Below are 120,246 nucleotides of genomic sequence, written 5' to 3' on the forward strand. Positions count from 1 at the left end.
TTTACATATTTATTGAACAAAATGTGTTCTAATTTTACACTCTGGAACATTAACCTACTCTAACACACCTGTTGTAACCATTTCTTCTCTCTAGAGCAGAATATATCCATATTGTCCTAACAACAGTATAAAACAGCTGCATTTATGACACTAACATTTTCTCAGATTTCCCCTTTAAAACAAATGTAAATTTACTACTGATACAACCTCTTTAAATCTGACATTGAAATTTCTTTCCCTTTTAACGCCATGCCAGCTTCTATTGCTATTCATAGCAAGAGCCAATTTTAGCTATTCAAAAAATAAAACTAAAGATATTTAAGATTCATTTCCTTGTAAAAAAAAAAAAAAAAAAACCTCAAGACTAAATTTGGACGTACTTGGTTAAACATTCTTTTCAAAACTATCAACAGAATAAAACAAGTTCCTCAAAGTGGTTGAAATATTACAGTGTAACAAAATATGTTTAATGGACAATGGATTCAGACAAGATGAACACTTTGGTGAATTTTCTCCTGATAATAAAAGTTTGTGTGTGAATCTTGCGTGCCCTATCCGGCATTGTGTTTAAATGACTTGAACTCAGTGATTATTAAAGGGAATCAAGATATATTTCACATAATTTAGTTTAAGCTCTGATTCCATTCCGATTGCCATTTATTTTTGGTGTATGCATTTAATGTTGGTCTCCTATCAGAGAAAGACAGAGCATTTGACTGGTTCTGTAGATTAAATTATAAAAGGTCTGCTTGCTCATTATCAGAGATTCTTAAATGGCCAGGTACCAATGAGAAAATAATATTACAATTCTTTGATTCAGGAGATGACAATTTGATTAAAATCTCCACTGTTGTTGGGTGATCAGTTTATATAGATTCCATAACTGCATTTTTTTTAATCGTCATAACTTGCACCAGCCTTTCATACATGCATGCAAGAACAGCGATGGTATGATTTCCAACATTTTCAAATTAGTTTTACCAATATAAAACTATTCACATATTAGGAGACTCATCAGATTTGATTTCATTGATAAAGCACTGGTTTTCAGAACTATTTACACCACATACAGATATTTCACAGAAAACAATTAATGGAACAATCCATTAATGAAGATAAGGCTTGCTTTGGATAAGAATAAAGAACTATGACTCGTGGTTTAAAAAAACAACAACAATAATATAAGGCCCATTCCACACTATTGTGGTCCATAGAAAAACTTGCATTAGAAAAATTATAAGGAATGTTATAATACAAAAAATAATGGCTTTAAAGTTACTTTAAAAAAAAATCACTAGCTTTGTTTTACAAATGTATTCCATGAACACAACAGGTGTTCTAGGACAGCATGCATGAATCCAGCATTTGATTTATGATCAGAAATGGGAAACTGATTGTAGCTTGAACAGTTGCAGGAAGGACAAATATTTGCATAGATTTTAGAATAAGTTCTTTTTGGTGTTACTTAATGTCAATCCTCCTCATCTATAAAAGGAATGTCAAGGTCTGAAAATCGCCTCTTGCCCTGATTACTTGCAGGAAAGGAGGTGGTGAGGGATTCTGAAACGTCTTGGCTCTGGATGACACACATAGACTGGACTCCATCTCGGCGTGAGGCAGAACGGTTTTGGCTGAGGTCCTCAGCAGGCTTTTTGCGCCCTGGTTTGGGATCATGTGTTGGATCAGGAGGTTTAGCAGAATTCTCTGGCTTGGAGCTCTTCAAAGCAGAGTTAGCTGAAAAAGATACATTCGGTTAGCCACTAGGAAGTAAATATATGCAAATATCACGTAATAACCAAATACAAACATTTTTATATTTAATAAAAAAAAAACAGCAGAGCAAACCCATGGTTAGAGAAACAGCAGGTTAAATAACAAGCAGCAAAATAACCAGCTCCCCACAAGAGTGGCAAATCCAAGCCAGCTTGGACGCAGAGCATGCGGGGCATCCAAGCATAATGCATTTAAAATGTTCTATACCTCAGTACTGACCTTCCGAGTCCAAACCCAAAAAATGATCTTCTAGTAGACTCTCAGAGCTGACCAATGATTCGGAGTCCATGTTCTCAGCATCAGAGCTATCCTGCTCAAACTCAGGCAGTCTGAAGGCCAAATTGTTCCTAAACCACAAGCAGAATGAGTTTTGAACTGTACAACTAGAGGTACTGATCATTTTTAACATCAGCATAAACTTTTTCTGTGCCCCGGAGAAAAGTTACTTAAGTGTGAACGCATTAAAATCAAAATGGAAATGTGAAATGATACAACTTCACTGCGAATGAAGCACATTTAAACTCTGCTAGAAGACAATGGAACAATTTTGACAGCAATGAAAAAAAAGAAAAAAAAAGTTACACATGCATTTCTCAACTCACTTTTCTTTCTTAATGGACCTGATCTTCTCCAGCAGGTTCTTCTCGATTTCAAGCTCAGCTCCGTCCACTGAGGAGGCATCCAAATCGAATTTTGGCCGCTCATATATCTAATGGAAAGTGAGATCATGAAATCATGTAAAATGAGAGCCACGAAAAGCACTCTGTTGTACCAAAGGGGCTAAATATTAGGCTAGAAACGGCACATACATTTAAGCGATAAGGTACGAGAGGCTTGGCTTCATTATAAACATACAGTTAGGCACAATGTGTGATGGCAGCAATGACAATATTCAGAGTGGTTTATTGGTTTTATAAAATTGTTACTACATACAAAAAGTAATTACACAATATTTCATGAAAACATTATTTTATTAATTAGATTTTTAAGTATTTTTCCTCTATAAATACATTTCCTGACATCTACACTAAGGTTAAAGGTTAATATTAGGGATGCAGCATGTTGATACTGTATACAGTATGTAGGTGAACAGATGTGATGTGTTATATAATGTATATTTCAGAATAATTAGAATACCTATAAGGAACCATAACTTGTTCCTATGTCATGATGCTTTTATTCGATAAAGTAAAGATAGAATTATTGTGAAATCTTGATACTATTTAAAATCCCTTTTTTCTACTTGAATATATTTTAACATGAAATGTATTCCTGTGATGGAAAAGCTGAATTTTCAGCATCATTACTTCTTCATTAGTCTTCAATGACACATGATACTTCAGAAATCATTCTAATATGCTGATTTGCTGCTCAAGAAACATTTCTTATTATTGTCAATGCAGACAACAGAAGAGCTGCTGGATAAATGCTTTTTTCAAGATTCTTTGATGAATAGAAAGTTAAAAAAGAACAGCATTTATTTGTAAAAGAAAATGTAACTTTTGACTAATTTAATGTGTCATTGCTAATAAAAGTTCTAATTTTATTAAATCTTTTAAATTGTAGTATTTTGCAACCTAGTATGTGAAGCTTCTCTTACCGTGTTCTGTCTCCTGAGCTTGAGCTGTTTAATGACCATAGCTTCTGCATTTTCCAACTGCTGAATTCCTTCCATTTTCTGATTATAGCACCTTATTTGCTCATTAATCAGAATCTCCACACAACTGCACACAAGGTTCATATATGATGCAAAGTAGTCAAAAGTTGTTTGGCTTGAATAATGGCATTAACGATTTAGCTGCATAGATAATCACATTATTTTAGTTTTTTTAGTATACCTTTTCCTATCTGGACAATCACTATCAAGTCAAACCAGACAAACAAGCTTGTCATAAACAAGGAAGGAAAATAAATCAGAATGATTCTCACAGAGTGGTCTTGTTGATATCCTTCATACTCAGGAGAGGGTCAGAAGAATCTGGGCAGCGTAGAATGCAGGGTGCAAACACGATCGCCAGAGCATTAGCTGACATTCGATTGTGAGCTTCCTCTTTTACTACTCTGAATATAAAACGAAATTTAAAGAGGTGAAGCAATGCACAGGATGTCTAATATTCACTCCAGTCATATGCAATGGTTCCTTACTTCACAAGATGAAAAATAAGCCTTTCGAGAGTAGAAAAGTTTGAGGGAGGTAGTTCATCTAACTTTCGGTAGATGGCACGCAACCGCTCAGATAACTCTGGCAAATCTGGAGGGGTGAAAAAACATGCATTTCTTTCTAACACATGTGGCATAAAGGTTTAGCCTTTACACCAAAAGTTGCATGTGGTCAAAAACCTACCCGCAGCATACAGGAAGTCATTGTAGAGACTGTATGTCATAAGTGGGTCGGGTAGTTCCCGTAACCACTGTTTCACCAGGCCGGTGATGGTGTGGATGGGGTAATTGTCAAGAGAGACAGTGTGCGGATCTGAGGGAAAAAACAAAAACCTTCAATGCAAAAAGTCAAGCAGTTATTGTAAATAAAAGTAGATTTGTCAAAAGTAAAATACATGACTTTATTTTACATTCTAATAATGAGGTGTTAAATCAAAATCACACCATTACCTTTCTCTAGTATGTGGTGAAGCTCTTTGGCTCGGCAGGCTGAGCCAGACTTGCGGTAGATGCCCTCTGTGTACAGTCCATTCATTTCAACATGTACCAGCATCTTCTCCATGACAAAGGGCACAGAGTCAGCCCTGCGGGTCAAGGCACAGATAGGTACACCAAAGTGGAGGGTATGCTCACCTTCTTTCTGGAATGGAAGCGTACAAATAAACTGTAATTATGTGATTCAACACATCTATCATTACAGATTAAACCGTCACTATCTACACTTGTGTTAGTGAGGTTGTGTAGATGGTGGCAGAATTTTCCCCGTGAATATAAAGTATGTGACACAGTAACACTGCTCACCTTCTTGGCACACCTCCCTGTGCAATTGATTGTCATCTTGCTCAGACACTTCTTGTGACACACCATTTTACAAGCTGAAACAGAAAGCGCAGCATAAGTACCTCTGACTCCTTGTTAATTTGCGTTGGTCAGGGAAAAGGATGGTGGATACTTACTGCTGCACATGAAGGCTTTTTCCATTCCCCATATGTATGAGCTGCACTGGTCACATGATTGCATAATGGTCACTTGGTATGTGCTAAAAAAGTGACCAAGTGGGCTGTCAGGCTTACAGAGAGAGTAAAAAAAAATATTGTTGTTTTGGAAGAGGTGCAATAAATATTCTCAAATCATACATTATAAATATAAAAGTGTCCATGTCATAAAAATAACTTACATATGCATCTCTTTTAGATTTTCTTCTATTCCTTTCCTTAAGCTGAAAATTAGACAGAGGGGCACGCAAGTTAAATTCAAGGATAATTGATAACTAGGTCCAGTGGGAATCTGCCACATTTTCTAACACTCATGTTTAACCATTGAAGACTGGAGTAATAGCCAGAATAAATAAAATAGTTTAACTGTAATTATATGTACAATTTGTAATCTTTTTTTTTTTTTTTTAAACATTAGAAACTTAGTAGAATTATGTGAAATTGGTTTTAATAGGGGGCAAGCTTTCAAATGCAATTGGGTATATTTTGTAAACAGTGGAAATTGGAGTTCTGTGGAAATTCTCAGTGTTCTTTGTAATTCTGCAGCCGAGATTCCTTGATGGTCTGGTGCCTTACATTTAAAAATATATATTTGAGCACAGTTACAGCTTCTGTGGAAATCTTTACAGCCTCTTAAGTTACCTTACAAGGCTCTGCCTCCAGTCGTTTGAGCTCCCCCCTGATAAATCCATCCAGAACTGATTGGAAAAGATTTACCACCAGCGGCACCTCAGATGCTTTCTTCAGCCCTGCGAGATTGGATACCCTTGCTTGGAAACCTGACATCAGGACCTTATAGCCGATATTGGGATTCTATAGGGAAAAGGAAACTTTCAGTTTTTTCACTTTCAACTTTCAGTGCTTAATATCTACTGCATCTGTGAAACTATGATGAGGGTAAGGTAAGAGATGAACACAGATAAACTTACTGAGATGGAGTACATGCTTTTGATTGTGTCCCTGAACTGTGTGGTGGCTGAGAAGAAGATTTTTTCCGCCTCTGAGAGTTCATTTGTACGGGTGCTTAGATCGTTCATCTGGATTCAACATCACACCAACATGACTATGTTGTTAAATGACTATCAACCAAAGGCAACAACTGGAAGCACTTCTAACAAATCCAAGAATATATATATATAAAATGTGCATATATATATATATATATATCTTTTTTTTTTTTGTTAGTTTTTTTTTTTTTCCCCAAAAGAAAAGGCCTTTACAAAAGCGGATGAATATAAACATCCACACAAACCTGGTTTCCCAAGAACTCATCCAGGTGGCGAAGTTCATTAGTATCCGTGATTTCTCTGTCCAGCGAAGCATTCCACTGTTCCTGAACACGAGTAGCTCGGCTAATTTTAATGGTGGGGTTGCGACGGGGTCCAGGATAAGTGGCTGAATTCTTGGCACGTGGAGAATACGGTTGAGAGCCACTGGCTTTTGAAACCGAGGTAAATGAAAGAAAAACAGGCGAGTCATTGCAACTGAAACATTTACTCAAAATTGGTCTACTATGTACACATTTTTTTCAACATTTCTTGTTTTTATTTTATATATTTATTAAAATATTTTAAACAATTGATACATTTATTTTCTTATTAAAATATTTATAGAAATAATAGATACATCAATAAATTAATAAAAGAAAGTATCAAGTAGGTATGGGTGAATAATAATAATAATATCAACCTAGCTCCTCTTTTTCTGCCAAAGTCTTTGCCATAGTAGTATTCCCATCGTGGGGTGTCAGACGCTTCTTAAAATATTTTAGGAATCCCCGCCTACAAGATATTAACAGAACATTTTCATTAAATCCACATGAAAGCACTTATATGCATGGTAAAATATTAAAAACTGATGAAAACCAGAATCACAAATGATATTCCAGGTAAAAGCTAGAACAGTATGGTTCAGCAAGATAACATGCTGATGGGAAAAGACTAAAATCACCTTTCTGGTGTGCTAGACGTTGCAATTACTTCCTCACTTGATCTCCTTGTGATACTTAAGCACCCATCGGGTTCAACAGGCGACTGGATCTGAAAGAACAAAACAAGTTAGAGATTGAAAATGATTATTATGAGACTGCAGGACAAAAATGAGGTAGTTCATTCAACCAAATCCTGAAGCTTCTGACAATCACTCTAAATCATAACTACACAAACTAATGATGCGTTTTTATAGCATATGCCATTTTGTTACCCATAGTCCCACCATGCATTCATATCAGCAAACCAACCACAGATAGCTCAGAAAAAAGGAAGACCACATTCAAGCGGATGCAAAACAAGTTTAGCTGACAACCATTTAGCGAAGAATGTTTTGTAATCATAATGTTCACTGATTCACAGATTGATTGGGGTTATTTCCTCCCATTTGTGCCATCACCAGCATTAAACCACCCACACTGCACTCCAAAATCCATGTTGACCTTTTTTGCTACGGGTTATAGGATTTAAAAAATCAGATTGCTGAACAACATTTTTTTTGTTAAACCTGCACAAAACCTGACAATTACTGTTAAATTAGTTAGCAAAGCTCTTCAGAGCCACAGTATCCACCATTGTGAGATCGTTCTCTGTGGTAAAAAAAAGTAAATAAATAACTAAAACCTCACAAAAACAGATACTGGGACTGTTAAAGCTTAGAGCCAATTTCGAGGAAGTGAATGTTAAAAAAAAGTTAATAGAAAATAAAATGTGATGATTATTACATTCTATCATATAATATATAAAACCCAATTAGACTTAATCTCTTATATAAATGATATAAATTGTTAAAGCCAGACAAACATCAAAAGCATTGGCCAGTTTTAGGTATATAGTCAATGATATAAAACATATCTGCAACCTAACAACCACAACATTAATCTTCTTGCATCTGTTTACTACATTCACTCATTAGCACAAATAGCAATGGCCTCAGTGTTTGTGTACAACGTCAAATGATACAAAAAAGGTCAGAAACCAGCTTCCAGTCAGAAACATCCAAGTACAGGATCAGTCTGGTTTCTAAAGACAAAGTCTCTGAAAAGCTTAACATACACCGTATCTAATGTTGATTCTTATGTTATGTTAGCTGTTGCATGCAAAAGCAAGGCCCACAGCAGCTCTTATGGTCTTTGTAACTGGGTCAGTCTTTTACCACAGTCTCCAGTACCATGCGGATACCAGACTGGTTGGGAGTGGAGGGGCTTATGGGAGGAAGGGTATTACTCCAGTACTCCATGTCCATTGGATCCGAAGGATCTGAGTTCAGCCCTCTGCGGAGAGGTGCAACCCGGCGCTTGTGTCTGAGACGCTTACGGCTTTCAATCATAACCTATGATACGTGAACCGGTTTAGGTGGGGGGAAAAAAAGCAGAAACCTGTACCTGCTGATCCAGTCATCCAGAAACACTGTAAAATCATCTACAAAGTTCAATGGATTAAAAAGTTTGGGATCTGTAAGATTTGTTTAATGTCTATTATGGTCACAAAGGCTGCATTTATTTGATCAAAAATACAGTACAAAATATTAATATTGTGAAATCTTATAACAATATGTCCTTGCTAAATAAAAGTATTCATTTCTTCATTAAATAAAATTCTTACTGACTCCAAACTTTTGAAACTTTTATCTGTTATCTGTTTCGGGGGGAAAAGATATGAAAGTAAAAAAAAAAAATTTGCATCAACATTAGCGTAACATTTGACATTTAATAGAAAGTTTTTAAACAGTACCTCATTTTTGGATGAAGAGGCTGAGCTGTCTGACTCTGAAGAACTCATCCTGGACACATTATCCAGGGACTGAGAAATGCCACATTTCCTAACATATAAGAAATGGTTACAAATAAATAAGGGATTATGTACTACCGCAAAATAAACTCTAGCAGGGTAAAATGTGTGATAATGACAAACTGACTGAAAATCATTACATGGCTGTTTAAAAATAGATAAACAGATATTAAATACTGATGATGTTTTCATGTACAACAGTCAAATATACAATTTAGTGGTCATTATACAAAAATATTTGACCACAGACTGACCAATCGAGTATGATAGAGAGTTGTTTAATAAAGAAAAACAACATAAAATGAGTCTTTACTTAAAAAATATGACCAAAACATAACTCTTACCGTAAACCCAATGTCCTCTCGTTTTGAAGTCGTAGTATCTCAGCACTGATGTTCTCCATATGTGCTGCTTCACTGCACCTCTCCTTCCATTTCTCGGGCTTGTCCTTCAACCTGGATGTCCTGTTGCGGCGTTGTAGGTATACAGCTTTTTGAGTCTCATCATAACCACTTTGGCTCATGTTCATTGGAAGCGACACAGGCCGAGGGAGGCCTGAAGGAGATGGTTGTCTTTCTTTATTGCCGATCTTGGTTTTATCATCTCGAGCAGGTTGCTCCTCTTTGATACTGAGCTGCTTTGTGATTCTAGTAGTAGGTTCTATTGTAACCTTAGGCTTGGTGTCAGAGTTTAACTGCAGGCTCGGTTCCTCCACCTTCTTTCGTTCAGGGGTGCGAGATTCGTCAGGCAGTGGAGGCTGTGGCTTTGGCTGACTTGGCTTTTTTCCCTCAGTCTTGTTCAAATCGCCCAGTTCTATTCGAGATCTGAAAAAACAATCAAAATGACTAATATTGTTTTACCTGAAAGTAAAAAAACACCCAAAGGTAACTTACGTCTGTGCTTTCAGTTTTTCTCTCTGCTTCAAATACTCTGCTCTCTGCTTGGACATTCGCCATGCAGTCTGGATCACAAAGGCTGCCCTGCCTCTGTATGTCTCACGCAAAAAACGCCATGATCGCTGAGGGATGAATGAGGGAAAATATGCTTAGGTACATCATAATTTTTTGCAGGGTTTTCCAAGTTCACAAGGCCTTTGAGGGTCAAGTTGGTTCACAATAACAATAAATTAAGCAACAATGTAAAATAGCATAAGATAAAATGAGAATATGTTGTTGGAACATCAGTGTAGGATGAGTTTGAAATATTTTTGGTTTGTTTACAACGAAGAGAAAGATTGTACATTTTAAATGTGTACACTACTGTTAAAAAGTCTGGGCTCGGGGTAAGATGTTTTAAAAAAAGTAACTTATGCTCAACAAGGCTGCATTTATTTGATATAAACAGTAATATTGTGAAATATGATTACAATTTATAATAACTAATTTTTATTTTAATATATTTTAAAATGTAAATCTAATCTGGTGATGGCTAAACTGATTACTCCATGAATCAGCAGCATTTACTCCAGTCTTCAATGTCACATTGTCCTTCAGACGTCAATAGAAAATATGCAGATTTTGTGCTCAAGAAACATGTCTGTGTTATTATTATTATCATCATCAATGTTGAAAACGGCTTAATAGTTTTGTGGAAACTGTGACACATTTTTCTTTCATGATTCTCTGATAAATAGAAAGTTCAAAAGAACAGTCTTTACTTTTGTAAGATTTTTGATCCATTTAATGTGTCCTTCCGGAATAAAGTATTAATTTCTCTCTCCAATTTTTTTTTAAAGGTTAGAACATTACTTGAAACTTGTGAAAGGAACCAAGTAAATATATATATATATATATGTCACAGGGTTTCAGCTGAGAAAAAGGCATACGTCAAATTATAATAATTATATTAGAATTGAGATGCACGTTGATCTGGTTAATTGTTTTCAAACAAGGTTATATACGATTGTGTAAAGTCCCTAGCCAACCAAACGAAATGGTACCTGTATGGTTATAATTCCATTCCTCTCACGCAGATATTGTTTCCTCATCAAACAGGCACGGAACCATCTCTGCAGGATGATGATGCGCCGCATCACTTCTTTATGAAGGGCTTCCTGAAGTATTTGTCTCTCTGATTCTTTCAAGAACACCTGTGCACATAGATGAGTGGTCAATTGTGGAAAGTTGGATTTGTGGGTATTTCTTCAGTGAAGAGTAAAACTGAAATAAACCTTGGTTCGGCCAATCTGAAAACTGGAGCTGGGTAATCCCATTTTCATCAGCAGGTTGGAGATATCCTCCTGAGGTGTTGATATTTCCTTTGGCAGCAGCACTCTGAACTGATCTGTAAACTCCTGCGAGGACAAAGTAAGATTAAACCATTAGACATGTCTCTATAAAGCAAATAATGAAAGCCATTTGCATTAATTGTCCACCAAATGTACTTTTTTCATATGAACTCATATTAATAGCGGTGCTATCAATCAAATTAAACATCAAATTAAGTATGATGCATTTATTAAGTAGTCAAATTAATCTCTAAAAATATTAACATCTGCTGATAAGTCTTCAAATGAGGATGACATTAAGAGCCTTGTTTTTGCAGACCAGTAAAGCATCAAATAAGACATTTAAATATCAATCAATAAATCAATATCAATGTCTATTACTGGCATACAGTCCACAGCAGTCCATTTTGTAATAACGTCTGTTAATCTTACCTGTATTCCTGCATGTTTGTTTGTTTAAAATTAAATTCATAATTAGGAAATTTACTTAGGGATCAGGGGCATGATTTAATGGGTTATTTACCTCATTATTTACCTGTGGATGTCTGCATTAAATTGACAGTCCTAATTAATAAATATTAATAAAAAAAATCATGTTACATTACCTTGAAGGTGAATTTGGCTCCATAGCCAGACCTCCTAATCCGAACCGTTTGTAGCATGCCTGTGTACCTCAGCTGCTGAAGGACTAGAGCATCATCAAAGTGCATTTCCCTCTGTAAACACATTTACCAACACATATTAAAGAACAATGATCCATCACCCAATACACAATAGATTAATTATGAAACTTACAATAGCTCTCCACCATACCTTATCACCATTTGATCGGATACAGCGGACAAAGAACGGTTCTGCTTTCCTCAGGGTTTCTAACAGCTTGTTTAGAGATGCCTGGATAGTATAAGACATGAAATCATGTGACTCATTGATTTGTCCATCAGCATCCATTAAACCCCTGCAAATCATATCAAAACCTCCCCACAGCTTTGGGGGTCTGAGCCTTTTATCTAATTTACAACTACCACAAAAGAGGCTTTCACACAGAGATGGAAAAAACAATCCTGAGCCCTATGACGAAGGAGCATATGCTTTCCACACGAAGATAATAATAACACTGAACCTGGAACTGAGCGCTGATGCTCGGAGGTTTCTTCTTGGTGTGCAGATGGAGCAGGGACCTGGTCACCCGGTTGTGCTGCGTGAGGCCCATGATGAACTTCAGAGAGTGTGAATCTATGAGATTCTGTATAGAAAACAAAAGAATAACACTTTCTGCAATCACTTTCTCTCGCCCATGTACAACTCACCACCTTGATGATAGGGTTATCTAGGTAGTTGCCAAGAAGTTGCTATACAGCTGCTTAGTGTTTGCTAGCATGCTGCCGTGTGGTTCACTCATTGCTGGTTACTCATTAGACCAAGTAAAAAAATGCCCATGCCCAAGTTTCTGATATTCTTGTCCCTAAACACGTTTTGGGTGTTTTTGTAATGTATACTACCAGGGTCATTCCATGTCAATGGGAAAAAGTTCCCCGCCTCAAATGATTTATTTTGTTAATATTTTTAATATTAAATGTCACGGATGTATATTTACTAAGTAATCGACTACTTCGTAGAGGGGGGTCAAAATGACATTAAAAAGCATAAAAAATTTATTTTTTCTCAGAGAATGGTAGGTCGATTAGTTAAATCTGTTTACTTCTGTAAATCCAATCCAATGAATTTGCCAATCCACTGCGGCTTCACTAGAAATATATCTTGTTTCCTTCTATCAAAACAATTGCATACAACATACCTCTCGGAGTGCCAAAAATCCACTTAAATGGTCAAATTGAGGCACATTAACTTGCTCTCAAAAGTGTATTTATAAGAATCTATATTTGAATCAGTTTCAGGGATATTTGGAAGAAGGGATTTTGTTCATTTTAACAGCTTCTGAAACTACCAGTTCAAATACGCAGTATCGTAACTGCGTTACCACATTGACATCCGAATATCTCCATGGTTTGAACCATACAGGGCCTTAAAATGAAGATTCCAAAAGAAATTATATTAAGATGTTTTTTGAGTTACAGACATATTTTTTGGCACTTAGAGAGGTACTGTATGTTGTATGCAATTATTTTGATTAAAAGGGAAACTGGATTACATTTGAAAATGTGTACAATTTACCAATTTACTCATGGAGCCGCATTAAGATCTCTATATCTTTGGAATTGAACCACATAGGGCCTTTAAAATCTCCTTCCAAAAGAAAAGACATTTAATATTTTGGCTCTCTTTATTTATGTATTGCTTTCATTAGAAAAAAAAAAATTAAAATCAAATTTTTTAGCTGGGGATATACCTGAAGTAAATTTGCTTTTCGTGATTCAACAAAACTCGTGATCAAATGTTTTCGATGTTTTACACATTATAAAAATGTAATTTAATTATGTGAAGACAAAGCTGAAGTTTCAGCATCATTACTCCAGTCTTCAGTGTCACATGATCCTCCAGTAATCATTCTAATATACTGATTTGGTACTCAGGAAACATGTATTATTACATCATCACTTCTTATTACGTTGACAACATTATCAATTATTAAAAAATGTTTTCTGTTTTTGTGGAAGTTACATTTATTTGACATAGACAGCTTTGTAACAATGTAAAAGTCTTTACAGACACTTTTGATCAAATTTAAAGCATCACTGCTACATTCAAATATTATACTCTGTAAAATAGCCTTATCAAAAACCACAACAACAAGAAATTATGCAATAATGTACCTTAGGAATGAGTTGCTTGTGTCTGTTTGGCCTGTTCTTCCTTGAAAGTATTAACATATCATTAAGATTTAATCACAATGAAGATTTGGAAGAAAAAAAGAGAGCAGAATATCCCATTTGATTTATTCCCAATTAAAAAGCACATAATAAGCAGAAACAGAGAGCGTAGTGCCGCCAGAGACAGATGGTCACAGAACACATGGCCCACTCACTGACTGAAGAGACGAGACTTCCTCACAGAAATTGTGGACAGACGCAGCTTGTGAGGAACTTCACCACCAAACTGCTTTAGGGAATGGTGAACTTTGGCATGCAATTCCCTGATTCACCCCAACCCCAAATCAGAAAAAGTTTAGAAAGGAGATCAATAGTAAAAACATAAGAAAATAAAAACAACAGGTAGTAAACAGCTGAAATTAGTCAGTTCAAATCACCCATTTCACAGATAATGCATACAGTAACCTCGGTTAGATTCTTAATCCAAAGAAAGGAAATCATCATCAAAAAGAGAAGAACCCAAACTCAGTAAGATCCCCGAGTGATGGCGAACTTACTTCTTATTTTCAAACGTTGCAAAAATGTCCTCAAATGCTTCGAGTGGACCCTCTTCAGAACGATCAAAGGAAAAGTCGATCAAAGACTTCTGGCTGTAGAGATCAAATTTCAATTATAAGCAGATGAACTGCCATTTGTATGGATTAAACTTAAAACAAACACTTTCATTTGGCATAAATCCATTGTTCCATCAAAAAGTCATGCGTCTACAGGAACTGATCCAGTCCATTTACCTCTTTAGACTCTCTACCACAGAGCTGGGTCTCCTCATTTCCCCAAGAGAAAGTCTGGAGTAGCGCCTGATCTGATCTGATAGGGAAAACAAATCAATGATAATCCACTTCTGTAAACTGTAAGTAAAAAGGTGTTAGTAGATCGTTACTTGGATGTTTTTCCGACCAGCTGCGTCCTGCCTCGTTAAATACAGCCAGTGTGCGTATCGTGGCCCTGAGAATGCCCCATCTGAACACAGCCACTGGATTTGTCCCGATCAGCTGGCGCAGGTAACTGCACTCACTACTACGAAGCAACGCAACAATATCTGGCCTCATGTGGTCTGTGTTCTTCTCTCTGAAGTCCTATAGGGCAGAAACATCACAAACGCTTCTCAGTATTGTTTTCCCACCATTGACACATCATTTGTAACACAACTACACTCCAAATGTTTGTGCAAAGGGAAAGTTTAGTTTCAGGGTCTGTTCCTTTACCTTTATCTGGTATTTGACCTTGCCAGCAAAATGTCGAATGACAAAAGCTGGTTCCCGCACTGGCGTCTGCACAAAGAACACGTTGTCCTGGTGCTGCTGCTTAAACTTCTCTAGTAGAGTGCTATCTGTGGCTTGAGGAAAACTAGAGAGGCCATAACACTGAATATTAACTACTGGACTACTAAAAACCACGGTGTATACAAAGTCACATACTGTACTCTAAATAGTTTGCCAGATCCAATTGAAGTAGTGGATCAGCAGATTGTATACTTTTCCCGGTGGATTTTCACAGTGTGCATATGCTTTTAACAATATTTCAATATATACATATGAATATTTCTGTATCTCAATCCATTAAGAGGAACCATTATTTTAAACAAAGCCATTGTTGAAAAGTAGATTGAAACAGTAGATTGTTTAGTATAAGAATTAAAACAGTAAAATCTACTGTCTTTCCACTAAAGGAAATTACTTTTTATACAATTACTACAGTAGTAGTAAAAAGCCATGCTTTATGGCAGAGCTTCTCAACTCGAGTCCTCAGGACACACCTCCCAGAATGCTTCAGATGTCTCCCTACTTAACATACTAAGAAACTGATGAGTTGAATCAGTTTTAATTAATATGAGACATCTAAAACATTATGATAGGTGGGTCCCCAGGACTGGAGTTGAGAAACACTGCTTTATGGGATTGAACTCACTTGCTCTCCTCGTCAAGCAGATAAAACAGCCCGGTGGGCTTCTTGCTGAAGAGACTGATGCAGCCAATGTTGTCAGTGTAGTCAACAGTGTGCCATGTGATTCCCTCTGCCATGTACTCCTCCTAAAACACAATGCACGCGTGAGCAGATGTACGCAAAGCTATAGACATTCCCGTCCACCACGATTAAAGGAGACATCAAGTACAACACAGATGTCATAACTCACTTGTTCAAGCGTAAATATGCGCTGATTGCAGTAATACTGTAGTTGCTCGTTAGCATAATTAATGCAGAACTGTTCAAAGCTGTTTGTCTTGAAATCCTCAAATCCAAATATGTCCAGGACACCAATGGATAAGCACTGCGAGGAACAGAATAAAATTAAAATACAATGATATCAGTAATAAAATACAATGTCAAAGGATTTAAGGCATCAAAGCAGATGCTTTCAGTTCGCCACTTTAGCTGCGTGAATCAAGTCAAGTATATCTAAAAACACAAACATAAAAAAAGGAAAGATTAGATACATTTAGATAAGATATTTAGACTTTAATTTTGAATATATTTTATAACAATAATATTAATATTGAATAATATACATTAAAAAGCAAAATATGTAAATTGCATTATATTAAAGAAAATATATTATATGGAATAATCCCAATATAAATGTAAAGATTATATTATTTTAAATTTAAATGTTGATCTTTGATATTGAAAATATATTTAATTAAATTGTATGTATGTATGTGTGTGTGTGTGTGTGTGTGTGTGTGTGTGTGTGTGTGTGTGTGTGTGTGTGTGTGTGTGTGTGTGTGTGTGTGTGTGTGTGTGTGTGTGTGTGTGTGTGTGTGTGTGTGTGTGTGTGTGTGTGTGTGTGTGTGTGTGTGTGTGAGAATGAATGAATGAATGAATGAATGAATGAATGAATGAATGAATGAATGAATGAATGAATGAATGTATGTATGTATGTATGTATGTATGTATGTATGTATGTATGCAAGTATGTATGCATGTATGTATGTATGTATGTATGTATGTATGTATGTATGTATGTATGTATGCATGTATGCATGTATGTATGTATGTATGTATGCAAGTATGTATGTATGTATGTATGTATGTATGTATGTATGTATGTATGTATGTATGTATGTATGTATGTATGTATATATATATATATATATGTGCTGGGCGATCGATCAATCGCGATTAATCGCATCCTAAATAAAAGTTTGTGTTGACATAATATATGTGTGTAGTGTGTATAATTATCATGTATATATAAATACACACACATGAATGTATATATTTAAGAATTTCTTTATTATATAAGAAAAATTATATTATATATATATATATATAATATATATATATAATATATATATATATATATATATATATATATATATATATATATATACACACATACATGTATACAGGCAAATATTTCTTAAATATATACATGCATGTGTGTGTATTAATATATACATAATAATAATACACAATACACACACATTTATTTTGTCAACACAAACTTTTATTTTGGATGCTATTAATCGCAATTGATCGATTGCCCAGCACTGATATATAAGTATATATATTTATGTATACAATTTGGTCAACAAATTACCAAGCAATGCTTAATTTTGTTCAGTCTGACTCTGTGGTGTAAAACGTTGTATTAGCAATTAAAGAACACCTAAGCAAAACATGGTCAGGTCAAAGTTTCTGAATAATTTTGGTCCAAAATGTTTAATCATTTTACTGGTAGTCCACTGTATGAAGAATTTTTGGGTATAATACGTCACAGTTTACTTTATTTTGCTATCCTCACTTACATAAATAAACTATAGTGTCCTGCACGCATTAGTAAAAATAAAAAAAAATGGTTTCTGAATAATTTAATATAATTATAAATTATAATGAATATAATTTTATAATGACTGTATATTTTAGATACAATTTTATAAATACAAATATATAAAATTATCTCAACAGGATTCATACCGGGACAGACTCCTCCAAATCTCTCTTGTTGAGTAGAGAATGGTTGATTCGCAGGACAATCCAGTCGAACAGGGCACTGTACAGAGACTTAGCCATAGAGTCTCTGGCAGTGATGGCCTAAAGATATGACAATGTTTGAACATGAGGTCAGCAGATTCTTAGAGTTCATAAATGAAAAAAAGACAAATGTAAAAATGGAGAGGATAGAGAAGCAAGGAACCTCTTCAAACAGCTAACATCACACATAAAGTATGATAGATATGCATTTAACACATGGCTAGTCAATGTATGAAAAAAAAGAAAGAAAAAAAAGGTATTCATTTGCACCACCCAACACATTATAGATGAAGTTACCTCATTGAGGCTGTAAGGCAGAATTAGCGTGTCATTGGCAGTCATTGCTTTCCTTGTAGTCAGTGCTTCCACAAGCAGCTCCACTTTAACCTGTAATTTAAGAGCGATGATATCAAATGATAACACTTTATTTCAACAGTCTACTTTAGACAATCTACTAACTATAAGTAACTTTGCAACTACAATACATGTCAACTAACTCTTATTAGAAATATCAGCTTAATATCAGCAAACACTTTATTTTGATGGTCCTCCAACAGAAATTCTACCAATTATAAGTAACTTTGCAAATACATGTCAACTTATTCTACTAACCTGAACCCTAACACCTAACCCAAACCTAACAGTCTACTAACAGTCAACTACAGTCGAAGTCTACTAATACTCTAATGAGAGTTAGTTGACATAGTTGTAATTACTTATAGTTAGTAGAGTGTCTAAAATGGATCTAAATAAAGTGTAATCAAACACATTACAGCAATAAAGACACATTTGATTTAAATGATGATGCATTTATTCGCCATGCTGAGGTGGTGACCAGTTAACCAATAGATGTCACTGCACAGCATTTCCAAAGAATTGGGGGGTGAGGTTTACTGCTGAGCATTAAACGATTTTAAGTATTTCTACTTCTAAGTAGGAGGAACAGAAGCCTCCTATAATGAGTTTATGTTGAACATTAAAGTCGCCAGTGGTACCTTGAGAAGGTCAGAGACAGCTGAAAGGACATGATTTGGCCCAACTTTAAGACCCTCGCCAACATCTTTTTGCTCATATGTCACATTTCCCAGGTACAGAATGGCAGAGAGAACAGAGAATATCCTGAAAAAGACCATCAACCGTTGAACCGTTTTGGATAATAAATCCTAAATATATATAAATATATATATATATATATATATATATATATATATATATATATATATATATATATATATATATATTTTTTTTTTTTTTTTTTTGATAAGTGCCTCAAATAATGCATTTCCAAGCTACGTGACATGTTTGTCAAGCTATATGATATGTTTCTAACATTGTATAAAAACTATTAGTTGTTGTTCCTTGGAAGACAGCTCATAATGATCTGAATGTGTGCATATTGTAAATCTTGATGGATTTCCCCCCTCCGAGACAAGCACAGACTTGTCCCAGAACAGAATTCTTAATTTGCTAGTCACGCATGTAGATTTGCATGTAGACTTTATCCCTCGAGGACAAACCTAATTAGACACCATTTACATGGAAGTATACTATTTCTGAGTAATTGTTGAAGTACAGTACAGCTCATTGTAAATGTCATGGTTTTAGCAGGGCTAAATAAACATGAAAGATATAAGGCATAATCCAAAAATAAACCGTGTGTTAATAAACATTATTCATGTTAGTAATTAAACAGAATTCATTATAATGTAATCGCTGTGAAGACTTATCAAAATAATTTAATACAGAATAGTTAAGAGTTTAAAAAAACAGCACTACCTTAGCCTTATTTTAAAAACTTACTTGAAAATATATTACACTTACTGCTTTTTGGTCGGAGGTAGAAAACCGACCATCTCCATGGCCTGATGAAGTCTCCTGAATTCATGTTTCATTTCTGCTTGATCCTCCAAAATCGGTATTTCCTGTGAGTTGTAAACATAGAAGAGTGAACAATTAATGGAAGAAAAAAAAACAAACATAAGACAATTGTTGACATACAGTTAAGCTTGAATAAACAGCTATACAAATTAAAATGAACAGAAGAGCCTGATTTCTCAGGACAAAGAATAGTCCTTTTCTCAGGACAAATAATCAAGATGAGGTTTCCATTTAATGTCATTGTTGCCCCAAAGACAATTGAGAGCGTCATGAACGCTAATTAAAACTGAAACAGCTTTATTAAGGAACACTGATTCTTTGTGATGGCTGTTCTGAGAATTACTTGTTCGAGGTAGTGGTAGTCTTTGGGCCGCAGGAGCTTGAACTCATCTCTCTCCTCTTCTGAAGACCCAATCAATAGATAGTAAAAAACATGGTAATTCCTGCAGGTTAGAAAACAAACGGGGATGGAATTCATGTTTTTCACAGATCTCAGACACTTTCAATTAAAACGTAAAATGGATATAGGTAATGGTTTTCCTTTTTCTTTTTCTTTTGTTACCTTTCAGTTTTTCCTCTGGAAACGAGACGGCATTTCTCTAGTAAATACTTCTCAACCACAGCCCTGAAACAGTAAACAGTATTAGGAGTTTCAGATCAATTCTGGAATGTAATCTTTGGTCTATCTGTCAATATTTTTAAAGGGGTGATGAATTGAGAAATAAACTTTCCCTTGAGCTTTTGATATATAAAAGGTCATGGTAATATAAGAATATCCTGTACGTTTCAGAGCTGAAAACTTCCTTGTTAGTCAAAGAAAAGCTTTTATAGACACCAGGCCCAGCAAATGACAGTTTTTTCAAGTGGGGATCTATGACGTCAAAGGGAGGCAAGCACCACCTCAGCAGAAGAATCTCAACGCCAACTTCATCACTGCCTGTTTAGCCCTGCTCACCGATTCGCACATGTAACATAGGCCTAGTGTTAAACCTTCGAGCTACAAAGCAATAAACATGCCGTTGAGGTGAGGATTACAAAATATTGTGCAGTGACTGGGTTCAACAGTAATGCAACATGTAAGTAACTGTGTTCATTCTAATGCCTGATCTGTAATGTAACGATTCATGTACAGTCAGATATTCTTTGTCTGTGTGTCAGTAAATCAGACCAGTGACTATACATCAACTTGCGTTGTTTCTCTAAGTAGGATGAAAATAATCTGTTATTTAACAGTGATTCAATTCTATAAAAGTAAGCGATCAAAGAAAGCTCCCTTTGCAATCGTTGGAGCAGCGCGTGCTGGAGCTGCCAATCAAACAGGAGAGTTTATCAGTGACTCCCGTTTTATTCAACGAATCTCTTAACTATATCACGTTTGCACTGTTTTTCGCTGCTTTCATGCGCTCAGCATGTGTGTGATCGGCTACAATGATCATCACTGCAACCTTTCATGCCACAATCTTTATATAATACCATAGATCTAAATGTAATGCAACACTTTTCACGATTAGTTAACCATGTGAGCTGTAATTGTAAAAATTAGCTAAAAGAGGGAGTAATACTAATACGTTAGCCAATCACAGCAGTGGCTGTTTACACTGAAGTCTCCCAGCGGACACGCCCCTTAAAACGGAGCGTTCAGAGCAGAAGGCTAAAATCAGGGTAGGAAAAAATGCCTTTTATTTATAAATTATGAAATTTTTGATGTAAAAAGCATAACATTATAAGCGCACCCCAGGAAACATCATAAACCAATAAAAAAACATGCAGTTCATGACCCCTTTAAGAGAGTAGAGAAAAGGAGGAATGAGATCAGAAAATGTCATATGGTGGATCTGAACCTGAATGAACAGTATGAACATCACAGCTCAACATTTATTTTACATCAATACATTTCCTCATTAGATAAACTGTATCATCATCATGTTCAGCTGTGGGTGTTCTGGCGTGTAAAGTAGGTGGACAGAAGTACACAGATGACTCACCCTCTCACAATGCCACTCTCCAGATAATTCACTTGAATGAACTTTCCAAAGCGACTCGAGTTGTTGTTGTATGCTGTTTTAGCATTGCCGAAGGCCTGAGGAGACCGAAGAAGAATGCATCAGATAGGCAACTTGTTTTTGAGGAAACAGAAAAATATTACAGACTAAAAAAATCTGGTGTTCATGACTGATTACAGAACTCTTTTACTGAGGCAAAAATGGTGGCCTAACTTAATCTACTCAACTTAATTATAGTCTTTAAATCTTGCCAAACACAGAGCCTTGATCCTGAAGCCACAGCCAACAACAGTTCCCCATTACTGACATTAGATTATAAATTATTGGTTGCTCAAACTACACAAAGAAGGTTGTCATAGACAGATTACAGGAATTTAATAGTTTTTATTAGTGGGCAGCACAGAACTATTTTTATAATCACCCACAGGAACCACAAACACATCTAACTCAGATCGAGGCCATAACCATGGGAACAATGCTTTTTTTCCCTTCTTTTCTATTTTTGCGTAGGGAGGGGGGTATTGGTGTTATTACTTTATTTAAAGGAGTTCAATTATTAAAGGATTTAAGGAAATAAAGAAAAAGAAATAAGAACGGTGAAAGTTCTAGTTCTATTGTAGTTATGAAGTAAACTATTTGCAAATCATATATTTTAAAAAATAAATACTCACACATTCACTCTTATTTTCGACTGTCTAATATGTAAAAATGCTAAACGTTTCTTGTCTCGTCAAATTCAGTTATGATTTACATAGGCCTAAATAATGTCATATTTTCAATTCAAAACTGTGAAATTTTAATGTCAAGTAGTTTGCATCACTTGATATTACTGTTGGTCTCTGAACGTTTTTATCGTAAAACTGTTGTCAAATATTAAATGTTAAGCTACTTACATCTTACAACGCATTACTTCACTATTATAACTAAAGTGTCACGTTGGAATTTGCACTAACAATTAGCCCCGCTTTCTTTGATTTGATTGGCCATCTCACTCATTCTGACAGAGAGCGCTGTTAGACCACTGAGGCAGACCGGCCTAAAAATGTTACATTTTATTTTTGTCTTCCTAGCAACAAACAGAGTGGTGTTTAACGGAGTACAGCAGAGCAGCATCAAGAATATCAAATATTGGGGGGACAATTAGGTAATTTCTAATTATTTGGGGGACTTGTCCCCCTCAATGTCTATGGTTGTTACGGCCCTGACTCCGAAGGCCTTGGCCTATAGTTGGAACTGTTTGTTGATGTAGTTAATGCAAATATGTGTCATTTTACCCATGCTGAAAAAATGTCTTCCTGTTCATTTCATACTTGTATTAGTGAAACACAAGAAAATGTTTTGAAGACTCTCTGAACCACTCTTTTCAATACAATGGACACATATTGTGGCCAGGGCTGCCAACCTCTGAAAACTGACAAAAAAACTAAACAAAACAAAACATAAAGCACTCAAAAGTCATATGATTAGTGTGTGTGTGAATAACAGTCCAAAACATGAACATCTTGGTTTCTTTCCTTTTTCCACAACTGTTGTAGACAAGGGGAGTTTTTGAGAAATCATATTTGAATTTTTTTTTTTTGTGCAGGTAAAGGTGGAATACATTACACACTGCAGCTTTTAAAACTAAACTTTGACATGTGTAACATGTACCAACATGTTTTCACACTGCTCTCAATTGATTCTCAATATGTGCATACTTTCAACACGATCTGTACCATTACCATCATTCAGGATTTAATCCTGTTGAAAACTTGTTTTTAAACAAATAGTTTCCGTGTCCCATTTCCATGTTCAAATTGTGTAGGAAGACAAATACTGAGGAAAGGTCATAAAACACCTGAATAGAGAGAATGGAAAAAGATGCTACATCTGTCAAATGATACGTTTTTTATCAGCTGGCCTGAGAGAGCCTGTTTCGACATGTTCTACTTCTGCTCTACTTCATTCTGGTATTCTGACAATGCCAACGCCCAGGGTTCTACACATGAACAGAAAAGTTGGTTTACCCCAAAATGAAAATTCTATCATTACTTACTCACCCTCAACCAGCAAACTCTATATTAGTACTCAATTTAAGCTTGTAGAAATTAAAGCGTAAATATCAAAATTATAAAAATACAAAAACCTACTCAACTTTTCTGATACTGGTGTTTTTGCTGTTTTCCAGCTGTATTTACACTGTTTTATCATTGTTTTTGTTGTATTTTTATTTAGTAACTTGCCTTTTTGTGACATCTGGAGTTCATTATACCTAAAAAAATACTCGAATACGATCCATCAAATGTTACTGTCATTGTGTATTGTCTACCAAGGTATCTGTGTTTTGGTGGGTACCATGTTACTTCTATTATATATGGTGTCTACACAATATCTATTGTATTATTTGCTAAGATGTTAACTAAAGCATACACGATAAACGCATGGTTTAATTCAGTTTTATATTGTTTGAGTAAAAAGTATTGCAAAAGTAAACATCAACTAAAAAGAAATTACTCAAACTTTTACTGATCATTTTCCTTGTTTATTTTACTTAACTTAGTTAAGTAGAGTTTACTTCCATGTGTGAAATTGACTAAATCTGCATGCAAAAATTTTTTTTTCTCAGTGTGGGTGAATAGACTTTCAATGGAGGGACAGAAATCTCTCAGATTTCAATACAAATATCTTCCTTAGTGTTTCGAAGTTGAACAAAAGTCTGGGTTTAGAACGACATGAGAGTGAGTAATTGATGACAGGAATTACATTTTTTGGGTGAACTATCCCTTTAAGAGCACCACAACTAGGCCTAGAGCAGAGACACTGCTGTAAACATTTAACATCTTCCCCCAGAGCTGTCTCTTATCCCTTTCACACTTGAGAAGTAAACAGACAAAGGTCACAAACGCACTCCTCAGATTCCATAACAGAGCATTGGTACCTCTCACAACTGCCAAATGAAACCTGACTACTGAAATGCAAAAAAAAAAACTCAGTCAAACGTCAAAGTTCAGTAAAAATGAGGGTAAAAATTCAGTGCAAGTGCAACACATTTTACTCTCAAGATCATGTGATGACCCAGTTTTTTTGTGACCCATTTTTGTTTCTCAAACATCTGTTTAGCACCTTTCCAACACTATATAGATTTTAAGAAGAAAATGTAATTGGAGTTTGTCCCTGCAAAAGTGTTGCACATGGTTTCTAGAACATTGCTAATTACTATGCAGTTAGTAAGGTTTGAGAATGTTGTGTTTTATGTGGTTAATACTTTACCCTTCCTTTAACTCTCTAGGATATTCTGGTTTTACTACATAAGGCTTGGGTTACTCTTTAAATGCAAGTCTATGGGATTTTCATCGACCAAGATCATCTGGCAAGCAAAAATCATATGTCTGATCACTTAGAAAGGTAAAAGCAAATCTCTCCTCAATAAGTCTCATGATTTGAGACATCATTCCTGTCTGTAGATCAAATTTGCAGCATTAAGTTTAAAGGTGTCCTATTATGCCCATTTACATTCTTGCTTTCATGCTTGATTGTTAAAAAAAAACAAATTTTTCACATATTTTCCATTATTACAGCACCTCTCTCCCCAACTGGCCAGAAGGCATCATTATTTTCCTGTTCAGATGAAGGGCCTTCAACAGAAATATGAAATGTGCTGTGATTGGTTAGCTGACCCAGTGTGTTGTGATTGGCACCGCTTAAGTGTGTTTGGGAAATGTCACCGACCTTACCATAACAGCGAGCTCTACTCAGATAATATTACATATTAAATAAATATTAAAGATGGCGTCAATTTCAAACCAATTCAAACCTGATTCAGACTTAAGAATGTTAACAAACAAGAGGATCAAGCAGAACGGGCTTCATGCATGGACTTTGCAAGCACGAATTTCACTGGACATTTTCTTACACATTTTAGATACAATGTTATACCCCATTTAATCATGATAATTGTTGGAAAACTATGGTAATACAAACAATAATTAATCACAAAACCATGGTTAATTTTCCTAAGGGGCGATGAAAAGCCTTACAAAAGCGAGAGCAAAACAGCGTAGCAACAACATAAAACTAATAAGACATAGAAATAAATAAGACATACAAGTTGGGATCCACAAACAGACAAAGTGAACTGTTCTCCGTAAAATGTGCAGCATACAGATAAACGTTGGGGTTATAACGTTCAGGAACAATGTTATAGTAGTGTGGGATTTATTTAACAGTGTTAAATACATTTTAACCACTCTAAGTTCTTCAGCCTTAGGAAGGTCAAACAAATGAGTTTTAGAAATGGGGTGAAAAAAAGATCTATTTGACATAGCGTCTTCTCTAATGCAGCTCAACCAGGCCGCGTATTCTGTGGGCGGAGGAGTAACATTGTGACTTCACAAGATCCGGTAACAGCGCGTTGTAGTCCAAACGAGTCGTTTGTTGTAGTTCTAGGAAAGTGGATCATGTTAAATAAAATATCTCCCTTTGGAGTGTGCTTTGAGCTTTGTAATCTTGCAGATCTTTTTAATGCTCAAACAGCAACATTACACATTAACTAAAGGTGAAAAAGCATAATAGGACCCCTTTAAGACATAATGCGAATACGTTCTAACGCTAAACGTAAAAAAGAACAAAGTAAACAATACAAATTACCCAAAATTTCCATAGCATATATGCCACCCACATTACCTGTCTAGCTCTATTTCAGACCTATCTCTTCTTATTTTCTTACAAACGGGCTGATAAAACAGGGCTACCATGTCAATTTCCTAGCATTTCGAGTTTTAGAACAAGTATGAGTGCCTAAATGGAACAATTGCACTGGTAATTGATTTCTAATGATGAACTCTCTACAGTGGGGTAAAGCTATACACTTCCATTATCTGTACAAGGGATAAGCTGTCTGAGTCAAAACATAAAACACAATTACCGAGGAGGTGGAGTCTCTAACAGTGATGCATAATAGTTCAACAGTAGGACATGCATAAATAACACCACCAGGCAAACAATGTGCATATTGTTAGAGGGGTACACCACGTGAAGGCAATACACAAAGGTCTCTATGAATACAGGCCAGGGACAGGTGTTTGTGATTCAATAAAACCAAAAGCAGAGACCATAGAACCCATCATGAAGCAACTCTTATTTAAAAGTACCAAAAAGTATCAAAGCACTACCACATGTCTTTTTTTACATTTATAATAAATGTAAATGTATTCAGTTGAGACCTTTTATATACAATAAAGTGACTTAAAGAGAGTTTACCTAAAAACGTTGTCATTATTTACTCACTCATGTTGTTCCAAACCTGTATGAGTCTCTTTCTTTCTTGGATTCTGTTGAACACGGATATATTTTGAAGATGTTGGTAACCAGACAGTTGAGTTGAGGGCACCCAATGACTTCCATAGAGCTCTGGAGGTTGACGTCACGCAGCCTAAACTCCGCCATTTTGGCAGGCAATCAGGGGAGCGCTAGAGCAGCTGTAGCATTGGGTAAATCATTTTATTGCATAAGTTGTTGAAATGCGGTGATTTTCAGTTTATTCTTCAAACTACTTCTGCCTCACGATAAAAATAAGTTCCCATTAAATACGATACTTAATGATGAATAACAGAAGTACTTTTATATATAAATAACATTCAGGGCTATTTGAAAAGAAATATCTGAAACAAAAAAATAAGAAATTACATTTATTAATTATGACTGATTTTATTTGACACACAACACGGACCGATGCACACAGCGGCGCACTGTTTTGGACGGGTTTGTGTTAACCACTAACATAGTAATTTATTCACGTTCACGTTTATTCACGCTATCCGTTCCTTTATCGATACACCCCGGGGGCATTATAGGGAGGGACCTATTATGATTAATCTATGTACAGGTCTATGTCTTTTGAATTAAAGTACACAGTGAACTTTGTTGCCTTGAAACTCATGCTGGCGTCATTCATTTCATATACGCTCCCGGCTGTTTCTGCCTGCCAAAATGGCGTCGTAAACAGAATGGATCACGTGACCTCCAGAGCTCTATAGTATTTTGGGTGCCGTCAACTGTCTGGTTACCAACATTCTTCAAAATATCTTTTTTGATGTTTGGAACAAATTGAAGGGTGAGCAAGTAATGACACAATTTTCATTTTGGGGTGAACTATCCCAATATCAGAATGTACATTACCTGAAAATGTAACTTGCTTTGCTAGCTCAATCAGTTGAGCATTAGGAACAATACCATGGTAATCTTTAATATTTTTGTCGAGTGTCATACATTTGATTCTTTGATGAATAGAACGAATAAAAAGTTCAAAAGAGCAGCTTTTATTTGAAATTAGGGCTGTCAAAAGATTAATCGCGATTAATCGCATCCAAAATAAAAGTTTGTGTTTATTATTATTTATATATAAATACACACACATTCCTGTATATATTTAAGAAATATTTGCATGTATATACATTTATATAATCTATAATATATATAAATAGAAATGTTTTATATATAAAAATAATATTTTTTTCTTAAATATATACATGCTTGTGTGTGTATTTATATATAAATAATAATTAACAGAGTACACACGCATATATTATGTAAACACAAACTTTTATTTTGGATGCGATTAATCGCGATTAATCTTTTGACAGCCCTATTTGAAATATATATTTTTTTGTCTATGTTTCTTTCCATAACAATGTTTTTATGTGCATTTTAAAGTGATTATCGCATCAGAAACGTGTGACGGAAAAGCCAAATTTCGGGGGGAGGGGGGACCCTTAATTCACAAAAAAAGTTTTTACGCTCCCTTGAGGTGGTTTTGTGACTTGTGCGAAAAAGAGTTAATGCGAATAATGGAAGATGGAAACGCATTTGTCGAATAAATTCTGACGTAGCGAACATTAAACCCATGTGACTAATTGGCTGTTTCCGCTGATAGCGTCAATAATGTTGCATAACATTTAAAATGTGGCTTCTGACATTCTGAAATGTCGTAGCCAAGGTTGTGAGTAAAATGTCTGGTCATTACAATCTCCCAGAAATCCTGCTGACATTGTCTTTTCCATATGTAATGGGCTTGATGTCTTCGTAATGCCCTTGCGGCTAGTGCCTTCATCAAAAATTCTGCATTTCTTCTTCAGTGCATTGCATTCAACTTGGCGATTACAAGCTGCACTGCTAGTAAATTTATAACTTGCCCAATCGTAACAAATTGCAGTCCTGTCTCCAATTTCTATCCTTGCCTTGTTTCATTTACTGTTGGTTACTATAGGTTATCAATACCTCTGTCGTCCACTCGAACAACTTGATGGAAATGCACCTAATTCACATTTGTTTTTTTGCAAACTTTGAAAAGATTTGTTTCACGTTTGGATGGAAACAAACCCAGCTATTGTAAATGTCTTCATTGCAACTTTTGATCAGTTTAATGCCTCCTTGCTGAATAAAAGTATTAATCTTACTGACACAAACATTTGAATGGTAGTGTTTTCTGGTAGTACCTAATCTGGGAACAACAGGACTTCAATGACTCATTTCAAGTGCATGTTTCATTTATAATTTATGAGATCCAAATATCATCTGATCTATTTGTTTAAATAATAATTTACATTAAATATTAACGGTCACAACTTCAACATATGACCATACATTTTAACAGTCTCAATCTGCTTCCTTGTTCTGCAACACACAAACATAACCTAATGTTTTTCTCATCCCTCTTCATAAGAAAGTCTATTTTAAACCAGCAAGACATAACGCAAGTCGCTTGTTCCTCTTAGCCATTTACTTTCTTTGTAAGCAATACTGCAGAACTGAGAGGGGCTGGGACTTGCTGATGAAAGAAAGCTTTTAAAAAAACAGAGAACTTGTTTGACTGGTTTAGGATCAGATTGAGAATCCCATTTGGTTAGTGCATGACAAACGGTGACTGACAGCTCAGTTTAAGGGGGGGGGGGGGGACTTCAGGCCACAGTAAAGGAAAAACCAAGAATTATGAGCCATTTCCTCAATAGAACTTCATTAGCACATTAGCGGCACTTCATACTAAATTCTGAACAGGAAATGTAGGAAGTGGACTGTTCATAGATATACATGTACATTGTATAAACAGTGGAAAAACTCAAACTCCTAAGAGCATTGTGAATTGACTTCATTGTTTATGTATTAACAATGGTAACACCTAAAAATATCAGAGTGTATTGAAACCCTTAAACTGTGACTCAGTGTGTTTCATGATATACAGTGTCTATTTAAAGTGCACAAGGAGACAGAGGTCTGTTCAGAGTCCCCTTTTCCCTGGGAGATGCAGAGGAAGTGATGTGAAAGTGCCCTTGCATGTGGTGTGGCCGAATAGTTTCTAGATCCTTATTTGACCATGCTTAAGGGAGGAAAGGGGAAACCCTTCTCACACAATTTGTTGCATTTGATTTAAGGACAGCATCAAACTTACACTGTTAACAGTCCTCAACATGAACAGCAAAAAGCATGCAAAATACAATGAGAGGGCAAGCCACTTCCTGCACAGAGGTCATCATTTCCGCCCGAAAGAGACTCTTTATCACAGTAAATCAAAAGATATAGAGATGAATCGAGCAACCCTATAATAAATAATGACACTAAAGTTACAGACAAGTTACAGAGTGTACAAGAGGGGAAAAAATTAGGTTTCGGTAATTGAAATGAAGCTCAAATAAAATATAAATATTAGATGAAAAGTGTAAAGTGATACAAATTTAAAGAAATTAAATGTCTTAAGAACTTCCTGAAATAAATAAGTTTAAATACTAAAATTACTAAAAAGCTTTAAAAAAAAGAAGAAAAAAAAAGAAGAAAAACCACATAACAAAATTACTAAAACTTTAGCTAAATATTAATAATACTATAAAAGTATATAAATAATACAAACATAAAAGTGACTTGGACACTGAAAATGTTATTTAATATTGTGTAGAAAATGCTAGCTGTGAAATGAGCATTTGCTAGACATAGAAGACCGTCTAGGACTAGGTCTTGGTCTTGACTTTGATTCAACTTTTATTTGGTCTCAGTATTGACTTGGACTCAACCTTCTAAGGTCTCGGCCTGAACTTGAAGCTGATCTCAACTTCCATGTCCGTAATCTCCACTACAGAAACACTATTAAACCCAATTCATCATTTGAAATGTGGGAAATTACAAAGTTTCTTGAAGTGAAAAAAAAAAGCTATTAGTTGAAGAAACAAGGCTACAGTTAGCCGTATCCATCCAATGGACAGAATCAGGGTTTCAACATGACCTCCCATACATTCTTTCCTATTACAACTAGATTGATACTAGACTTCAAAGTAGAAAATGAACAGTGATAAACCTCAAACCAACAGCAAAACTTACCTCAAGCACAGGTCCTGCCCCCAGGATAGTTCGTTCCACTCCACTAGTGTAGCCCTTCTGGCTGAGGGCAGTCAGGCAGTGGATAAGGAAGTTGGTGCTTTGGGTTTTACCAGAACCACTCTCTCCAGAGATGACGATGCACTGGTTAACCCGTTTGTTCAGCATTGTGTGGAAGGCAGCATCCGCAATGGAAAAGATGTGAGGCTCTAGCTTGCCCAGCGTGTGGTTCTCATACATCTTGACATATCTGGGATTGTAGATGGGGAGAAACTTGAAGGGGTTGACGGCGATAAGAATGTTGCTTGCAAATGTGTAGATCTTCTGCTTTTGGAAGCGATGTCGTAGGGTTCCCAAGATGCTCTCCTCTGTCAGCTCGGGGAGGTTACATAAATCATTGTATTCCTGAGGCTGCTGTGCAACAAAACCCCGAGTCACAAGTCCCTGAGCTACTTTTTCTCGCCGTACAGACTTCATAACATCATACTGGATGGATCCATCCTTGCATGCCTCTTGAAGGGCGAAAAAGTATCCATCACTTTGAGGATGCTTATCTTGGGCCTTTCTAGGCCAGAGCAGGACTCTTTGAACAGGCAGATCGCTTGCTTGAAGGACCCACTCTTCTCCGCCATACTCTTGGACCTCCACAAGGTGGTAAAGCTTGGATGTGTCCAAGCCAAGTGTGGTGAGAGCCATCTTGATGACAGTGGCAACTGTTGACTCTTTTGGGACCCTGAGGATGCAGCCTTGCCCAGGTTTGATGGACAACCTGGGGTAAATTTGCAGAGTGCAGAATGTTTCATCCTGGCAGCTTGTCCCCTCGCCGTTTGTGACATTCATTCTTTAAACGCACAGATATGCATCAGCATACCACACTGCACAGTACAGCATGATAAGGATCTGGAGAAGAAAGAGAAGAAAGAGAAGAAAGAATGTAAGTTTGCAGTCAGACCACCAGTGTGTACATGTACACACTTGTCTAATGTGGGAACTGTAGCAGTTTATAAATGAGCATAAACTGTGACACAAACAAACTAAATGTAAAGAGTTTTTTTCTTTACTGTTTTTCTCTGTCTATTTGGTTGATTCTTTCTTTCAATTGCATGTAATTGTGTGTGAACCATGTTAAAATGTAATGAAAAAGTAATATTTTCCAAAATGTTCAGAACATAGAAAGACAAACAAGTTTTTGTTGTAGAATAATATATATATATATATATATATATATATATATATATATATATATATATATATATATATATATATATATATATATATATATATATATATATATATATAGATAGATAGATAGATAGATAGATAGATAGATAGATAGATAGATAGAGATATAGATATATACATATACATACATACATACACACAAACACACACATAGGCATTTAAAGAAAAAATACAAATGTTCAAATTATAGCATAGCATAGCATAGACATGTATTTCAATAAGAGCGTAATAAAAATCTACAAACACGATACAAACATCAGGACGCGTTTTAACAACTTTCTACTCACAGTTGAGAAAACCAGTATAGTTGTCTTTCAATGGATTGGCAAATAAAAATGAAAGTAGCCTTTATCAAATTTACAACAATAAATCTACCTGTTTCAAAACACCCTCGTTGAGTTCCACAGCGGAGTCATTCCCAACATGGAAAAAATCCTGTCGTGCTTTCCAGACAAAACTTCCAGCGCTTCAACTACTAGTAAAAGCCGTCCACCTGCATAACCGGGACACGATAAACCGACATACAAGGCACAGGTAAAACAATTAAGAGTCTGTTAACACCATAAGTGACTGACACGGAGAAATCTTCAACGACAAATAAGGAAGAGTATCTCGACTCCAGAATGTTGACGACACTGGCGGCTTGTTACTTCCTGACATCGTAGTGTGTTTTAATTGCAGATGTGTGTGATGACACGCCGCCCTCGCCTGCATTCAAACTGCCATTGCAGTTGTCACACCTGAGGTAAACCTGCAAGTTTAACACAAACTACCTAATCAATATCCAGTACCCAAAAGCCATTGTATATATATATATATATATATATATATATATATATATATATATATATATATATATATATATATATATATATATATATATATATATATATATATATATATATATATATATATATATATATATATTCTCAGTGTGTGTGTGTGTGTGTGTGTGTGTGTGTGTGTGTGTGTGTGTGTGTGTGTGTGTGTGTGTGTGTGTGTGTGTGTGTGTGTGTGTGTGGTCCCCAAGAGGAAACAAGCTTATAAATCATACAGAATTAGTTTTTTTTTTCTTCTGAAAATGTAAAAATGCATTACGTTTTGTGTAATAGGTAGGTTTAGGGGTAGGTTAGTGAAAGGGGATAGAATATAGACAGTTTGGCAGTTTTTACAGTAGCTATACAAACCATTAGCCTACGTCGAGAGTTCCCACAGAGACTGTAAACCAGACGTGCGTGCGTGCGTGCGTGTGTGTGTGTGTGTGTGTGTGTGTTTTGCATGGTTGCTCAACATGATGTTAGCTACTTCACCATGCATGTTTGGTTCTCACCAGTAGATGGTAGCATACGACACAAATCGCTTCCCTTTAGCAAGCTATAAGGGTCCTTCATTATTGAGATGTTTCAAAATGAAAAGCTATAAAAGCTAGCCACAGTATAACAACTCATAATTTTTTTTTAACAAGCATTAATACCATCTATAATGCAACAGAGATGATTAATGTACCACATTTAGAAAAACATTTTTAAATATATAAAATTATTTTGTTAACCAAACAGTTGCCGGTCCCCATTGACTCCCATAGTAAAAAATGGGGACCAGAAACTATTTGGTTACCAACATTCTTCAAAATATATATTTTTTTGTGTTCATCACAAGAAATTAATGAATACTGGTCCCCAGTATGGAATACTGGAACAACTTGAGGGTGAGTAAATGATGAAAATTATGACAGAATTTTCATTTTTGGGTGAACTATCCCTTTATTAAAAACACACACACACACACACACACACACACACACACACACACACACACACACACACACACACACACACACACACACACACACACACACACACACACACACACACACACACACACACACACACACACACACACACACATATAGGCTACATATATATATATATATATATATATATAATTACCTCGGCCTGGTCATCAGTGCATTGGGGAGCAAAGCTCGAAGAGCTCAATATGCCATTAAGAAAAATTCCAAAACATTGAATTACCGATTCCAATCTGGTGTTAAATCTTTGATAATGTGATTAAGCCCATAGCGCTGGAAGTGAGGTTTGGGGTCCACTCAGTGATCAGAGCTAGATGGGACAGACATCCAACAGAAGCCCTACACACAGAATTCTGTAAAATGATTCTAAAACTACAAAGAAAAACACCCAATAATGTATGTAGGGCAGAATTAGGCCGATTCCCTTTGTTTATTAATATGCAAAAAATATCCCTCAAATTCTGGATGCACCTAAAAGCAAGTCCCACAGAATCGCTACATTTTAAAGCGTTACAAACCCAAGAACTGAACCCTGAAAAAAGTCCCCTCAGTCAGCTGGTTCTGAGACTGACTAACCCGACTAACTCTACAACCAGCACTGCTTCTCATACAAACATCAGAATAAACCAAATTATCAAACTATCTAAGAATACATATCTGGAACATTGGGATCAGGAAACTAAAACACAAAGTAAATTACAATTCTATCGAACTCTAAAGTCAAATTATGAATTGGAAGAATATCTACAGAGTGTCAGAGACACAAAGCAGAGACGGATCCTGACCAACAGGCTCAGTGAGCACAGTCTGGCCATCGAGACCGGCAGACACAGAAAGAGCTGGTTACCCAGAGAGCAAAGGGTGTATGTTCACTGTAGGACAGGAGAGATCGAGACAGAGACGCTGTGCTTCCTCCTTCACTGTCACAAATACATTTCCACAAGAGACCTACTTAAACAAATTCAATACATTAATAAAGAACTTTACAGCCATGACTGAAGTAAAACAAATAAAGATAATATTAGGAGAGGGACAGACAGCAGCACTGGCTGCGAGACACGTGTGGATGTGCCACAGCCTGAGAGACAGCAGGTTAATGTGTGTGTAATGTGTGTGTTGCGTCTGACCTCAGTGTTTTTCCCTTCTGTCCACCACAGTGACCCTCAGTACGTGTGAGTGAGTGTGTATATATAAATATATATGTGTTAAAACACTGTGGCATCAAATGTTCTAATTTGTTACACTGTTTATTTATGTTTAAGTGTATTACAACATTAAATCAAACAGGATTATCGAATCGAAAGAGATGTGCGAATGGGCATTTTATTTTTATCTTATTACTCAGGTACACTCTTCCTTTCTCATCATCTCTTTTCCTCTCTCTTCATATATTTTTACTCTCTCTCTCTCTCTCTCTCTCTTTCTGTGCGTGAACATGGTATCAGCTTGTGAGAAAGGGAGTGGTTAGAAGAGAGAGCAGGGGAATCACTGTTTCCGCTTTTTGCAGCAGTTCTCAGCGAGCGGACATGTGCTCCGAATCACACATCACTCTAACCACATTACAGCATAAACAAACATCTGGTTTCCATAGTAACATGCTCTGCATCCTAGCAACGGAAATAAATACCAAGAGGTAGATATTATTGCATGATAACTTCTAGTGAGCACTTTTTTTTACCAGAGCACATATTTCTGGTGGTTTTAAAGATTGTGATTTAGGTTATGGATGTGAATGATGGTTTGGATTGTGAGTTAAAATTACAATACACCATCCCACAATCTTATAACATAGGCCTACAGTTGTTTTGTAGAAACATATGCAGAAATGGATCTACACCATGTTGCTATTATCGCTTTTTGCTATTTGCTTTTTTTTTTTTTCTTGTGTTGAACATAAAGATATAGAAGAAGATAAGAAGAAGAAGAAGAATGTTGGCAACCAAAAAGTTTCTGGTCCTCATTGATTTCCATTGTGTTTTTTATTTTTATTTTTTGCACAATGGAAATCCGTTATGTTCAACACAAGAAAGAACTTAATGCAGTTTTAAAACAACTTGAAGGTGAGTAAATAATGGCAGAATATTTCCTTTTTGGGTGGACTATCTCTTTAAAGGGTTACTTAAGCAATTAGCATTAAGCTTTGTATCAGTAGAAACCCGGTACACTCTCAAAAATAAAGGTCTTAAATGGTTCTTTGGGTGTGTGTATGGTTCCATGAAGAACCTTTAATATCCAAAGAACCTTTCCATTGTACAAAAGGTTCTTTGTAGTGCAGAAAGGTTCTTTAGACTATAAAATGGTTAGAAAAAAATGGTTCTTTAAAGAACCTTTCACAAAACGGTTCTTCAGGGAACCAAAAATGGTTCTTCTATGGCATCACTGTGAAAACCCCTGTTTGGTTCTTCCTGGCACCTTTATTTTTAAGGGTGATATTCAAATGATCGTACTTTCCCCGCTCATGTCCCCCTGAGACGAGAGAATTATGCATTTTATTTCTGGAAAAAATCCTCAGATGATGCAAATATCGTCATTTTGCGTCATCTGAAGATTTTTTTGGCTAGAGACTACAGCCAGTAGTAGGAGCTAGTTCTGCATGTTTTCAACCCGCCCACAGGGGTGGGATCTCACTCACTGAATGTAAATGCGCACGGCCGCTCGGCTCGGGCATTCATAACGGAGCAATGCGGAGCAAAGTGAGTGTTTCAACTTTTCAATGAATTCCTATGAAAGTTAAACTGAAAACGCGCCAGACTGGACATGCGTTGTGAATCACTGCCACGCTTACCTCAGCTCTGCTCAGCTCTTCGCTCTCGTGATGAATGAAATCTGACTCCTGCTGCATTTGTGACGCGACTTTCGTTCGGGTCACTCACTTTATTGACGTTCAGTTTTTAATTGTTGTGTTTATTCTCTAACTGATCAAAATTATTTTATTACTATGAAAATCAAAACAACGGTGGGGGCGGTGTCATGGTGGGCAAGTGATAACCTGGTTAACGTGGCTTTTGGGAGTTGTTGGGCTGCGAAGCAAGTGCATTCTGGGAGTTGTTGTCTTTTATCCACATGAGACAAAAATACCTTTTCTGTCTTTTCGCAAGTCTAGAAGGCACAAAATTAAAAAATTGTTTCACATTCCTACTACATTTCTACTTTTTTATCATATGTTTTGTATTTTATTCTGTATGTTGTATTTTACCTTTTTTAATTTCTTGATTATTGATGTATACGTTTTTATTGAACATGTTTTTTTTATGTAAAGCACTTTGAACTGCATTATATGCCTGAAAAGTGCTATATGAATAAAGTGTAATATTATTATTATAAATGACCCAGTTTAAATACACATTCATCTTCCCAGCGCTGAAGTACCCCTTTAAGTGAGATTGTAACACTTACATAGCTTGTATGGGCCTAAAAAGAAAGAGAAGAAAGAGTGAGAGAGAGAGAGAAATATGCTAACATTTCTGTGAAAATCTCCTGCATCATCTTAAGATACGTGTAGTACTTGATGATGTACAATGACAATAGTTACACAACCAAGGGGCCGGAAATGGGCCATTTAGAGTTTATTCACTGGCTTTTACCAGTAGTCAGTTTACACTGTAGTTTCATTAGACATTTTATGGGAGGGACCTAACTCTCAGGTTCACCTTACACAGTACACTTTATTTCAATGTTAGAGTATTTTTAATGTTTTGTGGTGTGTGTGTGTTAGTCCTGTCTCACAAGATATATGGTGGCAGCACATCCTGAAAGGTATTTCCTGCATGATGACATTCATTACAGCAGAGGTCTTCAGCCCAGTTCCCGGAGACCCGCTATCCAGCAGAGTGTCGCTCCAACCCTATTCAAACAGACCTGAACCAGCTAATCATGGTCTTCAGGATTGTTTGAAAATCATAGGTTTTCAAAATCACATTGAATGACAGTGCGTCTCCAGGTCGGAGCAGGGTTGAAGACCTCACGTACACTGTAAAAAATGATTGTGATTTTAACGGTATTTTACTGTAAAAATGCTACGGTGAAAAACAGTTAATTGGTTAACAGAAAGTATCCGTACTATATACGGTGAATAACTGTAATAGATCTAATCTTACATTTCATTTAATTTTACAGTAAAATCCCGTTAAATTTAGTTTTTGGAAGTGAAAAAGAACAAGTCATTGTGTGATTTACAGTGAAAACCCGTAAATTGACATTCCCAGAATTCCCAGCGTGACACTTCGCATTTGATGTATTTTCATTGCAATAACAATGTTTCTTCTTTTTTTTTATTATTCAGTTATGTACATTAGGGTTTTATGTTACATCTGATGTTGTTAAATGAATGTTTATTGCATTTTTTAAATTTAAGTTTTACCATGATGGTGTTTAGTGTTTGTGTGAATGACACTGAGCACCTTCTATATATTAGTATTGTTCTCTTAAAAGCTGCTTGTGGTGAGCTTTGATTCATCACGTGATTCTCATCACCACTGTAATTGGTGGTTGTCCGTATATCAAAGGTACATAACAGATATTAGTATTTCAATAGGTTGGTAATTTAACATTATTTCAGTTAATGAAATATGTGGTTTTTTTTACCGTAAATTGTTTACAGTGTAAAAATAATCATTACAATATAAACCTTTAAATTATATGGTTTTGAACTGTAAAAGAAAACATTTTTAAACCGTAATTATTACATTATAAACCTTTAAATTATATGGTGCTGTCCCTAAAAACCTAAAACGTTACTGCCGTATTTTTTACGGTAAAGTTCTGGCAACCACAGCTGCCGTTTTTTTACCTTAAATTTTACGGGGATATTTTCACAGTGTAATAGTATTGGTATGCCTGACAAGATGACTGTTATGGTAAGTCATAAGCAGACAGGTCAGATTCCTTGTTATCCTCCACACTCTAAAAAAAAAAAAGGTTCTATATTGCACCAAAAATGGTTCTTGGCTCGTAATCATAGGGGAACCTTTTTTAGTGCTATATAGCACCAATTTTGGTGCTTCAGTGGTTCTTCAGCGGTTCTTCAGAGGTTCTTCAGCGGTTCTTCAGAGGTTCTTCACCGGTTCTTTGACTAAGGTGCTATATAGCACCTCTGAAGAACCGAAATTGGTGCTATATAGCACTAAAAAAGGTTCCCCTATGATTACGAGCCTTTTTTTTTTAGAGTGCAGGCTGCTGGGTTAGAATATGAAAGATGGTGGTGAAGTTTGAGTCAGTTAAGTTTAGTCAATAAAACAAGAAAAGACTATACACGGTAAAATTACTGAATACGCATTTTAATTTATTTATTTATTTTGGCTGAATTCAGTTGGGGTACTGATGCGAAAGTAAATCGTCTGCTCATGCTCAGAAATTTTTGTGAGCATTAGCAGTTTATTCGAGGGTTGAAGAAAGAGCAGAAGAGAGTGAGAGAGAACATATTACCTAATTTGGCTTGTAGTAATGAGCGGATTGGGGGTGGGTGGAGGGTATCCCTCACAAACTTGGGTGTCCTCACTGATTGAAAAGTCAGATCCAAGACCGCGCCTACTTGTTTCAGACTGAGCACTTGGAGAGAACGATAACGGGACAAGCCGGTAAGAAAGAGGCAGAGGATAGTTTACTTGCATCTTTTTATAAGCAGACGTTTGGAGCAGCCAGTAGGCTACCGTTATGTTTATACATTCTTTATAGCCTATAACTTGAGAGAGTGTTTTTCTTGCGTTCTGGATTCTGAAGATGGCGATAAAAATGCGTTATTTTATAAATTATTTTTATTTCTTCAGGCTTTGATTGTGGCATAGTGTGCATCCGTAGCGATCAATTGGTCAGATAAAAATAAATCAAATGTATAATTCATTATGACGCACCCGTCACGTGTTGCGCTCGCATGTGAAAAGCTTGCATTTGGAAAGATGACTGAGACAGAAATGTACTTTTCTATATTTACTGAGACATTTTGACTTTTAAAGTTTTAGTTTTTAAATAAAATTCATAGATCTGTGTTAGGGTGCGGCACGTGGAGAGGCACGCCCACTACAGCAGCTCTTGTCTGTTAGGATGGTGATCTCATAAGCTAAATGTCATTTTCATGTCCTGCCATTGTAATCCAATTAATCCGTTCATTTGATACAGTTTGTTTTGATTTACTGCTTCCATAATTCATAAAACTAATTTTATTTTATGCTTTCCATTTAAGCTTATATGTTTTTCCATTCTGGTCTTTTACATACGACCAAACATAGGTTTCTGATAGCCTACAAAAAGTAAATTTTTCCACTGATTTGTCAATACTGTGGGCACATCATTTTTTTCTGTCTTTCTGCGGCAGCTAGGCAAATACGTAGAGAGCTTGTTTTGTCTGTATAGAAAAATAACAGCACTGTATAAGGGAGAAAATTGAGTTACTTATGGCATGTCTCAGACATTGCGTGCCCTCGTCTAGGTCTGTGTCCAGCTCGTCAAGTCATGCAATGTCCTGTTTGCTCTTATGTGTTTCCTTGGATCTATTTACAGATTTTTTTCCTTGACATAGGCAATTTCTGCTCCTCAAAGAGAACATGAGTGATCGTGTAGCCTATTGCATTGAATTCAGCAGCATATTTCATCTCATCATGTTAAATAGCCATGAGTCGACGACAAAAATAAAGCAAGGAGAAGGAGATTCCTTTCACTATTCCATATCTGTAGTAACCAATTCTGAAAAAGAATGAAAGGAGTATATAAAAAGAGGTGGGCGTGTGGTAGAACTGCAAGTTAGGAAAGAGTGGTTGGGTGAATTCAATGGAAAACACTAGGCACATCCCTCACATTTTGCAGTTTGATGGGATGCAGAACATCTGGAATAGATCAGCAAGTTGGAAAATGTTACACTAGACAGAGAATGAGTGTAAGAGAGGCAGAGCGGGAGGAAAAAACGAGGGAGCAAGGCATAAATGACTCACAGCTAAGCTATTCCCGCCTGTGTTTAAAATATGATTTGTCGTGAGGTGAAAGGACATGCTTTTTCAAACCCCTTGGCTGTCTGTCCATATGTGGCTCTAAATGCATCTGCATGGCTTTATGCTTCTTTCCCCATGTCTTTATCACTTTTTGTCCTGTATTTCCTAACTATGTTCTCTTCTGTCCACTTAACCCTGAAAATGTAAACACTCATGCCTCTATTGTTTACTTGAACCTCTCCGACAAGATGAAGGAGGTATTCCTGGCTGTTACAGTGTAGGAGGGCTGGGAGGGGGCCTCAATGCTCCGATTGTTAGCCTATCTGGCTCCTCCTACAAGGTTGATGACAGATGGACTGTGGGGTTGAGTAAAGGTCTCGTTTGTGCGGAGTTTGTCTAAATAGCTCGAATACATTACAGAGATAATTTCACTGACTCCCAGTCTGGAATTCCGAAAGAGACTCGGAGACGTTTTGTTGTAGAGCACCAATTTATTCAGTATGTGACCATTTAATTTGCATGAATATGGCTTATTATTCTACAGGTTTCAGTTGGACAATGTGGGGAATTTTAACTACCCATGTGACCAAAATGAAATTATTGTAATCACAGATTAACTTCTGTTTATACTCAGTAAACAACCTCACTCAACCTCCGTAAATTCAAGTCCTCATTTATTTATTCATGTTGTTGAAAACCTGTATGAGGAACACAACACATCATCTGAACAGATTTTAAAACACAAGGCATCATATGCGCCTGGTTGCTATTGCTTGGAGACATATGACAAATGAAAACAGTATGTTTTCTAAAATCAGCTCAAAATAAACATGTTTGGAATTTAGATTTTGAGGATGATTTTGGACCATTTCTGCTAAATGCATAAATGTTTAAAAACCGGCTCAACTAATCATCCATGTTCGATATCCTCCGACTGGATAGAATTTGTCAAAATATCTTCGATTTTTGTGTTCCAAAGAAGAAACGGGCAGAAAGAAAGTCATACAGGTTTGCGATGATAGAATTGTCATTTTTGTGTGAACTATTCCTTTAATCTGTGAAAAAAAAAACATTTAGATGTTTGGTTCATTGTGTGTAAATATATATTTTTCTTACGACTGACTGATTTCTTTTTTGTCATTTTCTCCTAGACAACTAAGAAGAGACAGAACACAATTGGACGTCTATTCCTGTTACTCACAGTTGACATTAATTGGCCTGTAAATCTTCTTTTTGTGAGCCCATCATGGCGGTGGTGTTGCGTTCCTCACCTCTCCTGTGGGCCCGTGTGGCTGCCATGGTTTTCGCCTGTGTAGCATTCAGTGTAGCTCTTTATGGAGCGGGTCTAACCCATGGCACGGGTGACTGGTGCGTGTTCTGCTGGGGTTTCAGTTTTGTTGGAACTCTTCTGATAATCTTAGTGGAAATGTTTGGCCTGCAGACCCGCGCCCCAGTCTCATGGAAGAACTTTCCAATCACGTTCGCCTGCTACGCCTCCCTCCTCTGCCTCTCCGCTTCGATTATATTCCCCCTTTACTTCCTGAAAGGCTTTGCTGGCCGCAATGAAATGGCCAACTGTCGCATTGCATCGACTGTATTTTCTTGCCTCGCCACCATCGCATACTTAAGCGAGGTGAGTCTCAGTAAGGCTCGTCCGGGAGAGGTGGCGGGCTACATGGCCACAGCACCAGGGCTGCTTAAGGTGTGCGAGACCTTCGTCGCCTGCATCATATTCGTCTTCATCAGCGAGCCGATATCCTATAACCAGAATGCGGCGACCCAGTGGTGCCTGGCTGTGTACTGCATCTGCTTCATCTTGTCGGCAGGCATCATCGTGATGTGCGTAGGAGAGTTAACAGGTTGCCTGCCCTTCTCCTTCGCCCGCTTCCTGTCATCATACGCCCTCCTGGCTGTGGGCTTGTATCTGTCTGCCACCATCATCTGGCCCATATATAAGTTTGACAATAAGCATGGAGGCCATAGCCACAGACCCAACGTCTGTGGCTCCAGTCTCGGCCTGTGTCCGTGGGACAAGCTGCTGGCCATCTCGGTGCTCAGCGCTCTCAACTTCATTCTTTATCTGGCTGATCTCATCTACTCAGCCAGGCTGGTTTTTGTTGCTGTTTAAGGGGTTTAGCAAGAGTTCATAAAATAAAACGGCAAAGAGTTAAAAAGAGGGAAGTAGGTTGGAGAGTAACGATGTTGAAATGAAGTCATAAACTATATTCACTGTTAGCTATATTTTTCGTCATGCCTGTTTAGCAATCATGTGTACAGAAGGCAAAAAGTTGGACTTTTTTTAAACAATTTTTTGTCACAAAAATGTAAAATGCAACAAACGAAGGATTATATGTATATTATATATATAGTCACTTGATACATTTTACTTTTTTCAATATTATTTTTGTTTCTTTGTGCTTTAAGCATGCTTTGCATGAAGGATTATTGTATTAGCTACTATAGCTTTGTGAGTTTGAGTGAATGTCAAATTGCCTATCACCACAATATAACACCCGTCAGCTCATTTAGGTTAATCGGCATCGGTAAAAAAAGAAAAAACAAGTGTGTTTGCACTTAATACTTGATATGTTTCAGTACATTACACTGCTCTTTGTTGTATATGTGTCAAGTCTATATGGTGTAATGAACGGTACACAATTAATTCCTAAAATGTAACTTCTGTCACATAAGACACATTGACAATGAAGGGAAATATAAATGTATATCTGGACATATCATTAAACTTTGAAAACATCTTGAATATATTGTTATCCTAATATAGATGTTGTACTGGATTCATATTTACGGCATATTATTGCTATGTATGTGCACGTGTATTTGCAAAGTATGCAAATGCTACAAATGTTCTCTAGAAACCATTGCTGTTCTTTTGTACACCAGCTGACAGTATCAGTTACACAAAAACCTCACGATGAAGAAAGAAAATGAAATGTTGTTTGCTGTGCCTGTGCTGTAAGTCTCTGGGATCTGCATGTGCCTGTCACAGACTGTTACAGTCCTCATTGCTTGAATGAGAATGTTTTCATTGTGTTATCAAAGGGCGAGAGAGCACGTACAACACTGTGTCTCTCTCTCTCTCTGTGCTGAGAGAAGAACAGCACACACCGCAGCGTTGTGTGAATGTGTAAGCAAGCTCTGAATAAAAACCATGATAAAGAAACAAGCGTGATCTCTGTGCATCTGTGCAACAGTGATTCAGACTTACCTACCATTTAATCAGTCTTTGTTTAAAGTTACGCCTGTGTGAAAAGATACAGAGCATCTGTTGAATCTTCATCCCTGAACTAATGAGTCACATTCTAGAACATTCACACACAGTGCATTCATCCAGGGGAATATTTCATTGCTCAGAGGTTACTCTTTCACAGCTCTGGAGACTTATTGAATTGTTCAGTTATGTTGAATTTATGAATCACCTTTGCCAGATGTGTTTCTTCTCAAATGAATTAGAAGAAATAAAAATCAAACAATTGTTGATATACAGAACAAGTATAGAATAATGCATTGAAAATTTGCTTATTTAATCTGAATTCAATTTCATAGGTCTCTATAAAAATACAACTGGGAGAGTTTTGATAATACAAATAGAGTGGTGCAGGTATGACGTTAGCATCACACTGGTTCCCTACTTTTGGATTATCGCAAAAAAATTATGATCAACAAAAGTTTATGATACTACATGTTTTGTCCATCAAGATAATTTTCACAGATTGATACAACTTTTATGAATTTTGAAGCCTAAATGCAGTTGCCAGATGTAAAAAGCTAAAGCTATAACACCACGGTTGCTCGACTTCAACGTCACCGTCACTAAGCTTCCAAAAACTCTCAGATTTTATCTCAAAACATTTCCCCCGAACGATTGAGTTAGACTAGTTTATAAGAGCACAATTATGAGCATAATAAGGTTGTAAAAGCGGACTGAGTTTACATTTTCAGTGTGATGACGTTTAATCTCCCCAACAGACTCTGTAGTCCCATTTAGCCACTTGTTTGCAACTGCCTTTTTCCAGACATAACAGCTTAAAAAAAATCACGAGTAAGGTAATACTGATGCATTTTATTTCATAGAATAAAATATAAAAAGTGTCTTGAGCTTGTGTTCACCACAGACCTTATTTCAGTCATTTAATCAAAACCCCATTAAAAAAAAACCAAGAGGGTAAGAGGGAACCGGAAGTGCTAAAATGCTAACTCGCTTCCGCATATTGGCCTATAAAGTGATGTCATACCTGCACCACTCAAAAGACACACACAAACTCGGTCTTAGGCATGAAATGAATGAGCTACTTTGAATGAATCAATTCAATAAATGATTCAGCGACCCACCCATAAAGACAGAGGCATCCAAAATTGCATTCTTCCCTACTATATAAGTGAAAAACAGTAGGCCTATGAAGTATGTCCGAATTTACTTATAAAAGAGTAGGCAAAATATACCGGGTGACCTACTACTTTCGACGAGATTCTAAAGTGTGCATACGATGGACACTTTACTGTCCCATGAGGCCACAGGAGAGGATGAATGGCAGTGAAGTAACGCAACTGACACTGCAGGTCACATGAAAATGACAACATGGCGAATTAATGTACACATTCATACTATAGTGAAGTCCTACAAAATAAGTACCTACTCAAGAGATCATGTGATTTTGGACTCAGCCGCAAACAGATAGATTAATCTGAGAGAGAGAGAGTTTGTGAATGAATTAGCTATTATGAACGAATCAAATCAATGAATGATTCAATGACTCACTTATGACAGTCATTAACCCAAACCTTGCTAACTCAAGGTATGCTGGTTCCAAAAAAATGTGTCTGTGAGTAAGTTCAGACAAGTTATGTACACACAAAACACAACGAATTGATGATTCGCCATGGAAACGGACACATCATTCTACTTCCTTCTTCTTTTGTCTAAAGGCGATTTACAACCTAGGGTACTTAGTGCACATTTCCACCTATTTGGTGGTTGTGCAATCACTTTTTTCGATCTTTTCATTTAATAAGTTACCTTTATTCACTGAGAATAAGGATTATATTGTTTGTTTGATTCTAATGAATTGAATGCAGATCCATCTGTGAGATGACAATAAAATAAATAATAAATATATTTGAATTGAATTAACAACCATGAGAGTGCCTTGGAATTTCTGTTGTTTCTTCTGATATTTTCCTCTCATGCATCCAATGAGCACCAGTGGCTATGCCCGTAGCACACCCAGTGCAGCATTTTTATAAAATTACAGAGCAACAGGCACACACATTTACCTATCTGTTATCTAAATAGGAAGAACTGGGGGGTGTGGCCCAGGAACATTCGTGCAAAACTGGGAACTGCTTCTCCGAGGCAGAACCTTTCTCATTTCAAACATTTGCCTACATTTGAAAACAACTAAATGGAAGGGCTCCGGGAAAGAGAAGAGTTTTGCTGTTCGATTTGCCTGGGTGTGCTGAAAGATCCAGTGGCTATCCCATGTGGGCACAGCTACTGCATAGGATGCATTAATGATTTTTGGAACAAAAATGATCATTTGGCGGTCTTCGGCTGTCCGCAGTGCACACAGACATTTAGCCCCAGGCCTATTCTGAACAGTCCCATACTGGCATATATGGAGGACAAGCCGAAGGAACTGGAACTTCCAGGCGACTCTGAGATTTGTAGCAATTGCATGCCAGGTGATGTAACCTGTGATTTCTGTACAAATATCAAACAAAAGGCTGTGAAGTTTTGTTTGGTATGTTTGGCATCTTACTGTCAAAATCACCTGCAAGCACACAACAAATCTCCTGCCTTGAAGAAACACCAGCTGATTGACGCCTCTGTGAACCTAAGCCTGCAGGAGAAGATCTGTCCTCTTCATGACACATATTTGGAGATATACTGTCGAACTGATCAACAGTGCATATGTCCTTTGTGTGTGATGGATGACCACAAAGGTCACGATACAGTACCAGCAGCTGCGGAAAGCACAAAGAAACAGGTAAAGAAAAAAAATATTAATCATCTTTCTTTGAGTGTACATGTAGTTCGTCCGTGACAGTCCGTAACTTTTGGCGCTCTAGCGGTTAATAAACAGAACTGCATGCCTCTTGCGGGAAGAACATTGTGCCCGGAACTACTTCTCTCTGTTTATGTTTAGTCACGCAGGTAAGTTACCGTGCTACTGCGCAGCGGTGCCGATCTAAACCACAACATGAACCACTTTAAAGTCCGAATATAAACACTTATTTGGTGTACTATAGTGATTCAGGATAAGACAAAAACACGACTTGGAAAACGGATTCATGGTGTATTCAATTTGTGTCAATTTTGAACGCCAAAAAAAGTTATGGACTGCAACTTTGACAGGTTCTTAACTCTATGGAAGACACAGTAAATTACAGTATCCTCAGAATTATTTAGGAGCCAAAATCATTTTCCACTGAGGCGATGCACATTTTCCAAAGTGCACTCCAGCTCAATATGAACAGCTTTCATTACAGAAAAGTTCATGCAACAGAGTAACAAGGAAAAAATGTGAGAGAAAGGAGCCATTCAACTGATGTTTTTGAGGCTGTCCCTAGAGTTCACGTTTCCAGCCAAAAAGAATAAAGTACCTGTAAACAAGAGTAATGTTACATGGTTAGGATTATTTAACAAAAATAACTTCCTGCTTCACATTCAAATTTCAACCAGCTACACAAAAACATCCCTAGCAGAGCTTCCTGTTAACCATTCAGAGAGGCTTGATATGTTGGTTTTGACTTTGTGGTCAGCTACTTTGAATAAGATATATATCCTCACATGTAAAGTCTATACACTAATTTGTATGTGACAAATGAGTACAAGAGTAACTCATATTAAATGATCAAATAGAATATATGTTATGCTGGCGATGTTAACAAATTCACAAATAATGCAGTGTGTCTATTCTATAATGTAACATTAATTCTCCTCCATGGAATAATTATAGTTAAAAAGCATGAATATTACAATGAAAACACTTGTGTTTCTCCACAGAAAGAACTAGGCACGACGCGACAGAAATACAAGCTCAAAATCCACACCAAAGAAAAGGACCTGTTGGAGATTAAACAAGCTACAGATGTCCTGAAAGTAAGACATTTCCTTAACTGAACAAAATGGATAAATCATCAAATGTTTTAAATCAAAAGCAATTAACCTGAAAATGAATCAATGGATAAATGATTTTGTGCCTCAAAAGAGCTCTGCACAGGCTGCTTTGGAAAATGGTGAACAGATCTTCAATGAGTTGATGCAGTCTATTGAAAGGAGGAGGTGTAAATTCAGAGATCTGATCCGAGATCAAGAGAGAGCTGCGGATAGCATGGTGCAGACACTGGAGCAAGAACTCACCGAGCTCAAACAGAGAGATCATGAGCTGGAGATGCTTCTGAAGTCTGAAGATCACGTTCATGTTCTTCAGGCAACCCTAACCCCAGTGCTGGCTGAAAAATATACAACAAAATTGCTCAGAAGGAGCCATTTGTCAAATACTTCTCTCTCTCTCTTTACAGAACTGTCATTCCTTCTCTTCTGGCCTTCTTAACCCACCCTTCACAATAGCTACACTCTCAGATTTTAGCAAGGTGAACGATGCAATATCGGCTCTAAAGAAGAAGCTTGAAGTTGTCTTTAAAGGGGAATGGCTCAGGATTCATCAAGCAGGTGAGGGGGAAACACCCCAAGCTGATTTTTCTGCCTAAGCAGTTCCTGTTTAGGTGTTTTGCCAATTGTTATGTAATTGGGCCTTTTTGGCAAATAGTTTCCTTGTGATGTACACAATGCTTTCCATTTTCTCTCCAGCTAGATCAATGAAGATCCTTCACAGCACAGTGCCCAAAATTAGATCAGAGTTCCTGCACCGTAAGTCAGTCTGCACTAATGCAACGTGGTATTTTGCAGTGTTGGTTTTTTAAACATGGATTTTCTGTTGTTCCAATTTCCGAAAAGCTGCGATCACACCCATGCTGATATTCAGACCAACATCACAATGCTTTTACTGTTAAAGTTTTATTACTTTAGAAACATTTTAGACCCAGTTAATTCTGAGCACATGAGCCCTAACAAAGTACAAACAGAATCAACCGCTGCATCTCTGAACAACAAAGATCAGAGGTGTTTCATTTCTATAAATTAACAGTTTTGTTAAACGCTTCGGCTGATTGAATGACTCACTCATGTAAGGCTGCATTCGAAATTGCATACTTCCCTACTATATAGTAGGCAGAAAACAGTATGTGACAAAATAAGTATGTCTGAATTCACAGTACTCATAAAAGAGTTGGCAAAATGTACTCGAATGACCTACTTCATGGACAATTTTACTGTCCCATGAGGCCACTGAAGAGGATTTGTGAATGGCAGTGAAGCGACGCAACTCACACTGGTCACATGATAATGACAACATGGCGAATGTAGTATGTCCAGATTACCTTCATACTACACACATTCAACCCTTTACGCACACCTTGGCAATATAATCGCCATTGGCTAGTAATTTTTTTAAGTTTACTCGCCAGACTGATATACTGTTTTATATATATTAGTGCTGTCAAATCGATTAATCACGATTAACCACATCCAAAATAAAAGTGTTTACATAATATATGTGTGTGTACTGTGTATAATTATTTTAAATACACACACATTTATATATTTGAGAAATGTTTTTTATATTTATATAGAAAATATTAATATTTATAATATTATAATATAAATTATATAAATATATATATATATATATATATATATATATATATACAGTATAAAAAAATACAATATTTCTTAAATATATACATTAATGTGCGTATTTATATATACATAATAATTATACACAGTACACACACATACAGCCCTAATATATATATATATATATATATATATATATATATATATATATATATATATATATATATATATATATATATATATATATATATATATATATATATATATATATATATATATATATATATATATATATATTTTTATATATATTTTTTTTTAGCTTTTTTTTTAGCTTTTTTTACTTTTAGCATAGCTTAGCATAGATAATTGAATCTGATTAGACCGTTAGCATCTCGCTCAAAAATGACCAAAGAGTTTCCATATTTTTCCTATTTAAAACTTGAATCTTCTGTAGTTACATCGTGTACTAAGAACGACGGAAAATGAGATGTTGTGATTTTCTAGGCGATATGTCTAGGAACTATACTCTCATTCCTGCGTAATAATCAAGAGATTCTTAGCCTCTAACACACACACTGGTGAGTAAAATCTAAGCATTTATTAGCCAATGATGATAGATATTCCCAGAGTGAAGATTTACTCGCATGCGAGTGATTTACTTGCATTGTATAGAACGTACTTTTTCGTTAATTAATTACAAAATAAGTACCTACTCAAGAGATTATGCGATTTCGGACGCAGCCACTGTAATATTCAAGTTTGAATAATACAGCCACGGTCACTTTCATTCCTAAATAAATCAATTTTTTAAACTAGGCTAATCGATAAAGACAGTCACTGGTCGCCACCTATTTACGTAACAATGTAACCCGCAGAAAATCTCACTGGAATATAAAACCAAGACAAAGTCTGCATCAGAAATCGCATAGGCTACATCCCTAGTAGGGGAAAAACAGTATGTGACAAAAGAAGTATGTCCGAATTCACAGTACTAATAAAAGAGTAGGCAAAAAGTACACCGACAGTATACTTCTGGCAAGATTCTCAAGTGTGCATGATGGACACTTTACTTTCCCATGAGGCCACAGGACAGGATTTGTGAATGGCAGTGAAGCGACACAACTGACGCTAGGTCACATGACAGTGACAACATGGCGACGTATGTTCATACTACACACATACTTACAATCGCAAAGTACTTACACACTAGAGTATACAATTTCAGAGGCAGCCAAGCTATATGTGCCGCAATCTCGCAACACCTCTTAGCCAATCAAATTTTGTATTTATATGATTTGAATATGATACAACATGAATAAACATTTTTGATCTCTTATTCTCTTATCCATTTCTCAGATTCCTGCCCGCTGCAACTAAATCCCTTAACAGCCCACAAGGACCTTAGTTTGTCCAATGGGAACAGAGAAGTGGCCGTTCAGAGCCAAGAGCAATCCTGTCCCGACCACCCGGAGCGCTTTGATTACTGGTGCCAGGTGCTGGGCACTGAGGGCCTGACAGGCTGCAGCTACTGGGAGGTGGAATGGAGTGGGATGGGAGTAAACATTGCCGTTGCATACAAAAACATTGCCGGGAAAGGGGAAAGCAGTGAAGCTCACTTCGGTCACAATGACAAATCCTGGAGTTTGTTCTGCTGCAGGAGAGGTTATGCTTTACGGCACAACAGGATTGTCAGTAAGATCGCAGAGCCTGGCTCGTCAAAGATAGGAGTTTATCTAGATCATAGGGCTGGGACACTAGCTTTTTACAGCATTGATGACTCAATGACCCTCCTTCACAGAGTTCAGACCACATTCACACAACCTCTCTACCCTGGCTTTGAGTTTGTGTGCTGTGGAGCCTCGATCAAGTTGTGTCAGTTGGAGTGAGGGCAAAAGGGTCAGCCTATTTGGCATTGAAATTAAAAGTTATAGATTTTATCTTTAATATAAAATATTAAAGATAAAATAGATTCACAACAAATATCAACACTACTTTTACATTAAATTATTACTAAGTATGCAAAATATAAAAATTTTGGGCGATACTCATAAGTCGATAATTATTTTCATGTTATGGCCAAATTAATGGCTGATATAAAAATAATGTCAATGGTAATATAATTAGAAACTTATCTGCACACACACACACACACACACACACACACACACACACACACACACACACACACACACACACACACACACACACACACACACACACACACACACACACACACACACACACACACACACACACACACACACACACACACACACACACACACACACACACACACACACACACACACACACACACACACACACACACACACACACACACACACACACACACACACACACACACACACACACACACACACACACACACACACACACACACACACACACACACACACACACACACACACACACACACACACACACACACACACACACACACACACACACACACACACACACACACACACACACACACACACACACACACACACACACACACACACACACACACACACACACACACACACACACACACACACACACACACACACACACACACACACACACACACACACACACACACACACACACACACACACACACACACACACACACATATATATATATATATAATACTGACAAATGGTAGGGTACTAGGCTACTTCTATATTGTATACTCCTAATTGTACATTATGCAAAATATTTTTTTTCCAGTCAGCCAAACACTTGTGACACATTTATGTCTATGACAATGTCTTTCCATTTAAACTTCTACACACAGTGAATTGCTGTTATTTCTGTCCGTGGAATGTCCCTTGAGGTTAATATTGTCTGAATGCCTTTACACTTTCATTCTCTGTCATTTCTTTTTTTTAAAGTTTGTTACAATCCAAATAAAAAACATTATGTTTACTACTATATTTGCTTTGCCTTTCAGAGACAACCTAATTCTTTACATCGTAGAGTCTATTTCCTTTGCTATTTGATGACATTTGGAATGTTTTAACAGTACAAGCTCTCAAATAAAGGGCGAAACACACTTCAATGGCACAGCCTAATAGAAAGAAATAGAAAAAAACAGTGACCTCTGGTGGCCAAAGGGGAAAAGCACTGGGGAGAAAAAAACTACTCAAGAAAAATATAAACTTTAGCAGGCTATTAGATCATTAAAAAAAAAAAAAAGTGAATTATAAACTTTTTAAAATGACTGCAATACATGCACTATCATTTTGCGTTAGAGTGCCAAGAACAAGCAACATTTCTCAGAGAAAGTCTCATAGAAGTCTGGATGAAGGTGAAGTTGGAAATGAAAAGTTGCGGGTTGATAATTAAGTGCTTTGGTAATAAAATTAAATACAATGAACATGTAAATGTTATGTAGTTTATCTAAGCTCATGTGAGTGCACTGATAGACTGAATGAATACACGGGTTTCCTGTTTACAAACATTACAGGGTGCGTGCACATCCTGGGGCCTATACCATGAAGCCGGTTTAGCTGGCTAGCCAGATATGTTTAAGCTTAGTTTGTGCCAATCCTGGGTTTTAGGTACCATTAAAGTGGTTTGGCTTTTAGCAGTGTTCATCTCCATAGTAACTTACGCTCCACGGCTAACCTGCTCCAGGGCAGGTTATGTTCTGGATAAGAGATCTCAAACTGAAATTAGACCAATCAGCTGTGAGCAAATTGACACACCTCTGATGCAATGAAGTCACTCCTCCTGTTTCTACTCCAAATTAAAGGTCACTACATAGCAAATGGTTTTAAAAGACTAAAGTGTCTGGCTTTTAACAATGCTTATTTATTATAATAATAATTTTGAATGACTTAGATATCATTTAAGTAATTATATACCCTTAATCACTTACACATGTATCATTTTAGTTAATCAATCATTAATAGGCACATAGTTAAAATTAATATAAATAGCCTACTGTATATAAAGGTCATACAAATACACTTTAAAATCAATAAATAAAGCTATAAAAATGACTACATTCGGGTTTAAATGTTCAATTCTCTCTATATATCAACTAAACTAACTTTATAACTTTTACTGGTACTGACTAAGTAAGATTTTTCTTAAAGTTGACAGCTTTCATAGACAGCTCTTTTCTTCTTCCTGTATAAATTTGTTTAAATTCTTAATATTTTCAATCATGTAATATTCTGCAGAAGAGAGAAATCAATTTCGCAGCTTCTCTCGCGAGAAGTAGATGTCAGTTTCACTGATCCACATCGTGTGATTGGCTGTTCACTACTGATGTCACAGCTAAAATCCTAAACTCAGGATCAAAGCCTGAGTTGACAGAGAAAGTTGATGAGCTGCGTCATGGTACCAATAAAGCTTGATTGCATCGGTTTGGTTTTGTCAACTCAAAACCAATCCTGTAACCCTGAGTTTGTTCAACTACCTTCATGGTACAGGCCCCTGGAGGCAGAAAGACAGATCGCTGAGCTGGTCCGCTACTGCAACAACCTTAAGTATTGAAGCTTTCCTTATTGTTTGTATATAACTGCTGACTCAATAAAACGTGATTTTAGTTGGATCTGTTTGTCTGTCTTTAATTTTGCAGTGTTGCTGTGATACATGTATGAATGATCATGTTAGGCTAGTAATGTAACAGTTACTAGCCGCATCTACTGGACAGCGCGAATTTGTTTTTATTTACGTTAAGCTTGTTTACGTTACTTTACGACCTGCCACATTTCATGACTGCACATATATACACAAAATACTAAACTGTAAATAAAATATTTGACAATGGATTACGTGGGAAGCCTTAGTACCTCCGTCCGTGCCGATTATATATAAAAAAAACTTACTCTCAGCAACGGTGAGATCTTGCCAGATCCTTACGCTATACATGACGATCTGTGGATTGTGGATGACAAAAAATGGCCAGCAATTGAATCGCATGATATATACAATAATCTAATTCAGACACCAAGTGTGTATAGGCCTACTAGAGAAAGTATTAGAGCGTACAAATCCCTCGATGCATACAACTAACGTTACGTGCGGTCATGTGCAGCTTGTTAAATACTTTGATGCTGCACCGGATTTTTGCGTGTTGAGGTCAGGTGTGCTCCCTAGTCAAAGGCAAGGGATTAAAGCCAAGCCTTATGATGCCTGGGTGTATGTCCACAAGGCCCTTGGGTACATCCTCACGGCTAACTGTGCATGGCATGGCAGGGTACGTCTACCTATCAAAATGTACCTGCAATAACAAAAATATTTTTTTGGCAAACGCATGCTTCCCCCTAGGTATGTTAAACATCAGGCACCCAGCACTGGCTCTGTTGGTACAATTAACCACGCAGCAACTCCTTGGCATTTTGACTTACAGGCACGCCGCTACTAACCTACAACACGAGAGGTTTCTTCTTTCTGCCTCTCGGGTGCGTGCGCAAGCAGTGATGACGTCGCCGAGAAATCCATGTATAATGTTTAGTCAGAGAATGTAGACGGGCTCTGGTTTAGTATAACCAGTGTGAGAAACTGAGGAACAGATCCGGGTCCATATATAACCTCACCATTGTGGTTTCAGACCACGTTACACTAGTTTACCAGCGCCAGTTTCGGGATGAAAATAAGCTGCTATTTGGCAGTGCACCAAGATGCAGTGCTTGTTTTGGAAACAACAGAACATTCCCGCAAGATTTTCACATAGTAACTGAGGTGATTCAGAATAATTATACCGATTTACAAATGAGATGAAACTATTTGCTTATCAGCTCTACAACTTATTAAATCCAGATTTATTTATTGTTTTAAATAAATTATTTTTGCTAAATATTTTGTTTATCTCCGTCATCTGGACTGCAAAGCTCGTTTTAGTATTGATCTCCTTTGAACAGACGCACATAGCCTATATGGTCTTCAGAACTACTGTAATGAAATTTGTAGAGTTAATTTACCCTCTCACCCATTGCCTTTCTATTACTGAAACATTCAAACTAAAATTGGACACTGTTAAACATCTAAATGACGTAAAATGGGACTCTGCGTTTACTATATTTTATGAGAAAACTAAATCCATGCCCCAATTGTAGCTAGATGTATGCTAATATCGTGTATTTAAGGATGACGTATAGCTATAGCTTCAAAATATATGCTAATATACGGATGACGTATATACGTCATATATAGCTTTATAGCTTCAAATTCAAAATACCTTATATACGCCTATAGCTTCAAAATACTTGTAAAATGTTCGAGTACATTCGATATTGTGCTTACCTCCAGTGTATCATGGTGCTTCCACGGTAGGCTACCTTTTTTGAATAGTTCAAACGGAACAAGCACCATCTAATAAGTAACTTATGAATCAAAAATATAATTTTAAAAATGTTATACGAAAACATAGAAATGGACTTTCCACTAGGGGGCAGAGCCCCTCTTGTCGTTCAAATATTCCACTTCATTTACACTACTAGTCACAAATTACAATAGGCCTATCCACATTGTCTTCTGACAATTTAGTGACTAAACTATGAATTCAATGATTATAAATGTGATATTCTGCCTTTACAAATATTTAAATGTTTGAGGGTTGTAATATTTCCTCTGTGGGGCAGGGGTGAAGAAGTCAGATTTAAACTACCAAGACACTGTGTACAAAGGACATGTTCAGTGATCCCACAAATAGACAGCAAAAAAGTCAGTTTCCCAGATAAAAGAGGGAATGAGGAAAAGTATAATGTTTTACATTACCTGATCATTAAATTAATTACCCCCATAAACGGACATTTTAGAAGATCAAAACAATAATATAATGATAATTTATTTTGCATACAGATTAAAAACATTAGTTCCATTCAAATATGCAGTCAGGAAGCAGTAACAGTTACATACTTACAACTGTACGCCTGCCTTCTGTTTCACCACAGATTCACCACTGAAGTACCGCAGTCTTTATTATTATTGGCATATTTTAGCAATATACCGTAAGAAATTATACAGAAAATGTTGATATGATATTATCTACACTGATTATCATTGGACTACAACTGAGAGGATGTTGTCATCCAGGTCGACTGTCCATGTGTGACTCCATCTGAAAGGATCTGATATCCTCTCCGATGAATTCAGTCACTGTAGGGATGAGAAATTATGGTAGAAATCATTTAATTGATTGATACAGATCTACCAAGAAACTCTAGTTCTACTTAGCAAATCTCATAATGATTATCCATTTTCACACTGTAAATTATAATGTTGCGATGCCTAAATACACCTGTAGCATTTCAAATCGCTGATTTTAGTTTTTTGTTTTATTTAAAAAATTTTATATGAGTCTTTTATTGGTTATCAGTCATAACATGCAGTATTATTAAATATTATAATAAAATAATATTTTACATTCAATAATATTTAAAACAAAATATTACATTATTGTAAATAACAATTTCTATATCATTATGTATAATATTAAATAATAATTTTTATGAGTAGCCTACTGTTCAAAAGTTTGGGGTCATTTCGATTTTTTTATGTGTTTGAAAGAAGTCTCTTATGCTCAACAAGGCTGCGTGTATTTAATCAAAAATATTTTTAAACTGTAATATTGTGAAATATTGTTACAGTTTAAAATACGTTTTTTTTATTTTAATATATTTTAAAATGTAATTGATTCCAGTAATGGCAAAGCTGAATTTTCAAGATATTTTTCAAGTTCAAAAGAAAATTATTTATTTGAATTTATGCATTCTTGAATAATAATAATACGAGAAAAAAATTATTCTGTGATACTATCTGCAACACTTTATTAGAGGTCAAAGCAGCACATGATGTTTGAGAAGAAGCATCTTTTAATTAAACAATTTTTTAAGACAAAGATAGTATAGAATTTGAATATGAGCCATTTACACAATCAATCATACCCACCTTCCTCTAATGTGATATGTTGCATCGGTGAAGGGCCTGTAAAGTCCGGGTGTCCTTCCAATTTCAGGCTAGAGGCGGTGTCTCTTTCAGAGGGGCGCATCTGGTGCTCCCAGCTCTCATATTGGCCGTATGGAGGTGGGCACAGGTCCTGATAGTGGCTAGTATTTGACGGAGGCGAGGAGCACATCTCTTGGGGGCAAGGGCAGTGTGGATATGGGGAGTGAGAGAGTGGAGGAAGAGGCGAAGTGGAGATCGGACTGCTGGCAGGGAATGGGCTCAGAGAACAAGAGTGTGAGGGAGAAGGTGAAGAGGACAGATAGGGAGAGTCGAGCCACGGAGAGGGAGACGGGGAGGAGGAAAGAGGTTGTGAGGCTCTTGGGTACATAGGGGGAAGAAGCTCTGTGAAACCCAGCTCCAGGCTCTCAAAGCTAGGATGCCTTTCGGTCAGGGCACCGCGACCTCCACCGTCCTCGATAACCTCTGGTTTACGGCAGTAGTCCTCCTGGTAGCCGTGCAAGGAGTAAGAGTACTCATTGGGATACGGAGGCAGGTGGAAAGACATGCTTCTGTCATCTACGGATAGGTCTGACCTCATGTCGACAGTACTGCCGCTCCCCATAGGGCAAAGCGTCACCCCATCCAGGGGCAAGATGGAGGGACGGGATAGGAGTGGATCCTCCTCTTTAAACATGACTAGAAAATGAGGAAAACACACAAACCAAGATGGACAGATTATGACATTTAGTGACTTTCCTGTGTACTGCGTATTGGTCAGCCAAACAATTCCCGAAATCACAGCATTGGTTGAGCTGGTTTTGCATTAGAAAACAGACTTTCCTTATCTATACACATAGAGTTGTATGACAAAACATCAAAGATGTCCCATTCTGAAATATTTCATATTAAATAGTAATTTATTCAAGAGTTTTCAGCAGCCATAACTCCAGTCTTCAGAGTCACATGATCCTTCAGAAATTATTCTAATATGCTGATGTGGGGCTCAGAAAACACTTTTTATCAATGGTAAAAAAAAAAAAAAAAGTTGTGCTAAATAATATATTTGTGATACAATTTCCTCAGGATTCTTTAATGAAAAGAAAGTTCAAAAGAACGCATTTATTTTGAACGGAAACCTTTCACATTAGAAATGTTTTACTGTCACTTTTGATCAATTTAATGCGTCCTTACTGAAATAAATACAATTATTATTAAAAATAAGAAAGAAATAAGAATAAGAATAAATAAAATAAGAATTATTAAAAAAAGAGAAAGAAATATTAAAAATTGCTCTTCTGTGATGCTGTCTGCAACACTTTATCTGAGGTCAAAGCAGCACATGATGCTTGTGTTGAACACGCTTTTAGATTATGAAATAGAACACGGCATTTATTACACATGGCATGCAAAAGACATATTTCGCATTTCTTGTCAACAGCACTGATTAATATCATCCGCAGAGGGATTCTACCATGTAAAAGCACAGCTAACTGCTACCTGTGTAACACTCACTGGGCAGATATTTAAAGCAGTGTGTGCTGCTCCTCTTCCTCTTCCCATTGGACACGTACAGGCAGACAGATACTGGGTGGCTCAGTGAATGATCATTATAGGCTGGCACTCGTACACACAGCAAATTCTGGACCATAAGTAAATATAGACAGAATTAGTCCTTTTCCTTTCAAGTTCTACACAGAGTCTAACTCTTGTCATAGTTAAGGTATATGGTCGATTTACCTCATTGCTTTTGTCCCTGTCGACATGTGCCTCTTCCTCCCACTGGACTTTGCCATCTAGAAATAAACAATAATAATAATAAATACAACAATGTAGATTTTGTGATATTATGGTGTTTTCATGTGCTCAAGTAAGCTACAATGCACACTATCGTAAAAGTTTGGGGTCAGTAAGACTTTTTCTTAAAGGGATAGTTCACCCAAAAATGAAAATTAGCCCATGATTTTCTCACCCTCAAGTCATCCTAGGTGTATATGACATTCTTCTTTCAGACGAATAAAATCAGAGTTATATTACAAAAGTCCAGGCTAATCCAAGCATTAGAATTTGATTAATAGTTGCTCTGTTTTTGAAGTCCATAAAAAGTGCATCTGCCCATCAAATAACATGCTCCACGCGGCTCTGGAGCATGTTAGAAGGCCTTCTAAAGCGAATCAATGTGTTTGTGTAAGAAAAATATCCATATTTAAAACGTTATCAAGTAAACTTTCGGCCGACCACCTTCCCTGTTCAATATATGGAAAAATTGTTGAAAGTTCCCCTGCCGATCGAAAGACTAACACGACCAGGTCCGCTCGTCATGACGTCACGTACGCATCTAGAGTTTCACTTTCAACATTCAACACTTTTCCACGGAAGGCGGTCGGCCGAATGTTTACTTGGTAAAGTTTGAATATGGATATTTTTCTTATACAAACGCATCGATTCGCTTCAGAAGGCCTTTATTAACACCCTAGAGCCACGTGGAGCACGTTATTTGACAGACAGATGCACTTTTTATGGACTTCAAAAACAGAGCAACTATTAATCAAATTCTAATGCTTGGATTAGCCTGGACTTTTGTAATATAACTCCGATTTTATACGTCTGAAAGAAGAAATTTATTTACACCTAGGATGACTTGACGGTGAGTAAATTATGGGCTAATTAGCATTTTTTGGTGAACTATCCCTTTAATACTGATTTTGAAAGAAGTCTCTTATTCTAATCAATGCTGTTTTTTAAAATAACTCTTTTCTATTTTAAGAAATTTTAAAATGTTAAGTAACTTATTCCTGTGATGGAAAATATAAATTTACTCCACTCTTCAGTGTCACATGAACCTTGCGCTGCTTAATTTAGTGTAACCTGTAATTTGGATTTTTTGAGAATAGAAAGTCCAAAAGAACAGCATCTATTTGAAATAATATATATATATATATATATATATATATATATATATATATATATATATATATATATATATATATATTATATATATATATATTGTAACAATGTAAAAGTCTATAGTGTCACATTTTAATTGAATGCATCCTGGCTGAATAAAAGTATTAAGCCAAAAGTATACTTGGTTTTTTTACGCATAAGTGAGCATATGCACAACCTCGAAGTTGCACAGATGTTCGACGCATGCTCAATTTTGAGCAATCTCTCGCCACGAGTTACAACGCCCCCAGGTGGCTGGTCCCAGTATAGGTCCTAACCCCTGCCCCTTCTTGTTTTCTAATGGACGCGAGACAAACTAAACAATCAAATTACACTTCAAAATTTGTTTTTCCAAAAGTTGGTTTCTGTCATTGTAGGCAGTTTTTATTACGGTGATTTCATTTCAAGTGTTCGTTTTTTAAATAAGTTTAGTTTTAGTTAGTTATTTGATGCTATAAAAACGGGGGGGGGGGGGGGGTGACGTCATGATTGACAGCTGAGATTGACGGCTTCTCTGAGTGAAGTTGTCACTGAGGCACTAACGGACCTTTTCGGGATTTTCAGGAGGAGATTGGAGCTTTAGCTTTAATTTCTACATTTCAATAACTGTTTAATTCACACCAACATAATTAATTGTTCTGCATCTGTGAAGGTGTGGGCGGGCGGGCTTTTGATATTACCGCTCTACTTCCTGTTTACTACTGCGCAGATTCTGGTCCCGAGATCACTACTGCGCAGACTCTGTCCCAAATCTGCGCAAGATGTCAGCGCCATATTCGGACCTCCGGAGGCTTTAATTACTTCAGCGGAAGCCAATGAAGTCGCATCGTCCATATTTTTTTACGGTCTATGGTATAAACGGCACACGCACTGTACGCTGATTCCCATTCACACGGATCCACAAAAACAACTACAAATGCTGTATTATGCATGCCAGGCCAGTAGTTGGCGATGTCACGTTGATTGAACACATAATACGCATGCCCATGACGTCACCGTTTTAGAAATTCACGTTTTTGTAGTTTACACAATGATAGAAACGGTACTGTTTTCAAAAAAGTGCAATTTGAAACCTGTTTTCAAAAGTTTGCGTTTTCAGCCCCCATTACGCTGTTATCGTGTAAATGAATGAACGACCAATACGCATCAAAAGTTCAGCTTTTCTGCATGAAAATGTGCATTCATGTAGTCCTACTAGAATACCTGATCCTCTCTCCATAAAGAAAACTCTGGAGGTGGGTAGAAAGTTGGTCCCACCTAGAAGTAGTTCCTCCCCTCCCTCTGATACACAGGAAGTAAGACTGACAGACTCCACAACGGGAAGCTCCTGTGCAGAGCGCTGTGCTGCAGGCAGAAACAAGCAGTGAATTTGAGCGAACATCAAATTAAGGTTGTTCTACAAATCAATGTGGGTGTCTAAATAATGCTGATATTTTAGAGAAAATAGGGCTTAATTTATAAAAAGACATTTGATTTAAAAAAAAAAGATAAAAAGCATTTAACTGAGTTGATGTAAGAAACTCATCAAACTGCAATGCACTTTTAAAAAGTGTATAGGATTAAATTAAAAAGCGAAAGAGATAACTTACACATAGTAGTTGCAGTTCAACATGCATAATTGTGATTTGCTTCACTCACAGCATTCAATGGGTAAAGAGGCCACCTGCAGGGCTAAGACTCGTCCTGGTGGGACGATGGGCGGAGACAGAGGGAGGTGTGTGCGGAACACCAAACGCACTCGAGTGTTCTTTCTTCCTACATCCGTCTCTCCTTTCCGGAGTTCAATGTCAGAGTTCCTCAGCTTTAGAATACCTGCACAGTCAATGCTGAGAGGGAAACACAGGAATTCATGTATAAGCACTTACTGAGGTGTCTAGGACATTTAATGAGAGGTCAAATGTCTCTTTCTCACAGGGCAGTCATGTTATTCTCAGGGTTGAGTGGGATGTCCAGGAGTTTGGTGCCAGCCTGGATGCTCTCCTGACTAGCTGTGCCTACCATCTTCCCTGTTACTCTGTGTGAGAGACAAGTATATCACATGTCAAGCCATAGAGCTATCAAAAACATTTTTGTCCAACACTGTGGAATATTATAAAGTTTTACCTATGTATTTGATAAAAAGGATGAGGACGTATTGATCTGTCATCAGCAGTTCCTACAAACACCTGTAAGGAGAGCGGCTGTCTCTCAGTGTAACCCACAAGCTGGATTCCAGAGAGAAAAGAGCAAAAATTAATATCAATTTAATAATTGAAGATATATACAATAACACTGTTTGTTAATAATACTGAAATGCAATTGTTTTTCTTTCTTGAATGGTACAATGGCCACACTTACAAAGCAAGCCAGCAAGCAATAGCCGCCATTTCACGGTTCGGTTAAATATAGACAAATATAAACAACCTTGAATTTGGTTACATGTCGTTTTTTGCCAAAATAACTTGCGAGATGTGTGATATTCCATCATGTAAGCAAAGTCAACAGTGATTACAAGGTGTTTGGTTTAATTTCTTTGACGTTTCCTATGCGTTGGTGACAAGTCTATTCTTGGGCTATGGTTAGATGTCTATAAAACTTTCACTGTCAGCACAAATTTTACCTTGTTTTAGACTAGACGTCAGGGCTTGCTGGGAAGTCACACACTTATGAAGTAACAGCACATACTGTGCAGGATTGTACATTAATTATAGCTTATGAGCAGTACCTTCACCACTGGATGGCCTCCAGGTGATGCCTTTACTGCTCCTCGACTTCCTTCAGTTTCATAATGAGCGCGATGGTGTGGTCTGGGCTGAACTTCTATACGCAGTTCATACTGGTCAAACTGTGAAGGAAGTGGCCAGTCAAGTGGCGGCAGTGCATTAGATCTGTGGAAGTAATAATGAAGCAGAGATGATGCGAGTTAAGAAGTCTTAGACATTATTCTGATTTCTATCAGAATGTAAACCTAAAGTAGAGAGCAAAACAGTAGGCATTATTTCATGAGTAATGTTTCAAACTGTAGTAAGCTAAGTTTTTATAACATGACCTCAATACGTTGTCATCATGTTGCATGTTTAATACAGAACATTTTATAAATTTATAATCTTGGCCAATGTTTTGTAAAAATTTCACTTTTGATTAAATACTAATTAGACTGTTAAGAAAGTTGATCATGACATCATGAAGATATTGCTTAGATATTTTATCCATCACACTGGAAATAAAATGTAAAAATTGTGTGCATAGCATTGTGGGATACAACATTCGACGGTATGCCAATGTACTTTTATACTATAATACTAATAGTATTATGTGTCCAACGTTGTAGAGAGCGATACACAAAACGCATTACCATTCTGATACATCGACTTGTATACAAGCCTGTATAATTCACTCTTCCTCTTCTTCTTCTGAATCAGTTTCTGGTTCAAACATATATGGCTGAATTAACCAGTATTTCCACTTGCCATTGTGCACATTGTTTACTACAGTTAAGTTGAGTGACTGGATCTCTGCAAGTGATGCTCACTGCAGAGTCAAATGACATCCAGCGATCTCTGAGCTGAGTGGAGGTGGGCTATTTTGCATATTCATGGCTCCACGTATACTAAATGAAACAAGGGTGTAGAGTTACATTCAAGCTATTTTAAGGCATGAATAATAATAAAAAAATCACAGGAAAAAACATTAACATTTCATTTTGATCAAAGATGAGTTTTAAGGGATAAAATTATTGACTACAGGGGGACTTTAAATAATCATAAGATCCCACCAAAAGCGCTCTCCAATGCCACGCCTCCTTAAAAAAACATTAATGCACACAACAGAGTTTCCGAAGCGTCAAGAGACGAGAGACGGCGTTAAATTGCCTCATGTCTCAAAGCACATAACATTACAATAACAATGGACATAAACAACTTACAGAGCTGTGTACTTGTACCACCTGAATTACGGTTACGACATGGCGCGAACGCAGCATAAGCTCGTTGTTTTGGTTCAGGAGGAACTGTAAAAGGCAGCTGCTGTTTGTTTGCAGCGCTCTGTGACTGTCTGTCTACAACTGCATAACATGAAACACGCTGATAACGTGTTATGTCTGCATGACCAGAGTGCGGTATGTATACATATATTAATGTAAATACATATATTAACATGCAGGTAGGATATCATATCATTGCATTCGGACTGAATGCAATGATTGGACGAACATTTTTTGGTCCCTAGACTTCCACAGAAGATATATGTACGTTTTAATATTTAGACCACTTAAAAAAAAAAAGTACTTTTAGGATGTGAAGAGAGTTTCAACCAGTATAACAAAAAGTGTTTATAAAAAATGTTACCCTACCTTTAAACTTGTGACATCAATGTAGCACACTGCAGTTAAATGTTTGCGTACTGTTTCACATACTATTTTAAAGGAACACCCCGACTTTTTGGAACTTTAGCTTATTCACGTATCCCCCAGAGTTAGATAAGTCCATACATACCATTTTTATCTCCGTGCATGCCATAACTGTCTGACGCACCCACCGCTAGCCTAGCTTAGCACAAAGACTGGAGGTAAACGGCTCCATCTAGCGTGTATATATATATTGTGATGTGTATAGTTACATCGTGTACTAAGACTGACGGAAAATGAAAAGTTGCGATTTTCTAGACCTATATGGCTAGGAACTATACTCTCATCCCTGCGTAATAATCAAGGAACTTTGCTGCCGTATAATGGGTGCAGAAGCGCAATGATATTATGCAGAGCCTGAAAAAAGTCCCCAGCACGCTCTCTGTGCAAGCAGGTTGTCACGTTGGTTATGTTGACGGAAGTTAGCCTATTTTCAGGCGCTGTGTAATATCATTGCGCCTCTGCACCCATGATACAGCAGCAAAGTTCCTTGATTATTCCTTGAGAATAGTTCCTAGCCATATCGGTCTAGAAAATCGCAACTTTTCATTTTCCGTCGGCCTTAGTACACGATGTAACTATACACATCACAACATGTAAATAGGAAAATGTTGCCATTATTTTGTCACTTATTGAGCAGTAGGCGAGCTGAAGCCGTTTACCTCCAGTCTTTATGCTAAGCTAGGCTAGCGGTGGGTGCGTCAGAGTTATGGCACGCACGGAGATGAGAATGGTATGTATGGACTTATTTAACTCTGGGGAATATGGTGAATAAGCTTAAGTCCCAAAAGGTTGGCGTGTTCCTTTAAAGTAGGCAGTATTCTGTTCTAAACAAAATGAAAATGAAGCATAAGAGATGTGTGCTAACCTAAAGAGAGGACTGTGAGCGCTGGCCCTGGTTCTGCCCCAGCCCAGAGCAGGAGGCACAGAGAGGTAGTCCATCCCTAGTGTGGGGGCCTCCCTTCTCAACTGAGCGACCTCTGGGAGGGGGCAGGCAGAGTTCTGAATGGGGGTCAGCTCTGGTTCAATATCTCTTGATGACACCTGGATCAACGCACAGATTGTGAACACCCAGAAACACACCAAGATGGTCATGTGACAAAAAAATGTACACACTAATTTCTTTGTTTGATTTCCAAGAATGGACCATCAGTGTGTTTAACGATTTCAAGAGGTTCACCTGTTCCAGAGAAGTCTTCCTGGTCTTCTGTGGGATGTTGAGCTCACAGCTTGTTGGAGCCTGAGACTGAGCCGAGGTTTCTCCCGTGTCTGGGAGGGAAGAGAGATCCTCAGAGTAGCTGCTTCTGCGGGAGGTGCTGGGGGAGGCCATTGGGGAGTTCCTGCGCTTTTTGCCCCCAGGAGACGTAGGGCGCGAGGAGGGTGATAGGCAGAAGTGGGCAGCAGCTTCATTGAGCTCCTCCTCTTCCACCAGGAGAGAATCACAGCTGGAAGCTGGACTCAGCCATCCACGAGATGAGGAACTGGAAGCAGGGCTGGGGCTGGGGCTGAGGGAACCTGCCCCTGTCATGACATCACGGTAGGAATCCAGCAGGGGCAGGTATAGACGCTCCCTGTCCCAGCCACCCCCACTGTCCCAGTAACTTCCCGCCGCTGGGCCTGAGTCATCTTCAGGGGAGATAGTGGTGATCTGGATACTAGGGCACTCAAGCACTCTAGACTCTGAAACCTAAAATAATTGTGATATTATTGAACAACCACAGCAGCGCTGCAACACAACGAATGAGGCTATACAGCATGACCAAAACAGATAGCAATGTTGTTCTTTTTATGAATTAATCCTTTTTAGTGAATTAAAAACATACAGCATAATCATTGTAATCCGGTTCCTGAACTATATGACCTTTATGCATTTTATACATTATGTTTTTTGATAAGTTATACTTAGTAAATCAAACACATACAGCACAGAACTATCTCGTTTTAAAATAGTTTAGTTACTAACTGGTTCATCATATGCAGTGTTATTTTAGAATTATATATATACTATGATAGCATTAATATTTATGTGGAACTAGCTTTTATTTTAAATGTTTTACATTTTATTTTGTTTAAATTTGAATAATTATTTTCATAGATTTTCTTTATATTTATATTTAGCTTTAATTAATTTCAGTTTTAGTTATGTTTAGTCCAACACATTTTCTTTCTTTCTTTTTTAAGTTTAAGTTTTTCATCTAATATTTAAATTGTGTTTTATTTCAGCTTTATTTCAATTAATGAAAACTATTTTTAATAGTTTAAGGTTTAGTTAACAATAACAGCAATGTTCATAAGATACTTAATTAAATATTTTCACCCGTTATGAAGTTTTTCATTTTTAAAATAAATATTATTGAATGACATGTGTTGCCTCATTGTTTGTTTAATATTGTTGTATAGTAAAAGGCAGTTATGGAATGGCATTGATGCTGACTCTAAAAATTAAAAAAGTCAATAAAAAAGTCATACATCTTTTGCAATAACTGTTTTAAATGTAATTATTATTTTATCGAATAAGATTAAAAAAATATATATTATTATAGTTTTCCTTATAATAATTTAACAATGGAATTACATTTTTTCTAAATGCCTTTTTTCCAGAAATAAAAAGAATCATTAATGAAACCATTAAGGAATCAGAAACGGAACCAGAATCATGATTTTACGATTCCACGCCTTATTTTCAACCCTGTTTACTTCTATAATTTAACATATTTCTGAGTTTCAAAGAGAAAGGTCTTGGTTTTATCCATCAGAACAAGATTAAAAAGACAAACATGTTTTGTTTTTTGGATAATAATTTGCAGATGAACGACATACAATACAGCCAGAAATGTGTATTAAATAAATAGGGTTGATTCTTAGGTTTTGTGTTGACTTTAAATGCTAAAGAACACTTTGATTTAATTTAATTTGAACTCTAACATTTATGTCCAGACCTTATGTGCCAAAATAAAATGGCAGGTCAGGTCATGGCAACCGATTCTGTTCACAATAAACATTATTGGGCAACAAAAATGAACTCCTGAAATTAAAACCAGACATCTGGATTTATTTTGCCATAATTAATCACAATGTGTAACATGATCCTTGTATCAGCATGTTCTAGAAATCTACAATTCAGGCAAATGTGCTTCCCACCTGTATTGATCTTGCTGGCAAACTCTCGTAAGTGCCACTGAACTCCCTGACTAATGCCCGTCTGGGGGGTGGCGAATGCATCCCAGCCCTGCGGCCGGCTGACGGTGGAGGCAAGGGGATACCCACGGGCTGGCCAGCCTGTGTGGAAGTCAAGTGGGGTTCTGGTGACGAAAAAGAAAAAAAGATTATTGTACATAGCAAATCACATGCCTTTTGAGCTGCAAGTATGTGCATATGGGATAAACAATTGCTGAAACATGAGACACAAGGCCACTCAATAGAAAATCATAACAAACACAGGGAAGCCTTTGTGGAAACGTCATTTATTATTTCCAAGTACACACAGACTTGTTTACCTCAGAACACATCCACAAGGTTTTCCAAATGGTCTGATTTCTGAAATCTCAAAACTGCAATCTGCCACACCAAATCGTTAGCATAGCAATGACCGTTTACACAAAAATGCCACAGTTTCTTTAGCTTATTTTATTTTTTTGTCATGAGGATGCTTTTTTGTTTGTCACAATAATAATTTAGCTTAACAATTAAGATTAATTTAGCTTAAATGTCAGATATTATAAAAGCTACTTTAAAATCAACTTATCGCACTGGTTTGCAGTCACTGCTCCATTGTTGTGGTAAACTATGGTTAACATGGTAAATGTTTGAAGGGGCAATTCTAAAGTTCAACATTCAGAACCTACACAGCAAGTTGTAATCCTTAATGTTGTTAACACGATGTAGGGTACAAGTAAATAAATAAGTATATAAGGCAACGCTTAAGAACATAGTAAACATCAGAAGAAAGCACTTGTGGTAAAAGGCAGCAAAGCGATGTGGTGTGTGTGGACGGAAACCTGAGGTGCATGTTTCTACAACTTCACGCCAGCATAAAGGCGGAGGATGGGTGTACAACAGAATGTGTGCCAGGAGGGGGAAACAGGGCAGAGAAAAGGAGGGAATATTTGAGGGAGGTATCTAAATGCATGCTCAGTAAACAGAGATTGAGGGTTCAGGTCCAGATGGCAGCTGTTAACTCTGCTCACACGCACAGCTGATTAAAAACACATTGCGCTGTGCTCCACACTTACCCATAAACACACGCACACTTCAGCGGATAAAACTAGTTACATGGGCAGTGAGTCAGACTACATGAACATGTAAGCATTCTTTAGATATATTCCATGTTTTGCGCCTTTTTAAAAGTAAAGACATTCAAAAGTCTCCTAAAATTTGCACAAAATGTGTTTTGCCAATGAGTCAATGACAAATAAGGATAAAAATTTATTTATTTTACACAAAAAATATTGATCTAATGACGAATATATATAAAAATGTCAACTGGTGTAACCATCATCATGTAAAAACGACTTAAATATTTTCCTTTCACATTTAATACTAGTGTTAACAACTTATAAAAAAGTATTAAAAAACTTTTCAAACATGTCAATGTAAATAAGTTTTTTTTTAGTTTTTCTTTTTACTTAACGACCTGGACACACACGTAAAGGTCTTCTGTTTATGGTTTTCTTGTCACGTGACAACAAAATGGCTTCAAGGATGTTGCTGATTTGCCAGATAAACGTTTTTTTTTCTTCCAAATATTAATATTTTAAAGCACAACATCATATTAAAAAAATAACAATAAGCAAAACTATATGTGCCAACGTTTTTATGGGTGGAGTGTTTTTATGAGGTTTTTGTTCGGGTAGTGTACCTCCAAGACATTTTGGACAACAATAAATACTGCTTTTAATTTAGAAATTGAGAACATGTTCATAATGGTTTTAAATTAGCGTCACATCATTGACTCCTTTAGACTTTTTAAATAGGCCTACGTTACTTAAAAATACTAACATAAAATAGGTTTATATATTGTGCATATTCTGTAGGATTTTGATAATGATCGGAACCCTAATTATTTATCTAAAGCTACATGTTATAAATACAGGGCCCTTAAAGCAACTATTATAAATTAAGCTTAAGGAGCCAACAGTTATCCTTTACTATGGATTATGATTTACAGTTTTTGCGCATACAACTTAGGTTACCAGCTCAAATATGCGCCACCCTTTTCATCTTTCAACTGACACTCATACCGGCTGGCTCATGATGCGTCTGGCCGCTCTCGGTCTCTTCTGGGCCGCAGCGGCTGTGGCGCGGCGGATCCTCCTCGAACACGAGCTTGAACTCGAACTCTCCCTCCTCCCATCCCGAGCCCGGCGCGGCCCCCATCTCTGACTCCGAGAAAAGTACGACCGAGACCGGCGACAGATAAATCACTGACCCTCTCTCACTTCTCAATATCGGCTCCGTCTAAAACTCATGGGAGCCATACAGCTTTTCCAGAATGTCACTGTGCGCGATCCACTTTCTCCTTCGTGCGCCTTCCTTGTATTAGGCTACATTAAAGAATGAAAAGTTATCCTCAAGCTGAAGAATCACATTTGCATGGATCATTTTCTCATTTCCGCGTCGCTTTTGCTGTTTATCAGTTGCTCATCTCTTTATCATCTAACCTTTTCTTCCCCGTAGAGTCGCTTGCGTTTTCTGTGACAGTCGGTTATTATAACTTCATCTCACGAACTCCCATCGTCCAGAACCGTCGTCCATATTCACAGCGTCAAGTCCCACATACGTTCACGTTCAATAACAAATATCCGTAGAATTTACATTCATACCATCATCACTCCTCCACCACCGTAGAACAAAAAAAAGTTATATGAAGTTCTTTTTCGTTCTTTACCCTTAATTGCCTTTGGGCGGGTTCCTCAGTACCGTTACTCGCTCCCTATTGGTTCTTTGACCTGTCAATCAACCGACCTTAACTTTACATGCCCGCTTTTTGCTGCAAAGTGTGTTGATTGGCCAGCGAGTACAACTACATATTTTAGGGTGAAGTATAACTTTATGATACCCACAAGAATCTATTCCAACACACATTTTTTAAAGCAGAAACACATTCTATTCTGTCCAATAGAGAATTCCCTGGACAGGCACCAGCAAAGGTCTTGTCTGGCAAACAGTTTCTGAGAAAAGCATATTTCATATTCCTTTTCCACATGCTTAACACAACATATTGGCTTTTTTTGTTTTAGACAAGACTGAAGGTTTGTCCGTCCATGACGCAATAACGACAGTCATTCTCTCTCTCTCTTCCCATCATACTTTCCCCCCTTCTATGTCCCTCCCCTTCCTTTCCCCCCAACTCTTTATCCCAGTTCTCCCTCCTTTCCCTCACCCTGTAAGATCTGTTTCTCATTATCCTCTGTAGTCTGCACTCTGTCTGAGACGGGAGATGAAAAACTTACATAAACATGTTCTCCCTCTTTCTCCTGCTCTCTGACAATTCTCACAATAATTATCTTTTGTCTTTATTTTAAAGTTTGTCTCATGTTTGATGCTTGGAATTGGGCTTCCCATGGCATCTGTTGCGTGATACGGTGATTTACAGAGGCATCTGGCTGGGATTCATCAGTGCTGGAATTACATTCCCATTTAATTTAGTGATGTGAACAGCCATAATTCTGGAAGAGAATACAGCATATAAAGAAAAAGCCTTTTTTTAATGGAATCTTATGGTCTTAAGCACACTTTATACATATTTATAGTTATATACATATCAGAGTTATGCATGAGCTTCTCATCAGCAGCAATCTGTGCTGGCTTCAACTATATATACCATCCACTAGACCAAAAGCATATTTATGGGAGAATGTTGCCATCATGTGGACAGCAAAGATAGCTAGTATGTTTAGTTCCCACACAGCCTCCAATTACGTCACAATGACATACATGCAAATTTCAGGAACTATAAGCTTCATGCAAAGCAGGGATTGAGCTGCTCACTTTGGTGCTCCATTGAACCCGGTCATGAGAGTTTGGAGAAGCTTGTGTTACTCATGGGAAACAGGTCACTGAAAAATGACTCTGAGGTCAGAAATAAGGAAGTGTATTTTCTCGCTAAGTCCACCCCCCCCCCCCCACTCCCCACACACACTCTCTCTCTCTCTCTCTCTCTCTCTCTCTCTCTCTCTCTCTCTCTCTCTCTCTCTCTCTCTCTCTCTCTCTCTCTCTCTCTCTCTCTCTCTCTATCTCTCTCTCTCTCTCTCTCTCTCTCTCTCTGTCATTTCTCATATTAGTAGTTTACCATTTGGGGTTAAAGTGCCATATTTTCAATAATAGTCACTGAAAGACGTATCTCATGCAATGAGTGTGTGTGTGTGTGTGTGTGTGTGTGTGTGTGTGTGTGTGTGTGTGTGTGTGTGTGTGTGTGTGTGTGTGTGTGTGTGTGTGTGTGTGTGTGTGTGTGTGTGTGTGTGTGTGTGTGTGTGTGTGTGTGTGTTTTGTGATTTATGAGGACACACATTTGTATAATGACATGGGTATTACACTGGTATTACAACGGAAACATGAAATATGAGGACATTTCATATATGTCCTCATATTTAAAATGGCTTTAAAAACATACTAAACAATGTTTTATTAAAAATGTAAAAATGCAGAATGTGTAGGGGGATAGAATGTACAGTTTGTACAGTATAAAAACCATTACGTCTATGTAATGTCCAAAACAAACCTGTGTGTGTGTGTGTGTGTGTGTGTGTGTGTGTGTGTGTGGGCATGTTTTTGTGAAATATCAGGACAAAAATGTGTATAATGACATGGGTATGTCATACACTCTAAAAAAAGGCTCGTAATCATAGGGGAACCTTTTTTAGTGCTATATAGCACCAATTTTGGTGCTTCAGTGCACTGTTAGACATTTTATTGTATTTTTGCGGTAACTTACTGGCAGCACTATTGCCAGTAAGTTACTGTAATTGCCCCTTTACAGTAGCTTACCTGTAAATGTGTTTTACAGTATGATGCCCTTACCGTAATTTAATTTTACAGTATGATGCCCTTACCGTAATTTAATTTTACAGTATGATGCCCTTACCGCAATTTAATTTTACAGTATGATGCCCTTACCGCAATTTATTTTTACAGTATAATAATTTTTACAGTAATTTTACTGTAATTTATTTTACTTTTTATTTTACAAAATATGCATATGTTAATATGTTATTACTTTATTTTGAATATTTTACATGAATGCAATAAAATAAATAATACATTTAATAAATTCCAAATAAGAGACTTGAGTCCATGTACATCAGTATATTTTTTTATTCACCGTCACAATCAATTACAAAAAACAGAAAAAAAATAGAGAACTGAATTCATTACAACAAATCAAAGCAGAGATCATGACGATATGGCAACAAAAAGTATGAACAAAATACCCCAGCTGGTCTTGGCTGGCCTCCCTACTGGTAAACTACTAATGGCTGATCTGAAACAAAACAGAGGGACAATGTGTGAGAAATGGTTTATCTCATCTAAATTTGTTCATGGACAGATGAGGTAACAACTTGTGCAACAGCAGTTATTCATAGTTATACTTGTTATATTATTATTATTCATAGTTATACTTATATTATATATCTCTATCCCGAGGACAAGCGTGCGCGCTCTGGAGATTATCATGTGAAACGCAACAATACCCAATCAGAAAGCAAGCTGCTGACGGAAGACACCTCCCTCCAGCTCACGCTGGAACATGTAAAGGCCATGTTCACACCATCTCCATTACTTCATCTAAACATTTTCCTTTCCCCCCCCGCAAATTTTCTTTAAAAAGCATTCCATACACTATCAGGGTATATACAGAACTTCTTAAGTTGAATTTAATACCTTTTACTACCTTTTTTAATACCTTCAAAATATTTTTTAATACCAGCGCGACTTCAAGCTGCAACTATAGTAGCGTAAATGAAATATCTTTCCAAATGGAATAACATATTGCATCACAATGTAACGAGGTCATTATAACTTAACATCAGCTGCCCACAGAGATGAGAATAGAAATAAAGACAGAATAGGAAGGAGACATCTTCTTCATAGTTCATGCAGTGTACAGAGCAATTTTCACGGCGCAATATAGATTTTTTTTCTTTTTCGTTTTAAATCATGAAGGCGAGTCAGTGGATATCACACAAAAACGTAATGTGTGTGAGAGTCGGTGAAGTCTCAAACCTGGTCAATTATTCACTACTGAAAGTGAACGTAAAATCTGACAAGCTTTCGGCGCATATTCTCACAGAGACAAGAGATATCTCTTTATTTATATAAATCTGCTTTAACATATGCTGATAACGTATAGCCTATAACTGTCTGAATTTATATTCTTAATATTTCTCTTTTGGCCCATATTGTGAAACAAATTAGAAGAGAAGTATAGGCCCATTTCGTGTTAAACAAGTTTTTTTTTAAATAAAGCTGCTCTTACTTTCTGATAATACTGATATTATTGTAGTGTTCTGACATATTATAGACTGATAATCATTTTAATTATAGGCATATAATTCCTTGTTTAATTGTGCAAAATGTATTTAAATAATGAGGAGTAAGCTAATATATCTATTCTTTTATTATGCAACATGTCGGTTGTGCATTGATGCATTATGAAATTATCACGGGGGCAAATTAAATGTATTATCAATTTAATAATAAAAGTAGGCCTACCCTAATAATAATAATAATCATTTATATACATAAATAGTAAATGCTAAATCTTCACTCATACAGTGAGCAGACAAGTCGCGCTCGCTGATCCGAGCCATGGTGTGAGCATATAAACCGTGAGCTTTGGCTTTACATCGCATGCGATCTACCCGTACAGTGTGAGTAGATACGCTTGCTGAAATCGCACAGTGTATGCCAAGCTTTAAGCAACTTGCATACGGTATTTCGAAACAGCTCTTCAATGCCATAGATTCAAATTGAAAGAGTGGTGTTTAGTTGCAAGGTCTAAACACCACAGCACCTCAGCTCGCAATGTAGTGGTGGTGATAGGGCATAGCGTCTGCTGTCTGACGTCTGTCACGCACCTGATGATGGAGCTGCTAGACTAACGTTAGGCTACTGGCAGTGGTTTGAATCGGGAGAGCAGTCGGGGTTGAGGGCAAAGCAGTGGAGGTTGAGGTCGTTGATGCATCTGTAGCGCAGAACATTGGTATGGGAAGCTGCTCGCTACGTCCGCGCATCCTAGCTTGGTGGCTATTTGATTACATATGCGATTTGACGCCATTCACCCCCACCCAGGTTATATTAATTGTCTTCTTGCAGACGTGGCAATAAGCCTCGCGGCTGTTGCAAACTACTGGCCTAAGCCAGTCTTTAAATCGTGAGTCCTCCAGCCAGAGGTCCGAAAACTTGCATTTCCCCATGCTTTAATTACTGAATGGAAGCGAGCTCGCGTACATGTTTGTCAGCAAGCCAGCCGCGGATCCAGTTCGTTTCAGCGCGCTGCGAACGAACACCACCTCACACGATATCGCGCAGGTCCTACTCTAAACATATAAATAAATCCACGCGAATTTTAGAAAAAAAAGGCCAAATTGACAAATTTATCTAAAAAAAATTGGACTCGAAAATGTAATACCTCGTCAGATGACGTTTAGTACTTTTTACTACTTTTTAATGCCCTTAATTTTGGCTAATTTCATTTACTACCTTTTACAACCCCGCGGACACCCTGACTATAAGAGCAATTTCATGATATGATATACTTCATATCACCTGTGGTGTGGTAGGCAAACGTCACCTCCTGCTCAACTGACATCTTATGCTGCCTTCACGTGCTATAGGAATTAGTGAACTAGTTTCCTAGTTAAAAAATTGGACATGAACGCCCTCTCAAGTCAAAATCTGAATGTGATGAGCTCGTAATCACAACTTCAGAAGTGGGAAGTAGGAAATTTCTAGCACATGAAGGCAGCATAAGACGAGGTTGGCTGAAAATTAAAAGATAAAAGTCTCTCAGAAATTGCAAATAATTAAATACTTGCACCTGTACATACTTGCATGATTAGTTTTTAGTTCAGGTTTTAGTTGTAGTCCAGCTTTGTCCGTTTCTCCGTCTATTCCTCAGTCTCTCTGTTTTCTGGTCACTGGTTGGATATGATCTGCATATAAAATAATGTATACATATTTTGGTAACACTTTACAATAAGGTTGTATTAGTTAACATTAGTTAAAGGGTTAGTTCACCCAAAAATGAAAATTCTGTCATTAATTACTCACCCTCATGTCGTTGGACACCCGTAAGACCTCCGTTCATATTCGGAACACAAATGAAGATATTTTAGTTGAAAGCTGATGCTGAGAAAGGCTTCAGATAGGCCCCCATTGGCATTCAGTACATTGACACTTCCAAGATCCATGAAAGGCACTTAAAACGTCGTTACAAAGTCTATCTCACCACAGTGGCTCTACAATAATTTTACGATGTGACGACAATAGTTTTTGTGCGCAAAAAAAAATCTAAATAACACCTTTATCCAACTTGTTCTCGACTTCCGTGTATGCCTCCACGACGCATGCGCGAGAATATGACGTAGATCCGGCGTTCGGACACATGACCCAGAAGCGATTTGTTTACGAGCAGAGGAAGACGCACGTGTCTAAGCTGTTGAATTCTACATTGATCGTGCTTTAGGTCTCGGCGTAGTGCTCAAAATGGGGTTAAAGTGTGCATTTCATGGATTCCCGAACGCCGGATCTGCGTCATATTCTCGCGCATGCGTCGTGGAGGCACACACGGAAGTCGAGAACAAGTTGGATAAAGGTGTTATTTAGATTTTTTTTTGCGCACAAAAACTATTGTCGTCATATCGTAAAATGATTGTAGAGTCACTGTGGTGAGATGGACTTTGTAACGACGTTTTTAGTGCCTTTTATGGGTCTTGTGAGTGTAAATGTACTGAATGCCAATGGAGGCCTATCTGAAGCCTTTCTCAGCATCAGCTTTACACTAAAATATCTTCATTTGTGTCTGAAGATGAACGGAGGTCTTACGGGTGTCCAACGACATGAGGGTGAGTAATTAATGACAGAATTTTCATTTTTGGGTGAACTAACCCTTTAATGCATTAGTTAACATGAACTAACCATGAACAACACCTCTGTTCAGCATTAGTTAATCTTTTTTAACGTTAGTTCATAAAAATCCAGCTGTTCATATTAGTTCACAGTGCATTAACTAATGTTAGCAAGATTTCAATAATGCATTAGTAAATGTTGAAATTAACATTAACAAAGATAAATAAATGCTTTATAAGTGCAGTTCATTATTAGTTAATTTTAACTAATGTAGTTAACTAATGAACCGTATTGTAAAGTGTTACACAAATTTTTAAGTGCATACAATGAATCATTTTTAATTACTTTGTCATGTTATGCAGTGACATATCCCACATGAGACTAAACAGTCACAACAAGATAACAAATAGATGCCAAGTAGGAAATGCAGGCAACAAGTATTTTTGAAATAATAAAATGTTATGCATTAAAAGACGTTAATCACATAATGTTAGTCAAAATATATACTTACAAAGCCAAAGATGCTCAGTGCTGTGGCTCTTTCTGGGGTGTTGTTAGCTCCTGTTGACACAAGAGAGAAAAAGAAGAAATTTTCATTAATGTTTATTGACTATAATGGTGCCTAAATGTTATGCACATGATAATTCACAGATATAGGATGACTGCTAGATTGACCACTTACACAATCAAATGACTATCAACACTGAAAAAAGAGAGAAGACAATAATAGAGCCTTCAGTGGCATGTAAAAATGAATTCATATGAAATAATATAATAAATAAGAAGCATCAATGAACATACTTGAACTAATTATTATTATACTTGAATATATATTAATCCTCTGGTGTATACACTGGCGTAAATGTTCTATTTTCGAGAGAGAGAGAGAGAGAGAGAGAGAGAGAGAGAGAGAGAGAGAGAGAGAGAGAGAGAGAGAGAGAGAGAGAGAGAGCCTTTGACACCGCTAACGTTACTTCAAATGGCGTCACACACATTTAACTGTCAACGAAAATATGTAACTATAACTGGCCGTGAAAAGACGGAAACCATTGTTCGCGTAAATACAACATTTGGTACATAATGTACAATGCAGGTAACAGTTAGTCAATTGTATGCAAATTTAATGGGTTATGAAAGCGGTTCTTGAGGAAAATGAACAGTTCCCCGAGACTGTCATATAGTAATAGCAATTCGATATTATTATTTACTTTCTTCATATATGTAGCTATATTTAATGAATATTGGTTTACGTTTTAAAAGTATCAAAGACATTTGTGACAAATTTGTCAAATAAAAACTTCTTACCTCAGGAAAGCTCGCAGCTGGTGTCTGGCGATCCGATCCACAGGCAGGGACGTCCGTTATGCGCGCACTCGACACAAACCTCATTTGCGCGGGCTTGGCACGCGAGTAAACAATTTAAATTGTGTGAGGTGTAAGCAAAGTTTATAAATATATTTTTTAAACATTTAAAAATTACATTTATATCACCACACTTGTACTGGTATTACTCTGGCATTAAAATAATAATAAATAAAATAAAATTACGGATCATGAGATATAAAATGCTAACAGTAGGTGTTTGTGTGTGTGTGTAGCCTACCGTTAGCATTTTATATCTCATGATCCGTCATTTTATTTTGCAACGTACAGTTATAGCCGAAAAATAAACAAGTAATGAAACTTCACTTTGCCCTCAGCCTAAACGATTTGCCAGGGAACAAATTATAGATCCATGAGAGCAAATATGGGCCGTTAAATCTCCACAAGACTAATTATAGCTGGAGACGCCACAGAGACATCAGAGCCAGCGGCAGACGTCAGAAGGGCTAGCCGAGGAAAGTCTACTCTCGCCGGGTAAACAGGCGCTGAACGCCGCTGACTCACTGGAGCTCACATCTCCGAAAACACCAGATAAAATGTTAAAATAGGCACTCTTCTTATAAATAAACCACAGATTTGAGCTTTAAACAACTACATTACCGACTAAAAAAATCTTAAAACTACGTTTTGTCACACATTAACAGTTTTAACACAAAAAGACGTGTAAACACAGCCCATGTCAGTCATTTCTCAACGAGAGGAGCCGCTGGCAGAAGCTCCTCCTACGAGGCGAATTCGAAATACATTTATAACACTAATACTTTACTCTATTTATTCTATACTCTATTTTTTCCTCTTTTTGAAAGTTGTGAAATCACTATTGTGGAGTTTTTCCATAGACCGTAAAAAAATATGGACGACGCGACTTCATTGACTTCCGCTGACCAAAGTTGAAGCTTTCATAGGCCCGCTCACGGCGCTGACATCTTGGGACCGAGTCTGCGCAGTAGCGATCTCGGGACCGGAGTTGCGCAGTAGAGAACAGGAAGTAGAGGCGCGATTATCAAAAGCCCGCCCACACTCTCGCAGATGCAGAACAATTAATTATGTTGGTGTGAAATAAACAGTTATGGAAGTTTAGAAATGAAAGCTAAAGCTCCAATCTCCTCCCAAAAATCCAGAAAAAAGTCCGTTAGTGCCTCAGTGACAAGTTCACTCAGAGAAGCCGTCAATCTCAGCTGTCAATCATGACGTCACACCCCCCGTTTTTATAGCATCAAATAACTCACTAAAACTAAACTTATTTAAAAAACGAACACTTGAAATGAAATTATTGTAATAAAAACTGCCTAAAATGACAGAAACCATCTTTAGGAAACAATTATTTGAAGTGTAATTAAATTGTTTAGTGTGTCTCGCGCCCATTCAAATACATGGAGAGGCGGGGTTTAGGAGCTATACTGGGACCGGCCACCGGGGGGCGATCGAGGCCCGAAAGCTTCAATTTCTGACTGGAGCACTACAGGCTTGAGTTTTTCTTTTGCTATTTGAGCAAATGGGCACACAAAAAATATATAATTATTGTATTCTCTCATTCACCGCTATAAAATTTAACCCAACTATGACGACTTCCGCTCTGAGAAACCCGAAAATGTGAAAAGGGTCGGAGAAAATACTAAGTATAAAAATTACTTCTTTGTCTCCCACAAAGAACTAATTTTACATCCTTCCATCCACATGTTTTTATTTAACTTTTAAACATCCAGTGTGTGTGTGTGTTTGTGTGTATTCTTTGTTTACAGTAGCACTACTGCTTTTACGTAAACAGTAAAATACTGCAAATTCCCATATACAGTAAGTTACTGTAAATTTCATTAAAAATACCCACAATGCAGTGCATATTACAGTAGCTAACCGTAAATAATATAAATGGTATTTTACTGGGCTTTTTTGCGGTAAGTAACTGTAAAATTGCGGTAAAGTCTAACAGTGTGGTTCTTCAGCGGTTCTTCAGAGGTGCTATATAGCACCTTAGTCAAAGAACCGGTGAAGAACCTCTGAAGAACCGCTGAAGAACCTCTGAAGAACCGCTGAAGAACCACTGAAGCACCAAAATTGGTGCTATATAGCACTAAAAAAGGTTCCCCTATGATTACGAGCCAAGAACCATTTTTGGTGCAATATAGAACCTTTTTTTTTTTAGAGTGAGGTATTACAAAAAGAGGGTGAAATATGAGGACGTTCCCCATGTCCTCACTTTTCAAAATGCTTATAAATCACACAGAACAAGGTTTTTTTTCACAGAAAGTAAAGTTTCCTGTGATGGGTAGGTTTAGGGGCAGGGGCAGTGTAAGGGGATAGAAAATACGGTTTGTGGTATAAAAACCATTACGCCTATGGAATGTCCTCACATTTCACAAAAACAAACGTGTGTGTGTGTGTGTGTGTGTGTGTGTGTGTGTGTGTGTGTGTGCGTGCGTGCGTGCGTGCGTGTGTGTGTGTGTGTATGTGTGTGTGTGTGTGTGTGTGTGTGTGTGTGTGTGTGTGTGTGTGTGTGTGTGTGTGTGTGTGTGTGTGTGTGTGAAAAAACAATTCCCTATTCACTGACATCCCCTTTTGTGTGTGTAGCAATACCATAAACGACTCATTGGGTTCCCCAAAGATCACATCAATTGCAAAACATCCAATCATTTCCTGATGGACCAAATCAAATCCTGCCCTAAATGTTTTACATTTTCATATCCCAATAGGTAAGAAAAGTCTATCATAATTTCTGTTTCATGCTAAGTTTAAAAGTGTGAAGAAGGTTCTTCATGGAAGTCCTCATGAAATCAAAATCTTATTTACTTTGTTAGCACACATTATTGGTCTTAGGGTGAACAATTAACCCATCAAGTTAATACACAGAAAATAATTGTTTGCCGTGGTAATTTTTAAACAAAATCTGAAAAGTAAATTCCGGTCTGGAATGGCGTTCCCTTTCCAATGATGGCAGTTTAACGGCTTGGGTTTGAATATTCTCGACCACTCCCCTCCAACCGTTAGTCTGCTGAGCGAGAGATGGAGAGGAGGAGCGCTGAAGTAAAACCCTGCCCTCTATCAAGTATTCCGTTTCACTTGGAAATGCGTCACATACTGAAATAAAATCAGTTCCAACTTCCGGTTCACTGGGACTTTAAAAGGGGTTTGCCAATGCTTACCAATTGTTAAAAGTATATCACACATTTTCTTGGATGAACCTGAGCCTTGTGCTCGTCTATTATACCTTGCTAAGTATGGCTTTAAAAGACTTTTAATATAAAAGATGAGTTGAATTAACCACTTTTAAACACTCCAAAAAAATATGTTTTTTAAGGGTTCTTTACACATAGTAACAGTTCTATTAAGAACCGTATCTTGAAGAACACTTTATATGCTGAAATGATTCTTTGTGTTATAGTTTAGGGTTCTTTTTTCTCGCCTTTTCTTTTTCAAATCTGTAACTGTCAAAGACACATTTAAGTGTGAGCAGCTCTGTTCAGATATGGATAGGCTACTTCTCTTGCCAACAGAGATATTGAAATTATGATCTTATTTTTCTATATTGTTGTCTTTATGCATAAACATACCCAGTCACACACACACACACACACACACACACACACACACACACACACACACACACACACACACACACACACACACACACACACACATGTTTGTTTTTGTGAAATGTGAGGACATTCCATAGGCGTAATGGTTTTTATACCGTACAAACCGTATTTTCTATCCCCTTACACTGCCCCTGCCCCTAAACCTAACCCTCACAGGAGACTGTGCAGTTCACTTTCTGTGAAAAAAACCTCATTCTGTGTGATTTATAAGCATTTTGAAAAGTGAGGACATGGGGAACGTCCTATATTTCACCCTCTTTTTGTAATACCTATGTCATACCCATGTCATTATACACATTTGTGTCCTGATATTTCACGAAAACATGCCCACACATACACACACACACACACACACACACACACACACACACACACACACACACACACACACACACACACACACACACACACACACACACACACACACACACACACACACACACACACACACACACACACACACACACACACACACACACACACACACACACACACACACACACACACACACACACACACACACACACACACACAAACAAAACATTAAAGCTATTCCATGACTTTATATCACTTTTTCCTTTTAACATTGTAAAAGGCTCACATACTGTCCAGTTTTCCTAAGTTTGGCCTTCATAAACATAATTTGTTTTTACATAAACAAATGGAAGATACACTGTGTAACTCAATTGTGTATTTCAGATGCTGTCACATCCCACAACCTCTTCATCTGCCGAGAGAAACTGCCACTCAAAATACACATAATGATGGACGTAAAGACAAGATGATTGTGAAGATATTTCACTGAAACTTAGTAGGCCTATTCATTACATCTATCATGTTCATGTTCATTGTCAATTGTTATTTGTGTATTCAGTTAACAACTGTTGTTAGAGCACTGCCATTTTGTCAATGTCAATAAAAAATAAATGTCAATTGAAAATAAAAGTAGGCCTACCTAATTGACACAAAACCCAAATAGAGGCCACAAGATATTATAAGAACAGGCAGATAGAGGGGTAAAGCTATGTTAATAATATATACAAAATTATGTTAATAATACTTATATTACAAAAATAAAGATAATATAATACTATGATTAAGTTAATGAAACTAAATGATTCATAAAAAGGTTATTTTTAATTAGCACTTTCATAGCATGGTTCTTTATGGAACCTGATAAAAGGGTTCTATTTAGCTGTCACATGCCTGTCCTGTCTCGTGTAGCACATGTGGTGTTTTGTTATTTTGGGCCATGTGCTCCTGTCTCTGTCTGGATCCCAACCCCCTTTTTATCTCATTATTGGTTTCATTTGCCCCACCTGTTGTTCCCTCATTACCTGCCTGATTTGTCCCTTTTATAAGTCCCTTTGTGTTTGCAGTCTGTGTCGGATCATTGTTTTGTCTAACGGCTTCCTTCCCTGTGATTCCAGTTGGTATGTGTTGGTTTTTGTTATTCTTGTTTATATGTTTTCCCCCTCGTGGGTTTTTGTTTTGATTTGTGTTTATGTTTATTTTTGTTAAATAAACATAAACATTTCTGCACTTGAGTTCTCACTCCAGTTTTTCCTTATTTTGAACGTGACATAACAATCCGACCCTCAGAGGACTCAGTAGAATGGGCATCTTCCTTTCCCATCTCCCTGCCCTTCCGCTGCACCAAGGGAAGCACGACGTAGCAGACTCCTTTCCCTTCGGCAGGAGGGAACCAGCATAAAGGAGTTTGCTCACCTGTTCCTGTTTGCAGCGGAGGCGCTCAACATCAGTCAGGCAGAGCTCAAGGACATTTTTAACAACTGCCTTAATGAGCCTGTCAGCACCTGAGAGATGGGAATGCTGGGGATGCTATCATTTTGGCAGTTTGTGGGGTTTGTTTACAATCGTGGTGGTGGAGAAGTGCTCTGGAAGGGTGGTCTTCCACCTCTTGGTCCTCCCCCATTTTTCCCCACAGACTGCCAAGTCCCCAGTCCTTCGATGACCCCTTTGGGGAGATGGAGGAGGAAGAACGGGGTCACCACATCCACCACCTACCCGGAGGACCCAGTTCCTGTGGTCCCAGTTCCGGTGGTCCCGAGTTCGGTGGTTCCGAAACGGAGGAGGAGCAGAAAGGCTCCCTCCGTGACTGTTCCGGTGGTTCCAATTCCGGTGGTCCCGAGTACGGCGGTTCCAGTTCCGGGGGTGCCGAGCGCAGTAGTCTCGAGTCCGGTGGTCCTGAGTGCGGTGGTCCCGAGCCTGGTGGTCCCAGTTCCGGTGGTCCCGAGTACTGCGGTTCCAGTACTCCAGTATCTCGCTCTGACAGCGCCGCCCAGGCGCCCTGCTTTGCCCGCGCCGCCCAGGTGCCCTGCTCTGCCCACGCCGCCCAGTCGCCCTGCTCTGCCCGCACCGCCCAGGCGTCCTGCTCTGCCCGCGTCGCCCAGGCGTCCTGCTCTGCCCGCGTCGCCCAGGCGTCCTGCTCTGCCCGCGCCGCCCAGGCATCCTGCTCTGCCCGCGCCGCCCAGGCGTCCTGCTCTGCCGGCGCCGAGGCGTTCTGCCCTCGCCGCCCAGGCATTCTGCTCTGCCCTCGCCGCCCAGGCATTCTGCTCTGCCCTCGCCGCACAGGCGTTCTGCTCTGCCCGCGCCGCACAGGCGTTCTGCTCTGCCCTCGCCGCACAGGCGTTCTGCTCTGCCCGCGCCGCACAGGCGTTCTGCTCTGCCCTCGCCGCACAGGCGTTCTGCTCTGCCCGCGGCGCCCAGGCGTTCTGCTCTGCCCGCGCCGCCCAGGCGTTCTGCTCTGCCCGCGCCACCCAGGTGTTCTGCGCTGCCCGCACTGGCCAGGCGTCCTGCTCTGCCCGCGCCACCCAGGCATTCTGCCCGTGCCGCCCAGGCGTCCTGCTCTGCCCGCGCCACCCAACCTTAAACTCTATGGGCCTCCCGAACTCTGCTTGGCCACCCTGGCCTCCCGAACTGGTCTGTCCCTCCTGTTCCTCGTGGAGCGTCTGGTAGCCACTCCTTAAGGAGGGGGTAGTGTCACATGCCTGTCCTCAGGGGCGCCGCTAACACTTTTGCCTACCGCACCAATCTAGCTATCCAAAATCTTTGTTTGCATTTTAATAATACTGACCAATTAAGCTCCGCTCGCTCAACCCAGAATGCCCCAATTGACTGATGAAGCATTGATTAAAATTATAAGATACAATTTATACAAAACGAAATTTACTTTAAAGAAAGGCTTTCTACAAAACAAAACTTAATGAAGTGGTAACAATCAGTGATGCGCGGGTCAATGTATAAACAACCCGCACCCGCCCGACGTTTTCAACTAACCCGCCCGCAACTCGGACCGCAAAAAAAAAGAAGAAAATATTGTACCCGACCCGCTTCCTGACCCGCATTTTTTAAAAGTAGTAAATGCTCATCGTAGCTCATTGGGCCATTGAGAAAATGTTTCAGGCCCTGGCGTGGTGCTCAGAGGTGCAGCAGCGAGAGCAGGAAGTTCTTGAGGCGGCCCATCATTTTCCATTTCAGCTCCAGATGCATATTATTGATGAACGCGATGTTTATGTTTCGACCCGGCTTGAAGAATTCATCAGCCCACATTTGGAAAACATTTGGAAAAGTGTGAAAGCCCTTAGGAGCGCAAACTGTTATTTTTCTGAATGCTGTATGATATAGCCTAGTGTTATGTAATACAGGCTTGATTTATTCATTTATTTCGTTTAATTTTCTTAACAATTAAGATACTGCATGTGTTTATCCAGTCTAATCGAAGTGTGCGTCTCTCCCCCGACTTTCCCAACAAAAATCCCGCCCCCTCTCAGAAAATACATAAAACTGACTTTAAATGCGTTTAAAAGTAGCCTATTAAAATGGTACAATGGCATTGCTCAGTTCAACGTTTTGGGAAATCGGGCATTTTGTCCCGCGTCAGCATTTATTCAAAAGTTAATAACGCTCCACATTCAAAAGGTAAATAAGGATTTATTGACGATCCGACCGACCGTGACCCGAATATCATTAAAAATATTTTTGGATGACTCGTAACCGCGGGTAACCGCGGGTGGCCGCGGGCACCCGCTCATTTTGGATCAACCCGCGCATCACTGGTAACAATCATGTCTGACCCACTCCATGTCTCCTGACATTGCGCATCTTATGATGTGTCCTTTCTCACTCATGCTGTTGACTTTTTATAATCAACATAGATAGACATAAAAAATAACATTTATAATATTTAAACATAAATATAAAACTAAATACCTTTTCTTAATGGCTACAACAAGTATAGTAATCTACAATACCGAGAAATTTCATGTCGGAGTGGGATTTGAGCAAATGTCGCTTTACCCGTGAGCTGAGTGGTTTGTGAGTGAAGTGTTTTGCTGTATTTTGCCGGAAATGCAGAAATAAGCCATAATTGTGTTAGATTTGAAACTTTTTGGTAGATTATACATTTATAATTTCTATTACATTACTACTAGTACTGTTACTACTAATAAAACCAATCTCTGGGGGCCCCAAAAGTGCACGGGCCCTTAGAATCGTCCTAACCCCCCCCCCCCCCCCCCCCTTAGCGGCGCCTTTTGTTATTCTTGTTTATACAGTATGTTTCCCCCCTCGTGAGTTTTTGTTTTGTTTTGTGTTTGTTTATGTTTGTTAAATAAACATGTCATTTCTGCACTTGAGTCCTCACTGAAGTTTTTCCTTTTTTTTGAACGTGACATTAGCAGGGTTCTGCTATTGTTACAAACTGAAGAACCCTAATTTGGTACTGTTTAGAACCATTCTCCTTTTCCTTTGGTGTATACTGGGTGGGTTGTGGGTTTTAAATCGTAGATATTAATGTTTCAGAGAGAAAAAAAAGTCAAAGTAGGTAAGAGCAGGTAGAAGGAACATGTTGAGGCATGGAACTGTGTGATACACCTCATTGACTCCTTCCTGCATTCTTCTTAAATGCGGTAGCCTACATGTTAGAGAAAGGAAATTTGTACATTCATTTAAAAAAATACATGGAAAAATTGGTGTGTTGCAACATGGGGAGGAGGAGGATGGTGGGGTGGAGTAAATTTGAAAACTGTGTCAGAAGACTAGCAGTTTAGTAACAGAAAGAAGCAGTAGGGCATTGATAAGTATGCTGTGCTTGATCATTTAATAGCATATATAAAATTTGATAGAGTGAGATCACTAAAAAACTGAAATTTAAAGAACTTTAGACATTAAGAATAAGCTATGTGAACGTTTATCTGAGAGACGGGAAAGAAATAGAGAGATCACCTCGGAGACCACACAACCTAACCAGGTCCATCTGGTCACTTCAGGGAAAATACATTTCAGCCATTCGGAACTAATCAAGTGTATTGGTGAGTTACAAGAAACCCTCTTTGATTTTTAAAACTGAAATACATTACAGTCTTATTTCTCATAATCTGCCTTTCCATCTTTGTCCTTTCAGGACACTTTCTGTTGATGCAACTGTCCAATTTCTCAAATTCACACATCTTTGCCATTGAGGTCAGCAACGTGCGTAATCTGTAAAAAAATTAATTAGTACTTTTAGATAGCAGAAGATAACTTTTGGGATGAGGGTGAGGACGTGATCCTTACAGCCTCTGAGTGGCTTTCCTAGCAGTTGAGTAAAATTCACACAGCAAGTTGTAGCACGTTGTTTCCATGTTTTATTCAGTTATGACAGATTACTGGCTGAATTTCAATAATTACATGGTTGCTGAGAGCCCATCCTTGATACTGGCTCATACTTTCTTGGCCCACTGAAGGAGACCTTATTAAAGAAAAAATACTCAATAAGTCATATATCGTCTGAATTAAATAACATGGTTAAATAGGTCAAATATTTAACCATATATTTACCCCCCCATAATTTCAAGTTAATCTAGAAAAAAAATTTACAATGTAAAGTTTGGTTCTTTTTTCAAATATTTTCCAAGATTATTCATTTTAAAATTTCTTATAACATATTTCATGCTAGCAAAGTAAAAACTGTTTGAAAGTAAATCCTACACTCTTTTGTTCAGTTGATAAAAAAGGATAACAGCCGACAAATAAGTAAATACATAAATAATTAATCTATTCCAAACTAGTTCTAAGTAAATACATAAATAAGTACAACCACCAAATCAGAAAAAGTTGGTACAGTATGGAAAACGCTAATTAAAAAAAAGAAGTGATTTCTAAATTTACTTTGACTTGTATTTCATTGCAGACAATATGAACACAAAATATTTCATGTTTTTTCTGGTCAACTTCATGTCATTTGTAAATATGCATCCTTTCCTGTCAGTCAGACCTGCAACACATTTCAAAAAAAGTTGGGACAGTAAAGCATTTACCGCTTTGTAATGTTGCCATTCCTTTTCACAACACTTAAAAGACGTTTAGGGACTGAAGACACCAAGTGATGAAGTGTTTCAGGTGTAATTTTGTCCCATTCTTCCTGCAAACAAATCTTAAGGTGGGCAACAGTACGGGGTCTTCGTTGTCTCATTTTGCGCTTCAAAATGCGCCACACATTCTCTCTTCGCAGCCAGGACTTTGTAATGTGTGCAGAATGTGGTTTTGCATTGTCTTGTTGAAAAATGCATGGACGTCCCTGGAAAAGATGTCTTCTTGAAGGCAGCATATTATGCTCCAAAATCTCTATGTACTTTTCAGCATTAATGGTGCCTTCACATAAGTGCAAGTTACCTTTGCCAAGGGCACTGACACAACCCCACACCATGACAGACCCTGGCTTTTGAACTTGTTGCTGGTAACAGTCTGGATGATCCTTTTCTTCTTTGGTCCGGAGCACACGGCGTCCATTCCTCCCAAAAAATACCTGAAATACTGATTCATCTGACCACAGTACACGTTTCCACTGTGTGATGGTCCATCCCAGATGCCTCCGAGCCCAGAGAAGTTGATGGCGCTTCTGGACACTGTTAACATAGGGCTTCCTTTTGGCACAGTACAGTTTTAACTGGCATTTGTGGATGTAACTACGTATTGTGGTACTTGACAAAGGTTTGCCAAAGTAGTCCTGAGCCCATGTGGTGATATCGCTTATAGATGAATGACGATTCTTAATGCAGTGCCGCCTGAGGGATCGGAGATCACGGTTGTTCAGCTTAGGCTTGCGCCCTTGTCCTTTACGCACTGAAATTCCTCCAGATTCCTTGAATCTTTTAATTATGTTATGCACTGTTGAATGTGAAATATCCAAATCTCTTCCTATCTTTCTTTGAGGAACATTGTTTTTAAACATTTCAATAATTTTCTCACGTATTTGTTGGCAAACTGGCGATCCTCGGCCCATCTTTGCTCCTAAAGGATTAGACCTTTCTTGGATGCTGCTTTTGTACCCAATCATAATTACAATCGCCTGTTGACATCACCTGTTTCAAATCACATCATTATTTAACCATTTTACCTCATTACTAGCCCTAAATTGCTCGTCCCAACTTTTTTTGAAATGTGTTGCAGGTCTGAATGACAGGAAAGGATGCATATTTACAAATGACATGAAGTTCACCAGAAAAAACATGAAATATGTTGTGTTCATATTGTCTGCAATGAAATACAAGTCAAAGTAAATTTAGAAATCACTTCTTTTTTTTTTCTTTTTTTTGCGTTTTCCATACTGTCCCAACTTTTTCTGATTTGGGGTTATAAATAATTAATCTGTCTAGCTGGTCTTACCGTTTGTCAGGATACTTTTTCAACCTTTTAGGTTATATGGTTATGAAAAAAATCCCAGCTTCAAATAACATTGCTTTCTGATTCCATCAGTTCTTCCTCATGGGATCAGAAAATGGGAACAGTTCCATGGAAAACATAACAATCCATTCGGGAGGGAGCATTGTGGATAACGAAATTTCTGTTACCTTTGGGGCCCTCATCCTCAGCATCGTCTTCCTCCTGGGTGTTCCTGGAAACCTCTTCATTATCTGGAGCATCCTGGCACGTGCCCGCAAACGCTCCGTCACTACCCTGCTCATCTTCAACCTGGCATGTGCAGACGGTTGTCTGATGTGTCTGACAATTTTCTTTATAGTTTACCTAGCTAAGCAGAACTGGATATTTGGAGGTGTCATGTGCAAGATGCTTTTCTACTTGTGCAATACAAACATGTACGCTTCTATTATGATCATTATGCTGATGAGTTTACACAGACTAGTGGCAGTGGTGTGGCCCACATACTTGGCTGCCTGTACTCGTAGACGGACGGTATTACTTTTGCTCGGGGGCCTGTGGATTGTTGTCTTTTTGTTGGCACTTCCTGCTTTGATATACCGACGAGAAGAAAAGACAAAAAAGGGAAACACAGAGTGTGCAACACATCACGAGCATCCACAGCAAGTGAGTGGTTTCTTTTTGCTCCATTGATACTTGATTATGATTGGTCAATCCATTGTCCATAGCAACGTTGTAAATTAAACAGCTTAGTATTGTATTTCATATCTCGCTGCAGACCTGCTCTCATTTCATACCAGTGATTCACAACCAAGGGGCCGAGGGCTCCAGTCTCCAGGATTAATTGTAATTATTTAAATCAAACAAAAATAAACATTAGGCTATTTAAACAATAAGATAACACACCAAGGTGTAAACAGTATATATATATATATATATATATATACAGTGAGGAAAATAAGTATTTGAACACCCTGCTATTTTGCAAGTTCTCCCACTTAGAAATCATGAAAGGGTTCTGAAATTGTCTTCATAGGTGCATGTCCACTGTGAGAGACATAATCTAAAAAAAAAAAAATCCAGAAATCACAATGTTTAACTATTTATTTGTATGATACAGCTGCAAATAAGTATTTGAACACCTGTCTATCAGCTAGAATTCTGACCCTCAAAGACCTGTTAGTCTGCCTTTAAAATGTCCACCTCCACTCCATTTATTATCCTAAATTAGATGCATCTGTTTGAGGTCGTTAGCTGCATAAAGACACCTGTCCACCCCATACAATCAGTAAGAATCCAACTACTAACATGGCCAAGACCAAAGAGCTGTCCAAAGACACTAGAGACAAAATTGTACACCTCCACAAGGCTGGAAAGGGCTACGGGGAAATTGCCAAGCAGCTTGGTTAAAAAAGGTCCACTGTTGGAGCAATCATTAGAAAATGGAAGAAGCTAAACATGACTGTCAATCTCCCTCGGACTGGGACTCCATGAAAGATCTCACCTCGTGGGGTCTCAATGATCCTAAGAAAGGTGAGAAATCAGCCCAGAACTACACGGGAGGAGCTGGTCAATGACCTGAAAAGAGCTGGGACCACCGTTTCCAAGGTTACTGTTGGTAATACACTAAGACGTCATGGTTTGAAATCATGCATGGCACGGAAGGTTCCCCTGCTTAAACCAGCACATGTCCATGCCCGTCTTAAGTTTGCCAAGTCATGGGAGAAAGTCATGTGGTCAGATGAGACCAAAATATAACTTTTTGGTCATAATTCCACTAAACGTGTTTGGAGGAAGAAGAATGATGAGAACCATCCCAAGAACACCATCCCTACTGTGAAGCATGGGGGTGGTAGCATCATGCTTTGGGGGTGTTTTTCTGCACATGGGATAGGGCGACTGCACTGTATTAAGGAGAGGATGACCGGGGCCATGTATCAAGATTTTGGGGAACAACCTCCTTCCCTCAGTTAGAACATTGAAGATGTGTCGAGGCTGGGTCTTCCAACATGACAATGACCCGAAGCACACAGCCAGGATAACCAAGGAGTGGCTCTGTAAGAAGCATATCAAGGTTCTGGCGTGGCCTAGCTAGTCTCCAGAGCTAAACCCAATAGAGAATCTTTGGAGGGAGCTCAAACTCCGTGTTTCTCAGCGACAGGCCAGAAACCTGACTGATCTAGAGAAGATCTGTGTGGAGGAGTGGGCCAAAATCCCTCCTGCGGTGTGTACAAACCTGGTGAAAAACTACAGGAAACGTTTGACCTCTGTAGTTGCAAACAAAGGCTACTGTACCAAATATTAACATTGGTTTTCTCAGGTGTTCAAATACTTATTTGCAGCTGTATCACACAAATAAATAGTAAAAAAAAAATCATACATTGTGATTTCTGGATTATTTTTTTTTAGATTATGTATCTCACAGTGGACATGCACCTACGATGACAATTTCAGACCCCTCCATGATTTCTAAGTGGGAGAACTTGCAAAATAACAGGGTGTTCAAATACTTATTTTCCTCACTGTATATATATATATATATATACAGTGAGGAAAATAAGTATTTGAACACCCTGTTATTTTGCAAGTTCTAGTATCAAGTTCAAGATATATATATATATATAAAACTATTGTTTTATTAAAGAATATACAGTTCTTGAAACTTCTGAATATATTTACATATATTTGAAAACAAGCTATTTTATCATAAATACATACCGGAGAACTTATTGTAATTTATATGATGAGCCTTTCAAAGGGGTTGAGGTTGAGGTCCACTGATATAAATGCAGCTGGTGCAATCTTGCATTTCAGTTATTATAATATAAACTAATCTGGGTGATCCATGTTTATTTTTCAATAATGATCTGCTGACATTATTCTTACAAAAGTCATAATTCATATCTAATGTCATTATGAACAGGTGGTATTTCAGTACGCACTTGAGACAGTGGTGGGCTTCCTGGTACCATATGTGATCATAGTGGGCAGTTACGTGTGTATCCTTCGCCGCCTCAGACAGACCAAGTTCAAGAGAAGGATACGATGCGAGAACCTTATTCAAGCCATCATTGTGACGTTCTGCATTTTTTGGCTTCCTTATCACATTATTAATATAGTGCAGGTAAGTATTTAAATCTGTGTTAATCTTCCCAAATCCTTGGAATTATATTGTAACCAGTGTATAAATTAATGATTTGTCTTCTGGTCAGGTGGTGGCAGCACTTTTAAAAGAGGGATCAACCAAAACAAGGTAAGTGAGGACGGTGCTAAAAGATTTTAAAGTACAGATATTTCTCCAAAAGTCAAGAGCCATCTTCTATGTCTTTCCCCAGCTTGGATAAAACCTGGCAATCCAGCCGTGCTGTTACATCTGCTCTGGCTTTTATCAGTAGTTGTGCCAATCCTGTCCTCTACGCCTTTGCCGGACGCTCCTACATCAAAGCTGACGGCCTGGCATTCATGGCCAGACTATTTGAGGGCACAGTCCTGGACTATGGTGCCCGAAAAAGCCAGACCAAAGAAGTTAGCAGACTTTAGACCTTAAAGAGTGCGGAACCATATGATAGACTCTTGGACAATAGTGTAGGGAATAAACACCAGAATTCTTTTTTTAAAGATGTATTTGATTGAACACCATTGTTAATGTCACCAACTTGCCTTAATAATAACCAGCCACGTTTGTAAAAAAAAAAAAAGATTTACAGTACGTTTGAATGTTGCATTGCCGTTATACATGCATTGGAATAATCCTGGCAAATTTGGAGTGGTTTTGCACCTGTAATAAAACAACTTTTTTACTAGCTTACTCATACCCAGAAAGAATTGGTACGCATGCATTTAGTGAGTGAGGTTTATAAAAAAAAAAAAAATTAAACAAAAAAATTAAAATTGATCACAGGAGTTACGGAAAGTCACTTGTCTGCTAAAATGCCCTATTTATAACTATTAAAATAGTTATTTTACTTTAGGCATTTATTTTGCTATTTTTTAATGATTTGTGTACAATACAATTGATAAAGCAGTATTTTCTCCATCTTTTAGTGGCTGTACTATAATAGCGATCTAGCTTTGTTGAAAAAAAAAAAAAAAAACTCTGATTTGTATTGAGAAACCTTAAATAAAAGTTAAGAAATATTTGTAATGTTTTCAGTTATAATTTTCTTAGATTTCTTTAACAGATTGAAAACTATTCTGCAGATTTTTCAAAAAATTTAGCACAGAAAAAAAAATAAAAATGTCAACTTCCACAGATTCCGTGTGGCCCTGCATACCCCAGTGTATACATTTACAGGACTGGGATGAAGAAATAACATGAGAACATGTACTTTAGAATCATACATTGTATTTGTGCCTTCACTTGGCAGTACAGATGTAGAAAGCAAATACTTCAGGACTGTTTGAATGCGGGAAACATCCAAGACAAATGGTTTGAAACCCGATTTTTTCAAAGGAATATCCATAAAACGCCACCCAAGTGCATAGGTCACAGGATTTAGTGCTCAATCTTGATTAATCTTAAATCCTCAACCGGTACACAATTCACACCATGAATAAAGCCAATATATAAAAATTTATTGTAGCAGTTTCAAGTCATTACAAATCACTGACAGTATATGCACTGCAGTCACCTTTCATACTAAGAAAGCATTCAACTCAAGAGGGACACAAGTCACAAATTATTATTATATATATTATTTATATACACCAATTCTAAATAGCATCCATTCTAAAATGTTAATTTCTGGTAGCATGTATGTTTTCGTCTCAAGCAAGACTATATAAAAAAAAAGACATTAAATGTGAAAATATTTCAACCTTAAAACTCTATAGTAGAAAGCCAGGCCACATGAAGTTAATACCCAAATTAAAAAAAAAAGGACTAAAAAGATCTGACTGTTCAATAAGGATGCACTTAAACGTCAGAATGAAAAAACAAAAACTAACTTTTTGGACATCACCCTGCGGTTGTTTTTTATATAAAAGTTGAGTCTCCAGCACAATGAGCAAAGATGTTAGAATATTCAGACTAAACTGAGGTTTGTTTACACCAATGAGCACTTTCAGAGCATTTCAATTAAATCACTGAATTTCATAAACACAGACAATAGTTCATCAATTTGGTGCAAGACTGAAGCATGAGATCAGATTCTCCATTTCCACATTGGCTGGGCCCTGTAGAAAACAAATAAACCGTACATTAGAATGTATTCTGAGGGAAACCATAACATCTCATTGCTGTATTCCGCAGCTTTAACCAGTCAGTGCAGTAGGTTTGAAATCATTAGATTCATGTGAAACACGGACTGCAAAAATCATCATGTCAAGGTTGAGCAGCTGCAGACTCGGTTCAGGCTAAAACGTTACAATATAGCAAAGGAGAACGAGGCATCTGGATGTAGTTAAAGCAGATGTACCCAACAATTCAGCTACAAACAAACCTTTTCATTGAAAAGATGCATTAGCTTTCAGCATTGCTGCCTGCAACAGGAGATGCACTTGTACGTGCTTGTGGGATGGCCATTATTATTATTATTATTATTATTATTATGATTAGGCTACAAACAAATGTGAAAATGTCATACTATAAATATAACCCACTTTCATTCAGATAAATCATTCCCCCAACCCTTTATGTTGCATCTCATATTGTCCACTTTCTTGTAAAATTAATAAAGCTCACTTTTTCCACTCATCAGGGAGAGGCTCGGGGTTTGTGGGTCATGAGCTGACATGTTTGCTGAAAAGCAAAGGCCATAATCATATCCAGGTAGCCTAGTCAAAAGACATAACATGAGAACGCAGCTTGCATTAAAGACTATATGGATCTCCGACTGTTCTTTGAGGATGCATTTGCTGTCAGAATGAAAAAACCCTACCTTATTGGACATCCTGCACTTTTAAAAGTTGAGGCTCCTGCAAAATTAGCAAAGATGTTAGGACATTCAGACTAAACTGAGGTTTGTTTATACCAACGAGCACTTTTTCAGAGCATTTCATTAAAATCACTGGATTTCATAAACACGGACGAATGCAGTTCATCAATTTGGTGCAAGACAGAAGCATGAGAAACATGAAATTTTGACTCACCTCCCGGCTTTCAAAAGTTGAGGCTCCTGCACAATTAACAAAGATGTTAGAATATTCAGACTAAATTGAGGTTTGTTTACACCGAGCACTTTTTCAGAGCATTTCAATAAAATCACTGAATTTCATAAACACGGACAAATGCAGTTCATCAACTTGGTGCAAAACAACAACAAGAGCAACATGAGATTTGGACTCACCATTTCCATAAAGGCAGGTCCCTTTAGAATAAAACGAATACAAAAATCACACATTAGAATGTATTCTGAGGGAAACCATAACATCTCATAGCTGTATTCCGCAGCGTTAACCAGTCAGTGCAGTAGGTTTGAAATCATTAGATTCATGTGAAACACGGACTGCAAAATCATCATGGCTAGGTTGAGCAGCTGCGGACTCGGTTCAGGCTAAAACGTTACATCAATGATGTAGCACAGTATAACAAGGCATCTGGAATCTGGATGTAGTTAAAGGAGATGCACCTGCCAATTCAGCTACAAACAAACCTTCTCATTCAAAATATGCATTAGCTTCTGCAACAGATGCGCTTGTAGGATGGCCATTATTATTAGGCTACAAACAAATGTGAAAGTCATACTATAAATATAACACTTTTCAGATAAATCATTTCCCCAACCCTTTGTTGAATCTCATATTGTCTATTTGCTTGTAAAATTAAAGGCCTCACCTTTCCACTCATCAGGCAGAGGCTCGGGGTTTGTGGTTCATGAGCTGACATGTTTGCGGAAAAGCAAAGGCCATAATCCCAATCATATCCAGGTAGCCTAGTCAGGAAAAAAACCAAAACAAACAAACATAATATAATATATATCTCATGGGTATGAATATGCAACTTCCATTAAAGACTATATGGAGCTCAGACTGTTCTTTAAGGATGCATTTACAGTCAGAATGAAAGCAAAACCTACCTTATTGGACGTCGCCTGCTGCACTTTTAAACGTTGAGGCTCCTACACAATTAGCAAAGATGTTAGAAGATTCAGACTAAACTGAGGTTTGTTTACACTAATGAGCACTTTTTCAGAGCATTTCAATAAAGTCACTGAATTTCATAAACACGGACGAATGCAGTTCATCAGCTTGGTGCAAAACAACAACAACAGCAACATGAGATTTGGACTCACCATTTCCATAAAGGCAGGTCCCTGTAGAAAACAAAATCACACATTAGAATGTATTCTGAGGGAAACCATAACATCTCATAGCTGTATTCCGCAGCGTTAACCAGTCAGTGCAGTAGGTTTGAAATCATTAGATTCATGTGAAACACGGACTGCAAAATCATCATGTCAAGGTTGAGCAGCTGCGGACTCGGTTCGGGCTAAAACGTTACATCAATGAAGTAGCACAGTATAACAAGGCATCTGGATGTAGTTAAAGGAGATGCACCTGCCAATTCAGCTACGAACAAACCTTCTCATTGAAAACACGTAGCTTTCAGTATTGCTCTAAAATATTAAACAAAACTTACACTTACAGAATACGCTCCAATGGGTCCATTTAACACAGGAATTATTATGAAAACGCATCCTTTTAGCTTGTAGTTATGTATATTTTCTAAAGCAGTCAAATTACGTAGACCGTAGATAACCACTTTACCTATAGAGTTAAAAATAAATAAGATACATATTTAAAAAACGATATAAAAGAGCAACAAACTAGTGCTAAAGTATTAAAGCAACTAAAACGGTACTCAAAACAGATATTTCGAGGACTACACACACACGTTTCTACACCATTGAGAACTGGCAGCAGAAAGGATGTTACTGTGGCACGAGGCCGAATTTATCGCCTAAACAACCACGTGTTTCTACAGGGAAAAAAGCGCTTCCGGTTGCGGCACACCACACACCCCCATAGGCACACCCCCATCAATTATAAACTGGATCAGAGTAATATCATTCAATTCAGGGCTTTAGACATGATGAGACTTATGTATAGAAAAGCTATTCATTTTTATGTTATATGAATTCTCAGCAGACATAGTATGATGCATTTAAAACAGCAGGTGTAGGCATAATTAAGAATGCATAATTCCAAAGCAAGGTGTGTAGTGTATATCATTTATGATATCATATTTTAAATATCATATTGCTTATTGGTATGGAATATCATTGCTGTATACTCACGTTCTGTACAATAATGTTGTCGATAGTTTTCAGAAGGTAAGAAGGTAACTTGACGCCCTTATCAACATGGCTGCAGTTACGCTCCAGTTTGTGTGGATCACGTGGTCAACGACGACCTTCGCTATGTAATCGTAGGCACCATGGGTGGGCACGGTAGTAGTAGGCACTAGGCAGATTGCAGGTGCAGAAAGATGTGAAAGAAGTGGATTTCTGCAAGTTGTCAAGATAAACGGGCTCTACTTTGCAAGCATAATGAGAGTTGTAATAGGTAAGTTATATCACATATATCACTTTTCGCGGTGCATGATAGCGTAACAAAAGTAACGTTAGTCTGTGTGCTGGTGTACACTGATCGCCTCTTTGGATAGGAACATTAAAACTTATGTATTAAAATATGGTTCTTTGCTCGTATGTGATCGCGTTATGACATGGCTGGGTTCATTTATCTGTCACTGGATAAATGAGTGATTTTTCTTGAGGTGATCCGTTTCGTAAGTGCTGTAACTGCGCATGCGTGTGTACACGTGCGCAGGGTGGCTTATTGTTATTACTGGGCTGCAAATGTCATATGCTATAAATATGTCATATTGTCTATTTGCTTGTAAAATTAATAAAGCTTTATTTTTCTCACTTTCTCCCCCACTCTCATCAGGTGGAGGCTCAGGGTTTGTGGGTCGTGAACTGATACGTTTGCTGAAAAGCAAAGGCCATGAAATCACAGTCATATCCAGGCAGCCTGGTCCAGGAAAAATAACATGGGTATGATGTAACTTACATTGAAGACTATATTGATATGCATCGAAGTACACCTTTACTTATGATTTTTTTGGTATCTGTGTAACCCCTCGCCAACATAATACCAAGCCTGATACAATATTACTCAGTATAATTGAAATAATAATACATTTCCTTGTAAGGCCCAGCTCAGTTCAGAGTTTTCCGCTAAATATGTGATGCGTAAACCTTTTAAATGTAGAGTTAAATGTTGGTGATAAGGTATCTTTGACCTATGTCAGGGGTGCAAAACTCAGGCCACAGCCCTGCAGAGTTTAGCTTCAACTTCAATTCTTTCAGCTGCCTTCTCAAACTTTCGCTGCAGCAGCAGTTTATTCCTGCTTTGTAAACGCATTTTATTTCATGATCATTTTCTTCAGAAGAGAAGTGAATTGCACCGTCTCTCTTGCGAGAAGTGAATCAAACGGACACTATGATTGGCTGTTTGCCACACGTCACACTTTCAGTTGCATGCGCTTCAGAGTTAATCGCAAACTCTGGATTAAACCTGGGGCCTATACCATGAAGCCGGTTTAGCTGGCTAGCCAGATATGTTTAAGCTTAGTTTGTGCCAATCCCGGGTTTTAGGTACCATTAAAGTGGTTTGGCTTTTAGCAATGTTCATCTCCATAGTAACTTGCGCTCCACGGCTAACCTGCTCCAGGGCAGGTTATGTTCTGGATAAGAGATCTCAAATTAGAAATTAGAAATCAGCTGTGAGCAAATTGACACACCTCTGATGCAATAAAGTCACTCCCCGTTTTTTAACTCCAAATTAAAGGTCACTACATAGCAAATTATTTTTAAAGACTAAAGTGTCTGGCTTTTAACAATGCTTATTTATTATAATAATATTTTTGAATGACTTAGATATCATTTATGTAATTATTATACCCTTAATCAATTACACATGTATCATTTTAGTTAATCAATCATTAATAGGCACATAGTTAAAATTAATATAAATAGACTATATTAAGGTCATACAAATAAGCTTTAAAATCAATAAATAAAGCTATAAAAATTACTACATGTGAGCTTAAATGTTAAATTCTCTCTATATATCAACTAAACTAACTTCATAACTTTTACCTGCATTGACGTATTAAGATTTTTCTTAAAGTTGTCCTCTTTCATAGACAGCTCTTTTCTTCTTGCTGTGTACATTTGTTTAAATTTTTAATATTTTTCAATCATGTAATATTCTGCAGAAGAGAGAAATCAATTTAGCTGAGAAGTAGATGTCAGTTTCACTGATCCACATCGTGTGATTGGCTGTTCACTGCTGATGTCACAGCTAAAATCCTAAACTCCGGATCAAAGCCTGAGTTGACAGAGAAAGCTGATGATCAGCATCATGGGACCAACAAAGCCTGAATAGATTGGTTTGGTTTTGTCAACTCGTAACTAATCCTGTAACCCTGAGTTTGTTAAACTACCATCATGGTACAGGCCCCAGGTTGGATTTATCTGGATTTGTCAACTCTAGACCTACTCTGAAACTCAGAATTTGTTCAGCTAGCTTCATGCAACAGGCCTCTGAGTGCCTAACCTATGTTTACTTATCACAGGCTGATGTGGAGGCAGGAGGCCTCCCGCCATGTGAGGGCGCTGTGAATCTAGCAGGGGAGAATATTATGAACCCTTTGAGATGGTGAGGACATTTTTTTCCCCCTCAGTGTATATAAATAATTATGGAAAAAAACCTTCTTCCCTTTAATATGGTTTTGTTATTATTATTGTTTTAATATTTTGTATTTGACACTCTAGGTGGAATGAAAATTACAAAAAGGATCTGTTCTCCAGCCGAATAAACACAACCAGAATTCTTGCCCAAGCTATTGCTGCATCACCCACTCCACCACATTCATGGGTCCTTGTTACAGGAGTAGGTAAATAAGTGGTGTTGTTTTTATCAAATAATACAGAATAACTTGTCAGAATAATCCTATTCACGTCTCTGTTCATGTGTAGTTTTGTCTCCTCTAACCTGATTTGATAATTTAAAGGAAAACAAATTTAATGAAAGAAATGTAATTTTATAAGGTCGAATTTTTGCAAATTTGTTCTCTGATTTTGTCTTCAGCATGTTATAAACCTAGTTTTGAAACCCAGTACACTGAAAAGAGCAACTGGACACCATTTGACTTTCTGTCTCGCCTGGTGAAAGAGTGGGAGGGGGCAGGACAACTTCCTGAAATCAGTGCTAAGAAAACAAGACAAGTGATCATCAGACCAGGTGAAGCTAAACAAGTTTCTCATTCATTACAAATACCTTTATTCAACAAGGATGCATTAAATTGATCAAAAGTGACGGTAAAGACTAGTGATGCAAAGTCCAAGTCATTTCCACGAACCAGTTCTTTTCGAACAGTTTGGCTCAATGAACCGGTTCAAAAAGCCGATTCTTAGGTTCCTGGTGCACTATGCATTTCTTTTATGCTTTGTATGCATTTCTCAGTGTATTAGATAAAGTAATCTGTCAATGCATATGGAAACAATCGAATAAAGTTATTGCATGTTGTTGATTATTGCCTTTCGTTCACTTAAGTTAACAGTGTTTGTGTTCACAGTAAATTTAATCTTTCCTTCACGTCGGATTCGACTGAAAATTACGCAACTACAGCACACATTACAGGCACAGATCAACAAACGCGGATATTTATACCATAGAACGAGTAAACCAACTCCTTGTTTATTGTCTTTATAAACTGCTTGATTTAAAATATAATCTGCACACGCATGTTTTCATGTTTTAATAAAATTAAGGCCTATTTAATAAAACCAGTTCACTTAAGTTAATGGTGTTTGTGGTTACAGTTTTATTTGCAGATCCTTTATGTCGGATACGACTGAACAATATTGAGTAGCCCACATCTTGGATAAACTTCCTAAAAGTTTTGCTCATGCAGCACACATTACAGACATGCATAAACGATATATAGCCTATATAGAAAGAATAAACCAGACTTATACATTTGCTTAACAATTTAAACTATAATCTGCATGCACAATAAACTACAGTTAAATGTATTTAAATCTCTCAACAGAAAGGTTTTTGCAGGTTTTAATAAAATGTTATTTAATAATAGTAGTCATAATAAGCATATTTCCAGTAGCCTACGTCACCTACGTGCCTCAGACTTGCGTCTCCAACTCAATCATCAGAATCCTTGGTAATCCTCTGCAAACTTCGACAGCTGTTTGAACCGGCTCTTTCGGTTCTTTTCAGGTTCTTTTTTTAGTCGGACGTGCTACTTCGGCTTTTTTGTCTTGTGTCATCAACCCAGAACTAAAGTTCGATTTAGTTCGATTAATGAACCGGCTCAACAGGTTACTTGCTGAGAACCGGCTCAAAAGAACGATTCGTTCAAGAACCAAACATCACTAGTAAAGACATATATAATGTAAAAAGATTTATATTTCAATTTTTTTCAACATTGATGATAAGATATATTTCCTAAGCACCAAATCAGCATATTAGAATGATTTCTGAAGGATCATGTGACACTGAAGAGTGGAGTAAAATTCAGCTTCACCATCACAGGAATAGAGTAGAAGAAAAGAATAGAATTTAAAAATAGTACAAAAAAATATTACTGTTTTTACAGTATTTTTGATCAAATAAATGCAGCCTTGGTGAGCTTAAGAGACTTCGTTTAAAAACAACCTAAACTTTTGAATGGTAGTGTAATTATGTACTTTCTTCCACTCACTTGCAGGTGCAGTGTTAGGGCGTGACGGTGGCGCCATGAAACCGATGATGATTCCCTTTTGGCTTGGCCTGGGTGGGACCCTTGGCTCGGGACGCCAGCCCTTCCCTTGGATCCATGTTTCAGACCTTGCTGGCATCATTGCCCATACCTTGGAGCCCCATGAAAGTCCATCATGCACAGAGCCAGATGTATTTAATGGAGTTGCGCCTGCGTTGAATACAAATTTAGAATTCACTAAAGAGTTAGGCAGTGCTCTAAAAAGACCTACTATCCTCCCTGTGCCTGGCTTTTTCTTAGATGTCTTCCTCGGTTCTGAGAGAGCTGTTATCCTCACAGAAGGCCAGAAAGTAGTGCCCGAGAGAACTCTTGAGTCAGGCTTTGAGTATCAATACCCAGATCTTACTTCTGCTATAAAAGAAATAGTTGGATATTAGTGATCAGTCAAAACACCTGAGGAGATTATTTTATGCATACTAATGAAGTTATAACATATAACTTTTAAATTTGAATTAAGCATATCAAATAATAAAGCTTGCTTGTACAAAAATGACAAATACATTTAAATAATTTGATTTACTCTGAGATAAATAAGGTTCTCAGTTCCTTTTGGTTGTCTGTTCCTTGTAAGAGCAAGTTATAGTGTGTGTGTGTGTGTGTGTGTGTGTGTGTGTGTGTGTGTGTGTGTGTGTGTGTGTGTGTGTGTGTGTGTGTGTGTGTGTGTGTGTGTGTGTGTGTGTGTGTGTGTGTGTGTGTGTGTGTGTGTGTGTGTGTACAAAATGAACACTGCATTTGTAAATAAATGTCTGTATGTAATGTTTGAGTCCAGCTGTGGTATCTCTGAGTATATTCCATCATTAGATAATCATAGCAGATGTTATGTCTCTCATGACATTGAGTGGCTATATTTGGCTCATCTGTCTGATCCATGGGGTCATCCTCTACATGGAACGTTTACATATTTTTCTTCAAAACCCACCATTGGAACAAGTACAGATCTGTGTATGGACACAATTCACACACCAGCTTTTTAATCTTAGATCCACTTATGCTGGGTACACACCAAAAGATTTTTTACATCTTATAAGATTTTCAAAATGTGTTAGACCACACACATGAGGACAAATAATCCTAGATTTAACCGTTTTGCTCCTATAGTGTGTGGTGTGCCATGATGTGACAAAGACAGCACACCACACACGAACAGATTTTCAACCAGAGTCCCGACTGTAAACAGGAAATCTCGCAAAATCCCGCGAGACTTCAGAATAAGTATGGCAGTGATTGGCACAAATATCAATTTCGATCTTGATTCAATATCAATTAATATAGCCTAATGTACATATAAGGAAAGTTTGCCTTTTTAGCACTATTTTAAACTTTTCTTGGGTAAATTATATTTGCTTGCATTCATTAATATTCACTTGTGTGTGCTTATATAAGTATCATTAAAAATATTAGGATGTAAATTGTTAACGTTTTAAAATTTCACATTTAAAGAAATCTAGTGTTTGATCATATGTATTTAAATGCAAAACCAAAAAATAAGTAAGCAGTTATGATCTGCAATACTTTGAGCAACCAGACACATGTATATGTGAGCACTCCGTGATCTACATGAGCGCGCACGCCGCCGGGAGATGAGAGCATGTCACAACTCTGTTTTCTACGCCTCTGGCTTTAACTTTTATGCCACATTAGCGTCAAAACGCTATATTTATTGTTTGAATTGTATTCAAGTTTAAAAGCACTTTCAAGTTTCATATCAAAAGCAGGGTTGAGAGAAAGAGAGAGACGCATGAGTGACAGAGAGATGGAGAGAGAGAGAGAGAGAGAGAGATAGAGAGAGAGCATGGAAAGGAAATTAACGAGTACACTGTGTGTTTTAAATAGCGTTAAAAAGTTAATGAATAACAACGCGCAATATGTGAACACTGATGTTACAAAGTGAGCTAGTGAATGGTAAAATAAAATAAAAATCACACTGCTATGTTTCTTTATAATTGTTGTCCTCAGGTGTCTCTTGGAAAATAGCTATACAGTATTCTTCTCTTTGAAATTGCCTTATTAAATAAACTATAAATAATTGTTTTTTATAGTCTGAGTTATAGTCAGTTCATGACTATTTCATCTCTCAGCGTGCTTTCGGATTGAATATTATTTCGTTTCATGTGAGTGTGCGCGCGTTTGTCCTCGAGGTTCCCCCCACACATCAGGATTTCTGATCGTAAATATTCAACATGTTGAATATTTACGATTCGCGATGGGGACGGCTCCGACGTTCTTCCGAGCAGGTTCACTTCACACTTCACACCACAGGAAAATCTGATAAGATAATCTTTAGAACCATCAAGATAATCGGGACATAGGCTAGGATTGTCGGAAGGGGGGAAATCGGCCCAAAATCAGCCCGATTATCTTTTGGTGTGTACCCAGCATAAGATGTACACAATATGTTTCAAATGAATGTATCATGTTACTGCTTCCTATAAAACAAAAACAAAAAAATTGACCAACAGTAAAAAATAAAAACATTACCCTGATGAAGGCTTGACGCCGTAACGAGTAGGTGTATTTGTCACCTGTTTTTAAAAGAATACTGCCATGATATATTAAAGGCTTTTTAATTCTTTCTACATTACCCGAGTGCCTTGGAAATTCTTCAATTTTTTGAGTTTGTACTATTCCTAAGATCCAAAGAGCACCGAAATAAGGAATTCACACCCCGTGCAGCATTCTTTTGCATTCTTTGTTTTGTCAAGATGAATTATGTTGAGATACAGCACAAAAATAAAACTTTGTGGAACTGATAGTGGAAGTGCCTTAACTGTCCAAAATTGCACATATGAAAATACTCATTAAATATTTTTGAGAAGTTGACATGTCTGGTGTTGTATATTGGTATACTCCATGCAAAACTATTTTAAACACTCATTTTTTGAAGAATTACTAAGCATGCAGCTATTAAAGGAATATAATTTAAAATAAAAAGTAGAAAAGGTAAAAGATGTTTTAAAAGGTAAAATGTGACTTTTTAATTATACAACTTCCCTTATTCAATAATCTTTTTTATTCAGTGCCACAAGAATAAGATGTATTGTGCAGTCAAATTATTGACATTTGCTGCCAAAAAAATATGTATAAAATATATATATATTTTTAAAACATTGCATGTATTAGCCTATATTACATAATTTAAAGTATTGGTTCCAAAATGTTTTTTGTATCATTTTAAATCTTGTAAAATGTCAGAGATTTGGTTTGTGTAAATGGTATTTTCCTAATAAAATACATAATTAGATTATGTATTATTCTTTACATTCCAAAATGTAATTCTGAAAAATAAAGCTATGCCTGCATCCCAATGTGCATACTATCCACCCTAAATAGTAGCCTATGTGACGTTAGTAATTTTCAATACTTTTTAGGGCAGATAGGGTGGATAGTGTTGCAGTGTATGAAAAATGTATAAGACACGTCATGCCTCAACTACCCAATCACTGCGAATCATTTACATAAACACCACCCTGAATGTTCGACCGAGTTTCATATACAATATTCTAACAAACGATATAAAAATAATCCATGTAAATTAGCTACCTGGAATGTTTTCTAACATTACGTTTTACATCTGTTTTCCTTCCCATTACCTAAATAACTCACCATCAATGTAAAGGATTGTTGATGAGCGAGCTTACAAAAGGAGTCGCAGTCTACGTCACATGTCAGAGCGGAAGGAAGCTCACTGTAGAGGTCACATGCTGAGTGCTCGTCACTCGTCCAATCACCTCGGGGAAGGTCTGAGACAAGAGCCAATAGCTGTCCTAGCAGGACATCATCTGAACAGATGAGCGAGCGCACAGTAAATATGGGTCAAAGCGCGGTGTTCTCGCACGAGATGTTGAATCATGCGCAGTTTACAGCAGATCAACTGATGCGATCCTCGCTGACTTGGAAACACTCGCGGCTGGCGAATGAGTTCAATGTGTGAGCTAGCAGAAGGTGCTAGAACCCAATTCAGACTACTCTCCCTCCGCTCTTTTGGAAATGAATATGCATTACCGGCTTCACAGACAAGGCTTTTAACTAAAAACAGCCATTGTTTTTTTAAAGGGGTCATAGAATGGTACATGCACTTTTACAAGTTGATTATACGGAAATGTGTGTTGGCAGTGCCTGTACACAACCATCCTATAATGATAAAAATATATCCAGTAAAAATATATCTATAAAGATATATATAAATATATATCCAGTAAAAATATATCTCCTTATATATTTTCCCCTGTCTCAAATCGAGCCGTCTGATCGTGTGACGTTACACGGTGTACGCCCCTCCTAAGATTGTTGATTGACAGCAGCGTTTCAACACAGACCCGCCCTGAGCGAGCTGTCATCAGTCCGCCATTGTTGATACTCTGGAGCAGAATGGCGTCTAAGCGATTGTGGTGTTGTTGGGTGTAATAACGAACACAGCAGTCATTTTGATGTTCCTAAATCCGAACCGCTGAAGACCCAGTGGCTGCTGAGTTTTGTTTTAGAAGGGAATATTCCCCCCGATCAACGTCAATGTTTGCGCGAATCATTTCTCAGCAGACTGCTTTATAAACGAGCGTCAGTATAAAGCAGGTTTTGCTAATAAGCTGCTCTTGAAAAAAGGATCGTGTTTCTGCTGCACCTCAGGAAGATGTGAGTGTAACGTTTTATTAACCTTTATATTAATCTTTGCAAATTGCATACACGCTTCACGATGAATGAGGCTAAAGTTTACAGGGTAAGTTACATTACGGCATGCTTTCTGTGTATGACGTTCTCAATAAAATTCATAATCCCACGTTTATAATGAATAACGCGTTATGTTTGTTATTACAAACTGTGTACTCGGGTGATAAAGTTAACGTGGTAACACTACACTAAGCTTACTTTTGTAGATGGTTTATAACGGTGTCTGTTACTGATTAAGAAGTAATGTAAAAAAAAAATCTTATAACATAACATCAATCTGTCAATGAACTAACACATCAGTAAACACAAAGCAACTACGCTACAGTACAAAGATAGATCAAAGTGACATGACGTTAACCAACCATTCAGAAACGTCCTGTTCGAACTTCGATGGGTTCGTCATCTGTTCCTGGTCCGACTCCGGTTCAAATTGATATGGTTGCTCAGATGTGTCCTCAGATACTCCCGTTGCCATTATTTCTCGAAAATATACCCTCAAATGTTGTCAAGGCAACACTCCACGTGTGTTGTTGTGTCGGGTCGAACCGAACGCCCCACAGAGCAGAGGGGGCGGGGTGAGCAAAGCTCATTATCATTTAAAGTCACATACACTGAAATGACTTGCTGAAAACTGAGCTGGTTTTGACCAGGTAAAATGAGTGTTTTCTTACAATACTAATGAGAATTTTTAATTAAAGTATATTACAAACTTTTCATTTAGACACTAAATAATCATATTAACTTGTACAAAAATGTAATTCTATGACCCCTTTAACTAAAAACAGCCATTGTTTTGTCTCAAGATGCACACCAGTAATGTTTTTTCCCCCCCGAGGCATGTTTATTAAAGCTACTTAAATATCCTAATTAAACTAAGGCCTAATTCTGGCTTAATCCAATCATTGCTTCTGAAACCAGGGTCATGTATGGCTTTATTAAGTGTCCTTATTATTAAATATTATAAAAAATAATACAATGCTTGTCATATTTAGAACTATATTATTTACCTCTGTTAGCTCTGCCTTGAGGGAAGTTATGCATTATTTTGTATAACTTTATGCACCATGAAATCAAAATGGACAATTCTTATCTTTATGGAATTCTGCAGTATGTGTTGATTTATCCGAGCACAATCTGCACATAATTATTGTTTTTTTTTTATTCACGTGCCCTCATAATTTCTAATCAAACTAACCTTCCTTAAAGGAACTGTATGTAAAAAATGTATTTCAATTAATCATAAAATGGCCCTAATATGTCACTAGACATTAAGAAATCATGTTAATTTCAAATGCTTATATCACTGACAACGGTTGTCCGGCCAAGATATTGTCATTTTAAAAGTGAAGTTGCAGCCCTCAACTGATGTTGATGTTGTGTCATGCCTGAAGCGCCACCCTCCACCTATCTACCAATCACGAAGTCCGTAGTGTTTCTGCATTCGGGTTGCCAGCTCTGCTCTAGTTACCACAGCTGCAGCTACAAACTTTTTGGATAAACAATGTCTAACTTTACGAAACCTAAACGACCTCGTTATGAATCAGAAAAACGTCGTGACAGTGTCCGAAATAAAACAAGTATTTGTATAAGAGATGCCTTTGAAAGATGGAGACGGCTGAAAACGGAGAATAATTTGAAGACTGATGCCAACGTTGCTAATTTTCTCCTGGACAGGTAAGGTTCATCTATGTTTGGCTAACTTGTACTTAATGTAAATGGACATTTCAAATATTCATGACAGTCTAATAAAGTTATGCATGTTCGTGCAAAGTAACGTTAGGTTAGCGCAGATGGAGGAGGTGGGTCATTGAATTGAAAAGGTAACGTTAAGGAATTGTTTGGTAAATAAAAACGGCGAGTCGTCATTGCTAACATTAGTAATGCATTATCAGAGCCCGTTTCTCTGTCATTATGCTGGGACGCTGAGGAAAACAACATTAGCACGCCTATTATGGCAATGTGAAAACGTATTTGAGACAGTAGCCTAACGTTACCTCGGTAAAAATTATTCCTCATTCGTTCTTCGCATATATAGTGGACAAAACATGCTGCAAGTGGACCTGTATGACCATTGCTAATGTTATTTAGCTTTGCTGTAATTTTACTATAGTATTTTTTCATGTGGGAATGTACTGTCACATACGAGCGTTCATATTTACGATTATATTTGGCTAATCGCCATTAGTACATTTTTGCGATTCATAATTACTTCACAAAATATCGCTCTTGAAGCATAAACATAATTAACAGAAAGAAAGAAAAACTTACTGTGTACGACTCGTCACTTGCCATTGAAAGCTCCGAGTAGCAGCCTAAGTTCCTGCTGGATCCTGCAGCCTATCTGGCAACCTCGAGTCAGGGGAGGGGGAGAGGGGATACACCGCTCAACAGTCATTTGAAAGTGATTGCAGTACCAGTTTTGGCCACAGTCCTACATACAGCTCCTTTAAACTTGGGAGGAAGCTTGTGGAGAGGTGACCAAGTCTAATGTCTGGAGAGAATTCGAATGGAAGATAATAACGTTTCGGTTACTAACGTAACCTCGGTTCCCTAAGAAGAGTACTCTCGTATTGCGTTTTGCTAAAACGCTAGGGGGAATTCCTTTCCTCGAGATATTGAAGCAAATTTTTATCCAAAAAATACCTTTTATACGCAGTGCAGCTGCACCACTCTCAGCAGGAAGCAGCTGCGTGCTGTTTGGCTGTGCCGCTGCAACTGCAGCAACCTATAGCGAGACCGTGGGGCGGGACGGACCAATCAGGTCCTTCCAAATTCCCGCCACAAGGGGCAACAGAATTTGCATAGCCAACTCGCAAGGTTAGTCAGGTTAATCGACTGAAGCGACTCCTGAGCAAGTGAGCAAGCACGGCAAGCAAAACGCAATACTCGTTCCCTCTTCTTAGGGAACCGAGGTTACGTTAGTAACCGAAACGTTCCCTTACGAGAGTACTCTCGTATTGCGTTTTGCTAAAACGCTAGGGGGACCAATGCAAAACGCCGTGCTTGCTTAACGGCTCTAAAGCCGACGACACCAAACCCAGGCCAACCTAGGTGGGCCCGTAATATGATATCAATAATTCAGAATGAGCCAGACCTGAGTCGGGCCCTAATGAGAATGAACACGATATACGTGCAATAATAAGAATAGACCAGACATAGTCGGGTCAGGAATAATGAGTGGCCAGATAATTCGAGCCGTAAAAGGAATATGCTTATGAATTATACAATATTCAACCCAGGCCGGACTTATCGAGCCTTAAGGGGTTAAATCTGTTTACACAGCAAGAAGCCCAGCTTGTAAAGCCGGAACATCTAAATTATAGAATCTGATAAAAGTGGACGGGGAGGCCCAGCCTGCCGCCGCACAGATATCATTCAGAGAAATGCCAGTAGACTAAGCCCACGAAGAGGCCATGCCTCTAGTAGAATGGGCTTTAATGCCTAAGGGGCAGCTGAGATCTTTAGACTCATAGGCCAGTGAGATAGCATCCACTATCCAACGTGACAAGGTCTGCTTTGTAACCGCGTACCCTCGGGTGCGGCCGCCAAAGCATACAAAGAGCTGTTCAGTTTGCCTGTAAGCAGCAGAACGCTCTATGTATATTCTCAGCGCTCTGACAGGACAGAGCAAATTAGCATCTACTTCATCTAACTGTGATGAAAGTGCCGAAAGTGAAATGACCTGTGCTCTGAACGGAGTTGAAAGCACTTTAGGTACATATCCATGTCTTGGTTTGAGGACGACTTTGGAGTCGTTTGGCCCAAATTCCAGACACGAGGCGCTCACAGAGAGCGCATGCAGATCACCCACTCGCTTAGCTGATGCGATCGCTAGCAGAAAAGCGGTTTTTAGTGACAGGAGCTTTAAGCTCACCGAATGCAGAGGCTCAAATGCAGAGCTCTTCATGGCATCCAGGACCGTGGACAGGTCCCATATAGGAACTGAAGGGGGGCGAGGTGGGTGAAGCCTTCTAGCCCCTTTAAAGGTCCCCTTCTTCACGATTCCATTGTTCAAACTTTAGTTAGTGTGTAATGTTGCTGTTAGAGCATAAATAATACCTGTAAAATTATAAAGCTCAAAGTTCAAAGCCAAGCGAGATATTTTATTTAACAGAAGTTCCCTTTCAAAGCCTACAGCGAACGGCTGGCTTGGACTACATCCTGGTACTTCCTTCTTTAATTACGTCAGTAGAGCAGTAGAACAGACTAACCTCCGCCCACAAAGAAACGCGAAAAAGGGGGCGCGGTCTTGTTGCTGTCCCACGTGGAGAAGAAGAGGACGTCGCGTGGAGAAAAGGAAGTGCTGCGTTGAGTGTGTTTATCGCCATGTCATCGAGACGCTGTTATTTTCATCCAGGAGTCAAATCACCTTTGTTTGGCTTTCCCAGGGACGCTGTAGAGATTATTGAACGCATACATCTCTCCGTTAAGAGGCGTGACCTTTCCAACGTGCACTAAACTGCTGTCAAATTACAACACAGGAACCGCTTTCACGTGCGCTAAACTGTGGTCGAATCACAGCACAGGAACCGCTGGCACAATCAGAACTCGTTACGTATTTCTGAAGGAGGGACTTCATAGAACGAGGAAATCACCAGCCGTTTTTAGGACAGTGGAAACAGCGGTACACAGATAAGTAAATTGTGTGAAAAATACTGTTTTTTTACACGCGAAACATGAACACATGTTATATTGCACACTGTAAACACAATCAAAGCTTCAAAAAAACACGAAGAACGGGACCTTTAAAGGTCCCATGGCATGAAATTTTCATTTTATGAGGTTTTTCAACATTAATATGAGTTCCCCTAGCCTGAATATTGTCCCCAAGTGGATAGAAATGTTGATCGGTGTAAAACCGAGTTCTGGCTGTCTTTCTCTGCCTTTGAGAAAATGACAGCCCAGACGAGCCAATCCTGAAGTCTCCTGTTTTGACGTCCACACAGTAACGGTTACCTCCCTTTCCCCCGCCCAGAGAATCTGGCACGCCCATGCAAACGCTCGAGAGATCATGGGTTGTGAACGAGTGAACGCTGGCAGTTTCTCAGTGTTTGGATGTACAAATGAAAACAGAAGTCTTTTTTCAGTTCCTTCTGATCTGTGATCAGTGATTTCTGATGTGTAGCTAATTATTTATTATTCGTGCACACGCAGCTCTCTCTCTCCAGACAGAACGGTGTTTTCGTGTTTTCTATCTTGTGAGTCAGTGTTTTTGTACGTCCTCGTCGCGTCTATCGGTTCTAAAATGTGCATACAGTCATGAGTTTCTGCTCAACATCGGCAGAGTCAGATCTTTAGAGATAAACCCCACACACGCCGAAGCTCGGGCTGCATCTGGCCCACAGCGGAGGCACCAAACGCGGCGTGAGATTAAGCAGAAGGGGGGTAAGCGTGAGCATATCTGGGCTAGCCAGCCTAGCCCCACAATAAACTGGATTACATTCGATTACTGCTGTTGTGTCTTTGTTTGCGCTGTGTACTCAACGCGCATCACAGACGTTTTTATTTTATTTTAAAAATAATGCTATTATCAACACTTACTTTTAACTCGTTCATCTCGACAGCTGTAATGGTACTTTGCATGTGTTACAAAGTTGGTAATAATGATGAAGACGGACTCGGTGTGACTGGGACTCGTGTTTATTCAGAACTCTCAGATACAAACACAATAAACTCGCGCTGACTGACAGCGCTCTCATAACTCAGTAGTTACTATAAATAATTTTGTTAGCAATCGCTCCGTCTCTGGTACATTAGTGATGTCCGGTTCGCGAACGATCTTTCTTTTGAACCAGTTCTTTTTAGTGAACCGAATCAGTTCACCAAATCGGACTGAATCGTTCTAAACGGTTCGCGTCTCCAGTCAGCGCTGATCCATAATTTACTAAAGTTACTAACTTTCTGACATGAGTGACAGTCCCTCCGAGTAGAAATAGACTAATAACCTGAAGTATATGCTGTAACTACAACAGTTCAGACATGCAGAGAACTGATGAGAAGTGAACTCAGGTCCATCCGTCTCTCTGGCAGCAGCTCGTTCCTGCTCCTGCCTCGTAGACCTCGTTAAACCACGCCCCCTCCACTCATTTAAAATGCAAAGATGTCAGCCAATCACAACAGTGGGCGTTTTTACTGAAGTCTCACAGCAGACACGCCTCTTGAAGCAGGGCATTCAGCCACAGGGCAAAGAGCAGTCTATAAAAAAATGCCTTTTATTTCTAAATTATGACATTTTATGATGTAAAAGTCATACTAACAATATAAGTACACCTCAGGAAACATAAAATAATAGAAAAATGCCATGCAATGGGACCTTTAAGGAAGCGAACAATGAGATCCTTCTTTCCTAGTGACAGTCCGTTCACTTGAATGTGATACGCTGCTATAGCAGCCACATAAACTTTGAGCGTGGAGGGGGAGCGACCCGCGTCCAGAAGCTCTTGTAAAAATGTAAGCACCTCTGACACTGCACAATCATGTGGGGTCAGACTTCGTGCTTTACACCAGTCTGAAAAGACTGACCATTTGCCTGAATAGAGCCGCCTAGTCGTGGGGGCTCTAGCTTCAGTAATAGTATTCATTACGCTTTCAGAAAGGTTCTCATGTACCCGTTGATGGGCCAAACATGAAGCGCCCACAGATCGGGACGGGGATGCCAGATCTGCCGTTCCGCCTGCATGAGGAGGTCTCTCCTCAGCGGGATCGGCCACGGAGCTGTATCTGACATCTGACTCAGCAGTGAGAACCAAGGTTGATTTCTCCAAAGCGGGGCTATTAGAAGCACCGCGCATTTGCTCTCCCTGATCCTCTCTATGACCTGAGGTAACATTGAGATTGGGGGAAAAGCATAAAGAGGAAGGTTGGGCGATTCGTGGGCCAACGCATCTTCGTGCTTGGAGAAATATATTCGGCATTGAGCATTGTCTTGTGAGGCAAAAAGATCCACTTTTGCCTCTCCAAACTTGCCCCAAACTGTCTGAATTATATTTGGGTGAAGAGACCACTCTGCAGGGGACACTTTGCCCCTGGACAGCATGTCCGGACCCAAATTCAGAATGCCTGGCACGTGAGTCGCTCTCAGCAAGCTCAGATTGTGCTGTGCCCATATTAGGGCTTCTTCCGCCATTGAGTGCAGATCGATAGATCTCAGACCGCCTTGGCAATTTATATAGGCTACCACCGACCTGCTGTCCGTTCGGATCAGGACATGGTGGTGTTTTATGTACGGAAGGAAAGCTCTTAGCGATATCGTGACCGCCTTCATCTCTAGACAGTTTATATGAAGGCTTTTCTCCGAGTCTGACCAGAGACCGGAGATCGGCCTGCCCTCGTGAAGGGCTCCCCAACCTAGGTTGGATGCATCTGTCGAGATAACTTTCCACTTCGTAACAGTGCCCAAACTCACGCCCGTCTTGTACCAGACGGGATTTTTCCAAGGAGCCAGAGCTAACACACAGCTGTGGTCTACCTTGATTCGTAATCGGCCCGAAAGCCATGCGTGAGCTGGAACGCGGCGATTCAGCCAGCGCTGTAGGGGGCGCATGTGCAACAGACCCAGTCTGAGAACTGGCGCCGCCGAGGCCATGAGACCCAACATCCTCTGAAAGTGTTTGAGAGGAATGTGTGCACCGGACCTGAGGGAAACCGCTCGGTTCCGAACAGAGAGCGCGCGCCATGACGTCAGCCGCGCGCTCATCTGCAGTGAGTCCAATACTGTTCCCAGAAACAAAACTTTCTGTGTGGGAGACAATAAACTCTTTGCCACGTTGATTCTGAGTCCCAAGCATTGTAAATGGTTGAGAAGCCAAGATCTGTGGTTTAATAACTGTATCTCTGACTGAGCTATTATGAGCCAGTCGTCGAGATAGTTGAGAATTCTCATTCCCCGAAGCCTCAGCGGGGTTAGCGCCGCTTCCATGCACTTTGTAAACGTGCGGGGGGCTAGAGATAGACCAAAAGGTAGCACCTTGTATTGGTATGCTTTCCCCTCGAAGGCGAATCTCAAGAATGGCCTGTGACGGGGGGCTATTTGTATGTGGAAATAGGCATCCTCTAGATCCACAGTGAAAAACCAATCTCCCGGGCGAATGTGCGCGAGGATTTGTTTCATTCTCAACATTCTGAACGGGCGCTTCATAAGGGCTTTGTTCAGATGTCTGAGATCTAGGATGGGTCTTAGACCACCGTCCTTTTTTGGTACAAGGAAGTAACGGCTGTAAAAGCCCGACTCGCTCTGTGAGGGGTGTACGGCTTCTACCACTCCCTTTATTAACAGTTTTGATATCTCGGTTCGAAGCACGTGACTTTTGTCGCTTCTCACCGTTGTCTCTTCCACGGCGCAAAGCGCGGTGGTCTGCGAGCAAACTGTAGCGAGTAACCTCGTTCTATTATGTTCAACACCCATTTCGAAATGCCGGGAATGGCCCGCCAGGCCTCGGCCTTCGAAGCCAGGGGCTAAATTAATCTGTGGGGCGAGTCGCTGAGTGTCAGGGACTCGGTGGCCCGATAACCTTGCGCTAAGTTGGCGCTTATGAGGGAATTGTTTCCCGCCGCCTGAGTGCAGGGGGCCGGGGAACATGGGGGAGTGCTTGAGTGTAGGGGTACATGCTTTAATGCTGGCACACTGCCTACAGAGAAAAAGCTCTTTTTGTGACTCATATGGGTCGCCGTGAAAACGGCGTTTGTGTACAGGCGAGCGCGCTTGCTTGCGGGCTCGTTGGCTGTGAATGTGGCGTTCCCAGCCGCCTTGAAGGGAGCTGGGGAACGTTTTAGAAGAGAGAGAGGCAGTGCACCGGCCGAAGCGGGCACTATCCGCCTTCTCTTCATACCTCTGGCTAGGACGGCTTCGGAGGCTCAGGTTTCGACACATTGCTGGGTCGGGGACCTCGACGCTCCGGCGGTCTGCTGCGACTCGTAGAGTGGGAACGCTGTCCGGGCTTGGAAGCCGCGTGAGGCTGGCGAGCATAAGGCGGCGCCTTGGTGGGCTGGGCTGGTCCAGCTTTAGCGTGACGGCTAGCGGAGGAGCTGGAACGCTTAGGCAGGAAATGTCGCATTGCCTGCGAAGCCTTCTGTGCTTCAGTGAAGCGCTCCGTGAACCCAACCACGGCGGGACCAAATAATCCTGAAGGCGAAATGGGCGCGTCCAGGAAAGCGGTCTTGTCCGCGTCCTTCATCTCGGTTAAGTTAAGCCATAAATGGCGCTCCAACACCGTCAGGCTGGCCATACATCTGCCGATCGCCTGAGCATTGGCCTTGGTGGCGCGCAGGGCCAAGTCAGTGGCGCCGCGCAGATCCTTCAGAGCCTCGTTGTCAGGAACAAACTCATCCAGGGAACGGAGGAGTTTGGCCTGGAAGACTTGAAGCACCGCCATAGAGTGTAGCGCTGACGCCGCCTGGCCGGCAGAGGCGAATGCTCGACCGGCGAGGCTGGACGTAGTGCGGCAGGCCATGGAAGGGTGCACAGCCTTTGACTGCCATCCTCTGGCGGAGGGCGGGCAAAGGTGTGCAGCGACGGTTTCCTCGAGGGGAGGAAGAACTTGATATCCTTTTTTCTGAGCGCCATCGACTACCGTGAGCGCTGGAGAAAAGGAGGATTTGGCGCGAGAAGAAAATGGCGCCTTCCACGATCTTGTTAGCTCCTCGTGGACTTCTGGGAAGAAGGGAGCGGGTCTTTGAGCGGTCGGTTGACGGCGGTTCTCGAAAAACCACTCATCCAGTCGGCTTCTCGTGGGCTCCTCGGGCTGAGACCAGTCAATGCCGAGGTCGTCCACGGCCTTGGTGAGCAAGCGCATAAGCTCAGCGTCGACTGAGGTTATAACGCCGCTAGCCGTCCGCGTCGAAGTGGCGTGCTCCGAGGCGGCATCCGACCACCCGCTTCCAGATGCAGCAAGGGAAAGGCTGTCATCCTCTTCCTCCTCCGGTCCGCCGAAGGAAACAGCAGCAGCCGCCATGCGAGGGGAGCTGTGCTGTTCCTCGACGAACAACACAGGCGATGGCGAGGCACGCGGGGACATGCCCGGCGTGTGCTCGTCAGAGCGCTCCGGTGGCCTCTGGTCGCGACGTTTTTTCTTCCGTGGCTCGAGAGGCTGGAAGCAAGGGACGGGATCCAAGTCGAAGCTGGCGAGCCGACCCCGAAGGGTCTGCAGCGTCAGCTCGTCGCACTCCGGGCAGCCGCCCTGGTTGAGTGCAGCCTGCGTGTGGTCTCGTCCGAGACATGACACGCAGATGATATGCCGATCCTCGTCCGCGATAAAACCTCTGCACGAGGCGCAGGAACGAGACATTTGAAACAACGTCTCGGCTCTTTTTGAATGTGTAAACACAGTAAGGTATAGAAAGGATATAGTGCCGGATGGCGCAGCTGGAAGGCAGGCTGAAGGCGGAGAATCCGACGTCCTCAGGCTGCAGTGTTCCGCTGGGTGCGTGTCGACGGCAGGTTTCGATCCAGAGCTCAACGATTGCAAGTCGCTGAAGAAGAATTAATCTGACTAACCTTGCGAGAGTGGGTCTTATATACCCTTGGCTATGCAAATTCTGTTGCCCCTTGTGGCGGGAATTTGGAAGGACCTGATTGGTCCGTCCCGCCCCACGGTCTCGCTATAGGTTGCTGCAGTTGCAGCGGCACAGCCAATCAGCACGCAGCTGCTTCCTGCTGAGAGTTGTGCAGCTGCACTGCGTATAAATGGTATTTTTGGATAAAAATGTGCTTCAATATCTCGAGGAAAGGAATTCCCCCTAGCGTTTTAGCAAAACGCAATACGAGAGTACTCTCGTAAGGGAACCAGATTTTTTCGAACTCCACAGATAATTGCAAAATGGAATCCATCCTGCTCCGACAAGTGCTGGAGAAACTGTGGCCAGCATGTTACCACACACATATTTTGTGGTCATGTCCAAAATTGGAAAAATATATTTGATGCACTTAAGAGATGCACTTCAACAGAAATGAAGATATTTTAGTTGAAATCTGATGGCTCTGAAAGGCCTCCATTGGCACAATGGCACGGTTCACTCTCAAGACCCTTAAAAGGTACTAAAGACGTCGTTACAAAGTCCATCTCACTACAGTGGTTCTAAAATAACTTTATGAATCGGCGAGAATAGTTTTTGTGCGCAAAAAAACCCTAAATAACAACTTATATAGTGATGCCGATTTCAAAACAAGGCATCATGAAGCTTCGAAACGTTATGAATCAGTGAGTCGAATCAGCAGTTTGGATCGCCAAATTTCAGCAGTTTGGCGGTTTGACACGCGATCCGAATCATGATTCGACTCACTGATTCATAACGCTTCGAAGCTTCATGAGGCCGTGTTTTGAAATCGTCATCACTATATAAGTCGTTATTTAGGGTTTTTTTGCGCACAAAAACTATTCTCGCCGATTCATAAAGTTATTTTAGAACCACTGTAGTGAGATGGACTTTGAAACGACGTCTTTAGTACCTTTTAAGGGTCTTGAGAGTGAACCGTGCCATTGTGCCAATGGAGGCCTTTCAGAGCCATCAGATTTCAACCAAAATATCTTCATTTCTGTTCCGAAGATGAACGGAGGTCTTACGGGTGTCGAACGACATGAGGGTAAGTAATTAATGACAGAATTTTCATTTTTGGGTGAACTAACCCTTTAAAGAAATCTTCCATTATGAAATCCCCAGAGTCCCTCTAATAGACCTTCTAGGTGTGCGTCCAGAGGGCCAAAATATATTTACTACAAATTTTACTCGCAACGATCAAGTGTATTATATGCAGATGGTTAAAACCTGACCCTCCATCATACAACGCTTGGATTCAAAAAGTATGAGAGTTGTATAAAATGGAACAAATCACATAAGCATTACGACTTCAGAAAACTATTTTCTTAATGAGGTGGGCTCCCGTAATGCCTTTAATACTCCAGTGATCATGAACTATACTATCATATCCACCCTGTGTTCATCTCTGCCTTTCTCCATAATTTTTTTTCTTCCCCCCTTTCTCCCCCTGTACTAGGTGTATTTGTTTTCATTCTTTGTATAATGTGTATGATATAATTAAGTTTGAACAATTGTCAATACTGTGGGAACATGATGGACTAACATGTTAAAACCCAATGCCATACTGTATTGTATATAATGCTGTGGTTCTAAATAAAAATATAAGTAAACAAAAAAAAAAACCTTCCTTACCTCTTGCAAACATCTCTTTTATTCTCTGATGACTTGCTTGCTGGCACGAATGCAAGACAACCCATCACTCACACGAGATCACAGCATTAGCAAACCACAACCATCCAATCAATTCCCGACGGACACAAAAAGGCCCCGTCCTTGTATCGAGAGGCTGTTTCACTCCAATATACGTCATTATGCTGACTTTAACACATTTGGATTTTGGGCTTCGTTGCTGTTGAATATGGAGCATTGGGTACAGTGCAATAGCAAATCACAACCAGGTTGCATAGATTAACTTATGTATTTGGAAATAAACATTACAAAAATCCAACTGTTATCCACAAACACTGCATTAACATATTATCATAGTAGCTCTCATTGGGTCTCGTCATTACTAGTGGCATCTTCTGCATGAAATATTGGCAGCAGATCTCCCCAGTCACTGCTACGAGCACATCTGTACATGTCCCTGTTAAAAATGGACAACAAAAATCATTGTTAAAACAACCTGTATGATCTGCACCTGCATAACGTTTTAGAGATAGTATGGGAGGAGGTCATTCACTGAAATTGCAAGTAGAGATTTATTAAATAAAAGCATTACATACTTTCCATGATGACGTGCCGTTACAGCAAGTTGTTTGAGTTCTCCATTGGCGCAGCATAGCTGACACTGAACATGTCTGGGTCGGCGACGGACTTGTGCGATCAGTCTGGCCATGTCCCAGTGCTCAGTCTCCTGAGCCTTCTCTCCCTCTGACCTGGATATAATCAGGAAACTGAACTTCTCCTGCTGCCTTTCTTGGCTCTGTAATGATTGATTCATATAGAGAGATGGGGGATAGAAATACATAATATATTAGATTATACATCCATTCATAACTACTTTCTGAATAACCTAAGTGTTGACATCCACAGGACAGAAATTCAGTTATTCAAGACGAATGTCACAATTGGAAAATCAACTGCTTTGAAACTTACCCGAGAAAAGGGCAGAGAATAGTAGAACTGAGTGAAGTTACAAGGTACTACAGGTCGCTTGATCAGCTTGGGACAAG

At 38.5% G+C, this 120,246-nt stretch overlaps 7 protein-coding genes and 2 long non-coding RNA genes across 14 annotated transcripts in view; 4 read left to right on the forward strand and 5 right to left on the reverse strand.

The window, feature by feature from the left end:
* Positions 1-880: 880 nt before the first annotated feature.
* Positions 881-32,889, reverse strand: LOC307128154 (myosin IXb). 4 transcript variants are annotated; one of them, XM_079819799.1, is made up of 42 exons: positions 32,578-32,889; positions 30,964-31,860; positions 21,604-21,698; positions 20,181-20,243; positions 19,962-20,061; positions 19,562-19,662; positions 18,736-18,859; positions 18,038-18,127; positions 17,684-17,800; positions 15,900-16,034; positions 15,674-15,795; positions 14,971-15,112; positions 14,646-14,841; positions 14,497-14,572; positions 14,263-14,355; positions 13,921-14,028; positions 13,709-13,748; positions 12,058-12,180; positions 11,748-11,828; positions 11,540-11,650; positions 10,878-11,000; positions 10,647-10,796; positions 9,601-9,725; positions 9,052-9,531; positions 8,651-8,738; positions 8,073-8,249; positions 6,879-6,967; positions 6,618-6,709; positions 6,181-6,365; positions 5,858-5,965; positions 5,571-5,741; positions 5,111-5,152; positions 4,890-5,001; positions 4,735-4,808; positions 4,384-4,573; positions 4,118-4,246; positions 3,919-4,024; positions 3,703-3,834; positions 3,374-3,497; positions 2,376-2,482; positions 1,993-2,120; positions 881-1,734 (listed from the first exon to the last, which is right to left on the reverse strand). In XM_079819799.1, the coding sequence occupies exons 2-42, from the start codon at positions 31,798-31,800 to the stop codon at positions 1,472-1,474; spliced, it is 5,949 nt and encodes a 1,982-aa protein (XP_079675925.1). In that variant the 5' UTR covers positions 31,801-31,860; positions 32,578-32,889; the 3' UTR covers positions 881-1,471. The 4 variants fall into 4 exon arrangements, with proteins under 4 accessions (XP_079675925.1, XP_079675926.1, XP_079675928.1 ...); XM_079819800.1 differs by lacking the exon at positions 8,073-8,249; XM_079819802.1 differs by lacking the exon at positions 8,073-8,249 and having other exon boundaries at positions 1,981-2,120.
* A 6,493-nt stretch (positions 32,890-39,382) lies between these two features.
* Positions 39,383-44,106, forward strand: myadmb (myeloid associated differentiation marker b). Its single transcript, XM_079818436.1, has 2 exons — positions 39,383-39,588; positions 42,084-44,106. The coding sequence occupies exon 2, from the start codon at positions 42,179-42,181 to the stop codon at positions 43,058-43,060; it is 882 nt and encodes a 293-aa protein (XP_079674562.1). The 5' UTR covers positions 39,383-39,588; positions 42,084-42,178; the 3' UTR covers positions 43,061-44,106.
* A 2,246-nt stretch (positions 44,107-46,352) lies between these two features.
* Positions 46,353-51,534, forward strand: ftr66 (finTRIM family, member 66; the record flags this gene model as incomplete). Its single annotated transcript, XM_079820275.1, has 6 exons — positions 46,353-46,937; positions 47,957-48,052; positions 48,162-48,383; positions 48,475-48,625; positions 48,764-48,823; positions 51,005-51,534. 6 exons carry the CDS (start codon positions 46,353-46,355, stop codon positions 51,532-51,534), a joined length of 1,644 nt encoding a protein of 547 aa, XP_079676401.1.
* Positions 51,535-56,424: 4,890 nt separating this feature from the next.
* On the reverse strand, positions 56,425-70,799 carry nfatc4 (nuclear factor of activated T cells 4). Its single transcript, XM_079818750.1, has 13 exons — positions 70,123-70,799; positions 68,024-68,184; positions 66,063-66,569; positions 65,751-65,926; positions 63,203-63,365; positions 62,602-62,702; positions 62,411-62,512; positions 62,137-62,324; positions 61,702-61,842; positions 59,293-59,348; positions 59,068-59,194; positions 57,559-58,251; positions 56,425-56,766 (listed from the first exon to the last, which is right to left on the reverse strand). The coding sequence occupies exons 1-13, from the start codon at positions 70,256-70,258 to the stop codon at positions 56,696-56,698; spliced, it is 2,622 nt and encodes an 873-aa protein (XP_079674876.1). The 5' UTR covers positions 70,259-70,799; the 3' UTR covers positions 56,425-56,695.
* A 2,380-nt stretch (positions 70,800-73,179) lies between these two features.
* LOC307127500 lies at positions 73,180-78,968 on the reverse strand. The gene is made up of 4 exons (XR_013816649.1): positions 78,257-78,968; positions 77,463-77,512; positions 75,931-76,035; positions 73,180-73,361 (listed from the first exon to the last, which is right to left on the reverse strand). It is a non-coding gene; the product is annotated as an uncharacterized lncRNA (long non-coding RNA).
* Positions 78,969-86,829: 7,861 nt separating this feature from the next.
* On the forward strand, positions 86,830-93,812 carry ltb4r2b (leukotriene B4 receptor 2b). Of its 3 annotated transcripts, none has more exons than XM_079818752.1 (6): positions 86,982-87,260; positions 87,353-87,411; positions 89,686-90,255; positions 92,513-92,713; positions 92,802-92,842; positions 92,925-93,731. In XM_079818752.1, the coding sequence occupies exons 2-6, from the start codon at positions 87,367-87,369 to the stop codon at positions 93,127-93,129; spliced, it is 1,062 nt and encodes a 353-aa protein (XP_079674878.1). In that variant the 5' UTR covers positions 86,982-87,260; positions 87,353-87,366; the 3' UTR covers positions 93,130-93,731. The 3 variants fall into 3 exon arrangements, with proteins under 3 accessions (XP_079674879.1, XP_079674878.1, XP_079674877.1); XM_079818751.1 differs by having other exon boundaries at positions 86,986-87,260; positions 87,353-87,420; XM_079818753.1 differs by lacking the exon at positions 87,353-87,411 and having other exon boundaries at positions 86,830-87,260; positions 92,925-93,812.
* Positions 93,813-94,145: 333 nt separating this feature from the next.
* On the reverse strand, positions 94,146-97,499 carry LOC307127298. The gene is made up of 9 exons (XR_013816617.1): positions 97,175-97,499; positions 96,822-96,842; positions 96,606-96,647; positions 96,365-96,461; positions 95,877-95,897; positions 95,680-95,705; positions 95,469-95,505; positions 95,273-95,364; positions 94,146-94,764 (listed from the first exon to the last, which is right to left on the reverse strand). It is a non-coding gene; the product is annotated as an uncharacterized lncRNA (long non-coding RNA).
* Positions 97,500-97,939: 440 nt separating this feature from the next.
* sdr39u1 (short chain dehydrogenase/reductase family 39U, member 1) lies at positions 97,940-102,918 on the forward strand. The gene is made up of 6 exons (XM_079818434.1): positions 97,940-98,094; positions 98,479-98,585; positions 100,172-100,254; positions 100,371-100,492; positions 100,687-100,839; positions 102,323-102,918. The coding sequence occupies exons 1-6, from the start codon at positions 98,079-98,081 to the stop codon at positions 102,748-102,750; spliced, it is 909 nt and encodes a 302-aa protein (XP_079674560.1). The 5' UTR covers positions 97,940-98,078; the 3' UTR covers positions 102,751-102,918.
* Positions 102,919-119,475: 16,557 nt separating this feature from the next.
* mettl17 (methyltransferase like 17) overlaps positions 119,476-120,246 on the reverse strand; it is a 4,142-nt gene continuing 3,371 nt past the window's right edge. Inside the window, exons 12-14 of the mRNA XM_079820221.1 lie at positions 120,170-120,246; positions 119,797-119,996; positions 119,476-119,657 (exon numbers count right to left, since the gene is read on the reverse strand). The exon at positions 120,170-120,246 is cut by the window's right edge and continues 16 nt beyond it. Coding sequence (XP_079676347.1) covers positions 119,564-119,657; positions 119,797-119,996; positions 120,170-120,246 — 371 coding nt within the window. The 3' untranslated portion in view covers positions 119,476-119,563. The remainder of the gene's footprint in view (positions 119,658-119,796; positions 119,997-120,169) is intronic.

The sequence above is a fragment of the Gobio gobio genome (assembly GCF_949357685.1).
Source record: "Gobio gobio genome assembly, chromosome: 6".
Classification (NCBI taxonomy): Eukaryota; Metazoa; Chordata; class Actinopteri; order Cypriniformes; family Gobionidae; genus Gobio; species Gobio gobio.

What these genes read in the sequence shown, in the direction of transcription:
- myadmb (XM_079818436.1), top strand. Translation starts at nt 42,179, where the DNA reads ATGGCGGTGGTGTTGCGTTCCTCACCTCTCCTGTGGGCCCGTGTGGCT.
- LOC307128154 (XM_079819799.1), bottom strand. Translation starts at nt 31,800, where the DNA reads ATGAATGTCACAAACGGCGAGGGGACAAGCTGCCAGGATGAAACATTC. An exon ending in CTGGTCGGAAAAACATCCAA is followed by an intron (nt 14,573 to 14,645) that starts GTAACGATCTAC and finishes TTTCCCTATCAG; the next exon opens with ATCAGATCAGGCGCTACTCC. An exon ending in ATGAGTTCTTGGGAAACCAG is followed by an intron (nt 5,966 to 6,180) that starts GTTTGTGTGGAT and finishes TGTTGAATCCAG; the next exon opens with ATGAACGATCTAAGCACCCG.
- nfatc4 (XM_079818750.1), bottom strand. Translation starts at nt 70,258, where the DNA reads ATGGGGGCCGCGCCGGGCTCGGGATGGGAGGAGGGAGAGTTCGAGTTC. An exon ending in CCTTTTTATCAAATACATAG is followed by an intron (nt 62,513 to 62,601) that starts GTAAAACTTTAT and finishes TCTCTCACACAG; the next exon opens with AGTAACAGGGAAGATGGTAG. An exon ending in GAGAATAACATGACTGCCCT is followed by an intron (nt 62,325 to 62,410) that starts GTGAGAAAGAGA and finishes TTTCCCTCTCAG; the next exon opens with CATTGACTGTGCAGGTATTC.
- sdr39u1 (XM_079818434.1), top strand. An exon ending in GGTCCTTGTTACAGGAGTAG is followed by an intron (nt 100,493 to 100,686) that starts GTAAATAAGTGG and finishes TTTTGTCTTCAG; the next exon opens with CATGTTATAAACCTAGTTTT. An exon ending in ACAAGTGATCATCAGACCAG is followed by an intron (nt 100,840 to 102,322) that starts GTGAAGCTAAAC and finishes ACTCACTTGCAG; the next exon opens with GTGCAGTGTTAGGGCGTGAC.
- ltb4r2b (XM_079818751.1), top strand. Translation starts at nt 87,367, where the DNA reads ATGCAACTGTCCAATTTCTCAAATTCACACATCTTTGCCATTGAGGTC. An exon ending in TTGCCATTGAGGTCAGCAAC is followed by an intron (nt 87,421 to 89,685) that starts GTGCGTAATCTG and finishes TGATTCCATCAG; the next exon opens with TTCTTCCTCATGGGATCAGA. An exon ending in ACATTATTAATATAGTGCAG is followed by an intron (nt 92,714 to 92,801) that starts GTAAGTATTTAA and finishes TCTTCTGGTCAG; the next exon opens with GTGGTGGCAGCACTTTTAAA.